The following is a 135,520-nucleotide window of genomic DNA, read 5'->3' as shown; positions in this document are numbered from 1 at the left end:
CATGACACACTAGCTCAGAGACAGGATACAAGGTTATATATTATTGGGATGAGGATTCGAACCCCGAACAATGCTATAAAATTCGGGGTGATACTTTACTGAGCTACCAGCTTTTCTCAATTTTTTTTCTAGTGATTGCCATCTTTATTGAATTTTTGTTATGATTTTCTTTCCTTTCTTAGCAGCCTTTGAAGTTTAGTGTACTACTTGCTATATGTAAAGACTAAGGTGGGTCTATCTTCATAATATAATTAAGTAAAATATTAGGTAGGTTCTCTTGGAGAAGATTCTACATTTGTACTTGAATAATTTAGACAAGTTGCACTCAAATTGTCCGTTTTAAACAACTTACCAAAAAAATTGGAGGAAGTAATTTTATTGACGTAAAATAAAAGTTCTATTTAGAGATTCCGAGTAGCATTTATTACTAACGAAAAAAGCCCTCTAAATAAATGACAATAAAAGCTTTCAGTAATATTAGGAATGTACCAAGCTTAGCTTGGCTCACTTGGTAGCAATTCCATCTCATGACCTCAAGACCAGATGTTTGAATTTTATAAATTAAGGAGCACTTGGAGAAGAATTTCCCTTACAACTCCCCCTCCTTCCAAATGCTTGGGCATCTGAATTGTGCCTTGTGCGAGAACAGCCTAGAGGTTATTCATCTTACCAAATAAAAAAAAAATATTAGAAATGTTTCCCTAAAAAAGAATGTAATATGATAATCTTGCAAAATCTTGTAAGTATAAGATTAATAAACTTTATTCGTTAATATAATTTATCTTTTTTTGAGACTAATTGACAAGATTCAGAGTAATTTTCTCTTTTATACACATGCTGATATGCACCAGAATTCAACATATTTTAGGAATAAAGCATAGAGGATCTTTACTCAATTGGAAAGAAGACTTGTGAGAGCCGATTTTTATCTTTTAATGGAAAGGTAAAAAAAAAGTTCCAATTTTGACTTGTTTGTTGTGCTTAATTGTCACGGCTGAAAATTTTCAATATGGCCAATGGACATGCATCTTTTGTCTTTGCTGAAAACAGAAGTGCTCATTTACACTAGCAAACAAAATGACCAACCAAGCTGGACCTTCTAGAGGATGAAGGTGGCTTTTTATTTTTCTTCTTTTCTAATGGGGAGAGCTAGGGTAGGCGCAAAACACTCTTCTTGGAGCACTTCAGCACTCATCATCTCCTTTAAACGGTCATAAATTGTAAAACCTAGTTGATAAAATTACCTCTAGGACAAATATATATACTTTTTTCATTCTGAAATAAATAAAACATTACATAAAATAGAGAAGCATTTTATTTATTTCAAAATGGATGATTGAGGAGGTAATAACTTTATGCCTATTGCATAAGGTGAGCGTTTGCTTAGTTTAGACTAGGAGGAATCTTCATATGTTGATTAGGGAGTAAACATAATTCTTATACATTTGTCTTTTCTGAGTCTGAAACCAGCTTGATTTTGGGGATAGAAGTTTTCTTTTCTCGATAGAAATTTACCGGTTCAATTGGGTTGAGTTAGGAGAGACTGGGTCAAATTGACTTGGTGCAAAATTATATGAACCAATCTTAGCGGAACTGTGATTGATGACTAGGTCTAACCCAAGTTACTTAGACCATTAATTACGCCAAGTGGACTTAGATGGACTCAGATTGACCACGATCAAGTTACATATGTGGTAGAAGCAGTTTAATTGGTATGAGACGAGGCAATAGCTTAAGTCAGTGATGAAGTTGTTCATGAAGAACCTTAGTTTTGGACCTTTGTGTGCAAAGAGGAATTCCCCAACTTTTAGCATACTTAGCTTCTCGAACTAGATCTTGGTGCACTTCTTAAAGTTTCTTATTTAGGAGGGCCTCATAGAGGGAGGAGGTGTTCGACCCTGACATAGTTTTCGTTTGGCACAACTCAGGAATGACTAAACACAATATTATGCATGTGTTGGGCCGTGAGTCGTACGTAGACAAATTTTTTTTGGTTTAGTTGTTTATGAGTACTCCTTTGAGGCATGTTTGACTTCGAGTCTTAGGCTCTCAGCATGGTGACATAACACGAAAGTTACATTAATTGTGACATGTTAGTGGGCTATTCTCTTGAACTTGGATAACACGAAACCATCGTGTGTCGTGGTTGGCTAGCCCATTGACATGAAGGCACGAAAGAGGTAGAACCTAACATGTCTAGTGCCAACATAGATTCTTGGCAGTTACATGTTTACCTCTTTTTCACTCGAAACACCTCCTTAATACAGTGGGTGTGATTCAAGTAGGTGCCTCATAACCTCAAAAGTACAAACCTATTTTTGCCTATACAGTTATCTTGATATTAATTGAAAATATATGAAATGAGTAAATAGGAGTTAAGACCCCCAATCGGTTCAATTGACTAAATTAAATTTCATCCTCGTACTAATCAACAATTGAAAAGTATTACAATGTTATTTTCTGTTAAGTTCAACAAAAAAGACAATTGATAACACGTGATAGTTTGTACTTCTTCCGTTTTATTTTACTTGCATCATTGGTTGAACTAGCACAAGAAATTAGGGAATGATATTAGAAATAATAGATGTGGTGCAAGTAATATGCAATTTCACAAAATGAAAAATGATGCAATTAAAAAAACAAATGAAATTTATATATCACTGAAATAGACCAATAAATGATGCATAAATTATTATCATATAAACTATCCATCAATAATCAAGAAAAGCATAAATCATACACTTATTAAAGAGGAGAATCAAGTGGGAGTCCAATGGTTGGAACTCTCACCTCCCAACCTCATGGTCAGGAGTTCGATTCTCATCAACCTATTTGGGGTGTTTGTGTGGATTTATGGTCTCTAATTTTCAGTCTCTGGAAGCTTCCCAATAGTTGGAACTCCCACCTCCCAACCTCATGGTCGAGAGTTCGATTCTCATCAACCTATTTGGGGTGTTTGTGTGGATTTATGCTCCTGGGTATAAATCTCCAGTTCTCAGTCTCGAAGTTTCCTTATGAATTGGGATCCCCTTCTTACCCCCTAACTCATGAGGATTGAGCCTGTTTAAGCCAGTAAATTACCGTATAAAGAAATACACTTATTAGAGAGTGAATCCTCCAATTTAATGGTACAAGCTAAGGAAGAAACTTTAAATCGCCTTTTGAATTTTGACAAAGCCAAGGGTGCAATCATGTACAAAGACAAAGATCTTACATTTCTTTCACAAGGTCAAAAAATTCAAACACACACAATTGAAAGAGTCCACATGCAACAGTATTTCTTTTAAGTGTCCCTCATAAAAAATAAATTTAGGTAGGTATTCACGGAGATAATTCAATGTTAAGAACTAATTTATTTTTTAGTCATTTCAAAAGAACTATTTTAGTCATGCAGCACAACCTACTTTAAATAACCTAGTCACACAGTATACATGTGAAAATGAAGACTTAAAAAAGGGTTGTAGCCTTAACTTAGCCTTATATTTATAAGTTATACTCCAAGATTTACGTCACAGCTCACACATGTTTGATCTTCAGCTCATGTATCTAGATCTTCATAACTAACTAATATTGTCTTTATTATTGTTAGAGATACAGATATTTTACGACTTATTTTGTGAATTAAATAGTGATATCATGAACTACGTCTCATTGTTTGATCTTCTAGATGACTCCAACGGCACAATTATTATGGACTACAATTTGCAATCATTGCAAGCACCCTTTAATTGTGGGGGGTGTGAATTTCATATTAGTCCCACTAATATCTTCTAGAAGGTATTGCGTCAAACGCGTCCGACCATAATATTTGGTTGGACGACTTTCAGTTGATTTCAATTTTTTTAGTTGGTTTCAAAAAAAAATCGGTTGGTTTCAAAAAAAATTCAGTTGGTTTCAATTTTTGTTCAGAAGACCAAATGAAAGAAAAAAAGAACTAACTGAAAGAATAAAAAAAAACTAACTGAAAGAATAAAAAAAAGCCAACTGAAAGAAAAAAAAAAAGAACTAACTGAAAGAATAAAAAAAACTAACTGAAAGAATAAAAAAACCAACTAAAAGAAAAAAAGAACTAACTGAAAGAATAAAAAAAACCAACCGAAAGAAAAAAAAAACTAACTGAAAGAATAAAAAAAACAACTGGAATAATGAAGTAAATTCCCCCCACTCTTCATTCTAGCAACAGTAATCTTCATCACATCTTAATCAAATCATCTAACCTACTCATCAAACACATTTCGCTTCTTCGATCCAGATTTCGTTGTACCACACTCACTTCTAGTGACAATCAAAATCATGATTCCTTTTCTTAGGTTATGAATCTTTCGAATCGATGATTTGATCGGCGAATTTTCGGAAGATTGAGGTGTTGGTTTTGTGGAGGGAAGTCGAAAATTGCGGCACAAAACCAAGGGGATCTATTTGATTCTTATTTTAAGAGAGCAGATTTTTGGGTTTTAAATTTGAATCAACAAATTCAGAGTAAAAACACCAGAAAAATCTCCAACAGAAGAGTGAATTCGCTGTGTAAAGAAAGCAAAAATAAACAAACTAAAATTGTACAGTACTGGGCTCAGCCCGTCTGACAATATGCATTGGGTCAGACGGTCTGACCCAATACTTTCACTTTTCTCAAATATGAATTTGAAGTGTTTTCCTAGAGATTATATATCTCTATTATATTCCCTAAAAAAATATAGTATATCTCTATTATATAAGAGAAAGGGGGAGGAAGATGGTATCTCCGTTTAAAAATACTAAATTATCCTTAATGATCTAATGGAATAAAAAATTATAAAAGAAAACAATTTAAGAATCCTTTTCCATTTCCACTTTGCATTTTAAGTGAATATGAGATGTACTATTTTAAAATTAATGCACGCGTCGTGTGCATATAAGGCTAGTATAGGGTCTTGTTTAGTTGTATATGGGAAGTCATACTTCCTAGGAAGTTATTTTCTCCATGTATTTGAAATTCCTAGGAAGTGTAAAATTGTGTTTGGTTGGTAATGGGAAGTCGAACTTCCTATGGGAAGCTCTACTTACCTAGGGGACCTAGGTAAGTAACTTCCTCCATTTTGGAGAGTAGAACTTCCTAGGAAGTGCAAATCCCATGATTTTGCCAACCAAACAACTCCATATACTTCTACTTCCTAGGAATTTGCACTTCCCATGATTTGTTTTGTCAACCAAACAAGGCCTAGATATAGAGAGAGAGAGGTGAGGTCATATGAGAAATGCATACTTACATGAGAAGCGATATAACTCTAAGGAACAAGTGATGTAACTCTAACGAAAAAGTGATGTAATTTCAAAAAAAAAAAATTGGAAAAAAGATTTCGAAAAAAATAATTTCTTTTTGGGGCTCGGAATTTTTTCTAGTGTATGACTATAATGAACAAGTGTTGTAATTCTAATATAATCGTATGGTTGGGATTCGTTCTCATTTTTTTCATTTAATGAGACGTTCTCATGTGATCTTATATATCTATGTTATTGAAGAGATCTACAGCTTGATGAAATTATAGAGAGATTTGAAGACCTAACCTTGTTTTATTTGTCAAAAAGTCCTAGCGCATTCTTGTGATTTTCGATTCACAAGTCTTCACATCTAGTCTCTTCATGTATTTCTTTTATTTTGTTTCTTGTCTGCCGATTTTGTGTTATTATCTTTGTTTGATTGCACAATTGTTTACAAGCCTTTGATTAGAGCTAGCATTCAACAAAAACAAGTTAAGGGTAAAATAATGAGATTTGTGATCATATCCATGAGTGGTTCCATCACCAAATGTCCCGCAATCGCTTTGTCATGCATTAATATATTTAATTTCTATACAAGCTTGTCTCGAGACGGTCAAACATCTCCAACCTATTAGTCTTTGTAACACGTTATATAAACTTGTTACAAAGATTCTTGTCAATCGGCTTAAACCATGAGTTTCCCAATGGGTCTCTAAAAATCAAAATAGCTTAATTAAAGGGAGGGGTCCGGAGATAAATATTGTAGTTGCCTCCAAAATCCTTCATTCAATGCGTAAGAAAAAGGGGAATGAGGGGTGGTTTGTGCTTAAGGTAGACTTAGAAAAAGCCTTAGAATGGAGTGGAGTTTTGTGCGGAAGTGTCTTTAAGTGATCCATTGCACTCATCATGGATTGCATATCCAAAGCCTCCTCAACAGTCCTAACTCCTAATTAATGGTAGGAATTCAGAACCTTTCCATTACTCTAGAATGCTTAGACAAGGTGATCCGATGTCTCTTTATATCTTCAACATTAGCCTTGAATATCTTACCTTCTTGATTAATTTATTTAAAAATGACTCATTTTGACTTTAAAAAGTGATTCATTTTGCGAAAAGTGAATGATATCACAAATTCACAATAGATTTATTATGAACATGATACTCAATACTAATTGAAAATTATGATATCACGTGTCATCTAAATATATACGCCAATGTAGGGACATATCATTCAATTAATTTCAAAAAATAATACTAAACGAATTACACGCAATAACTCGGTGCTTCACCGAGAACAACTAGTTCATACTTAAAAAGCAATTTGCTGCGCCTTTGTAGGATTAGAATTATCCACCTTCATTACATATTATATACCCTTCTAACTACTAGTCTTTAATTCTTTAATCCTGGCGGAACGAGCTAGGAAACTCAAACTACTAGGCCTATCACATGTTTGAGTGTTAAATCCAATGATAAACAAATAATACCCAGCATGTTAAACTCTTATTTTAAGATAATGTAAATTATTGTAGAAGTAAATGATTATGAGAAAACAAATCAAATAATAAAAAACACAATACCGAACATTGTGTCATGTTTTATTATTATTATTAGTTATTAGGCCCGGACTATGCCTCGGGTAAGGAAAATTTCCATCCGTTAATATTATACTTTAAGATGATAATACTAAATGTTATTTGGTCTATTGGTTAAGACTTTAGTATATGTTCTTGAGGTCCTAGGATCAAACCCTATACTATGCAATTTTTAACTTTTTTTATTGTTGTAAATTACATGGAGTAAGACCCCCTTAGAGAGAGCGCCACATGGCATCGTTCTTCTTTAGGCACGCTTTTTAATATATTAGTATAGATTCTTATCATTATGAGTCCACTCATGGTATTACACCCGGGTGTACCATGCTCATGGTACACCCAGGGGCATTTTCGTAGTTAATTGCAAGTTAAGGGGCACGCTGGTAATTTTGGGGTATTAATTGTTCTTTCTCCCTCTTCCTTCCAAAGCTTAGAAACAGAAAAAAAAAATGGAGGAACCAACACAACCTTGCAGATCATTCATGGCAAATTCAACTCAAACATCTAAATCAGAGTTGCAAATTTTTTTATTAAAAGCAATAACTTGTATTAACGATGATTCAGAAGCTAATTTCGCTCATTTATGCAAATCAACAATGGCGGATTCAACTCATTCGTGCGAATCATTAATGGCGGAATCAATTCAAACATGCGAATCAACAACAGAATTGCAAATTTCTTCATTCAGTAAAATACTTATTATTGGCATGCAATCATAAACTAATTCAGGTAAATTTTCGCCCTAAAGTTATCTAATTAGTGATGTAATTTTTTATTTTGCCCTAGACAGAAGATAAAGACATCAATAGTGAACTCAAAATATTGCCATATTTTCTTGTAGATAACATAAACATCTAATACTTTTTTGATTTTTTTTATTCTTTTTGGAATTTACTTGTTATGTTTAGGAATTTGATAAATTAATCTTATAGTGATTCAAAATACTGTAAATGAACATGAAGAATTTTGCTCAAGTTTTGAGTTGAATGACAATAGATGTCAGTTACTAGTTGCAAAATTCATTATCCAAAAAACTGTTCATTAGCACAAAATGAGCTAGTTTATATGTTCATTTATTAAAACATGCATTGTTTTTCTTATTCTGTTTTTGAAACTTGATAAATGAATATTACAATGATTCAAAATAATGTAAATGAGCAAGAAGAGTTTTGCTCAATTGTTGCTTTGAATAAATATGTGTCAGTTACTTGTTGCAAAATTGATTCTCCAAAATTACTGTTCGTTAGCACAAAATGAACAAGTTTATATGTTCATTTGTCAAAATGTGCATTGTTATTTGATGATTTGATCATTATCTTTTTAAAATGTTTGCTCATTATCTTAAAATGAGCATATTTTATTTTGCTCATATGTGCAGAAAAATATTATTCTTTGCTCAGATATAACAACTAAAGAAATTAAATTAAAATGAACAAAGAGATTGAAAATGAGCATCAAAAGGAGCTTGCAAGAAGCTGGAACCAAGCAAAAATGGCGGTTAAAAATTGTCAGAGAGGAAAAATGAAGAAGAAAGAGACATAGTGATAGAGGAGAGAGAAACGTAATGAAAAAGAGGAGAGAGAAATTAGACAAATTATATATCCATTTGAAATATTATGACATGGGCTCAAAAGTTTAGGTTGGGTGTACACTTTAAGTTGCAATAAATTACGAAAATGTCCCTGGGTGTACCATGAGCATGGTACACCCAGGTCTACTATAAAGATTCTCTTATCATTATATCTTAAACTTATGTTTAGGGGAATTATTCAATTATCACAGTACTATGATATAATACATATTTATAAATAGTTAACATACATAGTTTGACCCTGGAAATCTTAGAGAAAATGGAAGCATCCGTACAATAAAATTTGTTAAGAATATATGGAAAAAGAACACGAACCTTTCTAGCTAGTAATCACAAAGTAATTATTATAAACCAAATAATTGGATTGTGCGTTTATTCCTCTCTTAGTAAAATAAACTTTTTTTCTAGTCATAATTTGCTATGTTAATTAAGTTTCCTAACACTAAATAAATGAAATTTTACTAATTATAGAAACTCCATAACTTGCACGTAAGATCTAAAAGAACAATCATCTTGTAAGAGAAGCTGCCTTGTGTGTTTTAGACTCATATACAAATCTTAGTAAATCAACATATAGCCTATAGGAGTAAATTATAATATAAACTTTTTCTTTGTTAAGTAATATAAAGAGCTCTATTAGAGTCAGAACGTTTTGCAAGTCAACTCAACATAGGTTGACGTGTTATACACTTTGAAAGTAAAAGAAAACAGTTAAAAGGATACTCTCTGCTCTAAAGTTCCCCTAGTGGATAAACCCTACAAAATAATAACTATCAAAAAAACTTGAATGAATCGGGTACACAATAACTCACTGTGCACCAGACACCATAAAATATAGACAGTTTTCGTTTGATATAATTGATTTTTTTAATGATATTATCACCTGTTATATAATCAGTTTGTATAATATAGTCAACTATAGTCAATTTTCATATAATATAGTCGAATTTTATTTTTTTTAATATAATCAGTTTTTGTGCAATAAAATAAAGTTGGATACACAATAAATTACTGTAAACATGATTCACTCAATACGTTTTGAATAACAATTTTAAACTATCTCTCATAGAAACATCAAATCTAAAAGTCGTGATCTTCTCACCTTCCTTAGTCTCCAACCAGTCTCTTTATTAACACCAACAATTTAGCCATAGACTCATAATGAGTCGGTAAAATTTACTACTTTTTTTCCCAAAAAAGAAGTCGGTAATTTGGCTTTCATTCACTCGACAATTGACACCGGCCAAAGGTATGGTACCTTAGCTAGTTTAATTTACACCAGTAACACCTTACACGTTACAGGTTACACCCCTATCATTCTCCTCCATGCATCCCTTATCCATAGTGCATTTAATTAAGCTAGGATTAGAAACAAATGGAGCTGGTGAAACTACATGGCCGCTTAGTCTTAATTACTTATAAGAGTTAGATGTTTAATTTCAATTCTATGCGGTTGTCAATTTTCTGATACCTATCTACTACATCCGTTTTTTATTGTCACACTCGTATTTCTTATCACATATGTGAATTGCAAAAAAGTTTCTTATGTGTACACTCGTATTGTAGTGATGTGCATGACACGATCTTTTAATTCCCTAAGGTACATATATACAGACTACCTATTAAGTTGTTCATTGTACGTAACTAGCTGGTTATATAAATTTGAATTTTATAAATGTTTATTTTTCATTTTCAATCGTTCAAAATTAGTTACTTACATTAATATTGATAGATTTCAGTGATTTGGTTGGTCATTTTGACAAATATATATATATATATATATATATATATATATATATATTATATATTATATAATATATATATATATATTTATAGTCAGATAATTGTTGGATTGAAATTGAATTGATGCATGTATGATTTAAGATTACAATATTTTAATATATTTATGTATGTGCATGTATGATAAATTATATTTCTTGTCCAAAATTGAAAGTTATATAGACTATTTTAAATATGTTCAAAAAAATAGTTTTGAGGTATATGTGTTTAGATAATTTCGAATTATTATAGTTATCTTGCTATACATAAATTAAAGTCCAATAAGTTCTGATATGTTCTAATTAATTCAATACTTGCAAGTAGTATGATTAGTTTCAAAAGATATGTTATTTTTAGGTAAAAAGACAAGACGCTAAATGTGATGTCTATGATTGGAATTAATTTTTTATTTACTTGCAAGTATTGAAAACTGCAACATAAAATGAGGAAAAAGATAAAATGAGTAAAATTTTCTTAAAATGAGCAAAAATATAAAATAAGCAAAAAATATAAAATGAGCAAAAAATTGTAAAATGAGCAAAAGTTTCTTATAGTGAGCGAAAAAAGAAAATGAACAAAAGTTTGTAAAATGAGCAAAAACTTTATAAAATGAGTGAAAGTTTGTAAAATGAGCAAAAACTTCATAAAATAAGTGAAAGTTTGCTAAAATGAGCAAAAGTTTATTAAAATGAGCAAACATGCATAAAATGAGCAAAAATTTGCAAAATGAGCAAAAAAGTCGGTTTTTAGTTTTCATCTTAAAGTTAATTTTCAGTTATATATATATATATATATATATATATATATATATAGGCAAGATCACATGAGAATGCTCCTTACATGAGAAATGAGAATGAATCTCAACCACACGATTGGTTTAGAATTACAACACTTATTCATTAGAGTTATATCTCTCAAAAAATTTTGAATTCAAAAAGAAATTTGTATTTTTGAATTTTGAAAATTCAAATATTTTATTTTTGGAGTTACATCACTTTTTCATTAGAGTTACATCACTTTTTCATAAGAGTTATAACGTGTAAAATTTCATTCTCATTTCTCATATAAGTATGCATTCTCATATGAACTCACTTCTATATATATATATAATATATATATATATATATATATATAATATATATATAATTATATATATATATATATATATATATTATAAATAATAATTATTATATATATATATTATATAATATATATATATATATATATATATATATATATCACATTTTCTAACTCTCACTTCATCACTTAAATAAAAAATCTTCTAATAACAGAGAATGTATATGTTCATTTATCAAAGTTGGGTAATAATTATGCGAATTGTTTGAATATATGGGCTAAAATGGAAAAGGTATACTCTCTTCAACTTATATTTAGAAATGTTCAGATTCTTAAAAAAAAATTAAGAGAAGTACTAAACAAATCATAAACAATAAGTAAAAGTTAAGAAAACATAGGTAATAATTTTTATTAACTTCATAAAGTTAAGAGAAGTCCGAAAAATTTATAAAAGGTAAGATAATTTATGGAAATTAGAATTAAGAAAAATTCAAATTAAATAAGATAAATTTACGAATAATAAGTTAAACAGTAAAGACCTTTCAACTCATTTTTCCTAAACTTATTTTAACTCGCTCTTCTTATTTTAAACCCGAATGAACTTTTTTCTATTCAAATTAAATAAGATAAATTTAGGAATAATAAGTTAAACAGTAAAGACCTTTCAACTCATTTTTCCTAAACTTATTTTAACTCGCTCTTCTTATTTTAAACTCGAATGAACTTTTTTCTACTTTTTTGTCAATTTTTGCTTATTTTTCTTAATTTTTTCGAAATAAGTCAAAAAGAGGTCCGAAATGCACTATAATAAAGTACACGAGTTTGTGATTTCAGGATGAACATAATCTAATAGAGTAAGAAAAATAATTATTTAGGTTAAATTTCGACATGGTAGTAGAATTTAATTTTAGAGTCAAACCACAAATTTATTAATTGAGCCATGTCTCTTTCTTGTAGGTCTGACCTATCCATAATTAATTAATTTGTTGCGTTACTTTCGTGTGGTTGTACAACATCTTCCTTCTAGAAAGGAGACAGACTTATGAGAAAATATGTTGCATTACTTGGTCTCGCCTTATTATATGCTGGTCAACTTGGAGACATTCTGCTTAAAACATCTTCTATAATGGGCATGGCGGAATTGACATTTTCTATGACAATTTTTTTTTCATTTTTCAAATATTTCATGTCATTTGTATAATAAGTAACATTTTTTCATAAAATTCACTTCTTCTTTTTTCAATTTTTAGATAATTTTTTATAATATGATTTGTACATTTCCTCAAGCATTATGACTCTGTTGAGTGGGCGTAAAATATTTTCGTGAAGAACTGTTTTCCTTTATTTTAAATCTTACATTGTTTGGTTTAAAACTCTTCCAATGGTGGAAAATCATTTTCTCTTCAAAATAAAGAGAAAACTGTTTTCCTTCATTTTCCTTATCTCTTTTCTACACTCCTCACACTACCTCCTTATCTTTTTGCTTTTATTTTACTTTCATTTCATCATTTTTCTTACATAGAACCAAACAACGAAAAACTGACTTTGGAATCGTGTTTCGCATTGTAAATTGTTTTCGATGAAAATTATTCTACGTTGAAAATGTTTTACACCCAACCAAACAAAACTTATATATCAGTCAAATAGGGTGCCAATGGCCTTTTTCAAAACTTCAAAGTTATTTTTCAAGTCTTATACCATTTTTTATGAGGTGTCATTTCCAATATATCTTCTATATTTCAAGTATATTATGTCATTTTCAAAAAAAAGCTTCTATGTCATCAATGACTCAAGATATTTAAGTCATATACACCATCCAAAGCTCATAGTTTTCCTCAGTCCTCACCCAACATATAATTGAGGAAGATGTGAGTATTAATGAACATGCCTTAATGACACGTGATTAATTATAATCGTTAGATTTGAACGATCCAACAGTGATAAAATGGTTCACTATATAACAATTATTGTGTACCACATTTCATAAATTTGTCAATTACATTAAATAAACATAATAATTAACTTTTTTTCATTGCAATATTTTCTTTATATCACTATTAACTAAATCTAGTAGTGTAGGGAAGAGGTGATATTTCAATAGAGCACCATCCCAAATTTTAGGACCTCGCTTTGAGTACATATTATCATCTAAACAATATGCAAAGGTTTTGGACGAAGGTAGATTTAATCTTTGGGCCATGGACTGTGTCTCTATATATTCTTATGGACGGTATGTCCTCTTCTTGATTCTATAAATGTGAGACCCTTATTAAAAAAAAAGTTTCAGATAAAAGTAGCATTTTAAAAGGTTATAGGTTAAAGCTTAATTTGCAAATAAGATGAACAGAGATATTATGGTATATTTTCTCTATGTAATATGTAAAAAAAAAAAACAAAGGAAGTAATAAGGATATTGTAACGTAATCTAGCAGCGGACCAAAAATGAAATAAGCGACCACAGTGGGAGTCGAACCCACGACCTTTTGATCCGAAGTCAAACGCGCTAATCCACTGCGCTATGCGGTCTTGATGTTTTATAAAGTAAATTAAATCTTATTTGTTTCTTTGTAGATCTTGTTTCTTAATTAGTCCGGATTTTTCTTTCTTTGATTTTCTTTTTGGAGAATGACACCATATTCACTATTCATATTATATATAATGAATAAAGATATTTAAGTCATGGTCCAATCTTACATAAGATGATATCTCACTAGTTACTACCACTATAATGTTAGATATTAAAGTGAGGGAGAAAGAAAGTGTGAAATTGAATCCTTTTTATTGTAATTATATTTACAAACACGTGAACACACGTAATAGTTGTGATTTTTTGTTCATCAATATTGCAAAAAGAAAAAGAGAAATTCTTAATGATTAACTAAGTTTTGCCTTTTTCTCTTCAATAGCCAAATTTAAAATAATTGCTAAAAGAGTTATTTTCAAACTAATTAAAATACTTCAAACCATCTATGGCTGAAGTCAGTACTATTTTATTACAAAGTGAAACAAATAAAGACCCTAAAAACTAAATGAATAATAAATCAAAATCTCAATAAATAAACCAAAATCTCAAAAATCTTTCGAACAATGATAAAAGCAAATAAAGAAAGACAACAAAAGCAAGTAAACTCATCACTCCCCGACATATATCATAATCTCGAACCTGTAAACAGTTGTATGACAAACTGATGTCGTGACTGCTTGTTAAACGATACCAAAATGAAGATGGTTGTTAGAGGACCAATAAAAACATATGCCATTATCAAAGGTAAGCACATACAAGCTAATGACATTAACAAACATTCTGACATGATACCATAAAATAATAAAATAATAGATAGACAACTTGGATAAACAATAACAACTCGACAACTTATAACTATAAACTCATAAGTTGACTGATTTAATTTATTAGTTTAGTTTAGAGTAAGTAAGGAACATTCTATCTAACTCAAACATCACAAAACACATGACATTAGCGTGATAGCTCGCAGTAACTCAATAAGCCAAGATTCCAGTCAAGATGATCCTTCGACCCTTAAAAAAACTCACGGGATACTACCATGAGTTCCAACCCACCTTGTTCAAATACTCTAGATATACATTAGTCTATAGTTTTATCGCTTATAATTTTTTCACTTTAACTAATTTAGTAATTAGTTGACTAATTAATTCAAATAATACTCCAAACAAATAAATAACTTATTTTGTATGTGAATTAACAAGGTGATCACATCACCAATTTAATTTCATTCAATTTCTTTAACTTTTTTTGAATAAATCAACAATTAAACCAATGTGATAAAGACATAACCTTACCTTCATTTTACTCATTCAAGATCACCATCATGAAAGAGTAATAAAATAATACAACATCAAATTATTAAATAAATCCATTCCATAAAAGACTTTCATTCCAACAATAACATTATTAAATAAATCCATTCCATAAAAGACATTCGCCCTTTCTAAAAAAAATTGTGTTGGTGGTGGGGTGATGCGAAGGTGGTGGTGTTGGGAGGTAGGGGATGGCAGGGGTGGCCGGGGCTAGCCGGGGGTCGTAGGTGGTGGTGGGAATGGTGGGTGGTGTGAAAAATAAAGAAGGGTAAAATTGTCTAAAAAATGATTTTTGGGCGATTTTAAGTAGTTTTGGAGGCGACAAATAGAAGTTGAGATTACGAAAGTAGGATAACATTAACCTAAACTTAATACTACCTCCGTTTCATATTAATAGTTACACTTTCACTTTTGACACTATTTACAAATTTCCCTTTGACTATCATTTGTGAGTTATGATTAAGAAAAAATATAGTCATGTGGGTTCTTGTTTGATCCGTCTCGATATGTAGTTTTAGAATATTGATTTTTTATATTTTTTTATAAATACAAAGTTAGAGATATAAAGACTCAAAGTAGTGTATCGACATGCGTGAAAAGTGTAAGTGTAACTATTAATATGAAACGGAGGTAGTATTATCTAAGATTCTTGTAGGAAAATCTAGAATTTATAATAATTGGATAAATATTATTTAAAGATTCATATGCAACGAGGAAATTAGTTCACCAAATTACTTTTTTTCAAGTTTTAGAAGAATATTCCAAGGCATCGGAGAAAAGAAATGCAAGGTTCTTCGCGCCAAATATTGTCATTTTATATCTATTATATAAGGCAACACTTAAATATTTTGGTGTCCACTTAAAATACCTTAAATATTCTTTATTTTTTTTAGAAAAATTACAATTTAATATCAATATTCTATGACTATTATTATACATCTTTCATAACTTGAAGCACGCATGCATTCGAATTTAGTCTACTAAAACTCTGACTTAAAAACGTTCACTCATTTTCCTATTTATTTTTTTTTTTTTATTTTTTTTTTTATTCTTTTTGCTAAATAAGAATTTTTTTTTTCCTGAATGAGATTTTCCTTGAGCTCAATTAATTATGAAGATCATAGATATTCAATAAATTATTATCAAAAACAAACAAACAAACAAACACCATAATCTCAATGTATTTCCATGTCTGATTTCTCATAATAATCTTAGTAAAACTCAAGAATTCAACCTCCTAAGAACCCTTAAACACAGATTCAGGAGAAAGAGGAGGAGTATCAAGTTGATAAAGATTGAACGACGGACCAACAAACCTAAACAAAATCCAACCACCAATAATAATAAAAATCGACGCATATGCAAACTTATTAACCCAAAACAAAAACCCTTTTTCACCCATATACAATTCAATAGCTTTCTCATTAAAATCCATTTCCTCCCAATTTTTCTTCATTACAACCTTCTTCTTCGTTGATTCATTGGAAACACCTTGCTCTTCTTCTTTCCGACGCCTTCTAGAACCTCTACGAAACCTTATCTCCACCGTTTCTGGCGGCGTAATTGCCGGAGATTGTGGTGGTGGTGGTGGTGGTGGTGGGTTGTCGTTGTTATTGTTGGTGGTGCTGCGTATAGGAGAGAGAATAGAGGGTGATTTAGGGAAGTGTGTAATGGGTGTTAATGTTAATGGTGATGATCTTAAGAATTGGGAGTGATGGAGGAATTTAGTGGCATTCATGGTGTTTTGGTTGTTGTTGAGTGGATGAGTTTTTCTTATCTTGTATAGAAGTAGTAAGTTTTAGTGATGAGATTGAGATAATACTTTTTGGTGGGAATTTGGTTTTGGGAATGGGGTTTGGGTAATTGGGTTGGTTGGTTGTTTTTGGGCCATCAATGAGTGTTGGGATTCTTTTGTTTGTGTTTGCTTTTGAGGTTTTAGGCTTTGTTCACTATCAGCAAAGATAAGTTTAGTAAAAATAAGTTAAATTCAGTAAAAAATAAGTTAAGTAACATTTAGTAAAAACAAATTTAATTAGTAAAAATAAGTTCAGCAATTCAGTAAAGATAAGTTAAATTAATTAAAGATAAATAAAGTTAAGCAAAAATAAGTTGTGGAAAACAAAGATTTAGGACGTGTTCGGCAACAATAGCTGTGGTAGTATCTTTTAGTTATGAGATAAGTTGTTAGCTGTGATAGAAGTTGTTAGTGGTTGGTGCGTAACTGTTAGATGTCCAAGTAACAGTACAAGATATTTATATTCGGTATAAGAAACTGTCAAAGTAGCTGTTTATAAGTAATTTATTAAAAACTCATACAAAACTTTAATATATAATTTATACACCACTAAAAGCTATCCATAAGATACAAATTGTAGCTTTTCAAAAACACTACTAAAACACTACTTACACCAATAAGAGCTACTTACACCACTAACTTGTCAAATACTACTATTTTTTTTTTAATAAGTATTTTGACCTAGTTAAGACACTAAAAAAAGCTTGTGACAAAGACGTCCTTAGACTATAGTCTCTAGGTTTTTGAAAAATAAGTTTGGGTTTGATAGGATTGATTAAGTTCGATTAGGTGTAAAGATTAGATGGAATCGGGTTTGATTAGGTTTTACGAATTTAGTTCATATAAGTTTAGGTGAATAAAATTGATGAAAAAATGGTGGAAAAGGAAGTATAAGTATTAGTAAAACAATTTCAGAAAAATAACTTTATTTATGTAGTCACGGTCTCACAAAATCAAGACATGTTTCTTTATGCATTAGTGCATTACACCTTTGGCATTAAGAAAATTGGATATTTGATAAAGCTACTAGTCCCATCTTGGATACTGTCTCGCAAAACTCTACCAACTAAGTTAATAGACATTCTCATTAAATAGAGAAAAACATAGCTAAAACCTGCTTACAAAACTGCTTACAACTTTGCCTTTCTGTATGAATTTCATCATGTTTTTTTATTGTATACTCGAGTATATCTAAAATAGTCAAAGACAGAGTCTTTACTCAAAAAAATGCAAGTGAACACAAAACATAGTAGTATGTGTTGGGTTTAGATTGACCTCAGGTCTATGTAATAACATACAGCTTTAATGGTTTAGATTGGTACTTGAAGTATGAAAATCTGCAATATGATATACATTTATGAAGCAGCTGTATTTATTTAAAATGAGTGTAAGAAGTATTCAACACCTATATTAACAAGTTTTAACTAAAGTGTTTTAATTGCATGGTTAATTGGTTACAGCATAAGAGACATCAACAAAATGAGACTTGAAAAGCATGTGTTTGTATTAGAAACCTGTTATATATCAGTGTGTACCACATTAGGCAAGTAGTAGTACATCTTAAACACAGTTTACAGATAAGGAAGCTAAATATTATCTAATACATACATATCATTCTTCATTATCTTCAACATTCTTTTTATTGGTGCCAGAAACAAGCTCAGTTGATGACTGAGTAGGCAACCTCTCATACATTCTTGATCCGAAAGGAAGTATGTGCTTCCCAAGAGTAAGAGCATTGCTAAGCCGTTCGTAACTCCACCTTTGCTGTATATATATTATAGCTGCAAGGCATATCCCCAAGACTGGTATAGCTATATCCCCGAACTTGGAGTAGAAATCAAATTTCTGGTTCACAAATTCGTAGTCCTCCGAGAAAAATGGATTCGAGACTGGACCTCTAATATAATCATACACATGAGGAAGAACTCTGACAACTGTAATTCCCATGTAATACAGTTTCCTCAACGGCTTTGTGTTTATCTGCCATATTATGTTGCCTATTAACTGAGGAAGAAGGAAAAGATCTTGAAGTAAACCTGTATACTCCTGAAAAATAGTTTCCCATGTCTTCAATGTGTGAGTGCTCAAGGAGTGGGAAATCAGAGCAAATATATAGCCGATAATGTGTATGATTACAGTTATAACAAGAACTGCTTTTTCTGTGGGGATTCGGTGTGGCTCGTTCAGGTTCTGGGAAAGTAATTTGATACGAGAAGTCCACACTTTTTGGCATAGCCTAAGAATAAGTGTAAGACACACCAGCATCATAAGCTTCACAATATAGTCAATCACTTTAACCCACTGACTCCTCTCAAGATCATATGAGGACTGGATTTCAACCTCCACATTGTTGTTTCTCGAAAAAGATTGTACACCAATAACAAGAGGAAGAGCATATCCAATGACTTGACTTCCTAGCATGACAAGAGACATGTATGGAAGAGAATCTGAGGCACTTCTGGTATAAAATAATTGACTCAGGATGCAACCAATAGCCACAGAGAGGGCCAAGATCTTGAGAATCCCCTCAAGATCACTTCGAGAAAGAATATCTAACCTTTGCTGTCGATATAATATTGGAAGAGTGAGAAGCTTCTGTGGTTTAAAGTAGAGAGGGTCATCTTCTGTTCTTTTACTAGATATGGAAATGCCAGCTGTTGGAGTCACAAGCCATCGAGCTGTAGTGGGTGGATATGAAATAACTACTTCAATTAAACAATCGAAGCCACCTTCAAGGTCCATGCTATCGTATAACACCTTCCATGAGGCTCTGACATCTCTGCAACCAATTAAATACATCCTTCCAACATGTTGATCATAGATTCCTTCCAGAAACAGCATAGAAAAGTTACTATAAGGTCCACCCCTGAGCTTAAGCTGAGTGGAAACGTTCAAAAGCAGCTGCTTCTCGGTGTATGAAGCCTTCGTGAGGTAAGGAGTTTCAGGGCTAGCTATAGAATCGTTTGAGAACCAGTCACGTCCGAACATGGGACCCAGAGAAAGAACCTCCATCTGGATATTAGTTCTTGAAGTCTTAGAGAAAGGTATAGGATCAGGGACAGCTGATACATGAAGCGTGAGGTCTTCTGCAAGAAGTCTGAGACTGTCGGAATAATCCTCTGAGTCCTGAAGTTTAGGATATGTCAGCAATGATTTCTTGATGACAGTTCCAAAACTAAAGGGCTCATATTTCTCTAATATAGCTCCTGCAGTATCAATTTTTGAATAATGATAGTACGGTTGTGCATATTTGTAACTGTCATAAATGTAATCCATACTCTGAAACAGCATTTCAAGTGACAAAGGGAAGTAAGGAGGATTGCTCTTGTCAATACTCGATATGCTACCAAGAATGGTGCTTCTTTGTTTAATGGAGAATGACAAAGGTATGTACAAACAAATTCGAGAATCACAGTGATGACCTTCCTCACCCACAACTCCAAGACAACCAATCATGCAAAGTTGCCCACTGGAAGAATTCCATAAACCTTCAGCAACAAGCGTCATATTTCCCAATCCACTTCTTTGATTTTCAATGAATTGGTTGTTGGGAATATCAAAGGCTCTAAACACAGCAGAAACTTTTGCCACGACATCATCTTCCCGTGCTTTTTTAGTTACACAGAGAATATTTTGCACAACAATCCTGACATCCTTAAACCCTCCGTCGGTTGCGTTAATCTGTTTATCTGATGCAAAAGGACCAAACTTGCTACAAAATTCATCTGTGCCATTGCATTGCCAATGAGGTGCAACTATAAAAGCTGCATCAGTGGAAGCTTTTCGAAGAGATGTACAAAAATCAACCCCCTTGTAGACCTCAATGGCCCCACTAATGGAAGTCTCTGAATATGAAAGTGGCTTGCACGCCTTGGCTATGATCTCATCAGGGCTAAACTCATAGTCACGAGTCTTAGCTTGCAGCTGAGACGTAATCTGAACTTTATCAAAGTACTTTAGGCTTGTTTTCGAGTTCAAACTTCTCAGCTCCCCTTGAACAGCCCTGCGCTTTAGACTAGCTTTCTTCGGAAAGTTAAGAACAAGTAGGATTTGTTCATCTTGGAGTAGAGTTGGCTGATCATCACTTGAGCCAGAAGCCCTTTCTGATTCTGAAGGATCATCGGAATCAGGTTGACGGGAAGGCAACATTGTACTACCTAACAAACACAGCATTCTCTCTCCAGTCTTTCTTGATTCAGCATAAATTCCTTGGAGATTAATAAGAAGTTGAGAATGTCCCTCCCACATGGTGTATTCAGGTACTCCCTGACGTGATATAGTGGCTAGAGGAAGATTGGAGGTAATAACCAGAAAAAGATACCCATTGACAGCTACAGTCCGTTTAGACCGATGAGCTGTGCTTACATCGGTCAATTTGAAAGAAACAAGCTTATATGGCGGCTTCAAACGAGACGAGTTGTAAAGATCATATTCAAAACCAGACGACATTATTGGTGGTCTATCATCAAATGGCATCAAAGGTGCACTAGTTCCTTGTTGTTCCCAATCTCCATTATTAAAAAACAGCTCTTTCTTAATCAGATCAATCACATTGTAATCAAATTTCAATTCAGAACCAGAAGCTATGACTGAAGAACAGGCTGTTTTAATTTCATCCAATCTATCATAATTTGGGGTTCCAAAAACATCATTTCCTGATTCAGATTCTTCTTCCACAACTTCACAACATGTGAAATCAAGCAACAAAAACACTAACAATAATACATGTATACTCCAAATTGGTAAAACCCTCATGATTAATTACCATACAAATTAAGGGAAACCCACTTCAGAAAATGTAATTAACACTAATCTTGCAAAACACAATTGCCTCAAATAGACAAATTCACATAATTTCTAGGGTTTTGTCAAAGACCCACAAACTAAGATCTTGATTACTCCCCATCAAAAAAAAAAAAAAAAATCTTGATTACTGGGTGACCCAAGTTTCTAATTCGACTAATCAGAAATGACACTCTCAAAAAGATGAAATTATGTATGAAATTCGAGCATTAAACGAGGTGGGTGTGCAGCAAATGCTAGAAAAAAGGTATAAATTAAGAACAAAACTGAACTTACAATTCATAGAAAACCTCAAATTAGGGCTTGAATTGCAGATTTTGTTCTCTGTTGCATTGAATGAAGAAGTAAAGATGTGAATTTTAATCAAGTAGGTGGGAAGGAAGAATGTTAGAGAGAAAGAGAGTGAAGTTGAAGCAAACTTCAGACAACTACCTATTGTCTCTAGAGCCTTGAGTTGACTTTGGAGAAATCATTGACTAGACGTTTACAATGAAATCAACCCTTATCCACCTGTTCACTGTCTAGCAGTCTAGTGTCTACCATCACTGGCCAAACTTATAACGGGCAATGCTACATCTATCGGGTGGGTAGTTAACTCATTTAAAATAAAATACTAGGTTTTAGGCCCGTGCACAATGCACGTGAACTATTTAGTATAATAAAATGTTTATATATCAGCTACAATGAAAACGTGTAAACGATTCTTACGTTAACTTGATAAAAAAAAACTCTGTGTTTAAAAGATATACACCTTTATATTAATTATAAAGTTGTTTAACATATACATGATACTGATATGTTTTGGAAGACTTCTTTTTAGTGCAAAACGAAATTTATTAAGAAGTTACTTCCTCCGTTCTATTTCTGTAATATTGCAAAATGAGATTTTTACACTATCCATTCACCATCATAACCTTTCACTATATATTATGATTTTTATGTCAGGAAAAATATTGTCATGTGGGGTCTTGTTAGATTCGTCTCGATATATACTTCAGAATATCAATTTTGTATAATTTTACTAAAAAGTAATTAAAGATATTAATAGTTAAAATAGTGTATTAGCAAACGTGAAAACTCAATTGTTGCAGTAGAAAAAGAACGGAGGTTGTATAACATAGTCATAAGCAAAGCCAACAACACCTTATGTTGAGATGACAAAGGTAAATTAATGATCTCAACTGCTTCAAAAAGGGAGAAAATTTGCACGAACTTGGTCTTATCCTAGTAACCACTTAGTGGTCAATTATCTTAGAAACCCTCTCCACATTAAAGTCTTCATTTTTTACTCGAAATGGCCTTAAAGTGTTAGACTTCCCATGTTCTTTCTCATAAATTAGTACTATTGGGCAATTTTTACTCGTGACTGAGAAATGGCTACATAAAATTAGCCATGACTAAGAACTGGTCTCGGGAGATACAAAACTACCATGTGATAGGGATTGTCCTTGACTTTTAACACATGGTCGAAAAAACTGAATTTTTTGAAACATCATAAGAAATTTTGTTCCAACTGACGGAATAAGTACCATATGGGGTATAAATACCTTATTCCCCGTTGCTAACTGAAATACCACAATTTCGATGATATATTGTATCATACCTTATTCCAAATTGTGTGTATTTTTTGAAACATCATAAGAAAATTTTGTTCCAACTGACTGAATAAGTACCACATGGGGTATAAATACCTTATTCCCTATTGCTACCTGAAATTACCATCATTTCGATGATATATTGTATCATACCTTATTCCCCGTTCCATCTGACGTAATGAGTATCATACGGGGTTTCGCACTTTACTTTTTTGCCTAAATACCTTATTCCCCGTTGCTACTTGAAATAATCCTTACTCATTAGTTTCTTCCTAAAAACAATTTTAGAATATATTAAGCCACCACAATTTTAATATTAAGAATAATTTAGAAAATGATAATTTTGTACAGTAAACAAATATAAATACACAATACTTGTATAATGTCTGTGTGTTATATAAGTTCTCCATATTATTTCCATTTCAATATTATCTTTTACATCAAAGAAAAAAGAAGCTGTCAAAACAAAGTGCATAGGCAAATTAACAACTTTTCTAATTCGATAACTTCTAATCTTTCAACAACAATTTTACTGTCTTATAGACCAACTAAAATTGAATACTTATAAATCCCTCTTTTGATATATAAGCTTGATATATAATTAACTCATTTTGTTGATTCACCTTCTCAATTAGTGTCTCGAAGCTCATTAAAGAAAGCTATATTTATAATTTAAGCACATGGGCCATGTTGCACTCTCTCTGCTAATCCTTTATTTTAGAATTTTAATATAAAATGGGCCAAATTCAAAGTGTACATTTTCTTTAAAAATGATATTAATATCAAGCATAAGTTCATAAGTGGATGTATTTATATTTTTTGTTTCATTTGAATGTAAGAGCGTGGAAAAATTTTGAGTGATCCTAATGTTATCTCTCTTAGATACAATAAAATAATAATAGTAATATATATATATATATATATATATATATATATATATATATATATATATATATATATATATATATATAATAAATTGGAGAGAGAACAATCATAAAATTAATGTCTGAATGTACTCTTGGCCAAGGAAATTTCAATAATTAGAGGGTTGACAACCCGTTGGATCACCTAATCATCTAAATTTTTTCGAACTTATATCGTCATAGTTTTGTCAAAATAAGTTGAAGTGAACCGACCCTTATATGTTGGTTTTCACTTTTTTACCTAATTTAATTTCTTGTTTCATATATTGTCTCTTGTCTTACTTCTCTCACTTTAAGGGACTGTTCTCCCAACTTATTTTCAGTTCAGTTCAATTCCTAAATTGTTATCATTACTATTAGTTATAATTTAATTCAGTTCAGTTCAATTCACTTCAGTTGTTTTATGGTAACGAGAACATGCCCTATCTCATTTTTTTTTTTTAAAAATAAATTAGTATGTATTGGTCGTGGATATGATTTGTTATGATGATTCATATTAGCCCACCTTAGACCACTTTGGGACCAAAGATTGAGCTATTATTGTTTTTGTTATATGTAACCTCTGATCATAGTCATGGTGTGACTATTATTATTGCATTTGCATTTCCTCCTGCACGGGCTAGCATCTCATTATATTCATTACCAATAGTGAATAAGAAAAAAGAAAATTAATTAGCTGGCTAACATATTATCAGGATATCATATACTACTTGCTTCACATTTGCAATTTTTTCATTCAACCCATCATCCATGAGTTGTTTTATAATTCTTTCATAAAGTATGATATATAATAGGATGATTATGTCATATAGGAACACCGCGAAAAAGGTAAAAGAGTAAACAGAGGAAGGAATGAAGAAAGAAAAAAAAACACCACACTCAAACTCAAACCCCCTGCATAAACCATTTTTTCTTTTTTCTCTCGCTCTCCTCCAAATCCTTCGACTCCCCATTAAAGAGAATACTTGAATACTTCCATCTCTGCTTCCTGTCTCTATCTCATTTCTAGAGAAGTGAGAAAATTGTTAGTCACTTCAAATTATTCTCATTGGCGAAATTTTAATTGTTAGGGTTTTTCGTTTCTCTCTCATCTAATGGCGGTTTTGGGGTTGGAGTTTTTCTCTTTCCTCTCTGTTGGTTTCCCAGTTGCTACTGCCGTTTTGTTGTGCAGGTTGTATGAATTGTTGTTTTGTAGGAGTTTTTCTCTCTCTCTTTTTTTTCTTACTCCAATTGATTGAATTGATACTCATTTTTGGATGAATTACAGCAAAAATGAATTGACTCACTCGCTCTCAACTTACTGATTGCTCATGTCCATGGCCGACTCTTTTATTTTGCTTTTGGTTCGATTTTTCTCCGACCTTTGATTATTCACCTTTTTTTTATCATAATTTTCTCTATTTGAGGATTCTCAATTTGGTGAGATGTTTTGAAATTGTGGGTATGTAATATTTAATGGGTTTAACATAATGTTTGTGAATACTTATGGTTATAGAGTTGGTATTAGTCCTTTCTTTGCCTAAATTATAGCAATTATAAAACAATCAATTTCCTAATTAGTGGATATAAAACCGGTAACTATTGGATAAAAAAAACTTCTCATAAAATAATCTAGAAAAATTGTTGAACATCCTTCAGCACAGGCATGTATCTCAAAGAAAAAAAAAAGAGAGAAAAGGAGTAAAACATCTTTGCATGCATGTGTATATACTTGCACGGATTTATAATATAATCATTCAATTGTGTGTAACTAAATTTCCTTAAAGAATTTTAAAAAAAATCAATGAAATCATTTTAATAGGATTGACACGTGGCTTTGAATTGTGTATATATCTTGCACAGATTTATAATACGGTCATTCAATTGTGTGTAACTAAATTTTCTTAAACAATTTCAGTATCAAATCTAAAATCATCCTGCAAATATTTTTCAACTTCAAAAAGAGTAGCTGAATGGAATATTTGACAGGAAAGGAAAAACCTTGGAAGATTTGCTTAAGTGGAGATTTCCTTCCAGTGAGGAATCTTACTTTTACAGCCCAAAATCACGGATATATCTTCAACTTAAGGAAATTGGAGGTTTCCTAAAACATTCAATGACTGATTTTCAAAATTTGGGAAACTAATAATAAAGGAATCAAACATAATCATTTTAATGGAATGTGACACGTGGCATCTATTTCATTGCTCTATGAATGTGGGGTGAATTGTGAGAGCAGAATTTCTATGAGGCTGCCACGTAGGCTAATTTTTTCTTGCTTTAATATTATATATGATTAAAAAACTATTAAAACTGATGAGTTGGATCCCACTATTTATTTATTTCTATTAGTAGTGGGTTGTTGACCCACTGGATAGATAAAGTTTTTTTTCACATAAAAACACTCGTACGTCAATTCAAGACATATACTATTCATCACATTTATCGAGAAGCAAACAAAGCAGTAAACTGGATAGGTCACTTAATTAATTTTGATTTCTATATTAGTCAAGTCTCTTCTTCGATTTTTAAATCCTTGTAAACGATTGTTTGGGAGTTTCCTCGTGAGGAGGATCTCCTAAACCTTTTTTCATCTTACCTTTATAAAAAAAAAATCATTGGCAAGTGGCAAATGTGTGAATATGTGAGAGTGAGAACGATTCTTTGTCCACCTATTGCCATACATTGTTGTTAAAACAAAGTTACTGTCTACGTAGACCTTTGAAAAAAGTGGAAATATAACGTAAAAACTAAAAGATGCATAAAGGTATAACATAGAAAGATCCAAATAATTTTGATATTCACTTATTTCAATATTATTGAAGTGTGTATTCAAATACACAAGAATTGTACAGCTATGTTATCTTTTATTAGAAAAAAACTATGTTCACTTATTCACTAAACCCATTTGTTACAATATTTGGCTTCACCACTGGGCGTGGGCTTGCCCAAAGCATGACAAAGCCAGATATAGAAAAAGGACAGCACATATATGGGCTAGGCCGCCTAGACCTAATGCAATCTGCATTTTCTAGGTTCTGACTTCTGAGTCATGCAATGCTTTCAATATTTGATGGGAAAGCTCGATATAACGTGAGACTCAAGTTTCAATACAAAGAATTGAAGAAACATCAATAGCACATAATCGTGTCTCTATGATTTAGTGCCTAGTGATTACTATACGAATTGTTTAAATAATTTGGATTTAAGAATGAACTAAAGGAAGGCCCAAACCTCACAAAAATAGAGGTTTAAACACATTTTATCCCAAATTGAACGTTTTATTATCCTTGATAGGTCATATATCACGTGCACTGTTTTAGCGACACACAACCCTGTTCGGATGATATTTCTTTTTTTAGACCTAATTTTTTGCATTTCTGAATATATATAGACGCAAGTCGACATCCCTCACCAACTTACTTTACTAGACTTACACCAAATGTTTACTTTAGAAAGAAACCCTAAATCATCTTCCTAAACACACTCACAACTAGAGCTGGCCACGGGCCGTGCTGGGCCTGACCACGGGCCAGGCCCGCGGGCTCAAGTGGAATACGGGCCAGGCCGGGCCCGTGGCCCATCAAACTCGTGCCGTGCCGAGCTGAAATTGTGGGAAACTTGTCCATGGCCCGGCCCGGCCCACGGGCCTGACGGGCCGGGCTCGTGCTCACCGCGGGCCTGATCCAAAAATCACAGTTTTTGAAAAAAAAAAATTGCAAGGCCCAGGGCTCGTGCCGGGCCCGGGCCGAAATCTAAAATCTCCAAACGTGCAAGGCCCACGGCCCATGTTACGGCCAGCGGGCCGGGCCGGGCCGAAAATGGGCCGGGCTCGGGCAGCCCGCGGGCCAGCCCGGCCCATGGCCACCTTTACTCACAACTTTCTCCCTAAATCAAAAGATTCGTGATTGTATCTTAAAACGTAGACGACAAAAAGTATAATTTATGAGGGTCATTCTCCATTAGATAATTTTTCCTTTAAAAAGCTACTTATCAAACGCTATTTTTTACGCGTACAAACTAAAAAAAAAAAAGCTTATATAGCGACGGATTTTTAGATACGGATATATATCCGTTTCTAATTTAGAGACAGAATATTGATAATCCGTCTCGAAATAAATTTAGAGACGGATTTAAAAAAATCCGTCTCTAAATTTACATATGAATATTTTATTGCACGTATTTAATTTAGAGACGGATTTTCAAAATCCGTCTCTAATTTAGGGACGGATTTTTAGAATTTGTCTCTAATTTAGGGACGGATTTTTAGAATCCGTCTCTAAATTTAGAGACGGATTCTGAAAATCCGTCTCTAAATTCAAATATGAATATTTTATTGCGCTTCTTTAATTTAGGGACGGATTTTAGAAATCCGTCTCTAATTTAGATACGGATTTTAAAATCCGTCTCTAATTTAGGGACGGATTTGAAAATCCGTCTCTAAATTAGGGACGGATTTTGAATCCGTCTCTAATATTTCTTCTACATATTACCAATATTATGTAGAGAAGTATACAAGTTGTATTTGGTGTAGTTGGTTGGAGCTTCTTCTCGTTTCTTTGAGGTTACAAGTTCGATTCCTACGAACAGCGATTCTTACAACTGTGGAGTCTTCTTATCCTTTCCCTTGTAGAGCTGAACCGGGTTTACTTAAGGGATATTCCTAAATGGTAATGATATCAACTTGAACTAGGTAGGTAATAATAGGTGATTAAATATAATTATGATAATATTAGGAACTATCGTGTTGCTAATTTCGTTTATATATTTTTTATATTTTCAACGAATTTAGAGACGGAATTTTTAAAATCCGTCTCTAACTCGAATTAGCGACAAGGGTTTTAGAGAGGGACAATATCCGTCTCTAAGCCTATATAGCGACGGATTTGACCTATTTAGGAACGGATTTTGTCCGTCTCTAAATGAACTTTTTTTTGTAGTGAAGAATTTTAACTTGGTCAAACCTCTAAACCTATCTAAAAATCTGTTTCCAAAAACACCCACTAATAAAAACAAATTCTATGATGGAGTACAATGATTTCCTCTATTAAAAAAAAAGCACAATGATTTTTGAAAAAAAAAATATAAAATTCTTCGTAGTTACTCCCTCTTTTTTTTTTAATCTTTCTCACTTTCCTGTGTACATATCCCAATACACATCTTTAAATTTAAATATCTTTCATTATATATTAGTAAAAATTATAATGATTGAATATTAATAATGTATTAATTGAGATGAATCAAACAAGACCCTATCTTTGACATGTCTATTCTTTTTTTATATATTGAAAAAAATTGAAAAAATTCTCTCTAAATATAAATAATATGCAGATTTTAAGTGAGAATGATAAAAAAAAGTACCAATATCTAGCTGTCAGCTTCAGTGCTTCACCCACAGACCACAGTAAAAAAATTAAAAAGATGGAGTAAAAATGTAAAACTAAAAAGGGAAGATTAAAAATACAAAAATTAGTGCTAACAATTTAACAATACAACAATAATTAATAATAAATGCAATGGGGTCAGCAAATCTAGCCGTTACACAATCCCACCGCTAAGTTCACGTTCCACCCCACAAACACATAAACACAAGTCAAGTAAACCACTTTTTGAAAAACAGCAATTTGACCGTTACTCTCTCTCTCATCAAAACTTCCTCTGCTACTGCTACTACTACTACTACTTCCAAGTCTTATTGTCTTGAGTGTTGATCATCTCTTCCCAACTCTCTTCATTTCCTCTCTCTTCGACTCGATTCGACGAAGATGGCGGTGGCGTACGCCTTCTCCAAAGAAGACATGGCAGTGGATCAAACCCTTGGCTACCCAAGATCATATGCCAAACTTTGCAAAGATACAAGTCTTAGTCCTTACTGTCATGGACCTCCTTTTACTTTTACTCCTTATACTCTACATTCCCAAGAGGTTTAATCTATTTTATCATGCATTTCTTTTTCTTTTCTTTTCTTTTATTATACATATGCAAGAGATTTGCTCAATTATTTCAATCATGGCTTGAATTTTCTTGTTCTTTTTTTGTTCTATGATAGGATTTGCTATATTTCAGCTGATTATTGATAAATTTTACTTTTTTTAAGCATATCTTTACTTAATTGTAGATATTCTTTCTGGGTTTTGCTTTGAATTTAATATGTTTTAAGGATTTGATGATGATGATCTTGGTCTGTTGATCTGCTTAGCAAAATTGATTTGATAAATTTACCACCTATGTTGATAATATAAAATATATGGGTCAATATTGTGAAAACTTCAAATTGATGGAAATATTTCTGTTTCTGAATTGGGTTGTTTGATAGGAAAAAAAACCTAGATTTGATGAATTTATCTCATATAGAATCTGAAAGATGCATATTCCTACTAGAAAATCCTCAATTTGAACCTAATTTAACTGAAATGGGCAATGACACTTGTTACATGTTTATATGATCACATGATGTATAGTTTTATGTTTGATGGTTTGATATCACAACAAGAAAAAGCAAATAGAGTCCTGAACTAGCTGCTGCTTGTGAGGTATGGAAGGAAATCAAATTTGAATTCCCAGCAATGGATACGGTCTAGGCTAAGTAATTAATATTCGGTTGAATTGTAATTAAACTCGGCCCAATCTTTTCCTAAAAGGATCGAGCCGAATAAATGATGTGAAGTTATGTTTTTATTTTACCTTAAGCAATGGTGATTAAGATTTACTAATTCTACATTAGACTTTGAAATGTAAAAAAGCTAGTTTTCGAGTTCTTAATTTCGGTTGTTTGGGTATGTTTTTATTAGGCATCAAGGGCAGAAGACTTAGATGACATGTTCCCTATAATCAACACACAAGCAAAGCCAACAGCCAACACCCGAATGTTTGTTAGTATCATATGGAAGCAACTCAACCACCTTGGGTAAATGCCCTTCTTTTTTTTATCTTAAGCTCTTTCTTTAGGTACTTAATCATGATTGATATACTCAGCTAATACTTGAGTTATCTTTTTTGGGTTGATTGATATCAGAAATGCTGGTTTTGATCCGGCAATGTTTCGTGTTGATCCTTATGGGAATGTCCTCTACCTTCATGCTGATTCTGCCTCTCCTCTCGCTTGGGATATCGATCACTGGTTCCCTTGTTCAAGTACAAAATTTTCTCCTTTGTTCTTCTTTCTACTAGAAATTTGTATTGTACATGACTTATATTGTGCTGAAAAATATAGGGGGAGGATTGACTGTTCCAAGCAATCTAAGGATACTTCAGTGGCAAGTGTGCAAGAGGAAACACAACCAACTGGAATTTTTAGTCCCTTGGTGGGATTTACAATTGGGCATTTCTATAAACCAATTCATATCCATTTTTGCTGCTTCAAATTCTGATTTCAGGTGATTCAATAAATTCCCATCTAAGAAAACTTATTTCTTAGCCTAAAAAGTAAAGATCTAGCATGACATTATCTTAGACTCTTCCCTATTGATATGTACTCAATATAATTGTGATTTTTAGATTTTCAGGGCATAAATGCTCACCATCAATTTGTTTGACATGATATTGGGTTATCTTGTACTAGTACTTCGTACAATAAGTCTTGATTTTCATCTGAAAAACCGTTTTCCAAACTTAATGTAGTTGTGAATCAACTAGTTTGGCACTTTTTATCTTAAACTTCCTATATTAAGGTGAAAAGATGAAGCCTAAAAGTTCTACTCAAGATTGTTATGGAGACCAGTTAGATAAAGAATCGAGTTCTAAATGACTAAATGCAAGGATAATAGAATGTTTTCTTCGAATTTGGAGAAGAGGACATGATGATGTTGTTTATTCTCATATTTGATATATGTAAATTTCATGGCAGGCATAGGGCATTTAGGATGTTGTTTGCATCAGGTGAGAGTGAAGAACTGAATGATATGCAAACTGTGGACTCCCATAATTTTCCTCAGCCTTTTATGGAGGCACAAGAGCAACTAGGTCTAGCACTTGCTGCTGTTGTTCGTACTCGCAAAGATTATAGTGATTCAACATTGAGATCACTGGATATCAATAGACAAACAAGACCAACAACACCTATGATAGGTAAATTTAGCACAATATTAACTTAAACACCAAGTATTTATTTTTCTAAGCTTCTATGTGACTATGTCAAGTCTGATTTAATCATATTCCAACTTTTGTATGATAGCTTCTTCAAGGAAAATGAAGAATGGCGCATTGAAGGAAAATGAGATGCCTGACATGGTTACCAACCCATATCAGGCCTTAGTTATGGCAAGAGATTCATTGAAGCAGAGAGAACAAACTAATAAGAAGAAGGCAGAAATTCAAAGGTTGGATGATGAAGTGAATGAATTGAAGCTAAAGAATGATGAAGAAAAGCTAACCATTCAAGAACTTGAATTAGCATTGATGAAAAGGAGAAGACGGGCTGAAAAATGTCGTAGAGTAGCTGAGGCTCAGTCTTCATACAAATCAATGCTGGAGAAAATGATCAGAAATGCCATGCATCAGTAAGTAAAACCTCATATCAGACCCTTTTATTTTGTTTGAAACTTTGCATACTTTCTTGCTCATAGTTCTAACTTTGTGAATTATTTTTAGGAGTGTGGTTTATAAAGAACAAGTGAGACAAAATCAGGCTGCAACAAACACTCTCATGGCAAGACTTGAAGCACAAATAGCAATATGCAGTTCGGCTGAAAAACAACTTGCCGAAAAGTTCAAGCAAAGAGATGAACTCGAGAAACACTTAAGGCCGGAGTGGGAACAAGCAAGGAAGAGATCAAGGTTTGAAGATGATGATGTCTTTGCCGAAGAGAAAGAAGACCGGACATTAATTTACTTGCCAAGAATAAAGAGTAGAGCAACACCTTTACACAAAGAACTAAGGAAGTTTTTAGAAGAGGAACACAAGTTATCAGAAGATGCTCTTTCCTTCATTGAAGAAGAAAAAATGGGAGAAGAAGAAATAGAGGAGCTACCAAGACTTACACTAGGTCCGGAAATGGAAGAGGAAACAACACATAATGAGGAAAATCTCAGTCTCAAATTTTCATTTGCTGAAGAAACAGAAGTAGAGGAAGATGAGGAATTGAGAAAGGAGAGAGGGAAAGGTAATGTAGAGAAATGGTTGCATATGCTGCTTGAAGATACAGGAGCTCAAGAACCCGAAACTAGCAATAAATCTAACAATGCAGGAGCTCAAGAACCTGAAACTAGCAATAAAACTGATGAGATTATTAAAAAGCTCAATGAAAAGTACCCACAAAAGGAGATAAAAGTCCTGAAATTTCCAGTTTCTGATGAAAAGAATATGAATGAAGAAATTGTAGAGGTTGAACCCAAAAAGGCAAGGTCAATGAGTACACCTAGGAGATCGATTTCATCTGAGGCAAGAAACAAAGAGAAAAAGAATGCCGAGATTATCACAACTGAAGATAAAAAACCAAGGTCAATGAGCACTCCAAGGAGATCCATTTCATCTGAGACTGATGTTAATGGGAAAGGAAGCGAACCAAAGAGAAGTTTTGGAGGAGGGAAAGATAAAGGGATTGCAAGGACCGAAAGTGCAAGGTTCTTTAGGCCAACCCCGTCTTCTCCATCTAAGATTTTGAATATGAGAAAGGGGGTTGATTGCATAAGGAAGAAGCCTCTTGTAATTGATGATGATGAAGATGACTATTATGGAGACGGGAATCATCAAGCTGGTAACAACTTCCTTAAATCATCCATCAAATCCATCAAGAAGGCTGTGAAGATCTAAAAGGTTTAAATTCTGTAATGTATAGTAAAAATTCTCTTTATCATGTGTTCTTTAATCTTTACCATTCTTTTGTTTGTTGAGGTTGATATGTTTTCATTTGAAGCTGAATATGAGTGTGACTGTGTGAATGTATTCCTTCATCAGTTTGTCTTTCAGACTGATATATAAAATAACAGCTTGTTGTTATAAACATGTAAAGTAAGATTGATTTACTTTGCTTCTGATTTCGAGCAAGTACTAAATATTAACAATATGTCAAATGATTGCAAGTACTGTCAGATATTATTACTTTTTTTTGTTACAAATGCAAAAAGCAGAAAGGACTATCATTGTACATGTTCATACCGATTGACAAGATAAAAACCATGTTATACATCAGTTTGTTATAGATATGATAATCATATAGAAGAAGAAAAAAAAACATATATATTTTAGAGCAATGAAACAAGACTTAATCAAGATAAAGATTTCCTCCATCTATTCGAGGTCTTATCCTTTGTAAGTGGTGTATGCCTTCCAAACCCGATTTCCTCAAAATCTCTCTTCCCTACATCATTAACACTAGCTGCACCAGGGATTAATATGAACTTCTTCCATCTAAAGAATCCCTTCTTCTTTTCAAGTACTTTCTCTAGCTGATTCTGCAAGATGTTTATCTGGTTCTGAAGTCTGACAACATCTTCCTTTAACCTCTTGATCTCGGTTTGTTGGGCTGAAACCTCTCGTTTTGAGTGGCATCGGGCTGGCACATCAAGTCCATTAGAGTTCGGGCTTCTTGATGTAGACAATGGGCCACTCCAGTCCAGTTGACGGGTGATCTTGCTCTGCTCCGAAAACAGGACTTGAACTACTGCTCGTACAGGTAATCGTTCGTTCTGTGAAGCATGTAGGCATGCTTCTGGTGAGAGTTTTCGACAATCGATTAATCTGCATAGGAGCCTTCTTTCTTGCTTTGTCACCCCATGATGTGCCTGTCCACACCCAAATGAAAAAAGAAAGAAAAGATCTTAATAATTTTTTGTCATTCTGTAGGCCTGTAGGATAATTGTCATGCTGTTTATTTGGCAAGATTCTGTTTCAGTATTAAGGGCAGTACTTTTTGTATCTTCTACCATTTGCTCTCCACAAAATTATGTCCTGCCCTTTTCATCTGTAGGGTAGATCTTAAATATTTGTACTTGGTTTATTGAACTCCACATAATTAAATTACTGATTGATATAAATTTCTGTATTTTTGTACAACTAGCTGTCCATTAGAAGATCATCATTTATCAAATCATGTCTTTATTTGGCTAAGTATGAACTGATCATCAAAATGGATGACAATATGCAAGCAAAGATACTTATAACCTAAGACAGAACCAACTATCCTTTGCTTGGAATTAGTGTGCCAGTGTCTTAATCCTTCATTATTACTGATAATGACATGATTATACAAAAAGACATTTTATAATTGTTTTCATCTCGTATCCTCTCTTCATCACTTATGTATTAAGTGGTGACATATTCAGAGACAACCCGTCTTTCGTGTGATATGCTACACCATTAATTGATATTTTGGTGTGCCGTACTATTAATTGATAGTGTGACACATGCACACTACCCATATCTAAATTTAGGGGTAACTTATCATATTATCTAAAGGTTACTAATCATGAAGTATTATTTCATTTAAGGTTACCTATCAGTCTATCACATTATTTCACGGTTACCTACCTTATTAGAGGGTTACTCAATACATTATGTATGGGTGAATTTTACATTATGAAAGGGTTACCAATGAAATTATTTAGAGGTTACTCATCTTATTTTGTTTAGAGTGACTTATTACTATTTGAAGTTAGGTTTCCCTATGATACTATTAAGGGCTTATTATCTTTCATCATGTGATATATGGATTACTTTTTCTAATGCAAACGCGTCACAGCATCATAAACAAGATGTGTTTTATGAAAACTGACATTTTTTTTGGACATTCTAAGCTAGAATGTGTGACTATAATAATTCATGCAGAGGAAGTAAAGGGACAGGCCAACAAACAGAAAAAGAAGTGTTTCCAAATAATTGAACCACTAATGAAAGGACCAAGAAAAAAGGCTAATCCTCTTAATAGTTAAAGGTTCATAAAGATATAATGGGAAAAAAAAGGAGTTTGATTGAAAGGGTAACATCAAAAAAAAATGACATAAAAGATTACCTTTAGATATGTATCAACTGCACGGTAAAGTCCATCATCTATGGCTCTAGCATGTGCAGGAAGAGCACCAGCAAGTTGAATGAAGTCCTCTAGCTTCAAATTTGTGTCCATTGCAATTTCAGCCAAGTAACTATCCACTAGCTTAGCCACCTTGATCAAGGCGGCGCCGCCTCGAACGCCTTCATCTAATCCCATAAATCTCTTAACTAACCTCATTACAAGCTCAACATCAAGCAATGTGCCACAAGTATGGCTAAAAGAAGGTATCATTAGCTCTTTCAATGTTGCTTGATCTAATTGCCATGACACTCTTTTCTCTAACTCTTCTTTATAACTAATTTCAACTCCTACCATATTGGCTACTCTTAGTAGCCTTAGTAGGAAGTTGCATGGGACAGTGTCATTCTCCGGGGGAAGAATGCCTACAAGTGTTTCTACAAAGAATCTCTTCTTCCTCCACGCGGATGTCACAGTCTCGGGGGAGACTGGATCGTCTCCCTCGAGCCCTGTGACATCCCTGCTCTCGGATAGCTCGGGAACCCACTTAGACGCGTAGTGGGCTATGATTGAGCCAACCAGGTCAGGCCGAACCCCCTTGGACTTGATGCCTGAAAGGGTCTTGACAAAGTAGTCCATGTCAAGAATACAAGCATCATCAAGCCAATGCTCACTCGCCCATTGGGGTGCCTGACCTGCGGAGGTTTTAGACAAGGGGATCCTATTCATTACTTGAACTTTATCCATCTATTATAGTGTATGTTCACTCATATGTTATGTTACTATATAGAAGAATTGGGAAAGAGTTTACAACACAAATATTGTGGTTACAAGCATATAAGAAGTAAAATGACTATTATGCCCCTTGAATAGGATCCGTTATAGGGAAAATCCGCGAGGGTATTTTGGGAATGTTGGATTTTGAGAGGTTGGGTGATGGGAAAGAGCTTAACAAGGATAAGAAAGAGAGGACAAGAAAACAAGAGAGAGTGAACCATGCAAGATGCTTCTCCTGCCCTTAAGTCTTTTTCTAGACAAGGGTTTGCTTAGAAATTGTTATTGTTTCTAAAAATTTGCCATAAAGAATACTAAGTAAGAAATAGACATGAAGAATAATACATTTATTGTTATTGTCTTCTTTTAGGCTCTTACTAGTGTTTGTTTACCTCATCAAATTCTTATCTTTCTCCTTCCCATAACTTTGTGGGCAGTTTTGGGGAAAAATAATGTGAGAAATGATTTTCCCTGAAATTCCAAAACTTTGATAACGAAATTTTAGTGGGGACTAAGGATGATAGGAATAACGCCAAATAATTTATGCTGTCTAATTATGGATTCACGTGATTCTCCTTGTAAATCCAAAATTTTTATATAATGTCTTAGTTTAGAATTTAAGAGTTAGTCTTGCGTGGACGTGATCCACAATAATATTATTGTGGACCAAATCCACTTATATTAACATAGTGAATAGTGATCCTTTTTTTCATATAATAACCTTTTAAAAGCTTAAGTTACACTATACAGTTTTTTTTTTTTTTTTACAACAAGTACAAATAACATCAGAAAGCAGAAAGAACCCTAGGAAGGAATCAAGTCTCCCTTTCTTGCCTTAACAATACACTATACAGTTACTATCTATCATAGTGACCGTTTTTTTTTAATATAGTCACTATTTTTCACATTAGTTTATGATAATGAAAATTTCACTTTGTGACATAGTAACCTTTTCTTTCACAACTTATTCATCTTCCGTCCTTTGGTTTGAGAAGTCGGATTCTAACAATTGATTTGGTATTTTTTTAATAAAGGAAGGAAAAAGAAAGAAAGAGAAATGATTAAAGGAAAAGAAGAGAGAAGAAAATAGTTGTAGTTTCTAATGTTTAGAATAATTGATGGATTTGAGAGGAATTACATATTTGGTTGTGATTAGTAAAGAAAATAAATGAAATAAAGAAAACATAAGTAAAACTCACATGGCCGAACTATATATTACTGGAGATGAAACCCAAAGATATGTTGTTTTGCAATATTTGATATCAATACCTTGGTACAAGGGGCCCAAATTGATGGACAATATACAGAAAACTCACTCATTATGCGTCATATAGATGCGAGCTAAAATTATGAGTTCCTAAAATTATTTGTGTCTGAGGGACAAGCTATATATTAGTTGGCACCCGGTAATTTCATGATTCAAATGTGATCGACTCAATTGAACAAAACCTAACCAATCACGACTTGGGGAATTGACTGTCAGAATCCTGACTTGTTCGGATATGATCCGGTTCACCGCGGGTACATCCATAACCTATTTGAGAACCTGATTTGACACCACTATATATTACTGAAGATAAGCCAAAGATATAATGTTCAGTTGGTCTTGTAAGAGACCGCTTAATTTTAAATTAAAATTAGACATGGCCCAAGCACAATATTAAAAGGAGAACATGTCACCTTTTTTATTTAATATTGTGACTAGTTTAATCTATTTAGGGACCAGGTATATCTCTTTTGTCACCAGTTTAATCTATATGGTAACGACATTCTTTAATCCATTCAGTGACTAGTTTAATCTATTTAGTGACTAGTTTAATCCGTTCAGTAAAACTACCGAGTTGTTTTTTTGAAATTATCTGTTGTAGTTCGATAATCAAGAAAAAAAAAGGAAGGAGAAAAGAAGGGATGACTAGGATAGTGTTGGGTTAGAGTGAAATGAAATGAGCTTGTTAGAAAAATTCAGTCTTAAATTCGTCTAATTTTATGTTATAATTACACCGCCTATTCTCATAATTTGTGATAAATGTTTTGCAATATTCCATAAACAAAATATTGGTACAATGGGGCCAAATTGATGGACAATACATGGAAACTCAAATAATCTATACACCAATCACCATATGGATGTAAGCTAAAATTATGAGATTATCAATTATTTATGTTTGAGGGCCAAGCTGATAACACCCAAAGATATGCATGTTTTCTAATATTCGATATCAAAATCTCGGTACAATGGGGCCAAATAATATCAAAAATTATTAAAGAGACGATCTAATTTTAAAATATTTGTAGACATGGTCATAAAATGGATTAAATTAGTCACCGAAAGAAATTAATTTTAGTCACAATTAGGCTAATTCTTTTTTTAATATTGGACTTACCATTACCTAATTTTAATTTAAAAAGTAGACGGTCTCTTACAAGACAAACTCAAATAATATATGGAAAACTCACTAATCTACGTGTCATATAGATATGAGCTAACTTAGTTATATATAATTCCTTACCTTTATTGAAAAAAAAAAAATTTCTGCTATATAATTTACTTATCTTTACCATAATTTCTTTAAACAGGTCAGGTTAGGATAATTTCAGGTTAGGTCAAGTACATAAATTGCAATATAATGATAAAATCTTATAATTATGTTTTATTAAACTTTATGTTACTCAAATTTTCTAATATTATGAAGAAATAACACAAATTGTCGCGTTTAATCATCCGTACGTGCGCCGAGGCAAAAATTGTCTGATAGCCATAGATAGGGACCTAGAGGAAACAAAGTCTTCATGAGTCATGGCTGAGAACGAGAGCAAAATACAAATTAGGTACCATCTTGAAACTTATAATAAATATAATATTGTACTTCCTCCGTAACATAAAAAAAAATCAACAATTGAATATTTTATACCTCACAAATAATACTCAATTGTTGCATTCTTTCTTTTACGGAGGAAGTATACATTATACTATTACTATTATTGTTGAATATGATATGTGCGAAAGCAAATGGAAACTGTTTTCATATATGATAGAATTGTTTGTGTGATTCGGCCTTGTTTTTTTATAAAATAATTTTGGTAAATTTTGAGTATGGTTGTTTTTTATTTGAGGGTATATTTATAGTTTAGGGTAGACACCAAGTCTTCCCTCTCATACTATTTCAGTTTCTAAATAAACGCGACATTTGTTGCATATACGCTATCTAATGCACTAATTTGTTCCTTAATGGAGTATTTTCTAAGTAATTTTTTTTGAAATAGATTAGACAAATCCTTTGGACTGCTTTCGCACAAGGCTCCACCCAAAGGCCCGTTAAAACCATACACCCCCATGTACCAAGGGACCAACTCCTCCCCCCTAAATCCCAAACAAATGCTTGTGGTTGGTTTTCTCATCTTCTCTACAAAGTCTAGGGCTCAATTTCATGCCTCTAAGTAAAAGTAGTTAAGACGAATCAAATAATATCACACATTCACACTTGACTATATGTCTTATATATTTGTGAGAGGATATCGGACAAAATTGGTAGATGAACAATGGGTAATTGGTTACTATACAAATGTTGCATATATTATAACCAGAGGAAGTATAATACAAATGCACTTCATATATGAATTATGAGAAAGCTTTCTACAATTAATAGACGGTGCACACCAGAGCATCAAGAGAATTTTGCATAAGGATTAAAAAGCAAAAAAATAATAACAAAACGTGTGCTCGCTGATTTAAGACTGACACGCAAATCAACATTCAATAAAATAAACATTAGTAAGTAAAAAATGAACGTAGTTAGTTTTTGACAAGGGGACTTAATTCTAAAATGTTCTTTTTATGCAAAACATAATACAAAACTAAGATCAAATGTTCACTTATAACTTAATGTTGTAATAATCAGTCTTGCAACATATATCTTTTTAACTAAGACACAATGTTCAAAAACTAATACCAAATATACGTTTTCATAAATAATAAGAAAGAACATCAATCTCATCATTTTACACGAATTTCGAATACCCCTAAGATCTAACCCAATTCAAGTCAAAAGCTTATTTTAATCAAAATGTTGTCATTTATTATTGTGAACAAGTCTTAACCTTGGCGGATCTTGATAGTACTTAATAATATTTCTTCCTTTTACCCAAAAAAATATTGTAAGCAATATTCCGATGGCCTGCAAGCGTTTACGCATATCTATAGAAAGAGGTTTCATCCCCTAGGCCCTAAGCTTTGCGTAATTATTTGTTTCCAATATATTTATGCATGAACTTGTTTCTCTATAATTTTCCCGAATTTCGGTTTTCTTTCACTAATTAATATCATTATCGATGCCTCCTTGGTAAATCATTCAATTCTTAGGTATTTACACCTTCAATAGAATAATTCACTATAATGAATGATTCTATGGTTGATGTTGGATAGCATTTGATATAAGTATAAAGATGCTTCATGCATGTATGATTTGTTTCTTTGTCATTTTGTCTAATTTGTGTATTTGCAGTGGTGATGATCTCAAATTGATACTGCACTCATGAAATCATTGCAAGCATAATGTCAGACCAAAGTTTAATCATGAGATGATGATATGCACAAAAACTAACCAGACTTCTCCTTAAAAGCAAGAACAGAAAAACATACTCAAAAAGTGCAAAACAAAATATAATTATCAAATAGAAGTACAACAAAAAGAACTACACTGGGGCAAAATGCCAGCATAGAAGAACTTCAATCTTGTTTTAACCATCTAGTCATTAAGCTATCTAACTATTAAGTAATAACTACCTAATGCACAACAAACAAGGGCATTTCTTTGAGCAATCTCAGCATTTCCAGCTGGTAAGATTATTTCATATTCTCACATTCCAGAACAAATCCTACAAACCAAATAAATTCTTTCTTCTTTCCTGTATCATCGGCGTTTGATGAAATATTTTAAGCTAATAAGTTATTTTGAGGTTTACTGAGACTTGAGCCTCTCGGATGATGAACCGCTCGGGAAGTCACCCATTGTTGGGTTCAATTCGGACCCAGAGGTGAGGGAACCGTTTCCGCTGCTGTTGTCTGACACAATCGGGATCTTAACAGCAGCTCTCTCCATCTCTTTTTCAAGTTCTTCTTCACTGCGTAAGGCTGTGAACTGTTTGTCCAAAGACCTGGCTGCTCCTAGCCATGCTAGCACAATCACCAACAGAATTCCACCAAGGTAAGGGGTTGAATTGGCTAGTGATCCGAAGGTTAAGATCATGAACTGCTGGATTAGAGCACCTCCTGATTTCCCAAGTGGGTTGCAAACAACATCGATAGCGGCCTTCCCCTTAAGCTGCAAATGCATTGCATAGGATGTTAATAATGCCAAATCACCCATAGAAAGTGTAAAGGAAATGTATAAGAATGTCGAGGCTAGGAAATGTAAGAGATGATAGTAATAAGAGGAGGTATTCAAAGCTTAAAAAATTCAGCAGCACAAACCTTAGTGTCTTCATCCAACGGAATGTAAGCCATTTCTTTGCAAGGATCAAACAAACTGTATTTTGCACTCTTGCTGAAAATATTTTGCAAGGCACCAACATAAACCGCTGCTAGAAGAGGAGTCAAACCAAACGTTCCAAGTAAAGGTCCGAGTGGATCACCAAACAAAATCAATGAGAAGAAACCGACTCCTGAAAGGAGAAGAACTGTAGGTGTAATGGCAGCTGCGACTCCCCACCCAAACTTGTTGAATATGAACTGACTGGCAAGCATCATTCCGAATGTCATTACCCCGGTTGCCGTTGAGAAATCTCCCATGAAAGCAGAGTATTCATTTGGACTTGGAAACTGCATTATTCAGGTTCCAAAGCTCAGCTATTGAATATTTTCTTGAAAAGAAAAGGTAGATCAAAAATGTAAACTGTAAGTGAACCCTAACCTGAGCCTTGAGCTTTGACTTCCATGTAACCTCAACAAGGTTGATACTAATACCATAAGCAACGACAAGGGTAGCAAGATCCCTAATATACTTCTGGGACACCAAGAATTTTAAGCTCTCCATTGTTCCCATCTTGACCTTTGCCTGTCAAGTTATTGCATGATAAGACTTATTAAAATCAATAATCTCTTTCTATCCTAATGGATCAACAAAAAATCAGGTCAACGGAAGCATAGAACTTTTTATTTAAGTTGGTCGCGTTTATAATTGGCATATGTAATCTTGGGAACCCCGAGTTCAGAAAAAGGTCCCATGGGCCGCATTAGTCACAAAGGACCAATGAAAAATTTTACCTCAAAATGTAATTTGCAACAAAAATTTAGTGACCATTTGGTTGAACAAAAATTTTCCTAGGAACTTCCTACTTCCCATATTTTCTTATGTCAACCATTAAACAAGCATATACGCAGGAACATCAGAACACTATACAAGCAAGAACTGATACAGAACATTGAAAACAAAGTGTTGGGTAAACTATATCAGGGAGTCTAAGAGCAGAAAGTAGGTGCATCAGCCAAGAAAGACAGGCCAATTGAAAACCTCATACTCCGACTGTGTACTGATTTTAATACTGGCATCAAGTACATAAAAGAAACGCCACCAGGCCCACCACTGTCGAAATCATCAAGAACAAGTTTTAATTTAAATCAAAGAATTCTTACCTTTTTCTTGACACTGCGGGTAGGAAGTGGTACAAATGCATTCACCCACCAGTAGATACCGCATATAGCAAGACCCATTAGTACCACAATGCTCATCATTCCCTTAAGAGAGACTGCCCAACCATCTACACCAGGTCCCAAGTTTTGCCTGAGTTGAGAGAAATATTTCACTGTTCGTCCAGAGAAGATGAGGGCAACATTAGCTCCTAGCCCAAAAAGTGGATAAAATTTCTTAGCTTCCTCAACTGTAGTAATCTGCAAATGACAGTATATCATGTAAGAAATTTGCACATACAATATTTTAAACTTTTACACAAATCTGGCAGGCAAAAGAACATTAATATAATTTTACATAGAAGTAGATTGGCACAACACGAAGAGTGAAGGGAAACATGATTTCCTTCTTACAAATTTCAAAACATTATCGCTAGAATAAAATGTAAGCATACCTAATTTTTAATTTAAAGCAACAGCAATAAGCAAATATAGAGCACAGAAGTACGCCAATTAGCATCATACCCATGATATATAGTCAGTGACAAGCAACATCTTTCTAGCAAAAGGAAAGGAATGAAAGCAGAGGAAACTGTTTACCGCACAACTGATCACAGCCTTAAGCAAAAAACTTATCACTTCATGGAGGAAAATATGACATTCTCCTGAAGGACTGAAGGAGTCAGTTCTCCTCATTGAGAAAGGAGACCATTTCAGCCAGGTCCCAATCAATATCATTATATTACAATTTTAGCTGAAAGGGAGGGGATCTAAATCCCGTACAACTTGATAAGAAAAAGTTACTACATTTCAGCAAAAACGTTTGGTTTAAAGAACATACTGCTAGTATATTTCCTTAGTTTAAATATTTTATAATAGGTCTCTTGACCAGACATAACTTGAAAACAAAGCACAAGTACACAATTGTAGCTCCACACTCTATTTGCGCATAGGACTACTAACTGAAAAATCAAAGTTAAAAACAATTAAAAGTGATCACAGGATCCTACTTGTCCACAATAAATGAGTAGTAGAATAGTTATGGCCCATTTGGTTGGCACAAAGCTGGTGATAAAGGGTGGTAGTGGTAGAAAGCTTGTATATGATTTCACTGAAAGCCCTATGCTAATGTCCATGGTAATGATTCTATTCTATATATCCCTTGAGTACGTGCAAATTCTTGATTTTCATAACCACTAATTAGGTATTGCGTGATAATAGAAATTCATGAAGAAAGCCATGTTCTTTGAGGTGGAAAAAAGGCATTACTATAGACATTCCATGAGTCTCTCCTTGCAAAATTTCAAATTAACTCATTACCATCACCACCATTAACTTAAGCCTACTAAACAAACTGGTAACAACGTAAGAATCCATCAATAGACTTGACTTAAAACAAACAATATGAGTCACAATTACTAAAGCATTTGCTTCCAAATATAATACTAGAAACTGATACAGCACGTATGATAAGTACACCACTCTATTACATTAGTCAACCTAGAGCAATATATCAATAAATCACGTACATAGTGAAAAAGGTCAAGTAAATATCAAATACAGCAAGACAAGAATTTCTTTTTCAAAAGAATAGTCATTTCCCACAAAAAAATCATGTACATATCTCCCAAGAAAGTTCGAAAACACACAAAAAAAAAACTACACTTCAAATTGGTGAAAAATCATATCAAGCAAGCACAGACAAAAGAATGCAAGATAATAACCAAAAGAATCTCATACAATTCATCTAAAAAGCTACCAATACCATCCACAATTCCTTCATTATGCTCAATAATAAAATTACAAATACAACTAATCATTCACAAGTAAGTAACAATACTAATGCATCAATCTAGCAAAAACAATAACACCAGAATCAAAATCTAAATAAATGGCATAAAAAGTACTAACCATATTACAACTACACCCCAATAAACTTTTTAACTCAATGAAAGAATCACCTGATTAGCAAACCCCCAAAAGAGGACAGAAACCACAACACTCCCCCAAAGTTCAGCCATGACATAAAACAAACAGAAACTCCATATCCTCAGAATTGCAAGAGGACCAAGAAACCGCGGTCCGAGTGTGGCCAGAAGCTGATCTGCAAATGCAGTGGGGTGGACATAGTGACTCAAAGGGTACAACAGAAACCCAAAAGCCCCAAAGAATGCAATGAAGGGGAGCATCACAGAGTAAAACAGGGTTTTCCTAGGCAAGATATCAGACAATTTTGTGTACAACACCATAAAACCAATAGCCATAGGTAAATTCACCCAAGTTTTCAGAAATGGAATAATCTCAGCACTAGACCCTTTTGCTGTTACAACCAACACATCTTTTGTATCCCTTAAAATTGTGTAATTAAAAAGGATACAAAAGAACATTAACCCAAGTGGTATAATTTTCTTATAAGTGATTAATTCAATCCCAAAAAACTTTTTTGGTTCAATTTCACCAAAAGAAGGCTGCCCATCTGCTGCTGCACCAGCAGCTGCAGCTTCAGCCCTACAAATTGGGAAATTTCTCAAATTTTGCACAAACCCTTTTGAATTTGACACAACCCCATGAAATTTTTGGTACCCATTTGATGAAATTGAAAACCCTTGAAGTGGGTTAGGTTTTAGGGTTTTGGGTGTACTAATTCTTTGCCTAAGACTACTTTGTGCTGATTTTAACACCCTTAATTTGGGGTTTGTAGGTAGAGAAAGAAGGCCCCTTGTTTGTAAAACAGCCTCCATCTCTCTCCCTACCCCTTATCTCTAAATTTCACTTGAAAATTGAAAGAAATTTTAGGGTATGACTGATAAAAATTGAATCTTTGAGCAACACAATTTATAATAAAAAAACGAAAATTTAGAGTATGACTGATAAAAATTGTATCTTTCAGCCAGAGAATATATAAAAAAGAGGGAATCAAAGAATCCCAGTACAAAATTTCTAAAGTAATTGAAGAAAATTAATAAAAAAAACACAAAAAATGGAATTCAAGGAGAAAAAGAAGAACTTTTTTTTGTGTTTTTGAAGGGGAGAGAATTGAAAGAGATATGGTGATAAGGTGGCTGAGAAGATTTCTGCCTTCTCAGCGAGAATAAGGTGGGTTGAATTAAATTAGTTAACTTTTATAGAACTATGAATGAAATAGACTACCCAAAACAAAACCCTTTTTTTTCTCCAGCTGAAAAAGGGTTTGTTACAAAATATTAAGTAAATGTGAGCATAAATATTGAAATTGAAGAAACATAGGACAAAAAGACATAAAATGCCAGAACAGAGAGGGCACCAGAAGAAAAATCTTTTTGAGGAATTGTCAGGGGATTAATTAGAAAGATTGAATGATTTTGATTTTGTGATGGTGTATTAAAATGTGATTAAATGTGTTAGCAACCATAAATAAATTTATTTTAATGGCAACACTTGTTCATGCACATAGTTTTTGTAGATAGATTGTACTTTTGATTTATGTTTTTGGTTTTTCTTTCCACTTTCATTTTATGACTTTGTTATGGGTCTACTACCATAGTCAATTTGAAATTGTTTGTTGACTATTTAATTCAGCGGAATTTAATTTCTTAGAAAGTTAGAATCAAATTAATTATTCGATTAACATAAATATGGGAAGTGGAACTTCTTAGGAACATTTACTTCCCACAAAATGAGGTAAGTTATTTACCTAGCCCCTCATATTCCCTAATTCCTAAGAAGTAAGAATACATAGGAATTGCAAAAATAAGAGAAGTGCAATTTCCCAAATGCAATCAAACAACATCTAAGGGGAAGAATAAAAGAAATACAAAATTATATTAATTTATTGTAAAAGTTGATTTGAAAAAGAATAGTGAGGTTTTTTATTATAAGTAAATTATGTTGGTCATTTGTTTGAGTGCGTGTGGTTGGGTGGATGAATAAATGAATACTATTGTTTTATTATTGTTTTATCAGTTTTAATAAAAATGTACTTTCTTCATTTCATAAACTGCAGCACGAATAATTTTGGGTCTCAGTTACTTTACTTGCATCTTAACAATTAATATCTTCAACATATGTATTAGTAAAAATTATGAAAATTTAATATTTAAAAACCACACGATAAAACGAGTCTAATAAGATTTCTCAAGACAATTATTCTTCCTATATAATGGTGAGTTTGCTAGTCAAAGTTAATACAAAATCCTAATTTTTAATAAGAGAGTGTTTGTTTAATATGAAAAATTAATATTTCATATACTTCCTCCATTCCGAATTAAATGCAAGAATTCAACTTTTTCACTATTCGCACCTTTTACTTTGACTAAGAATTCTGATTTATACATAATGAAAAACACAGTCAAGTGAAATCTTGTTAGATTTTTCTCGTGACGTACTTTCATAATACGTAATTTTTTTGTTTTAATTATATCATTATATGTAATTATAGATATTTGTGGTCGAAATAATACCTCGATATACGAAAAAATGAATTTGTTGCATTTAATTTAAAATGAAAGAACTAAATATATTTTTCCGAAGTACTTCCATGTTCAAGGAATTTCTAGGACTAAGGCCTTGTTTAGTTGTAAAATTGTGTTTGGTTGATAATAGAAGTAGAGCTTCCCATATGGGAAGCTCTACTTACTTAGGGGGACCTAGGTAAGTAACTTTCTCCCATAAAAAAAAAAAGGTAAGTAACTTCCCCCATTTTGGAAGAAATAGAACTTCCTAGGAAGTGCAAATTCTCATGATTTTGTCAACCAAACAACTTCAAATACTTATATTTCCTAGGAATTTGCACTTCCCATAATTTATTTTATCAACCAAACAAGACCTAAATATCTACCTACGTTTCTTTCTTCTAGTAAGTACGAAAATCTTCTTAAACCATGATATTTTGAACATCTTCGTACTAAAATACCCTTGAGAGTTGAGATAATAGTACAAAGACTATTATGGCCTGAGATATTTGTTGTTCAACTTCTAGCTTCTTTTGTGGTTTTATGCAAAACCTTTTTTCCTTTTTACAACAAAATTTGTTACTTCTGGTTCATTTCTGCTGCGGAAAATACTTGTATTGATTGAGATAGCTAGTTGTCAAATGAAACCTTATCATTTATGATTTTATGTGATGTGTTCACAGTTGATGCACAAGTTTTTTTCTCAAATATAGAATCTAATCTTCATAATTTCCCATTTCTCAAGGTAAATTATATATGTACACTTCGTATCAACCATGTTATCTCTAAAAAAAAGATGAAAATAGAAGAAAAAATCCTAAGCAATTGCTTTCACATCTTGGTCCGCGTAAGAATATCAAATACAACCATTGTTTTGATTACTCCCTCAGTTTCAATTTAGTTACTACATTTTGATCGTAGGCACTATTCATGTCATAACTTTGACTATCTTTTACTCCATATACATAAGAAAACACATAGTCATGTTGGATCTTGTTTGATTCGTCCCGATTTGTATTTTTCAAATATATAATTTTTATAATTTTTTCATATATGTAACTCAAGATATTGGTGTTTGAAGTTGCATCTCGTAAACTGTTATAAAACAAATGTAGCAACTAAATTGGGACAGAGGGAGTACTTGATATTGCATGGAAATTACATAAAATTAAAAATTTTAAAACCTAATTCTTTATGACACCATAACTAAACCTACAGTTATTTATTCTTGCTTAGGGCCTGTTCTCCCAACTTATTTTCAATTCAGTCAATTTAGTTGAACTCTGGACAATACTTTTACTCTCACATATCACTATTCATTTCAATTCAGTTCAATTAAGTTCAATTCAGTCAAGTTCAGTTCAATTCAGCTATGGTCCTTAATCAATAATTTTATTTAAACGATTTAATATGCATATATTGTAGGGTATTGTCATTCAAGTTTATATATTATATCATGTGGATATATAGTGTGGTCTTTTTAATTACACGTCCAACCAAATAGGTCATTTTAGACAATAGACATGTACAACATACCAAGCTTGTTTGGTGGAGATGGTGGGGAACCCACTACCTACTTGTGCTTTGGAGTAAGGATCCTCCTATATTCTCTCTACTCTTAAGCATTGACCTGTATAGCTAGGCAGATTGACCTGAGGGCCTTTTGCCCTCTCTGGGAAGTATTCACTCCACAAATTTCCAATAACTTTCTTAAAACATTATTAGTTACTCTTACGTACTCTAATACATATTCTTCATAGACTCTTTACGATATTTTGGTGTGGTTCTTCGCCCATGTAATCACGGTGACGGAATAGGGGCCCTAAAATATAAGGGTCCCCAAAATATATTTATCTTTAATTATTTGAAAATTAGACAAAAGAAAACATTTGGATTAGTAGTAAAAGTGTAAGAAAAGGAATAACGAGAACATGAAATTCATCAAAGTAATGTTGTTTAAACTTTTGAAGATAGTCGTCATTGGCCAGCTGTAAATATGAATCTCATACTTCTATCTTTTTTGAACTACAAATGAAAGGCCCGATTAAGAAAATTGTACAGGACCCCCATTATTTCTGTCCATATTTACCCCGCCCCTGACCCTAGCATTTTATATATCTTATAAATTAAAAGTCTCATCTTTATTTAATGTACAATTAATCCTAAATAATTGAACCTAGAGCTTAGCCCGACCCGATTTTTGGATGGAATTTTTGACTCGCAGTCGGGCCCAACCCGACCCGTTTTTTTTTTCTCTGGGCAAGACATAAATGATTCTTTAGTCTATTTTTTTGACTCGGCTTGATGTTGGCTGAAAAACCCGCTCATTTTGGCCCGAAATAATGGGTTTTGGACACAAACTGTTGGTCCAACATGGCCCGACCAATGGGTACTTTTAGGCCCGACCCGTGATCACCTATAATTGAACCGCCTTACATCATCGTCATAATTCTTTGTCCCCTGTACTTCCAAAATCTAAACTCCTTGTCTTTCCTTTTCCTCTATAGTCTATACGTGTTGGCAACCCGTTATTTGAAACATTAGAGTGTGGTTGTTGAATTATTAGACACTTTTGCGTGAAATTATAGCCTAATTGCTCTCATATGTTCAACCCACGCAATGCACTGGTCAGCGTCCTACAGCAGCCATATCCAGAGATAACGATGCAATTGTGATCTTATAACTACAATTGTTTGGTAAGGTATGTATTTTATTCACATTTTTCTTTCCTAATCCAAATCAATTTTCAGGAGCTAGTTTTATGACATGGTAAACGTTGTCTAAAAATAATGACATTAGGATTTAGGAAGCGCCGACTATTCGAGTCAAAGTGCTCAAAAGTTGAAAATTAAATGTTAAGTAATTGGAATGAGTTTCTTATCACTAACACCTTTTTTTTGTTTTGTTTTTTTTTTGTTTTCCACTTGTTAGGTGTGACAGGTGAATAGTTGCATTCGTATACGGTATATAGAGGTCCATGGTTTTGAGCTACCTAAACCTAAATATGAGATGTATTTTGTTTCTTCTTTGGAGGTAAGAAGTGAGACACAAGCAAATCCTAAGTATTAATGATGTTTTGGATGATTGTAATAATATAACAGTTAGTACATAATCATTTTTGATTTGTCTAGTATGTAGATATAGTGGAATTTTATAAATTGCTACATACATTACATTTCATCGTCGAATTGTTGATACACATTCTAGTTGTATATTTACCAATGATGTATTGGCCTAGTGGTTAAGATTGAGGTGCTGTGAACGATAGGTCACAGGTTCGAATCTCCCCTCCCCTTCTTTGTACTTTGTACCGCCTTCGTGGCTCATATGGATAAAAAAGTAATTGAAGTGATTAATATTCCATTATAAGATTAAGAGTATATGATTCTATCGCCCTATCGGGAGGACGATACGGTGAATAAGTCTGGTCTTACCTACTTCCTCTAGCTCTATATCATCTAGCTAATGTGATATTCTAGTGGCAATGTCATATACCCTTTGTTTTATCCTGAAAGGTCAAACATGAAAGTTCGGACGAAGTGATGAGAGATCACAAAATTTATCATAAATCCGGTTATACCATGAGTATGGTACATCCAAGGCTATTTGTTTGCTCATGGTCATTTAAAATCATCCAAATGTGTAAAATATAATAAAAATGAAGAGTTTCAAATGAGCAAAAATTAGTCTTAGATGTACCATGTAAATGGCTGCATGATACACCTGGATATATGATTAATGAAGTTGGGATGAGTGAGACATGCATATATATACCTTTTCATGAATGTTATGAACTTGGGTGATAAAAAAAATGTACTCATTTACTAAAAAGATCATTAAGACTTCATTTTTGGTGAACTAGTAGCAATGTAGCACATACTTAATTTCATATTTGAGGAAGGAGGTGTATAAAAAATCAACATCCGTGTTCCCAATTGGATGTCAGTGTCAAAAAATGCTTGAAATTGTGGTCTTGTTGATCTTGATAGCAATATTATGCTCTTTTCTCATATTATACACTACCTTTTGCTTTTGTTTTCTATAGTTCAAAGTTTAATCAGTACTTATTGAAATGTTATTTTTAATTTATGCACGTATACCTCATATTATACACTACCTTTTTGTAAACTTTTGAATACTTTGTATAATCTTTCTAGTAAATATCATCGTCCAAATTCAAACAAAAGCTGGCAATTTGATCTTTTATATCTTTCTTATGTAATAAGTATGCTTGGTAGTTTTCAATTATTTTCTTGTCCTAAGATAATTTCTCAATTTTGAAAAGTATCTAATAATAATGGTGTGTTCTCTTTACATGAAAAAAAACTGAACTTTGAACTGAACTTATTAGACTTGATTAATCCTTAACTTATCTTTTAGTGTTGTGTTAGACTTAGACCTAGACCTGATCAACTCCAACGACCCGATTTTAGGACGTGTTTGGGCAGATTGTTTGGCCCTCAATCGAGCCCTGTTCGATTTATTTGCTTTGGGCCGAGTTTTGGACAAGTCAAAAATGACTTTTTAGTCTATTTTTTCTGTCCTATGTTGATCCGAGAAACCCGCTCATTTTAGCCCGGAATAGTGGGCTTTGGGTATAAAAAATTGGCCCAGATTTTGGCCGGTCCAACCAATGAGTAATTTTTTATACGCGGCTTGGCCGGCCCATAATCACTTTTACTTAGACCTGATTAGACTTGAACTGAACTTATTAAACCTGAATTTTTTTTTAAGGTGGAGAAAACATACTTTAAATGGGCTATTTCTTTAAATAGTTATGTATTTAGCACATAAAAGTTCATAATGTACTTAAATTCAAAGAGAGAAAGAAATAAAGAAGAAACTTTGAAGACCTAAAAGTGTGCCCCAAGTTACATACTCCTCGACAGCCGTCCACAAATACTAGTATGCTGCAAGTTGACAGGAAGGAAAATGGCATGCAATTGGCAAATTGCGAAAAAGAGTGGCATTATAAAAATGCGCATATTCTTGCGGTCTATTATTTCTGAAGTGGAGGACCCACAGATGGACGTCGTAGGATGCTCCACGTGGCAAATATAAGACTCATGATTAGTCACAAATCACAAGTCTCGAGGCCTTCAATTTTTTTGGGTAAAGAACCAACACGTGAACGTAATCTCCTACTACCACCAAATTCCACGGCAAAATACTCCCACAAAAAAGTTTGATCCCTCTTAGAGTATGTACAATGGGGCTCTCCAACTAGCTCTCCAACTAGCTCTCCAAGGAGAGAGAAAATGGAGAGCCACCTCTTACCCAACAATGGGGCTCTTGGGTGTGTCTTGGGTGTCTCTCCATGGAGACACTTTGCCAAAGGGCTCTTGGGGGAGATACCATTTGGGTTGATAGAGAGATGACTCTCCAATGTGTGGGACCCACTTTTTATTGTAATTACTTCAATTCTTTTTTCTTCATGCAACCATTTAATGATCTTTTCTATAAAAATTAAAAAAAGATGGTAATAATTATTATGTCAACAAGTATAATTTTCCTTTATCTATAAAATGAGCCTAATATTGGATATTTAAAAATTAGTTTTTCATGTTGTAGGTTAATTCTTCATTCCATGCCAAATTTATGAAAATTAAATATTAGCACTCATAATTATATTGTTTTTTAAAAATTCTACTTTGCTTAAATTATGAAAAAGATTAATTTGTAATTATATTTAATTTACATGAATAACTTAATTTATATAACTTTGATCATAATATGAAATGAGGTTCATTTATTGACATGGGGACCACAAAATAATGAAAAGTTTAATGGAGAGCTCTTTAAAGGGTTTTATTGTTGTTGGGTGTTTTTAAACATGGCTCTTGAGAGTAGCTTGAAGAGAGAGAATAGGAGAGAGAGTGTGGAGAACTAGTTGGAGAGACACCAACCATTGTACATGCTCTTACTATTTGATATTTTTATTACAAAATTAAAAATTGAATCCGCATATTATTAAAATACGTGGAGAAACATTAGGGCCATCAGTATAGGGTGTACACTGGTTCAGAATCGGAATTGGAATCGACTAGACCGGTGAATTATAATTCGAGATTTTTTGGACTGGGACCCGAACCGCAAAAATTCCTGTCCGGTCCTGGACCTCTTGGACCGGAATATACTTTTTCAATTTTTTTTATTTTATTTAAATAAATTTATAAATTATATACATTAAAAAATCATAATTTTAATAATAATAATTCTAAAAGAAGAAATAGTAAGTTTTAAAGTTTCTAACTTTCTACGGACATAAGCGGTGGACAGGAATCCTGATAATCGGCGGACCGGGGACCGGACCGGACCGGAATCTCCGATCCGGTCCAAATTCCGGACATGTTCTAATTCCGGTCCATGCTAGTTTGTGCAAACCCCTAGTTGTCACCCATCGATCATCACGTGTCGCAAATAGATTACTTACTTAGAATGTGAGTATCACCACCAATCTATGTATAATTTGTAATAAAGCTGCAAAGCTATACTAATAATTTGCTTCATATGAAGTATGTGTGTATATATAAAAGGTAAAAATTGATAAAACGGAAATAGGAGAGCACAAATTCAATAATGGTGTATGTCAATTCAACTTTCCAATACTCACGAGTAAAAATATTTGGAGTTTGTGAACAAACTTTGTAACTTTATGTCGAACGCATAAAGTTAGTACATAAATTTATTTAATTGGTCTTTTGCTAGTCAACAATCAATAGAAAGATATGGCACACTCGAAGTATAAACAAATGATCAACCAAAAACAAACAATAGTTGGCTTGGATACTGACATTTAACACTCAAATATAACTGGAAGTATTGCCTGAGTCCAACAACTAGTTAATGTTTAAAACCGCATAATGTTGAAAAGCCAAAAAGCCTAACCACTAATCTCTATAGTTCGGTTTTATCACTGATATACACGAAATTATAAATGACCGTAATTAGTACTAATAAAAAGTTTTATAGTATTCTTAACATACTTCATAATTTCGTTATAAGTTTCATAAAGAAAAATTCTAGATGGTGATCTTAGTTTTTAAAATTCTAGAGGATGACCACAAGTTTTCAATGATTCTATAGGGTGAAAAAGAAAACTTTTGATTTTACAATATGGCCCTTGGTTATCTAAAAGCCCATTACCATGACATTATAGCACAATTTGCAAGGGAAGATTCGCATGTTCACTAGGTGAATTCGGACATGGTGTACATACATATTTCAACTCCTTGTTTCCTCGACATTTGATCCAAACATCCGAAACCGAAAGTCTTGAATTCACTCTCACCATCTACTTTATTTACTTATACTTAAATGACTATCATAAACTGGTGGTAATGATAACGCATTATAGTGTAGATTTATAAAGAAAATTCTATGTCATTATCGATGTTAATGTTTCTACATCCGAAAATATATACTTTCTTCCTCAAATTTCATTACATTTGTTACCATTTGAGAATGTGATATTGGGTGGTAATGAAAATTTATGAAGGAAAACGCATACATTTTGATGAAGTGTTATTACCATGAACATTACATGAATTATTTTTTTTTTAATTTAATTTACAAAAAATTACATTATCATCACCATTATTTACGACCACTAACCAAATTAGGAAATAATTATTAAAATCACTTAACCTAATAATCTAGTTGGTTGGAGACCAATTAATATACAACAATAAAATTAGTCGTGAGTCATGACATTAGAGTTTAATACTCTTATACTCCGGATATATGATAAAATTTGTATTGACACTAGCTCGCTTATTTCGTATCCAAATTCATAGGTTTTGTTGGATCAATTTTTAAGTTCTACCCAATCTCTAAAAGCCAAAAAGAGGAGAGTCAAGAGACCATGGAAGAAGCAATTCCTCCGATGTTCATTGGGCTGGGAGGCTTTTAGGAGCCCTGATCCAACCCTTTAAAAAGAGGGCTGAGCGGCTGAGCCTTTAATATTCTGCAAATGAGCTTGGGCCCTTAATGGGCTTTTTATGCTGGGCCTTAAAATTTTCTCTCTCCTCCCTCCCTCAAACGCGAAGAAGACGGAGAACACTGCAACAAAAAATTTTCAAGTAATTTCTCTCTCTCCTCTTTAATTTTTCATGGTTTTAGTACAAAAAAAATAAATTAAGAGGTGTGTTTGACTTTTGTATTACTGTGATTAATTAGGGTTTTTGGATTGTATTACCAAGTATTTTTTTTTCTCATCATTTTCAGTCACACACACTTTCTTTCTTATCTGGGTGATAATATTTACTAAAAAAATCCCAGTTTTTGTATTAATTTCTTTTTATCATTGGATATTAATAGCAAAGAATTATCATATTCTCTGATAAATTCAACTAAAATTTAGTAAGCATTTCAATGGAAAGAGCTTCAAATCTTACACAAATTCCAAGTATTAATGGGTTTGTGGGTGTATTATACAATGAGTTAATGAGTAGGAAAAACGAGATTTTTAAGCCTAAAGTGGAGAGGAAAAGTTGGAATGTATGTTTTGTTTCTGGGTATTGATGAGTTTTGTTTGATGTTCTTGTATTTAATTTAGCTTCCACTGCGTTTGAATTTTATGGCACATTTACAGGTTTGATACTAAAATCACATCACAAAAACTGGGTATAAACGAGAACAACTGGGCAGGTCATTTCTAAGAAAGTTGGTGGTGGAATTTTCACTCTTGTTATAAATTTGCCGTGTTAGCTCTACTTAGCGCGCTTGTTCTTTTGGATCGAGAGAAACTGAGGTGAACTGAAATCTATAGAGTAACTGAACTGAACTGAAAATAAGTCCAAAAGAACATGGCCTTTAGTCATAGTTTTTGGGGACAGTTCAGTTGGGGGATACCGACTGGAGTTTCGACTGAGATTCAAAGTAATCAAATATACGACATTGCAATTCACGATAGCCAATGTACTAGATGATGCACCAGGTTCTTGAATCAAAGTCATTGATTCGGCAAAGCCGTCGATTTTTGGTCCATCTATCAAGCAAGTATACTTAGTTTAGTAGTACAAACATGTTAACTTTAGTTTAATTTTGACTAAATGTCATCAAGAGAAGTTTATGGGAAATCTTGAAAAAACAATTACTTTTTAGGGATCGCTAGGCTCACCATGTTTCTCCGATTCTACAGCCATTTAGTTCCGTTGTTGAGTGTTTCCCTGCTACTTCTATCCATATCGTAGATAAGCTCCAATGCCTTATCCATGCATGTGCATAACTACGATAAATTTTACCATGGAAATATGATTCTTGTGATTATGTACGCATATACATGCTCTGAACAATTGAAATCATTTTATTTAGAACTTCTTAAGGTTATTATACAATCTTGTCCTGGATAGGAAATCTCTTCTCAGTGAGTAAGGTGCAAACAACCTGGATGAGCAAGACCAAGAAGAGTGTCACAAGATTTAAAGTACTTAGATACAATCTCTGCTACTCGTTTCTCGTGTTCATTAGAACCTCTTAGCTTCATGGAATGCTTTTCTGATCTAGTCTCTTGGAGACGAACTGATCTGATATCATCTGGATAGAGTGATCTGATTCTTGAAAAGTTTTTCGACTTGCTAGAACACGAGTATGGTTCTAACCTTGGATCTAGTGGTGTTGCCCAAAATGGGCATGCTGAACTTGAGTTGGGTGACTTGCCTTTTGGAGGACCTCTATTTTGGTTAGGCTAGGAGACCTACAGACATATATGATCAGTTGGCTAAGGAGAATCACTTTAGAATCGTTTTTCATTTCTGTTTTTTGGTTGCTGATACAGTTTGGTTGACGAACTTTAGGACACCCTTGGGAAATGTAGTGAATCGAGTAGCTCTAGAGACTAGAAGCATGTGTACAAGCCCGTTATGAGAGAAGTGATCTGGCTACCAGGGGCAATGCAATTATTCACGAGGCTAGGGAAGCTCCAATAGAAAAAATATTGGAAGGGAAAGATATTTCGAAAATGAACCTGTTCCAATGCAATAGTCAGGATTTTTTGACTTTTTGGCAGCCTTGATCAATAAAGGAACATTCACCATGTCCTTTCTGAATAATTTAGTTGACAAAATCAGTGCCTAGACACATTTCTTATCTCCAATTTCATGAGCATTAGTTTGAATTATGTTAAGAGCTGTTCACAAAATCATACATAAGAGGTCAGTATCTACCATCTTACTTGATTATAATTCGGTCACCTTTCCTCGACATATTGGGATTTATCTGAAGAATCTATTTTGTGACCTGTGTAAGTACCTAGCTTCTTGCATGGCTTTTATGCTTGACATTAATTGACAGACAGACAGAGGCTAGGTATGTTTGAAGAAAATCCACCATATGCAAAGTGGGTTTGAGGCAAATTTATCGTCTGAAGACGAATAGATTGTATATTGTAAGTCTCACTCGCATTTGGAGAAAACTGTAAAGCAGAAACATAGGATTCAATTGCATCATCATCTGTTGTGAGCTTGTGACTACTGTTTTTACTGCATTCACAGGATATACTTTGAAGAGACATTGGTGAGAGAAAATTATGACGTTTTAGGGCCGATATAGTAGAGGTTCTAGAGTTCCATTCGGGATTCAGAATAGACGAAAACAGAACAAACATCATCTGGTAAATTGACATGATTCATGATTGTCAGTACTCAGTAGACTGGTGCTGGTTATTGTTACTTCCTCCGTTTCGTTTTAAACGCAACAAATGGGTATTATTTGTGAGATATAAAATATTCATTTGTTGCATTTAAAATGAAATGGAGGAAGTACAATTCATGAGGCTATAGTGCTACAAAACTATTGAGTATATGCTTAAGAATGATAAATTTTGCTGGCTGTCCAAAACATGCTATTCAGCCTTCTGCAAAAATTTGAATACAGGTCATACATGAGTAGGTTGGATTCAATGCTTTCAAAACATTAAGTCGTATGAATTTCTCATATGCTGTCAAAACATTAGTCATATGAATTTCTCATATATTTCAATGCTGAGATTCTTCTGTCATTTTAGATAACATAAAAAGTTTTTAATGGAAGAACGATATCGAGCTTGTTCTATTCAACTTATCTTTGTTTATCTGAACTTATTAGTTCTTATCTGAACTTGTCAAATCTTTATTTTTGCTTATATTTGATGTTCTTATTAGACCTTATTTTTTTTTCATTTTATTAGTCTGCAGGGCAAACCAGTTCAAACGTTGGGTACAAAGCTAAACAGTTCGGAAGTAAATGCTCAACATATTGTTGGGATGATGATTCGAACCCTGAACAATGTCCTAAAATTCGGAGTGGTACTCCACTGAGTTGTCACCTCTGCCTCCTTCTTTGACTTTATTTAACATATCTGAACTTATTTTATGTGATAAAAACTACTTAAAATAAGGTGAATAGAAATAGATCCATTCCCTATCATCTAAAAGGAATTGAGGGGGTGTTTGGTAAGGGGTTTACAAGAAAGGGAAAGGGAATAGATTGATTCTATTCCCTTAAAAGTTGTTTGGTTGAGTGGTTTTTACCTTTCCTTTTCTACCCTCCATTACCCCAAATCCCTCTAACCTGATTCCCCAAACCCCCCCCCCCCCACTTAGAAATGGGGGTTTTGAAAACCCTTGACCATTTAGTTTGACCACCCAATCCCCTCAACAACCCCTCCACTAGCCAACCACTACCACCCTCACCCCATCTCCACCACCACTAGTGCCCAACAGCCCCACCGCACCCACCACTGGAGTCCCACCGCGCCACTCCTCACACCAGATCCACCCCACCCACCGACCCCTTCACCTGCCCGCCCAACCGCCACCAGAACCGCCCACCTAAGACCACCCAACCACCGCCCAACCAAGAAACCTTCCACCACCCTCGAAAAACCACCCCCACCCAGGCACCCACCCATTACCCACGACCAACCTCGAAAAACCACCACCCTCACCCATAACCCACCACCCCCGAAATGAAGGGGCTGCGATCAGAAGGTGGACAAGGTGCGACGGCCGGAAGCAAGGAGGGGGGGACGTCAACTGGCCGAAAGACAACGACGGGGAGGGGAAGTTGCAGGCGAAAACGACAGATCTGAAAGGGGAGGGGGAGGTCGCAGGCGCAGTGCGGGGGAGCGGTGGGAGTTCCGGCGGGGGCGCGGTGAGAGTTCTGGCTGGGCGAGGGCGCGGTGGGAGTTCCGGCAGGGCGGGGGCGCGGTGGGAGTTCCGGCGGGGTTCCGGCAAACATGAGAGGGAGGATGGTGGTGGAAGGATGTAAAAAGAGGAAAGAGTGAAACAAAAAATTTCAACCAAACAACATTTTTAATCTAAGGGTTTTGCTTTCCTTTCCCCCTCTACCCCTTTCTTGATTCCGTTCCCTTACCCTCATGAAAACCAAACGGCCCCTGAAGTATGTCCCAAATGTATTACTTCCTCCGTTTTTTTAGATGTTACACTTTCTATTTTAGGAAGTTTTAAATTAGATGTTACATTTTTATTTTGGGTAATAACTTCTCTTTATCTATCTCCTATCACATGTTCACATGGGATTTTTTTGTTTTTCATTCTCTCTATCTCTCTCCAAAAATTACCTAGGAGTCCGTGATTTGAAAAGTGTAACATCTAATAAAAAACGGAGGAAGTATTCTCATTTTTTTTTTAAAAAAAAACTATTATTGGTGAGCCCAAATGCCCAATGCAGAGATTTTCAAAAATCTGACCGTTAGGGACATAATGCACGTCATGGGCCCGCTATTAGCTATCTTCAAGGGTAAACGGATAATCATTGATGTGACTTACAGAGTTACAGCTGATTATAAATGGATTTGATTTTCTTTTTGTCCTTTCAATCTCGTTTTATCGATGTTGGGTAAATTTTGGAGTGCTGAAAAGTTTTCCATTTTTTTTGTGTGACACTGAATTTTTGAAGTTTATAGTTTTTTTTTCTTTTTTGGGAGGGATTTGTTCTCCTAGTCATATTTTCACTTATTACTAAATACATTAATTAATTGATTATGCAAGATTGAAGCCTAACATAATTTTAGTTCAACTATTTTGCTCTCACAATTTTAACTAAGTTTAACTTAGGTCAGTTTAATTTAGTCTAGGTAAAAAAAACAAGGTAGAAAATTTAGACCAAAACTGCTCCTCTCTTTTCTGCTCAATTCATACCTTCTCGTAAATGTTCTCCCATGACAATTTTTTTCTTTGTGAGAGGAAAATAACAAAGCTAGAATTAAGTCAAGAACAAAGTATCCATAAATACGTACATTGATACATAGGACGCCACCTTTACAGGAACATGGTTTTCCCATAACAATAATTAACAACATCGTTAGATAAAGACAAAAAATTTAAGTTGGTTGAAGGTTTGCTCATGGTGCTGAATTAGATCAAAGACAAAAGATTAGTTGGAGGTTACATTTTTCAACGAAAGAAGACAATTGACATGGGCAGACAATGGAGAAATAAGGGTACCTAGGAATTGGATGACCTATGCTAAGGCATAACTTCTAATTCATAGTTTTATTTTGGTTGAGTTTCCAAATAAGAATAACAAAAAGAAACAGAATGAGTATATATAATGATAACGCACACTTAAATATATTAATACGCAAACACTTGAGATTTGGGCGTTACAGATTTATCATTCTTCTACTCGAAACCTTATAGTTCTGTAGAAACAAATAATTAACAATTTAGAATAAAGGGACAAACAACAAAGTAATTAAATTATAAAAAAACAACAACAAAGTAATTAATTTCATAGAAAGCTGGCAAGAACATACAATATTTGTATTATAAGTAAAAAGGTTGATCGAAAGGGCTGACAGATATACTAGGACACTGGCCTCTAATTGTAAGTATCTATACTAACCCAATGATATGATTATATCATCTCTTTATCCAAATGACAGTTAATGGGCACACCAGAGATACTTCATTATATACTTCTATAATTAATAAATGCATTAAAATATTATCAACTTTAATTTTGTTAGGTGCAGAATAATTAGGAAAATGTTTGAGTAACCTTTAGGGTTGCCAACTCTCTCAGACACATAAGAATAAAATATTAATATGTATGTAATAAATGAGGAGAGAAGAGATATAAAAATAATGTTTTAATGTATTCATAACCAATGAAAATTCAATAATAAGAGGGTTGGCAACCCTTAGGGTCACTCAATCAATGTCCGATTAATTATTGATATCCAATATATCAACACTTACTTTCAAATTTAAACTAGTTATTAGGTCCGGGCTATGTCTAGGGTAAGAAAAAATTTAATCTATTAATATAATACTTTATGATAATAACACTAAATACAACTTAACCTAGTGGTTAGAACTTTAGTATATGTACTTGAGGTCTCGGGATCAAACCCTATATTATGCAATTTCTTAAATTTTTTAGTGTACATGTATTACATGAACTAAAACTCCCTAAGGAGAGTGCCACGTGACACATTTTCTTATTTTCGCACGCCTTTTAATATATTTGTATAGATGGACGAGCATGGAAAGAAAACTTTGTTAGGTACTTGAGTTGTTTTTTGGAAATATATATTATAAACTTTTGTATGTATTATTTGATCCGCAATAATGCTTGTAGTTATTTAATTAATGTTTTCATATTTTATAGGATCTAGTGAATGCCAATTAGTTTAGTCGATCACTAAAGTCTTGACTCTTGAGAGGTGACGCTCAAGATCAGAGATCAAATCTCGTTTATATCAGTTGTACTTGTGTTGTTTTTTGGGAATATTATAAAATTTTGTATTATTTGATCCGCAATAACGCTTGTAGTTATTTAATTAATGTTTTCATATTTTATAAAAATCTAGTGAAATGCCAGTTAGTTTAGTCGATCACTAAAGTCTTGACTCTTGAGAGGTGACGCTCAAGATCAGAGATCAAATCTCGTTTACATCAATTGTTCTTAAATCGCTCTTTATACACACAAAAATAAGAGAGAAAGTCTGTAGGACCTAAACATAAAATTAATTATGACAAATTGTCAAGCCTTCAACCACCAACTTCAACTATGAAAACTACTACTTATCTACTTGAAAAATTGAGTATTTATCAGGAATTACCTACTAACTCTAGCTACTGATAAACCAAATTATACTAACTCTAACTAGTGATAATATGAGAATGAAAAGACAACTTGAATATCAATTTTCAACTCAACTTTGTGACATATAAGTCAACAAAAAGTCAAAAAGTGTTGTTCACACCACAACTTGCTGGTTGCTTTAAACACAAAAACTAGTTTTATTAGTAACACTCAACTACTACACATCACCCCGAATGATGCTGTTTGTACGATTTGTGGTGAAACTGAAACAATTATTCATTCTCTATTCTATTGTACACATGCCTTGGACGTTGGAACTGTGGTAGCATAGTGCTCTGGCCATTATTTCGGCTATTCACCGCAGAGATGTAGGCTATGCTCCTATGTTTTCCTTGACTTCTGATTTCTGATGTAATCTCTTTAAGCGATGGTTTTGAAGCTTTGAAATGTAATCATATTAGGAGAGCGGAAAATATCGTGACTTACCTAGTGGCAAGGTGGGAGGTTGATTTTAATGTCGAACATATTTGTATGGACTCTTCTCCCCCGAGTATCATATTTTTGGTGGAGGTTGATCTAGTTTAATAAAACGGTTTTTCGTGTTCCTCCTAAAAATAAAAACTACTGTTGGATCCTATTTTTCCAATCAATTTTTTTTTACTTTGCTTATTATCCTTATATCCTACCTTGACTGTATTTTTTTCTTAATATATTACCTCTGTTTTTATTTAGTTGCAACGTTTTGACTTTCACGCTTGCCAATGTACAATTTCAAATCGTTTTATCTCTAATTGTATGTAAGTAAAAATTATAAAAATTTGATATTATGAAAGCTTACATCGAAACGAATCAAACAATACCCCACATGACTATATTTTGTTTAACATATAAATCAATAAATGTGGTCAAATAAGAGAACATGAATAGTAAAATTTGTCAAACGTTGCAACTAAAAAAGAACGGAGGTAGTATAAAGCAATATGTAATAGATTTATCTTATGCTATGTTATCTTTACCTAAAATAATGTGATTTGGTATGAAATGATGTAATCAATTGTTTAATTAAAATTTTATCGTATTTTGATGCTAATTATTAATAAGAAAACACATATTAATATAGGTTCTCGTTAGTTACGTCTCGTTGTGTAATTTTAATGTTTCAAAGTAAAACATAATAAAGTCTTGTAATCATATGTAGCTATAAAGACATAGATAATTTTTTTAATTTCTAACACTTTTATTAAGTCATAACATTCTCTTTCCCCAATTCCATTGAAATAATTATTATATTTATCCCGAATTTCTTAGATTTTATTTTTTAAAAAAAACAACTTATCATGCCATAACATTCATTTTTCAATTTTGCATTAAATAAAAAATTACGAAAAGCTAATGAAATTAATTATTAAATTTAAGAATAATAATATATTTGATAATTATAACTGATTCAGGCTATCGTTTGAGACAAAATACTAGTTAAAGATATTAATAGCTGAAGTTCTGTATTAGTAAGCGTGAAAATTCAATTGTTACAATAAAAAAAGAACAAAGAAAGTATATATAAATCGTCAAAATTACACATCGACATACTTAACCCATAAATAAGATAGCTTTGAAAATGTGAACAAAATTGGACCTACAAACCACAAATTTCTAGCATTGTAACCTAAATAATTTGATAGATTATACTCCCTCCATTTCTTTTTAATCTACACACTTTTCTTTTTAGTCCGTTTCTTTTAAATCTTCACACTGTTGTTTTTTCTATCTTTGTTAACATATCACATCTACTTTCTCCTCTTTTTCCACCCATGTGATTCACTTTTTAATATTTTAATCCACTATTTTGTTTGTCTCTTATATTTTTAATACTTTCTCCTTGATTCCCCAAATGTAAAGTGAGTAAATTAAAAAGAAACGAAAAGAGTACTCATTAAAAATAATCCAATTTGATACCCGTACTCCAAACATGCTCTATTAAAGTAAACACGAACCCGACACGACAACCCAAACAGTAGGTGGCCGGGCCATACATGATACCATACAAAAACTGAAAAAACAAACAGAAAAGAAAGTCTTTTTTTTTTTTTATCTTTCAAAAATTTAAAAAAATCGCCGAAATCAAAACACTTTTAATTCGCCGTTTATTTTAACAAATTCGCCAGTTTTTCTCTCTCCTTCTTCCTTCTCTGTAATTTTTGAAGTCGAAGAGAGAGAAACCAACAAACAAACAAACCTTCGAAACCCTAGCTATGGCGGAACAACTTTTTGCTTCTTCGCTCGCACATTGTTAACCATTCTCTCGCAGAATTCGATTCATTTTGCGTCGATTTCTTCAATTAAACTTGGCAATGGCGGATGCTGCATTTTCGACGGTTTTCTTCTCAGCTAGGGTTTCGACCTCATTACGATCGCAGATTTCTCGCGATCCTACATAAGATTAATTAGGCGATCTTTTTAATTTCGTAATTCATTATTGTTTTTTTTCTCGTTGATTTTTTTTGTTTTCGTTTTTTTGGGTGGAGGAGAGAGAAAAGGCGATAATGGCGGGGTGTGAGAGATTAAGGAGGTGTTTGAGAACGTTGTTCTTCATGTTAGCAATGATGGCGTCGTTGTTGGTGCAATGTCTGCCATTGTTGGTCGCCATTGGAGATGTTTTGGTGCCTTGTGCTTTGGTTTCTAGCTTCACTTGTGTTAGATGTTACGGGTTTAAACAACACCTCAAAAGATACGCTTTCAAGAGTTCTTTGATTGATATTCCTCTTGTTTCTGTCCTCAGATCTCTCCTTATTACCTGTATGTCATTACTTTCTCCCTTTTCTTCACTTTATTTTGTGATTTTTTTTGTTTATTGTTGATTACAATGGAGATAACTTTGTTTTTTATGTGTAATTGTTTGATAAATTGAAATTGTTTAGCAGTAGTGAGCTAAGCTTAAGGTGTATTTGAAGATTTTATCATTGACTTTTTTATTGAAATTTGGGCATCTTTGCTGCTAAATGCCTGATATGTGGTTTTGTCATCCTGCTCTGGGAATCCGAATAGGATATAATCGACGAAAGGAGAGACGATATAATGATATGATATGGTATTGTGAATTGGGAATAATTTAGTCAAGAAGGTAAGTTTTGAAAGCAGGGGTTTTGCTGAATTGTATTAGCTTTTCCTTTGAATTCCTCAGTTTTTCCATGTATTAGAAATGCAGTTAATGACAACGGTCAGCTGGACTATTCCTTCATAATTCCTTTTTCTTTCTGTGGTTGTAAATGATAGAGGTTTTGGTTTTATTGGTTCATGTTGATGTGAGGTGATGGGGAAGTATCTTATCGCGTTGATGTGCTAGAAGGATTAAATTATTCTGATTGCCCATATTTATGTAATTTTGGTTATTTGGTAAACATACATAGGTAGTGACAGATCGAAATTAGTTGGAAGATGGTGGAGATGTGTATGTTATGTGAATTTTCCAATACTTACAGACTGATGCATTATGACAGGTGTATATTCTCTCTCTGATACTCCTGCTCTTTCTCATGGACCATATCTTGGAAGTGTGACATTATGTTCTTTTACTTCGACTCTTCTTCTGTCAATTAAGGCTTGTGTTTTCTCTGCGAATTCTCAAATGGAAGCTGAAGCATCACATTCTATTTCAAGGCGTATTCTCCATTTGAAGAAGTCTTGGGGAATGCCTGTCTTGTTTTTGTCGTCCATAGTTTTTGCTCTAGGTCATATGGTGATTGCCTATCGAATTAGTTGCAAGGCGAGGAGGAAACTCCTATTTCATCGCGTTGATCCAGAGACGGTAGGTTTCCTAGTGGTTTGATCTGTTTTCTGTTATCTGTTTCTGACATTGTGTCTATGGACTTAAATTTCGTGTTGTATGACCTCCATAACAGCATATCTTCTCATCATTTATCTATCCTCGTTGATCCTTAAAATAATATCCTGTTTAGTTGAAAATTATCGGGTATTTTGTTATTTTTTCTGATGTGTGATTATCTCCCTGGCAGGTTCTGTCTTGCAAGAGTTTGCTATCTGCCTATCAGAAGATGCCACGGTCTCCTGTTCCCTCCACAGCAAAGACCACCCCTAAAAGTGACAGTGAGATAAGGAAGAAACCTTATGGTCTGGCTCGTTATGAGGGTGCCTTGCCTGTCAGATTACTTGCTGACATTGACAGTTTATTCACAACTTGCCAAGGGTTTACACTCCATTACAAGATTAGCATGCCTAGTTCTCCTCCACGTTCCCTATCGTCCACAACCTTTGTTGAACCCAATAGAAGCTGTACACCTCAGCTGGGTATGAATCGAGTTAATGTAGACCGACCATTAAATGCTCTATCTAAAACCCAACATAACCTTTCCAGAAGCTTTAGTAATCATTTCCATTCATCTTCTTTGTATGACCCATTGCTAGAAAGTTTAGCATGCTCTGCTGTTTCAGCTGATGAGATCCCTCCTCTGAGCCTTGATTCCATGGATGACAAGGATGAAATCGGTGATTTAAGCCCTTTAAAACTGGATTCAGATTTACGGGCATCTGGAGAGTGCGGTATTGTCCTAGTCCATGGATTTGGTGGTGGAGTTTTCTCATGGAGGCATGTGATGGGGACGTTAGCACGTCAAGTTGGTCGCACTGTTGCAGCATTTGACCGGCCTGGATGGGGTTTAACCCCTAGGTTACAAAGGAAGGATTGGGAAGAAAAACAATTGCCAAACCCTTACAGACTTGATACTCAGGTATCGGCTTTCTTGACGATGTCTCTCCCATAATGAATTAGAATATTTATAATAATAGGACTTGCAAATAAGAGTATTATATTTGTTAACACTGACTTCTTTCTTCCCATGTCTCATGCTAATGTAAATGTTCAGTGGGCAATTCTACGGTTGGTGATCACTGTTTACAATAATTTTGAAAGCTTGTAACATGTTGCAACTTTTTGATTGTTAAATGAACAATCTTTCTGCCTGTTAAACTACCATGCTGGTATATTTCCTATTGCATCTGAGTTGTTTAATTTATTCACTATATCTTCACCTCTGTATAATTCAATTTTCCCTAGGGTAGATCGTTAGTCTTAGAAGTTGTACCTAGTTACAACTGTTGGGTTGCTAGTCCTATAGTGCAGTGCGACTTGCCTTTGTGATCTTTGTGCACTTTAGAATCTACCAGATTGGTTCCACATAATCGTGGCAGGAAGTTCTTAAGATTAACATTTAGAAGCCTTAGGGATGGGAATCTTAACTAAAATTATTTGCTAAATTTCCTTACTCCCAAGATCAATGAACAGTGTATGACCAGGAAAAATCAAGTAGTGCTATTTTTTAAATTAACTAGCAAACTGTTGAACTCAGCTCCCCTTGAAATTTGCTACCTAACTGAAAATATGTGAATAAAGCACAATAGGAGCGCACTTGATTGCTGCTCCATGCTTACTTATTCCTAGTTTGTTTTTGTTAGATTACTGAAATTATGTCTGCTTTATATGTGCTTGCTGTGATTTTTTCTGCATCCATATCTTATAAAGCTGTTATATCTATCTGGGTGTCCAATTTCATTTATTTGAATCATTTGTCACTCTCTTTAAGCCCGGGACTTCAAATTTCTTCGTTATAATGCTTCATTGGTTCCTATTACAGGTGGACCTACTTCTGTCCTTCTGTTCAGAAATGGGGTTTTCTTCAGTGATACTTGTTGGCCATGATGATGGTGGATTGCTCGCATTGAGGGCAGCAGAAAAAATGAAAATGTCTGGGAATTCCGCATATGTGAGTAATGCTATTAGGTTTTCTTTCATTTGGAGACTTTTAGTTGGATATATGTTAGGGATTACTGGCCATTGGGGATAATTAAATGGTTTTTGTATATGATAATTGTTGTCTTATTACTCTAATACTTGCTAATATATCTGATTCTTTTTCACAATTCTGTATACGCTTACATTATTTTTGATTGCTTAATATTTCTTTAAAGTTGCGGAGAGTTGGAAGAGTAGCAAACTCTTTCTATCTGTTTGTGACTTTTGTGTGGTGCTTATTCGTGTGTTATCTGGTATTTGGTGATGAATAATATGCGTACAAATTGTTTGTGTATCCAAGATTTGCTATGTATATAATTGGTCCAAATGTGTAATTTTTAATTGGGTTTTGCAAGGGAAAGATGCAGAATTTCAGGCTCTTGATGCAATATGGGTGACTTAAGATGGGATAAAGAAAGGAACTGGGCATAATTTATGTTATTTTTTTTTTACGAATTATGTAGATAGCCAGATAGTGAATGAGAATGAATTTCTGTTGATAGGATCAATTTATCTGGTTACCTTTGGGATCTCATCTATATTCTGACTAAGTTGGGGCTGTACGAGTGTTTGAAAATCAAGGTGCATTGTAGAGTAACTTATGTTATGGTTCTTGAATCTAAGTAGGAATCGACTTATATGAATATTTTGTACTAATTACTAAATATGATTGTATTTACAAGTTTTAATGGCCTCACCCACTTAGTCTATGAAAAATGTGGAATGTTCTTATGTATGGTTGAAGGATTGTCAGGAGATTTTGAAGCAATCAGTATGCATGCTGGAGAGTCCTTTTCATAGCAAAATAGCAAATGAAGCCAGAAAGTTCCTCCATGTAGTGGGCTTTCCTTTGTTTCTGTTGAAGTCATTATTTAAATGAAGCTATGAGGTTTCCTCAATCTGAGAAATGTATTAGAATGTTTTCTGATTAGGAAATTGAAGGCTTCACTAGCTTCGTCTCTAAAAAAAGCTGAAAGTATACGGATATGCACTTTGAGCTGATGTTATAAAGCAGGATCTGCTTTTTTTTATCGTCTTTCTTTTTGTTTGTTTGTGGGAGGAGGTGGGAAGGGAACGATGTCACTTATGTTTTAACTAGAAACTCTTACTTTGATTGAGCCTTTCACTGCACATGGTGAATTTCTTTCAATAAACTAGACTAGAAGACCACTATGCTTCTGTAGTTCAGTATGCATGTTAAGATTGATGGAAACTACGATGAAAGGTAGCCATATATAGTATTTCAGGGTATTACAGATTTTGTCAATCCATTCGTAGATGTTCAGCATATTAATATTGACATAAAGTAGACATTGTATCTCTATATTTTGATCTTGATCAGTGCTATGCTTCTAGTTGTTTTGTTCTATTATTTATTATTATTTTTTAAAATTTTATAGTAGAATACTAGGACGTCCCTGAAAATGAATATTTCTACTTGTATGCAGGTTGCAATCACAGCAGTGGTGCTGCTGAATGTAGATCTCTCCAGAGATGCCGTTCCTTCCTTTGCAAGGATACTTCTGCGTACTTCATTGGGGAAGAAACATTTGGTCCAGCCTCTGCTCCGTACAGAAATTACACAAGTGGTTAATCGTCGTGCATGGTATGATGCTACCAAGTTGACAACAGAAGTCTTAAATCTATACAAGGTATATTTTAGGGTGTAAAGCTTTGTGACTCATAATTTCATGTAAGAGTAGCATTGTGTTGAAAACCTCCAATTACACCAAGTCAATTACTAACTTTGTGCTACAAATGCATGCAAACAGGCGCCTCTCTGTGTAGAAGGCTGGGATGAGGCTCTCCATGAGATTGGTAAGCTTTCTGGTGAAACAATTCTATCGTCTGAAAAAGCAGCGACACTAGTGAAAGCTGTTCAAGATTTGCCTATATTGACCGTCACTGGAGCTGAAGATGCACTTGTTTCTATAAGATCTGCCCAAACTATGGCTTCCAAATTTGTAGATTCTGTAAGTTTTGTGTCTACTTATAAAACTGATTGTATGCTCTTATCTTTTCGTTGTCTTATATTAAAAATCATCATCATGTGGGTCATTTTACATCCCTCTTTCAAATTCCCTGTGTTTGAGTTTGGGATTCTGTGAGAGAGCATGGATTAGGCAGCTGCAACTAACCAGCCAAAATGCAGTTGAAGTATGTTATGACTTATAATTTCGAATACCCAGGTTGTGTGATTGCCAGCGAATAGTGTGCAAAGGCTTTTAGACATTCGGTTCTGAACATATCTCACTGCATAGTCCAGCTGGTTGGTTCAGCATGTTCAGCCAGGCAGACTAGTCTTGGATTGCTTGATTTATTAGACAAAGCAGCTAGAAGATTGGGTGCTAGTAAATTACTTCTAATTATGTTCCACAAAAAGTTGTTCATGCTGTCCCTCCCCCCAAAGCTGGAAAGAAGCACCATATAAGAACTTAAAACTCTCGTTCCTTTTGCTTGCCCAACCTGTTTAGTATCTGGGGAAATTTCTTTCAACAATTGGGGATGTTCGAAAGTCATGTATTTTGCCTTCCCTTTTAACTTGATTGGTGCAATTGTGCAGAGACTAGTTGCTATATCAGGATGCGGCCATCTTCCACATGAGGAATGCCCTAAGGCTTTGCTTGCAGCTGTGTGCCCGTTTATTTGTCGAGTTCTATGCGATTTTGAAGTGTAGTTGTGTAGGTCAAGTAGAGTGATTTTTTATCACCTAGTGAGCTGGCTTTCGAGGGTCATTCTGTTTCCTCGTTGAAACACGGAGAAGAAATCATAGTGTTCCTCTTCCCTCAATGGTAGTTTCGGTTAGCTGGAACTTCACTTCAAACTCCAAGAAGTTGCAGGTGAGTTCCATGTAAATTCCCTTCTTAAGTTTAGTTACTCTAATTTAGAAGGTTTCTTGTCAATACGTAGATCTTGTTGTTGGCTGCCAAAGGGTTAGACAATGACATAATTTGTATACATCATTTTACAATCTACGTGTTGGTCACTGTTTTGTACCTTCAACAATCGATGAGTTGAAAGAAAAATTTTATTCATCCCTGTATTTGAATATAATGCATTAGTGGTAGAATCCGAAAGAGAAACTCCCATAGCATATGTTACTTGGACTGAATTGTGTTTACTGTTTTGTACCTTCAACAATCGATGAGTTGAAAGAAATTTTTTATTCATCCCTGTATTTGAATATAATGCAGTAGTAGTAGAATTCGAAAGAGAAACTCCCATAGCATATGTTACTTGGACTGAATTGTGTTTTTGCAATTGTTCTTTTATGAATCTTTTTTCAATTGTCTTATATTAGTTCTTGATCTGAGTAAAGCGCGATAGCTACATTACGCCCTAGTGACAGAGGAAGGGCGACGTTCCCCCATTTTCGGACTATGGCGTAATTAAGTCTTTGTAGTGATTGATCATTTCTTTGTATGTCGAAAGAACAACTGATGACAGATGAAGGGATGTTGAGATGTTGTGGTAATATAGTGTCTTTACTCTAGGGCATAATGTTCCCTCCCACATTCGGGATGGCTGGATTACACGCTCAACCATCCAGCCATCCAGGGTTATGTAATTTCTAACAATGAAAGTGATCAAGTTAACAAACTAAATGAGAAGAATTCCCCAGTATTATGTCAGATCTGTTTATTATACATTTATAAGTAATGTAATTGCATCAATGTTTAAAAGTTGAACTTACAATATCATTTTTTATAAGGTAGATCATTTACCACCATTTCAATGGCAGAATTATTGTTAAACAATGTGAGCAAAAAGGGAAAAGGTGATGCTTGTCAATTTTAAAATTTCTTTGCTGGCTTATTTTAATTCAATCTCTATAACACACTTATATCTCAACTATTTTACTCAAAAATACATATGACAAAAAAAATAGAATCGTTATGTTATTTTTCAATTAACCAACTAACTTTTTTTTCATTAAAATTAATAAAGAAAAATATCTTATGATTTCACATAGAATTATAATTTAAAGAATAAATATTCAGTTTTAGACTAATCACTAATGAAGTAAATTCATATTAAAATTAGTTTTCTTAATTGTTCATTCACTAATATTTGTTGTCAAAATTTCTTAGAAAATTAGCAAATTCCGGTCTGATCTTCAGTGCAGTGAAAATCCCGATTCCGGGTCTTCAGTCCGGTCTGGTTCAAACTTGAAAATTTTTGGTCCGGGCCTGTGGATCTGAATTTCTGATTTTTTTAGTAAAAATAGTTTATTTATTAAAAAAGTTTTAAAGGTAGAAAATTACAAACTTAAAAACCTACTATTTATTACCTTTAGGAATATTGTTATTAAAATTATTAAATTTTGATTATATCTAATTTATAAATATGTTTAAATCAAATAAAAAAAGTTTTTTTTTTCTTACAAAAAAATAGATTCCGGTCCAACAGATCCAGAATCGGATTGTAAATTTTCCGATCTAGTTCAAGCTCACATTTTTTTTCAAATTTTGATCCATTGATCCAGCCGATTCCGATTCGAACCGGTCTATTTTGGAGCAAAAGTTCGTATTCATGTTCTCTTGCCATAATATCATAGGTGAAACCGTGAAAGATCAAAAGCAGTAAAAAATTAATGACACTAACCATAATATCATAGGTGAAATCCTGAAAGATCAAAAGCAGTAAAAAATTAATGACACTAACCATGATATCATAGGTGAAACCGTGAAAAATCAAAAACAGTACAAAATTAATGACACTAACTATAATATCATAGGTGAAATCGTGAAAGATCAAAAGCAGTAAAAAAATTAATGACACTATACGTCTCCTTTGCCACAACAACCATTACTAACTTTCCTGTCTTGCGTAAAGGAATTCTACATATTAGATGTCAACTGTCGTGCTAGGCTACGACTACTTTATGGAGAGACTATGTAATAGTATTTGGCCTGTAGTAGCAATCAAGATTCAAGTCTCAAGACAATCAAGAGTAGTCAATCCAATATGAATGGAACTTTGTTTCTAATTTTGTGTTTGGTTCTTGCTCATCCTCAATTTCTTAACCGATCCGTTATTATTGCATGGGAGGCATATATTTTTTTTATTTTTTTTTGATAAGGAGAACAAGCTTAGACTAACACCTTAGTCCGGGGCCAACCTAAAACATCCTTTCGGATGATAAGGGAGAAATCCATACAATAAGGAGGAAACCAATATAACAGGGAAGGGAAGTCATGCGCCTTCTTAGCCATGAAATCAGCAGCCTTGTTAGCTTAACGAAAGCAGTGACGAAACTCGCACATTTAAAACCGTAGAGCATCCATACCTGCATCTTTAACAATGTTAGAAATCTCCCACGGAATATGCCAAGAATTTATGTGGCTTGTGTATCCTGTATCGGGTTTTTACTTAGAATATATTTAACTCTTACATTAATAAAAGATTCTAAGAAATTATCACTAACTATCACTTTCTCTTAGTACGGTATAAAAAAAAACATTTCATTTATTTTGTAATCAAGGAAGTATTAAATGATCTTAGGGAACTATCACTTTACTTTCACATTCATACATCTTGTTCCATCATTTATATTTAATAAAAAAATTCAAAAATAACAAAAACTCAATGGGGCAAACAAATAGAGACAAAATGAGTATTTCATACTCCATCGGTTTCTTTTTAATTGTTACACTTACATTTTTCACGCATACCAATGAAAAGTAATATCTCTAGTTCTGTATTTGTAAAAACTATAGAAACTACATATTAATAAAATACATAGTAAGACGAATCTAACAAGATCCTAGTGACTATATTTTTATTTACGTACAAATCACAAACGATGATCAAAGTGAAATTTGTGAATAGTGTACAATGTCAAAGTATAACAATTAAAAAAGAAACGGATGTAGTAGGTGGTAGAATTTGCAAATTCGCCTAAAAGAGGTATTGGCTATTATTAGCTTAAACCTAAAATAAGCTCAACTACCATTTTGTTTATATTTCGTGAGGTACAAGAGCTAAAAGTTGAGCTAAAAATACCCTCATTTTAGTAAAAAAATTCCAATAGATCCATATAACTTTTGTTCAGTGATGACATGAATTATTGTAATAATCATGCTTTTAATAATTAACCACTTAATCATATACTCACTCTAATCCATCACTAAATTTAATAAATCAAGTTCAAATACGTTCATTAGAAGAAACTCTACTTCTAATATTAATTAAAGATCTTATCAAACAATAAAAAGAGTTGTGTTAAACCATTAAATTCTGGTGATTACTTGATTAGTAAGGGTGCGTTCTGTTCAACTTAGAAAATTAAGTTTCAGGTCCAATAAGTTCAGATAAATTGCAATAAGGTTTAATAAGTGCAATAAGTTCCAATAAGTTTCAATCAGGTGCAATAAGTTCCAATCAGGTGCAATAAGTTCCAATCAAGTCTAATAAGGTCCAATAAGGTCCAATAAGTTCCAATCAGGTCTAATAAGATCCAATAAGGTCCAAATAGTCAATCTTTAATAAACATTTAATAAGAGATAATAATAATCATTATTTTTAAAGGACGAATTATAATAATTATTACTCCATAAAAAATTTTGAAGGGTAGTATCTACGTTAGTGGTAATATTTATATTATTCATGGTCAATGTTTTTGTCTAATAAGGTCAAATAAGTTTCAATCAGGTCCAATAAGGTCTAATAAGTTTCATTCAGGTCTAATAAGGGCTAATAAGTTTCAATCAGGGCCAATAAGGTCTAATAAGTTTCAATAAGGTCAATAAGTTCCAATAAGGTCTAATAAATTCCAATCAGGTTCAATCAGGTCCAATAAGTTGAATCAGGTCCAATCAGGTTTAATAAGTTCCAATAAGTTCAGTTCAGGTTTAATAAGTTCAGTTCAGATAAGGTCCAATAAGTCCAGGGCCAATAAGTTGAATAGGACGCACCCTAATTTTTCTTTGTATAAAAGGGAAAATATAATTATTACCTCTGTTTCTATTATCTGCAACGATTAGATATTTTTCTTCTCTACTTTATGTCAAATCGATGCACATAGTTATAAGCGGAGGTAGTACATACATTCTCCGTTATGAAATAAGTTTTTTACTTCATCCGTTTCTTAATAAGTGCAACATAGAAAAAGTGGGGGAATACCAAGGAATGTAGAGAGAGAAAGTTGGGACCACAATAAAATAGAGTAATTCAAGTGATGAAACAAAAAAGTTGTGGTCTCCTCTTGTTTTTTGGTGGCATATTTGTAATAATATTGAACTTTTTTTTATCATTTTGAGTTTGGTTGCACTTATTGTGACTATTCCAAATAAGGAAAATGTTGCACTTATTAAGAAACGGAGGTAGTATTTTATATGCGAGCTTTTTGAGATAATTTTTTTTTTGAGGGGATTTTGAGATAATTATTTTTAAAAAAAGGAATTATAAAAGTTTTATAAAAGAAAAAGGAAAATAAAAGTGAGAGAAATAAAAAGAAGTTTTTTTTAGATAGAGACAAAGAAAACATTTCTCCTTTTGGAAAAAAAAAGAAGTTTTTGAAAAGCATGTGAAGAGACTAATCGCTGAAGTTCGTGGGTGATGAACATGGTACTATGGTAGTGTAATAGAGTATATTAACCTGCGCACATAAATTTTGGTGCAAAAAAATACCTCTTACAATCATTTGTTACTTGTTTGACACAAACAAAAAATCTCCCAACTCCCAAAAATCTCCATTGCACAAATTCTTCATTTTTTCTCTCTCTCTCTTCAACACTCTGTTCATCTTTTTCCCTCATTTCATCTGGGTAAGAGAATTTCTTCCACTTTATTATAATTCTAATACTTTCACTTTTTTTGCTTGTTCTTGTTTATGTTAGTTGATGAATGTGTGTTGAGTGTTGTATGATGTGTGCTTTTTTTTTTTATTAACTTTAAAAGTGGGTACTTCGATTATTGATGTTTTTTGGGTTTTCTTTGTTTGTCTTTTGAGTTTGATTTTTCGTCAGTTATTTGTAAGAAAATTTCTTCCATTTTATAATTTGCATGAATACTTTCACTTTTGTTCCTTGTTGTTGTTTAATGTTAGTTGATGAATATGTGTGTATGATGTTGATGAATGTGGGTGCATGATTTTTGTTTTTCTTTATAAACTTTAAAAGTGGGTACTTTGATTATTGATATTTTTTGGGTTTTTCTTTTTTTTTTTTGTCTTTTGAGTTTGATTTTTCGTCAGTTATTTGTAAGAAATTTTCTTCCATTTTATAATTTGCATGAATATTTTCACTTTTGTTCCTTCTTGTTGTTTAATGTTAGTTGATGAATATGTGTGTATGATGTTGATGAATGTGTGTGCATGATTTTTGTTGTTCTTTATTAACTTTAAAAGTGGGTACTTTGATTTTTGATATTTTTTTGGTTCTTATTTTTGTCTTTTGAGTTTGATTTTTCGTCAGTTATTTATAGATAAACAAAATCAACAGTACCCTTTTGAGTTGTCTTAACTGCTATGATTTGCTCAATCTAAGTGTGGCGTTTACTTTGTTAATGTAGAGTAAGTAATTGAATAGGGGATTTTCTTTGTATGAGATTTGTGTAGATACAAGCTATGTCAAATATTGTGGAGGAAAATTTTCAATGGGGTAGGAAGATTGAGATTACTAGTACAGATGGTGAGCTTTACAGCTCCTTCACTTATGAAGGGGTGGAGTACTCTCGTTTCGAGTCCATATTTATGTATCGCGAGGGTGCGAGAGAGACTGACATTGGTATACTCACAAAAATATGGAGGACAAAGAAGGGAGGGAAAAGAGGGAAGGTAAACTGGTTTTTTCGCCCTGTCGATATCTGCAATTACTTGGGAGATCACAGGCCGTCGTGGAATCATCTCTTTCTGGCCTCTGGCCAGGGTAAAGGAGTTTCTAACATAATTCCTCTGGTAATTTTCCATGTTATTGTAATTTTGCTTTTAACTGAATGTGTGAATGTTTGTAAGTTTTCTTCCTAATTTTATCTCAGGAAGCTATCATTGGAAAATGCAATGTTGTTTGTATTTCAAAGGATAGCAGGATCATTACACCTTCTAAATCAGATTTGGAAAAGGCCGATTATGTATTTTCGCATGTCTTTGATGTTGAAGATCGAAAAGTTTCTGCTATTCTTCCTGATAGAATTGACAACATAAGAGGTTAGTTGACAATTTGCTTATATTTCTTCCGTCCCATATTACTTTGTGAACTTGCCTTTGGTTTGGGAAATGAAATAGTGGATAAAGAGTAGAAAAGGTAAGAAAAACTGTGAAATTGGAGGGAGAAAATGTAAGAGACTGTGGCGTTGGGGATAGGGGGAGGGGAAGGAGGAAGGAGAATGAGTAAAGGTGCAATTGATGTGGGACAATCAATAGAGGCAAGTATACAAATAATACTGGACAACTAATACAGGCATTGTAGGACAAATGGACTAATGGAGTAGTATTGTACAATTTGATTTCTGATTTAGGTGAATATAGACGGTTGGCTTATATATTTTTTAATTGACTGCAGTGGAACGTGTGCTCAATTGGAATCGAGACAAGCCCAAAGCAAGTGCAGAATGCAGCCCAAGATATATGAAAGAAGAAATTCCGACTATACCTGAAGGTCAACCTCTAAAGAAGAGAAAGATTGTATCAGTGTCAGGTACTCAGGCTACTTCATCCTTATCATTGATGATTAGTGCACAACAGAATGTCTGAATACTTTTGTCTGATTTAATTTCAGAGGCAGATTCTCTCCCCTTGTCTCAGGATGGCCGAAAATGGTTCTGCGAATTGGTATGTCTTTGCGTAACTATATGTTGATCATTCACAGTCATATGTACCGCCTTAGGCGACATGACTTGTCTAATCTTTCATTTGACTTTCTCATTCAAGTACTATGCGCTCACTGATTTGTTCAATGTCTTTGTTGAAACTGGTTGTATAGTTAGTGTGTCTATTAATTATACCCATGCATTTAAAAGCATTTATTTTGCAGCCGTGGGAGGAAAAAGTAAAGGAAGCTCATGAGCATGGAACGCTCGTTCACATGGTTAACTTGGATCCATCCTATACCTCATCAGACGTACAGGTAACTTAATTTTTACGTTTATTTGTTGCTTGGGAGATTCTTGTGCTTTTCATAAGCAAATTGCAATGAGTACCTATCTGAACATGTATTCCTATCAATTTCAGTACTTAATCAAGTAGTTATTAATGCTAGAACACCTTTTTTCAGTTGCGTAGGGTACCATACTTTGTTAATTGAGTCTTTTCTTTGGTGTTTAGGTGCGATTAGAATGGTGCATTTACTTAATAATTCTAGGCAAAATGTCGTATGAGATGTTTTCATAGTGATTTATTGCGAGAGTGGGTGACCTTCTCTTCTCAAGAGGCAAACACTTGTATTATAATCTATATAGGTAACTTTTGACGTTGTGTAATAAGTTTGTACATGACCATCTCACCTAAGACTTGGTCTTATAGCTTTTTACCACCTAAGGAATTCCATATCCTCCAGTTCTCTTGTTTTTCCTCTTAATAATTTTTTAATAGTTTAAGTTTCGTATTACTATATAGAGATTTTGTAGTACCATTAGAAGCTTTTAGCAACGCACTAGTATGCCAAGTGACCCAAGCCTTGCTTGGTACCGTACCTATTTTACAGTATGTGTAGCCACTTTCCTATTTCTGGAAACAATTTGTATATCAATTTATTTAATACAAAGATGCCCTTGAGTTTGCATTTTAAAAGTAGTAAGAAAGGTAGCTTTGGGGTAAACTTTATTACTTCTATTTTTTTCCGAATGTTACTAAAAGAAAATCATGATTTTCAAATTTTCATAAAGTTAATTGATCTTTTGTGGATCCCTTGTGATACATGAATCTTGAAGGCTCAGGGATTCGTTTCTTCTGTTGAATGGTGAAACTGAGATTATGGCTCCTTGTCTTCATGCCCTCACCCTCTTTCTCCTTTCCAAGTGTGCCACCTTTTTTCTTACTATTCACGTAGTACCTTAAAGAGAACTTAGGTTATCTTGCTCGGTAACTAATAAGCTTTTCGCTTTCTTGCATCATGTTAGGCTTATGATTTATATCACCTCTTCCGTACTGATTGTTGCTCAATGGGCAGGATATAATTTGGAGTGCTTTTAAGCTAAAGGTTGATGCAAAGATCATGCCACCTAGACATTCTTTCAAACCATCATATGGTACGTGCTTTTTCATTTTCGATACCAAAATGCTATAATTTGTACTATGAACAATATCTTAAAGCTATAACTTGTACTTGCAGGAGAGGCACTGGTTATATTCAAATCAGAGGATGATGCAGATTTTGTCATATTTGAGTTGGACCGAAAATGCCTTATAGTTGGAGGAGGAAGGTAATTTTTACAATTACTTGTAAATCTTTTCAAAAACTTAAACAAAAACACTTCTAGTGCATTACATCTGTCGTACATCCCAAGTGTAGTTTTGGTTTTGATAATTGATACAGCCATTGCTCATTTGATTAAATTGAAAACAAAATGATGTGTTTATTTGGATTACAAGTGAGCAATAAGAATGCGTGTATAAAATAATGTGTTTATTTGGAGACACATGGCATATAATATTTTATTTGCACAAATAAAAGAAAAGAAATTAGGTACTTTTTGTTATAAATTATGATCCTAATGATCAGTTTGATTAACAACAATTAAGTCCGCATGTTTTTTTTCCTTCCCTATTTTCATTACTACTTAATATCACCTCTAAAGTAGTAATGGAATGGTAAAGAAAGTTTATGAAGAATAGGAAATCTTTTGGGGTGAATCACCATTATCATGTAGTTGACTAATTGTACATCGACGTAGAATGGGTGTAGAACTTTCATATATATATATATATATATATAATATATATATATATTATATATATTATATATATATATATATATAATATATATACATATAAGGTCATAACCAATTAACCATTAACACAATATATTATCACCAATATAATGTGGAGTTATCCCTTGTGAAAAATTAGAATACAATTATTTGAATCAAGTGGTGATTAGCATAAAGTTCATTAATGTCAATTAAGAGGCAGATAGTGTTAATATGAAAACAATCCCAAGTAGAATTAGATTATTTTGCTCTAAAAACACCCATACCACTACATTCCAGCATCCTTTAAGAAAAAGGGATTATAAGCAATTCCTTTATTTTTAAGTAGTAGATAATGTCGAGATGACGTAACTAAAAGGTACCTAAATTCAGTTAACCTATTCATGAAGGAATCTATAGGTAGTCCACAACATTAAATAAGTAATGAAATTACTTGTAAGCAGAGACGTTAAGATCAGACCTGCTTTCCAGGGCACATGAATAAATTCCTGTTAGGATTACGATCCCAATATAGTGGTCTTTTTAATGGTTTTCACTTTTCAGACATGTATGTAGTAGAGGAACCAAGTTCGAAAGCTGCTCTGTCCCTCTACAGATTGTCGTCTGGAATTTCACCACCTGATCCCCATAGTGGTTTGGGTGGTCCTTGCATCTGATAGTAATCTAACCTGGGATTGGCTAGAGTTTCGGGATGTTTTTATTAGTTAATTCCTCTTTATTATTAGTTTTCTAATTTCTTTTTTGTTTTCTTCGTATTAGAAAGATATTGTACTTGATACTAGGCAGGTGTGGTTTTATTTTTGTCAAGTGAATTTATGATGCTGCTGTTTCTTGATTCCAGGCCACTGATTGCTTGCAATATCGCTCTTTACGAACCTGATAAAACCTGCAATTTTCCTGGCCATCTGATCATGGATAGGATGTTGAAGTTGAAATATGACAAGGTGATTTGCTCTACGCCTCTACCAATTTTTTAATTCAACCTGCTTCATACCTATGTTTTGCTCCCAATCTGTAAATGATCATTGTTTGTTTTTTGTTCATGAAGAGAAAGGCTGTGTTTGCTTCCCACTGCGCTCAGGCAAACACAATTGAGCATGATATGGCGATGCAATGGCGCGTATTTCAAAAAAGATCTGATCTGTGGTGGGAAGCTTTACTCAAGGTGCCACTTTTACTCTATTTTCTCTTGTAGAGATGGCTATGCGGCAGAGCAGATGTAGTGGGTGCTTTGCTGTATCTATGACCATACCCATCTATGTTTTCCGTACTCGTCACCTCATTGCCCATATTGCATACCGTAAGAATATGCTGCTTTAACATAGAAGAAGTTGACAATAATAATATTTGCAACTACAACTAAATGTTTGTATAGAACTAAATGTTTTTGTAAAATATGCCAACTAATGGGAGTGCCTTCCCACAATGATTCTAATCTGACCCTGAAGAAACAAGTTTAGCAAGGGTTATGGGGGAACTTTGTGATTAATTTTCTACGCTCCCATTGCCAAACGAACTACCCTCTTTTTAGACGTGTTGGTAGTATCAAGCTCTTCGAATTATATCAGGAACCATGGAGCAAAGAAACTCCAATTGAGACAACATAGATTGCTGGGATGCATACTTAGGAAGGGTATGCTTTTTTAGAAGTTAATATATACTTCCTCTTTTTCTTTGTAGTTGTAATGCTCCAACCTCCAACTCTCACGTTTCTCCGATACACAACTTTGTCCATGAATATCTTTAATTATCTAATACTTCCTTCGATCTCTTTAAATTGAAACTCTTCTTGCTTTCAGGTGTTTCAGTTTAGTTATACCTATTTCGGTTATTTCTTATCCTTATCTCTTTCCACCTTAATTATTGTGCCTCCCTCCATATTGCATCTAAATCAGAACACTAGAAGTATAGTAGTAAAATTATAAAAGATTGATGGTTAGAAAATATACATTATCGAGAATAGTCGAATTATGTTCCACCTAAGATAGTTTGGGAAGGGGTCAACATCATGCACGTTGAGTGGAGCGAAAATTTTCATTTATAGATACAATGCTTATACATGAAGTTTATCTGTAGGAACAGAGAGTGTTACTTGCCTATCAATCTATCATCCTTCCACTGAGTGTAACTTGCCTGTCCTCATCCTTTTACAGTTTCACTCACCATCAAAGTCTCACTCATACCTGTATTAAGTGGGTTTTAGTACAATGCTATTGCTTTCGCCCCACTTATCACTAGACTTGGCGAAGTTGATTCGAATCTAAAGACCCAAACTGGAACTCGATTCAGATCCAAAACTATACTCAAAAATCAAAACTCAACATGAAACTTGAAATAAACTAAATGGAACCGAAACCAACCCAAAAATCATGTTTCCTATTATTCTGGCTGTCTAATTTTATTTCGCCTAAACATCGAGGGGTGAGTTTTGAGATTTGGTAGGCGTACTCAAATATTCTTTCTATTTTCTCTTATTCTGCCCTGTCAAATTTATAGCGAAGTTGTAATTTTTGTCATTGACGTAGAATCAAGAGAACGAGATTTCACCTTGTCTAAGCCTGATGCTGAAGAGCTGTCAATCAGTTGAACATAGAGCAGCAGAGGAAACACAGTGAACCATATCCAGCTTGGTAAGAATGCATTGCTAATCAAAGAATATTGTTGTTATATGTTCCAACAGTTACTATTGTTTCGCATTGAAGCTTGTTTTGGTTTGTATTTTCGCAGGATTCCTTCTGTTGTGAGCTTATGAGCACTATTAGGAGTGCGGGCCTTACCATTTGCGAACTTTTTGAGGTTGGCACGAGGGAGTCGAGAGTTTTTTTTTGTATAGTAGGAAGCAAATCAAATTAAGCGCAACTCTGTGCTTCATAATTTTTGGATGTTAGGCATTAATCATTTTGGATGTTGCTATATAGGAACTTTTGTTTGCACCAAGTTTCTTAGGTAAAACACAAAAATTATCTGTAATTATTATCTCCTCGGCAATGTAAATGACTTCATTAGATGATAATATTACGTTTTCTGTTGGTCGAATTTACAGATTTGCTCACCGAAACTTTTTAGATATGTTTCCAATGCAGTTGTTATTGTTGTTTGAAATGGACACTATTATTTACCGTTCGTATTTTACTAAAAATTGCCTGTATTAAGTTTGATATGCTTGGAGATTGTTTTGGGTTTGAGACAATTATCGTTGTTTAAATTGTAACATTTGTTTTACACACTTCGTTGCTTCTGATGAAGCATACAATAATGTTAGATCATTCTCATAGATCAACAAACAGAAGATACTCAGCAAAAAGTTAATATCATTATTTCAACTATGTAGGATTACCATTTAAACAATAGAAAAGCCAAATAATATTGTGCATGAACTATTACACGACTAAACGCAGTAAAGTTTACAAAAGAAGCCAAGATCCAAATTCTACCAGACTACCACCCAAGCCTTAGAGTCCTGAGTGTAAGCACCAAGCTTAGGATGGAATGATGGATCGGAATACTTCCGCCTATGAAGCACGACAACCTCTATTGGAATATGAAAATTTTCTATATACATAATAAATTTGTGTCCGTTTTGTGCTAATGAAACTCGAAATGAACAAGGGATCCACTAGCATACACTGCTGACCTACATAAGAATGTTTACTCTCTAAACACGCTCCTTGTTCATCTCCTTTACTTATAATTTGCTCCCTTCTTTAGAAAGAAGTTATAATCGCTAAGATCTTTTCAAGACTAGACCCCCTTCAAAATTCTACTGTATTATTACCTATAAAAGAAATAAAAATTAATAAAAGTAATAACACAATGTCTAATTACAAAAGTAAGGGCTCAAGACTATTTCGAAACTTTTTGGCCACACATATTTAAAAATTAAAGAAGATACATAGCTTGATCAGCCAATTATCCACCACATTTGCTGATTACACTAAACATAAATCTTTACTTAATGATGTTTGATCATCTTTTTTCACTTTAGTTTTATTGAAGAAAAAATAGAGAAAAATCCAATTATATAACCCAAGTCCCAAAGCCCTCAAATTCCAATTATATCGAAGAATATTCATCAATATTTTGATCTTCCTCAGCCAATTCAAGTACCCTTTAGAGCTCAACAAAACCCTTTTCAGCACTTCCCTTGCGTCTCTTTTACCATAATCCAACTTACCAAACTCAATATTATCATCATAAAATCCATTATGAACTTCCTTTAAAACATCTAAAACCCTATCAAGCTCATCATCCATGTCCTCTTCTTCTTGAATGTAAAAATATGGACGAATTTTTATAAGATTTTCTCGACCCGATTCTTCCCAAACCCTTTCTTTATCATCTACTATCAACACCACCCGTTCATGCGATAGCACGACATCCAATCCTTTTCGCTTATGTTTCAAACAATCTTCCCTAGTGATCACCCATGAAAACTTGGACAATCCGTCCCCAGAATTGAGAACTTCGACCACCTTGTGTGCATACTCACGGACGCTTCTAGTGTAGATTGACAAATCGAACATAGAACTAACTTGTTCGAGAAATTCATGCACACCCGGCCTTATCTTTATCATATATCTACTATCTAGAATCTCGTGAAAGTCATTCATGGATTCGGTACTTTCTCGTCCCAACATGGGTTGCATGATTTTTGTTGCATGGACCAACGTGTGATCCAAGTCAAGAACGAGGTGTAGCTTCTTGCGCTCTAATAGACATTGTAAATTTTCGTCTCGAAGGCGGTCAATCTCTTCCAATGTATGGGATAAATGAGGGTGGATGTAGCCAAAGGGTATAGTCACGGGATTGCCGCAATCGGCGATGGATTGCGTGCACCTTGCACACTTGTTGTCCATGAACGAAGAATGCCGGCATTGCAAGCTGCTAGTAGTAATACTACTACAGGTTTCGTTATCATACCACATAAAATTTTGTTCCATAATATTGGATTTTGTAAGATTTGGTAAAATCAGTTGTTGGAGTGATATCATTGATAACAAATATATAGGGTAGAATCTATAGATATCCTAAACATATTAGGAAATCTAACTAGAATATAATTCTATTTACACAAACTATATCCTAACATAGCAATATTTAACATAATAAAAATATTTAACATAATATTTAACGTTAAGACTGGACTTAAACTTCAAAATTAACTAGACATAATATTTCTATATTCTTTAAATAATGCAAATTGATATAGTTTTATAAGGAGTAAAGGAATAAGGGCTTGATGCCTATCTAAGATACAACTTTTTAAATACTAGCGTGATTTATAAGTTATGTAAATCCTAATAAAATTAGGAAATCTATAACCTATAGAAAAAGATAGAATAAAAATTATCAGCAAGGTTAATAGTAATAAAATTTTCTTTTAAAGAAAAGATAGAGCACAAAGACCATATATTGTCGAGCCATTAATGGTTTCTACATTTTGTGCACATTCTGTTATTTTGTCTTATGTCCTTTGACTTTTACATTTATCAATACCATTATTACCAGTATTAATTTTAATTATTGATTAATAAATATCTTTCAAATTTAATAATTTAAAAAATTAGCATGACATTGAATCGAAATATTGAACATATATACAAAATATTAACTATGTATAGTGTATACATAAAAAAAACTATGTATAAACTACCCGTCAAAAAAAAAAAAACTATGTATAAACTAGGAAAACTAGTATTTAGGCATGGGTTTGGTATTGTGTTACCTAACTTGATATGCATTTTTTTTTTCATTCCCACTAAAATATATTAAGGAAAACTCAACATTTAAAAGATACAAATATATTAATGTAGACACTTAAAGCATGATTAAAAGTTGGTTGAGATGGTAATTATGTCATGCATGTTATAATAGCAAGAGGGCACTGGTTCAAATCTTGTTGCCAGCTAATTTTACTTTTGTTAATCAACATAGCTTAAACTATTCATTATATTCAAAAATTCGTATCTTCTCTTCTTAATATTGAACTTGAATAATCGCCTAATTGAGGTTGAGGTGGTGGAATAGTGGTATTGTTTCAGTCCTCATAGAACCATCCTTAATTACTCACTTGCCTTATGAAATTGCTTTTATTTTCTAGGGATGATTTCTTTCCTACTTTAGTTAATTAAAGAGTTACTTTTATGGTAAACTACTCATTTGTTCCAAATTCTTAAAAATTGTATCCAAACACATTGTTGTAATAGAAAAAGAATGGAGGTAGTATTAGTTCGGCAAAATTTTAATCGGATTTGGCCACCTTTAGTTTTTTACTACTTATAATCTTCAATTTTGGCTGTTTTTAGGGACATTTTTGGACTTCTCCGGGCCTGGTCATATTTTCTCCCGAAACATTCCTAGGAAACTCAACGTGACTTATGACGTTGTGCGGGTGTTTGGCACCATTTGTGTTTGCTCGAAAAGCCTCTGAACACCCATTTGTTCGTTTCTCATGAAACCCAAAATTATATTCGTTCGAAGCTACATGTCTCATTTACAATGACCACCCATGTCCCTAGGAGGCATCACGTGGCGTTCGGAGCTCGGGCTCGAAAAAATCCGAAAACATGTTTTATAACCTTCAATTTTGGCTGTTTTTGGGTCACTTTTGGACTTTTCTATGTCTGGTCATATTTTGTCCCGAAACGTTCCTAGAAAGACCGACGTGACTTATAACGTTTCGTGGGTGCTTGGCAGCATTTGTGTTGCCTCGAAAAGCCTCTAAAGACCCATTTATTCATTTCTCGTGAAACCTAAAATTGTCTCGAAATGAACGTAACGGCATCCATACATTAGTTCCAAGCCATATGACTCTTTTCTAATGACCTTTCATGTCCCTAGGAGAAATCCCGTGGCATTCGGAGCTCGGGGCTCGAGAAAGTCCGAAAACGTGTATTACAACCTTCAAGTTTGGCTGTTTTTGCAACATTTTCAAACTCCTCCGGGTCTGGTCATATTTATTCCCGAAACGTTCCTAGGAGTGCCTACGTGACTTGTAACGTTGTGCAGGTGCTTGGCACCATTTGTGTTGCCTCGAGAAGCCTCTAAACACCCAATTTTTTCTTTTCTCGTAAAACCTAAATTGCCTCGAAATGAACGTAAGGGCATCCATATATTCGTTCCAAGCCACATGACTCATTTCCAATGACGTACCATGTCCGTAGGAGGAATCCCCGGACATTCGAAGATCGGACCCCGGAAAAGTCCGAAAACGTGTATTAAAACCTTCAATTTTAGCTGTTTTTGGGACAATTTTGGACTTTTCTAGGCCTGGTCATATTTTTCCCCCAAAATGTTTCTGGGAAGTCCGATGTGACTTATCACGTTACGCGGGTGCTTAGTACCATTTGTGTTGCCTCAAAAAGCCTCTAAATACCCTATTTGTTCATTTCTTGTGAAACCTACATTGCCTCAAAATTAACGTAAAGGAATCCATATATTAGTTCCAAGTTCTATGACTCATTTCCAATGACCTTCCATGTCCCTAGGAGGCATCCCGTGGCATTCGGAGCTCGAGCCTCGAGAAAGTCCGAAAGCGTGTATTATAATCTACAATTTTGGCTGTTTTTGGGACAATTTTGGACTTTTCAGGCCTGGTCATATTTTCTCCCGAAACGTTCCTTGAAGTGTCGACCTGACTTGTAACGTTGTGCGAGTGCTTGGCACCATTTGTGTTGCCTCGAGAAGCCTCCGAACACCCAATTTTTTCTTTTCTCGTGAAACCTAAATTGCCTCGAAATAAACGTAAGGGCATCCATATATTAGTTCCAATCCATATGACTCATTTCCAATGACGTACCATGTCCGTAGGAGGAATCCCCGGACATTCGAAGATCGGACTCCGGAAAAGTCCGAAAGTGTGTATTATAACCCTCAATTTTGGCTATTTTTGGGACAATTTTGGACTTTTCCGGACCTGATCATATTTTCTCTCGAAATGTTCTTAGGAAGGCCTACGTGGCTAATAACATTGCGCGGGTGCATCGCACCATTTGTGTTGCCTCGAAAAGACTCTGAACACCCCATTTGTTCATTTCTCGTGAAACCTAAAATTGACTTGAAATGAACGTAAAAGCATCCATATATTAGTTCCAAGCCATATGACTCCTTTTCAATGACCTTTCATGACCCTAGGAGGCATCCCGTGGCATTTGGAGCTCGGGCCCCGAGAAAGTCCGAAAGCGTGTATTATAACCTTCAATTTCGGCTGTTTTTGGGTCACTTTTGCCCTTTTCTAGGCCTGGTCATATTTTCTCCCGAAACGCTCCTAGAAAGACCGACGTGACTTATAATGTTTCACGGGTGCTTGGCGCCATTTGTGTTGCCTCGAAAAGCCTCTAAACACCCATTTATTCATTTCTCGTGAAACCTAAAATTGTCTCGAAATGAACGTAACGACATCCATATATTAGTTCCAAGCCATATGACTCTTTTCTAATGAACTTTCATGTCCCTAGGAGAAATCTCGTGGCATTCGGAGCTTGGGCCTCGAAAAGTCTGAAAACGCGTATTACAACCTTCAATTTTGGTTGTTTTTGGGACATTTTTGTACTTTTCCAGGCCTGGTCATATTTTCTCCAGAAATGTTCCTAGGAAGGCCGACGTGGCTTGTGACGTTGTGCGGGTGGTTGGCACCATTTGTGTTGCCTCGAAAAGCCTCTTAACACCCTATTTTTTCTTTTATCGTGAAACCTAAATTGCCTCGAAATGAATGTAAGGGCATCCATATATTCGTTCCAAGCCACATGACTCATTTCTAATGACCTACCATGTCCTTAGGAGGAATCACGTGACGTTCGAAGCTCGGACCCCGAGAAAGTCCGAAAGCGTGTATTATACTTTCAATTTTGGCTGTTTTTGGGGAAATTTTGGACTTTTCCATGGCTGGTCATATTTTCTCTCAAAACGTTCCTAAGAATGCCGACGTGACTTATAACTTTACGCGGGTGCTTGGCACCATTTGTGTTGCCTCGAAAAGCCTCTAAACACCCCCTATTTGTTCATTTCACGTGAAACCTAAAATTGCCTCGTAATGAACGTAAAGACATCCATATATTAGTTCCTAGCCATATGACTCTTTTCCAACGACCTTCCATGTCCCTAGGAGGCATCCCGTAGCATTCAGATCTCGGACCTCGAGAAAGTCCGAAATCGTGTATTATAACCTTAAATTCTACCTGTTTTTGCGAAATTTTCAGACTTCTCTGGGTCTGGTCATATTTTCTCCCGAATTCATTGGAGTGCCAACGTGACTTGTAACGTTGCGCGAGTTTTTGGCACCATTTGTGTTGCTTCGAAAAGCCTCTAGACACCCCATTTTTTCTATTCTCGTGAAACCTAAATTGCCTCGAAATGAACGTAAAGGCATCCATATATTCGTTCCAAGCCATATGACTCATTTCCCATGACGTACCATGTCCCACGGAGGAATCCCGTGGCATTCAGAGCTCGGGCCTCGAGAAAGTACAAAAGTGTGTATTATAACCTTCAATTTTCGCTGTTTTTGGGACAATTTTGGACTTTTTCGGGTCTGGTCATATTTTCTCCCGAAACGTTCCTTGAAGTGTCGACCTGACTTGTAACGTTGTGCGAGTGCTTGGCACCATTTGTGTTGCCTTGAGAAGCCTCCGAACACCCAATTTTTTCTTTTCTCGTGAAACCTAAATTGCCTCGAAATAAACGTAAGGGCATCCATATATTAGTTCCAATCCATATGACTCATTTCCAATGACGTACCATGTCCGTAGGAGGAATCCCCGGACATTCGAAGATCGGACCCCGGAAAAGTCCGAAAGCGTGTATTATAACCCTCAATTTTGGCTATTTTTGGGACAATTTTGGACTTTTTCGGACCTGATCATATTTTCTCTCGAAATGTTCTTAGGAAGGCCTACGTGGCTAATAACATTGCGCGGGTGCATCGCACCTTTTGTGTTGCCTCGAAAAGCCTCTGAACACCTCATTTGTTCATTTCTCGTGAAACCTAAAATTGACTGGAAATGAACGTAAAAGCATCCATATATTAGTTCCAAGCCATATGACTCCTTTTCAATGACCTTTCATGGCCCTAGGAGGCATCCCGTGGCATTTGGAGCTCGGGCCCCGAGAAAGTCCGAAAGCGTGTATTATAACCTTCAATTTCGGCTGTTTTTGGGTCACTTTTGCCCTTTTCTAGGCCTGGTCATATTTTCTCCCGAAACGCTCCTAGAAAGACCGACGTGACTTATAACGTTTCACGGGTGCTTGGCGCCATTTGTGTTGCCTCGAAAAGCCTCTAAACACCCATTTATTCATTTCTCGTGAAACCTAAAATTGTCTCGAAATGAACGTAACGGCATCCATATATTAGTTTCAAGCCATATGACTCTTTTCTAATGAACTTTCATGTCCCTAGGAGAAATCCCGTGGCATTCGGAGCTTGGGCCTCGAAAAGTCTGAAAACGCGTATTACAACCTTCAATTTTGGTTGTTTTTGGGACATTTTTGTACTTTCCCAGTCCTGGTCATATTTTCTCCAGAAATGTTCCTAGGAAGGCCGACGTGGCTTGTGACGTTGAGCAGGTGGTTGGCACCATTTGTGTTGCCTCGAAAAGCCTCTTAACACCCTATTTTTTCTTTTATCGTGAAACCTAAATTGCCTCGAAATGAATGTAAGGGCATCCATATATTCGTTCCAAGCCACATGACTCATTTCCAATGACCTACCATGTCCTTAGGAGGAATCACGTGACGTTCGAAGCTCGGACCCCGAGAAAGTCCGAAAGCGTGTATTATACTTTCAATTTTGGCTGTTTTTGGGGAAATTTTGGACTTTTCCATGGCTGGTCATATTTTCTCTCAAAACGTTCCTAAGAATGCCGACGTGACTTATAACTTTACGCGGGTGCTTGGCACCATTTGTGTTGCCTCGAAAAGCCTCTAAACACCCCCTATTTGTTCATTTCACGTGAAACCTAATATTGCCTCGTAATGAACGTAAAGACATCCATATATTAGTTCCTAGCCATATGACTCTTTTCCAACGACCTTCCATGTCCCTAGGAGGCATCCCGTAGCATTCAGATCTCGGACCTCGAGAAAGTCCGAAATCGTGTATTATAACCTTAAATTCTACCTGTTTTTGCGAAATTTTCAGACTTCTCTGGGTCTGGTCATATTTTCTCCCGAATTCATTGGAGTGCCAACGTGACTTGTAACGTTGCGCGGGTTTTTGGCACCATTTGTGTTGCTTCGAAAAGCCTCTAAACTCCCCATTTTTTCTATTCTCGTGAAACCTAAATTGCCTCGAAATGAACGTAAAGGCATCCATATATTCGTTCCAAGCCATATGACTCATTTCCCATGACGTACCATGTCCCACGGAGGAATCCCGTGGCATTCAGAGCTCGGGCCTCGAGAAAGTACAAAAGTGTGTATTATAACCTTCAATTTTCGCTGTTTTTGGGACAATTTTGGACTTTTCCGGGTCTGGTCATATTTTCTTCGAAAACGTTGTTAGGAAGGCCGACGTGACTTATAACGTTGGGCGGGTGCTTGACACCATTTGTGTCCCTCGGAGGAATCACGTGGCGTTCGGAGCTCGGGCCCGAAAAAATCCGAAAACAATGTTTTATAACCTTCAATTTTGGCTGTTTTTGGGTCACTTTTGGACTTTTCTAGGCCTGGTCATATTTTCTCCCGAAACGTTCCTAGAAAGACCGACGTGACTTATAACGTTTCGCGGGTGCTTGGCAGCATTTGTGTTGCCTCGAAAAGCCTCTAAAGACCCATTTGTTCATTTCTCGTGAAACCTGAAATTGTCTCGAAATGAACGTAAAGGCATCCATATATTAGTTCCAAGCAATATGACTCCTTTCCAATGACCTTCCATGGCCATAGGAGGCATCCCGTGGCATTCGGAGCTCGGGCATTTAGAAAGTCCGAAAGCGTGTATTACAACCTTCAATTCTGGCTGTTTTGCGACATTTTAGGACTTCTCCGGGTCTGGTCAAATTTTCTCCAGATAGTTCCTAGGAGTGCCGACGTAACTTGTAACGTTGCGCGGGTGCTTGGCAACATTTATGTTGCCTAGAAAAGCATATAAACACCCCATTTTTTTTTATTTTGTCGTGAAACCTAAATTACCTAGCAATGAACGTAAAGACATTCATATATTCGTTCCAAGCCACATGACTCATTTCCATTGACCTATCATGTCTATAGGAGGAATCCCATGGCGTTAGGAGCTCGGACTTCGAAAAAGTCCGAAAGTGTATATTATAACCTTCAATTTGGGTTGTTTTTGGGACATTTTTGGACTTTTCCGGGCCTGGTCATATTTTCTCCAGAAACGTTCCCGGGAAGGCCGACGTGACTTGTGACGTTGCGCGGGTGGTTGGCACCATTTGTGTTGCCTCGAAAAGCCTCAGAACACGCCATTTTTTCTTTTCTCGTGAAACCTAAATTGTCTCGAAATGAACGTGAAGTTTGTAGGATGTACCAACGTTTCTTACATCTCTCGTGCAATAGTCATCAATAGTATTGTCAAACTCAAAGCTAGCATCAAATTATGTAGGATGTACCAACGTTAACATGTTGAAAACCCTATTAAGCTCCATATCCATATCCTTTTGTACCTCTTGAAAGTGAAGTTTGGGATGGTTCATTTATGAAGGAGTTCCTGGTCAATTAAAATTATGTTGGTCCCTTTTATATTAAAAGTACAAATATTTTTTTAATTTAAATTTTGTATTATAAAAAAAATGCTCACACAACTAACTTCATCGGGTAAGAGCATACTATTTGAGTAAGATGTCTCTTTTGTTTTGGCCTATATTGACTTTCATTTATTGACATCAAGACAAGAGTGTATACGATGAATAGCCATGTGTTACAATCTGGTTTTATACTATCTATTTTAATTTTTTAATACTTAATAAGCTCATGGTTTTATTATATCCTCCCTATAGCTTATTCTGTTATTAGTTTTATGATTGAAAGTGTCAAATTTCATCAAGGGCTGAAATTTGTGAAACATATTCTTTTGAATAATTAGACAGTTAAGAGTGATATAAACCCTTAGTTTTTAATACAAGAGTATATTAAAAACTAAGATTGTTTGATTAATTAATTTTGGAGTAATTGAAGGAAACCAAAACCGTAATCAGATAATTAAGAGTGGTATTTTGATCCATGTACTACCCGATTTTGGATCAATCATACTACTACAATAAAAATTATGTATATATGATATATGAGTCATATAGCAACAATAAAGAATGTTTATACAATGAGTCAATGTTTACTAATTTATAAATAGTATATGGGGCCAAAAATTTGTGGGTCCTGTGCGGTCAGCTATGTCACACGTGCTATGCCCCGCCTCTAAAAAAAGTGATAATGACTTATCTTTAACAATTTTTCCTTGCATGATTCCTCCCAAACTTCTTCAGTGACATCCATGATCAAACAAGTTTGTTGATGAGTTAACACCACATCTAAATTCTTTTAACCTTCATTCAAGTAATTATCTTCTCTAGTGACCACCCATGAAAACCTCGATAGTGGTGCTCTAATATCTAAATCGTCGACCATGCATGGGTTTATTGTCGAGTACCCATTGTGTATATTGACAATTCGAACATGGAACTAATTAGGTTGTTTGAAGAATTCACGAGCACCTGACCTTATCTTCACCATAAATTGATCGTCGGAAGTCTCGAGCGCATCTTTCATGAATCTGATACTTTCTCTCTTTTTAATTGTGGGGTTTTTTTGATCTGTCTTGTCTGGATAAATGTATGGTCTAGATCAAGAACAAGTTGGAGTTTCTTGCCGCTTAAGAGCCTTCGCATGTGAGCGTTTTGACGGGAGTGTATCATAGTTGCTAAAGTGAGGCAAAGTTAGCGTCGATGTAGCCAAGGGGTATGGTGGCCGGATCACGACACTCCGTCTTTGATTTGTTGCACTCGATGCACTTGTTGTGCATGAATAAGGGATGAAGGCATTGTGAGTTATTGTACGTCACTTTCTCTCTTGTATTTATGTGTTTAAATGAATATCTTTAGATTATACGCAACAAACTGTATATATATAATTAGTCTTATACTGAAATAGAAAAGAAGTTCTATCATGATACAATTACTTGGGAATTAGCATGATGCCCATATATAAATGTATAATAATCACAATACAGAATTATTCACCAGGTTAATTAGTTGTAATTAAGTTTCTTAAACCTATTCGATTTATTTTTCGCATGCTTGAGTACATTACCGGCCATTATCTATGTCCCTTACTCTACGTATGTAGCAAATCGATCCCGCTAACGGACGTCCCAGCGTTACATAAGAAATATATTGTTCGACTTAATTACTCATATTTATACAAAATAATACTTCCTCCGTCCCATAATATAGTGCTTGCATTCCTCTTTGGGTGTCCCAAAATGTTGTGCCTATTTCTTTTTTATCAATTTATTTGGACTAAATTATCGTTCATCTCTACATAAAACTTTCCAAAATACCCCTACTTTTTTTTAAAATATGTGCCCCTATTTATTATTTTACATCATTCCAAGGTATATTTATTGCTCTTTCATTTTATTTTAAAGGAAAAAGAACAAAAAAAACTAGTTCCAAGACAAAAATACCCAATAAACATTTACTTAAATATATATTTTTGTGAAATCCTAAAACTCTTTCCATTTTCCTTAATTCTTGTGAAAAATGAGAAGTGAGCACTATATTATGGGACGGAGGGAGTAGAATAATATATAATTCCAATGCAAAGCATTTAATGTTTTTCAAAAGAAAAGGGGAAAACATTTAATTCCAATGCAAAACATTTGAATGCGTTGCATTGGAATTATACATTATTCTATTATTTTATATAAATATGAGTAATTAAGTTGAACAATATATTTCTTATCTAGCGCCCCGGGAAGTCCGTTAGCTTTTGCCATTTTACAATAGTTATCTTCACCTCTTGTGGACCTGCATTTTTCATATACTATCACAAAGTAAATATTTGAAGGTGGATTGGTCTTATTTTATTATGATTTGGCTTGCATAGTCTGGTTTCGAACTTGTCTAATTGTTTACTTTTATCTAGTATAATTGTATTATAATTGTATTTTTAGGCCAATATATTCATAAACTCAACCACCAAAAAGACCAACTTTCTCGTACAACTTGTTTTTTTTAATTAGTAAAGATAATTGGTCCGAAAACCTACCCCTGTTAATCTATACTAGCCTCCTAAGCCACACTAGCTCAGACGGGGTACAAGACTAAACAGCTCGGATAAGAATTCCTACTCTGGACAATGCCCTGAAATTGAACTATTGAGGGTTATACTCCACTGAGTTACCACCTCTCCTCTTTTACTACGGCTTGTGAAAGTCGAGGCTTATATCATTACCCATACTATTTAATGTGGCTTGATTCCAAGTTATTAGACACATTTAAAATTATTTAAGCAGATTCTATGCTAAATATATATATTGAGAATATGTTGCTAAAATGCAATATCATGGTAAAACAACTAACAATCTGACAATGGCATTGTTGAATGTCAAGCATCATTTCACGACCATATGAACAACGTAACTAGGAATAGATATCTCTGACAACCAAATAGATAATGCACAAAATGTAATCTCAGAGACTAAAAGTACACCTAAAACAACGCAATAATCAGTAACATAATCACCATCCTGAGGCTAAATCAAGCAGAAGCGGGACAACTGTTCAAGGGTCTTTGTCAGCATTTCATTTTTCGCCCTCCGCAATCCGCATCACATTCGTTCCAAGGGTCTGCATGAAAATGCAGTAATCTAGCACCAGATGATCACTTAAGTTAATCCTTAGATGACTTGTTAATCAGAGATTTGTGAATGTGAGGAATAACTCCACCACCAGCAATGGTTCCTTTGATCAGTGTATCAAGTTCCTCATCTCCGCGGATAGCCAACTGCAGATGCCTAGGAGTAATACGCTTCACCTTCAGATCCTTACTTGCATTTCCTGCAAGCTCCAGTACTTCTGCAGTAAGGTACTCGAGTATGGCTGCCGTGTAAACAGCAGCTGTTGCACCGACCCTCCCGTTTGCAGAAACCCTAGTCTTCAGCAGACGGTGAACACGACCCACAGGAAACTGCGCATTATATTGATCAGTAAGAATCTTATCTCAGGAAAGAGGGCTGCGGTATGACTGTCAGCATTACTGTCAGCAATACTATGCCAATGCCAAAAATAGCGAAGTATATGAATTGCTGCTATTTTTTTGTTAGGTTAAGAAAATACTAAAGCATAAAAAAATAGGGTTCAGTTAAAGGACTTATTTGTTCAACAAAAATCTACTTCTATAAAATTATGATGATAAATTCATCTAAATTTCTTGGTCTCATCAATGAATATGATCATCAATAGTTGTTTCAGCGGCGAGCTTGTTAAAAATATAAAGCATGAATTTTGATACTAGTGGTGGAGCTGTAAAAATCAACACACAATTACACAATTACACAATGACAGAATCAAGCAATGCAGGAACATTTAGGATACACCACAAAAGAGCAATCAACCATATACTGCAACTTCACCTGAATCCACTTAAACTTGCGTCCTATTATTGCCAATCTTTTATTGTCAACGCCAATATTATAAAGGTGCCACAAGCAAGCCGCACATTCTTTTCGTTATAAACTAGGACAGAGAATGCAATGTACAGAATTGCCAATTGACAAGGCAGCAGCATCCACCCTTAAGAGATGTTGAGGCTAAACAACTGCTAAATGACACATGAAGTCGGGACTTTGCGAGTGACCAAGATTTTTATACCAACTTCATAGTAATTTGAAGTGCCTAGGTCCATAATAATATAACTGCCATCTTTCAATATCTTGACTTTTTAGTTTTTGTAATGAATCAAGTTATACTAACAATTAACCCTTACAGCATCCAGTGTCAAAGACAAAATAAGCGGAAGCTCTAATGGAGAATGTGATCGCCAGTACACTCTAAGAGAACTTTAACCTCATAAGTTTACCCAGCTCATATTTTGCCAAAAGGTATCAAACTTATAACTGCTGCAAGCATTCAAAAACACATGTATTCAGAATAATAAGGAAAGCAAAGTCTTCCATCAAACCTTAGTCTTTTAAGCTTTTATTTGCTTACAAAAGAATATTGGAATGTGTGTTCAAGCTTCCCAACTAACAATGTCATAATCAATAACTGAAACTCAGTTTTGCAACTATGGTAAAAGTAGTACATACGAACCCTATTTTTAACCTCGAGTATCTCTAACTCTCTAAGCACCTCCTCAGGTTAAAAAAAAACCACCTCAAAATGCCTCAAGCCTCATGCCTCTAACAATGTCTTAATTAGTCAGCAACTCAGCCTAACCCTTCCCCAGCTATCCTGTCACATCTGTGGATCAATAGGTTGGAGAAGGAAAAGAGATCTATCATCGACACAACAACACAAGCAAGGCAGTCTACTTTAACGTCTCACAGCATTGCCGTCAATTTCAAATGCATTTTATGCGGAGCTATATAAGCAGGAAGGCATGAGGAGAGGGCTTAATCCTCCAACCCATTGTTCAATTTAAATATGATTCACCAGTAAATCTCACTTAAACATGAGCTCACATGAAATTCCGTCATATTCAGAAACCTTGAATCTGATATTTGATCTTTCGCGACCGAAGAAGTCAAGATTGACAAAGACAGATGCCATACAAAAACCAGAAATAATTCCCCAACAAAAAACTTCCATTATGTCTTAGAATTACTTTACAATATCCACAAAAGGCACAAAAGAGCAAATCAAGGACACGAACTGAAAACCTTTGGGAACTACTGCATTCCTTTCTCATGTCTTCAGCACAATCAACAGGAATCTAAAATAGTTAGGACTTAGGAGTATTAATCATATCAACAAAACAACCTACTTAAATTAGATAGATGGCTTCCATCCTTTTATTTCTCTATTTGTTTTGCACACAAATAATTGATATGATGCATAATTCATATTGAAACCTTCCGGTATAATCTTCATTTACAATATGTGAGCTGTAAAATAAACTATACAAGAGCCTTCTGCTCTCCTGCGCCCTTAGCAAGCTCCCCAACAAACCCGTTCTTCCTTTCCTGACACTCTACCATAAACAAAAAACTGCCTTGCAAAGATTATGCAATACTATCCCTCCTACCTACACTTTGCAAGGCTAATATTTTAAGGAACAGAACAAACTAGACATGTCGAACCCAAGATCATGATACCAATTACAACCTGATATATCTTATACCCAGATCATCGGAACCTCAGTGACATCTCGTATTTCCCCAAAACAAACTACTCCTACAAACAGTCCATGCACCATTACACTAAAACGTCAAAGGGAAGCATCCCAAACAACAGAGTTTATACCAACATAATCTGACACCAAACCATGTTCATACTTCCTTGTTTCTCTTTCTGACTACATACTACACGAAAGTCGACAAGACGAGGACATTAAATCTTTCAAAGACTGTAATCTCATGCTCTTCCTATCTTATTTATACTTCCAAAGTTCAACAATAGATCGATACCATTAAACTCAAGAAGAACTGCCACATATCTTCACCAAACAACCCACCTAAAAAACCAAAAGGATTTACAGAATATCACTCTAATCTCACTCTCCATATGAGCAAAATAAACTCAAAAAAAAAAAAAAAATACTACCATCATAATTCAGTCAATTCTAACAAAATCACATCATTCAAAAAAAAAAAAAAACAATCTTATCCCAAATTATCTCATACCACAAACCAAAACCCAAGTCAAATCCTATCTGAAAAATCATCAGCAAGCATCCATTTCAGCAATTACACAGTTCTTAGCTTAACTTCATGAAGAATTACACACATAAGCATAAAACAAATGACAATTAATACAACACCCACCTCAAAAAACAATATAACTCAAATGAAAACACATCACATCTATCATACCATATCACATCACATCACATCATACTATCATATCATTTCAACCCAAAAAAACACAAGAAGCTACTGTTGACTAAACAAGTGTAGATCTACAAAAATGCCATAAAAAATTAACCCTTTTTCTACAAGAACAGATAAACAAAAAAATGGAATTGGAAAAAACCTGAAGACCAGCACGAGAAGAGCGAGAAACAGGGGCTTTTTTGTCTTTGTCTTTATTCATTCCCGAAGATTTTCCTGTAATCAAACCCTTTGCTCCCTTACCTGACATTGTTACCTTCTTCTTTGTTTACCCTTTTTTTTCTTTTCTTTTTTTACGTTTAGAAAAATTGGGGTTTTAGTTTCCCTCCCAAAAAGAAGTAGAACCCTTTTCTTTGAATTGGATTTATGGATGCGCGAAAGTGGAAACGAGCGGGTAGAAGAGAACGAGAGATGGGAAGATGGAGAGAAAGTTTTGATCTTTATTTTTGATTTTATATTAAAAAGGGGTAGGGTGAGGAAAAACATAATGCTTCCTAGAGCCTAGAGCCTAGAGCCTAGAGCCTAGAGGTACTCATTTTGGACCTAGATATCACATTGAGATGACAAAAGTAGCCCTTTTGTGTTTGGAATATAATAACTCATATTTTTATATAGTTTTTAGGTGTATTTAAGTTGCATTTAGAGTATTTAGGTTGTATACTTGTATTTAGAGTATTTAGTTTTATATTTAGGTTTAATATTACATCATATTTTTAAGTTATGTTATTCTACTCCTATTCGACACGTTTTATTGTTTTTCGATGAATTTTTGGTAATGATAACATATTTGGAGTATAATTAGCTAAGTTTGAGGATCAAGAGCACTTGAAAAGAAGCTACAATGCATAAGGATCGTGTGGATATGCCATAATACGATCTTGAGTGAAAACAAAGCGGGGAAAATTAAAAGAAATATGAAAAAAGAGTCACGTCTATTATTCTGATCATAACTTTTGATGGAAACTAGACTTGAAGAGCTTTCCAACTGTAGGTGGCGCGTCCCGATGAGACTTCTATTCAAGGAGTTATACCGTCCGGAAGATTACGCTGTTTATGCTGGAATCTGCAACGCGTACATGCGGATCACTAATCTGCTCATTAATGATTTATTCAAGACTTTCCTTATCTTGTAAATTACTTTCCTAGTCATATGAGGTTACATAATATTATTTAGATTAGGTTTTCATTTTTGAAGTCTCCTCCTCACTTCACACATTATTTCTTAGTTTTAGTTTTTTAAGTTTAGTTTTCTCTCCTTTTTCTCTCTAGTATTTTTAGTTGCAAACCCTAGTTTTTCATGTTCTTCATTAATTTATAATTTCTATTTATTTCTTTTATTGATTTCTTTAATTCTGTTTTCCTTGGTACATGTAGTTTTTATTCTTTGTTTCATGATTGAATAGTTTTATTTTATATGGTTTGGGAATCCATATCTATATGGTATGATTATTGATTGATATTATTGATGGTTTGATTAGTTACTTATTTCTCTAATTGATTAGTGTTTTTATTGTTAATCTTGCAATCTGATCAATTGTCTGTTTATATATTGCTAATATCGAGTCATAGATCGAGAGATAGTACCCTTTAGAGGCTTACCTACAATTAGCAAATTTGATTATGTTGAGCGACCGTACTAGCATATGTTGATTTGAGAGCGTTAAGACCCGACCGTATGATTAACTTGTGCTCTAGATATCTAATTAATTGAACTATTAATGATATTTTAATATACTATAGTTATAAACATGGTGAACCATTACCCTAAATCCTTTTTAATTTGATTTTCGTAGTTTGATTAGTTTATAACTTGAATTCAAATATTTGTGATCTTGTTTAGTTTCTCTATACCTTAGAAACTAAATTAAAACGACCATCTTTCCGTGAATTCGACACTACTTATCCTACTATATTGTTAGAAGGTTGTGCATAGATTCTTTTTGATAAGTGTACATCAGCCTATCAAAATTATATTGTAAGATTTTATGATAGAATAGGATCACATAATCATGTTATGATCCAACCATCTGAATTTTGATAGTTGGGTAGGATCGAAAGCTCTATTAAATAAAATTTTATGTAGGATCGAGATCCAAAAGGTTCTTACGGATCGAAAAGCTTCCCAAGACATAATCGGAAGAAATGACGCGAAAAGCAGCAAATACTAAGTAACGAGAGCCAGCAGCTTAGATAGTAGGTCAGCAACTTGAGCTACTGACTTTCATTCTACAGGAAGAAACCATATCTGGCAGTACCACAGGAAAATATGATATGAACGCCATGCATCATTCAAGTCTCGATAACTAAACTATATGAACATGATGAACTCATAAGAAGACAGATGACGCACAAAAGTTTGCTGAAAGTATTACCTAAAAGAACACCTTAGCAAAGGCATCACCATCCTGTGGCTACTATTAATGGAGAAAACACAGCTAAACAAATCATCTAATTTCATAGGTCATGCATAAAAATGCGGACATGTAGCTTGGGCTTCTAAGTTCTAACCACCAAAAGTCTAATCCTTGGATGATTTGTTAATCAGAGATTTGTGGATGTGAGGGATAACTCCACCACCAGCGATGGTTCCTTTGATTAGTGTATCAAGTTCCTCGTCTCCACGGATAGCCAGCTGCAGATGCCTAGGAGTGATACGCTTCACCTTCAGATCCTTACTCGCATTTCCTGCAAGCTCCAATACTTCTGCAGTAAGGTACTCGAGAATCGCTGCAGTGTACACAGCAGCTGTTGCACCAACCCTCCCATTTGCAGTAACCCTGGTCTTCAGCAGACGATGAACACGACCCACGGGAAACTGCAGGCATTGACACACATAAGAAAGGGTTCATAAAAAAGTAGGACAGAGATGTACTTTTGAAAATTGAACTTTAGTTGAGGTCATTGCATAAGGGTGGGACAAAGATGCACACATAATAATACATCAATGCTTATATAATACATTCCAAATCTTGAACTTCACAAAAATTGGCAGAGGTAGAAGTCAGTTAACCATCTCAAACCACTTTTAAAATGGCAACTGCTGCTCAAAGATGATCCCATTTTAATAAAAACGTTCACTGAATTCAACAAAGTTAAGTCTTTCTAAATTTAACTCTAACAGAGCATGAGGGAGGGAAGGGAGTTGGAAGGATTCACTCTTCCCACCCCTTCAATTTCCTTCCCCTTTCCTCCCTATCTTCCTCTCCGTGAATTTTATCCAAACAAAGTGTAATGATCCTTGTCTTCCAAAAATCAAGCTAAATCTCCCAGGAGCCAGAATCTTAAAACAACCTCAAATCTACAATCTAATGAGTATGAGACTCGGATATATAATGAAAAGTTGCTTCTTTGTGCCATCAATAGTGTATGGCTCAAAACACAAGTCGGTAACAGAACCTGTAAACATGAAAGATTGTGGCTTCAAAACATGACCAGCTGATTTATCTACTTGACTACAGAAAATTATGACAGTGAGACTTCAAGTTTCAGGATATACTATCCCCTGTGTGCACAATACCAAACAAAAATGAAGGCTTTCCACTGTGTTCTATTTGAAAATGATTGATATCTCATCTTCTGTGTACCATATCATGCGCTTGGTGCAGTCATTTTCGATAGCTTGCCATATCAAATTAGAGAAGGGGCATATCTATGATAGTGATGAGACAGAAAGGCACATCACAAACCAGTAATAGTGACTGAAGATTTATTATGGCCACATTGTTAGAGTGGCAAAAGGAGACTGAAGATACTTTAGAATCAAAACAATTTCAAGTACTATAAATCCAGTAATACTAGTAAAATCCCGTCTTATCCCCAAGAAACAAAACATTTTAGCATCAATCAAGGAGATGATGCTCAGGGCAACAATAGTCAAATGAATCATAATCTTATCATTATACCACAACAAAAGGGTAACAACAGCATATATGTAAATATGTTCTTCCAACTTAGCAGGACTATGGTTATGCTATGTTAGAGTTCAGCTCTGATCCAAAATCAAACTTTCAAACTTCTAACCTATGTTGGATATTCAGCAATCTGACATGGGCCTGGGACACTCAAACCATGACACTTCATTTCGGGTCAGAATCATGAAATTTCTTCAAAAAGTAGCAGAGCCATGACACTTAAAGCCATACCTGAGTCCAGGTAATGTAGCCCAAGAGCATCAGTCATCAAAATTTCTGATAAAAATACACATTAAAAAAAAACTTCCTCCAATTGATTTTAGTTGCACCACATTAACATTTTGAACTATTCCTAACTTTAACCATTATCTTTAATGGATATGGAAAAGCATTTGTTATCTTATAGAATCTTATGAAGTTATCTCAATATATACTTTCAAAATGTCAACTTTTTATAATTTTTACTAATGAATAGTTAAAGATATTAATGGTTAAAGTGGTGCATAAGCATTCTTGAAAAGTCATTATGATACAACTAAAAAGAAAGAAGAAGTAGGATTGTGAAGAAAATGTTGGAGAGACTAGGCCAATCTCATCAAATTTGTGGCATCTCATCCAAGTAATACCAAATAACTGAAGAGAGCCAAAACAAGACATTCTATCGTAACTCCCGTGTCGTAAAGGTTTTCAAATCTACCACAACAATATTACCCGCATTGCAAAGGTGTAAAAAAAAACCGCGTGTTTGACAGGTTCTAGAGATATCTCATGGTCTAAGCCGATATTTAGCAATACGACAATCGAATCATTCCCGTTCCCGCATCACCATGACTGTTACGTCGATCGTGACCGAAACCGCATTTTCGAACTATGTTCACCGCCTATAATTTCCCCCTTCCATTAACTTATAAACTATCAGGTGTGTCAATCATGCAGGTCATAACTATCTACTGTATCCAACAAGATAAGCAGCGTATAAATGAATCTCCTTTTTATCAACCTTCCTACCCTTGGCATATTTCTCACCAGTTTTCTGGTTTGAAGATTAAAATGTCATATAACATCAAATTAACCAACCTCGAAAAGGACAAGTTATATTCAATCCTTTAGCAGCAAGAACCACCAATAAATCTTGACAGAAAACAAGACCCCATGGAAGATGCTATTTCCTAATGTCTTGGAAAACCTCAAACCAGGCCCTATAATTGATATTTCACAAAGTTTATACCTCAAACAAGCTGGAGATCTAACTGCATAAGGCTATTTCACATCACATCTCCTTAACAAGAATAGCTTCTATTTCAAGAAGGCAACGACAAGAAAAGCAAATTAACAGTCTGTCTACCACCAAAAAAAAAAAAAAAAAGATTCTACTACAACAACAACAAAGCCTTAGTCCGAAACATATCATAATAACCTACATAATTAGTTTTATGCTAAAAACACAAAGAAAAATTATGTACTTGTAAAGAGACAAGCAGCAACAAAAAAAGGATAAAAGGAAATCTAGCAATCTCTAACATCCTTGTCTAGTTGGCTTGACAGTTTGACTAATTAAACCCACCCTTGAAAAGTCGGGTCTACTCAGACTATGACCTAAATGAACAAATAATGGAGAAATTGAAAGAAATACTAAGAATACATCACTTGTGCATATACAGCGACTCTGAGCAATCCATTACTTTCATACAACAGAATCTTCTACCTCATATCCTAGGCCAGGAACACATATAGACTTCTATTGTCAAAATCACTTATCAAGATATAACGAGATACTAATTACCAGTAACTGTTTCACTCAATAAATGCTTCAATGCATTGTTACCTTGAATCATAAGTGCATAACTCTGAATTATCAAGTGCTCAAAATACTCAAATGAACACAGATGAGTCCAAACAGATCTGATAATTCTCACACAACAGTCACAAAACTCTCCACAAATCCACGAATGTCAGCCAATAAGGATTACAATTCCTTCCCATATACACAATAGGGTGTTGTTTAGTTGTATGTAGGAAGTAGTATTTCTAGGAAATTGTTTTTCCCTTAAATTCTAAATTAGGAAGTGGCAAAAGTTTTTGGTTGCTTATGGGAAGTACAACTTTACATGGGAAGTTCTACTTAACTAGGTCCCCCTAGGTAAGCAACTTCTTCCATTTTATGGGATGTCGAACTTCCTAGGAAGTGCAACTTTCTACACTTTTATCAACAAAACAGCCTCGCCTTATTTTACTTCCAAAGAAGTTCTACCTCCATGTATCTTATGTGAACCAAACAACACCTAGATGTCTTGTATCTAAGCGTCTCAGTATAAAGATATGAACTCCAACTTACATGACATTCTAAAAAACCCAGCAGGTTCACTTCCAAAAATTTTGGCAACAAAACAACCTCACCTTATTTTACTTCTTAGGATTTCACCTCCATGTATCTTATGTTAACCAAACAACACCTAAATGTCTTGTACCTAAGCATCTCAGTATAAAGATATGAGCTCCAACTCACATGACGTTCTAAAAAAACCCCACAAGGGTTACTAAGTGATCAAACTAATCAAATGAACACTGATGAATGTATCCAGAATATAAGCAAAAACCGTCATAAACTCTCCAACAATTTAACACATGTGGCCGAAAAGGATTACATTCCCTTCCCCCACATACACTCTAGATATGTTGCATCTCAACTTCTAGGTAAATCAAAAGTTAAACATACATCAGGAACATCAACTCGTCCTCGTAGTAGCCCATTACTTCTTCCCAACATCGTTTCCAAAAGCACGCTTTACAAGACATAGATTTACACAACCACAAAAAGTCTCTTCTAGATTAAACCCATGCTAACACATACCAAATACAAACTCCGACACGAACACAACGTTCTAAAAAACTGAAAAGGTTTTCACGAGCACCACACACACATCTCACTAAAGAACCTACCACGAAAACAAAATGCCTGTAAAATTCTCAACCCAACTCTAAATAAACCATCACTCAATGTCTTATCACAAGGTAATTTAAGTCTTTAAACAATATCCCACACTGTTGAGCATCACAAAATGTCCTTCAATTCAATCAAACAAATTTCACACACCCAGAACATATAATTCAACAAAATTACACAAAACAAAATCCTCACACACAAAACCCAAAACATATAATTCAACAAAATTACACAAAACCCAACACCCACATTTCCCTTAAAACAAGAAACAAACTTTAAAACACACAGAATTAAGTCAACTATAGCAACACCAACACATAAAACATGTTAAACAAAATCATAATACATAAAAATTACCCCTCAAATTCAACAAGTTTACACAAAACTAACCAAAACAACAACATCCAGAAAAAATTACAACAATTAAACAAAGAAAAAAGTGTAGATCTAAAGAAATAAACAAGAAATAGACGAGAGAGAAAGAGATAGACCTGAAGACCAGCACGAGAAGAGCGAGAAACAGGCACTTTTTTGTCTTTATCCTTGTTCAATCCAGATGATTTCCCAGTAATCAAACCTTTTGCTCCTTTTCCCGACATTTTTGTTTTCCTTACTAAATCTTCTAAATTATTCTGGGTTTTTGAAGTGATGGGTTTTGTTTTTCCCTCCTAAAAACAAACGAAAACACAGTTGTTTTTGTTGGGATTTCGATTGATTGTGGGAGAAAAACCCACCCACGAAAGCTATAAAGAGTGAAAAACCTGGCAAAGAGAGAAGTGAGATGGAGAGAGAATAAAGAAGAACGAGTGAAAATAAAAGAGGGCTTGATATTTCTTGGATTAATTTTGGTTAGGTGAAACTTAAAAGGCGTCTTAACTCTCTTTATCTTTGGTTTTGGACTTTTGGTCTTATTCTTCTAATCTTCCGACTTCAATAGAGTTGTGCATGAGGCGGATCCGACTAGTGCTTCTCGTATTGGGTTGGATCGGGTCTGGAATCTATCTATACCGATATATTAGAAGGCGTTGTTTACGTAAAGATTCGAACCTACAACCTCAAGTATGAAAGTAAGAAATCCAACTATTACTCCATCATACCATTATTGATTTTTCAATCAACATGAATGACGACATATGAATGGAAAACGTTTGAAATACATATATTGAATAAGATGACTTTTTTAAATGAGTATGAGAATATTTATTTAACTACTATTAAATTGTAGCAAAGAGAAAAACTCGAGGCATCGCCCAAGCCTAAATACTAATTATTTAAGGAAAAGTCGTGTTGAGCTTTGATCGAATTTTTGAAAGTCGTGTTCAGACATAGTATTGTGTTGTGTTGATTTTTATGGTATCTTTTTTTTTTTTGTAAAGGAGTGTGGCTAAATTTAATTTTGATTTTAGTTAGAGGATGATTAGACTTTCTTAACTTGCTTGCTTGCTTGAAAAATGCTTGAATAGAGGCCAACAATGTAGTTAAGGCCTAAGCGTACGAAGACATTAATTTAAAAAGGATGGTTTTCCTAATGAGTTAGGCTATGTTCAGTTCACCTTATTTTTGCTTATTTCAGATCTAATCAGATCAGATCAGATCAGAAAAAATAAGTTCAGTTCAGATTATGCTTATATTTAAAAATCATTATATCTTTCATTACATATTAGTAAAAATTATAATAATTGAATATTAATAAAGTACTCTTTGAGACGAATCAAACAAGACCCCACATGACTATATTATTTCTTCTATATTGATAAAAATCTAAAAGATAAGATCTTGTAATCAGATCAGATCAGATAAGTTCAGATCAGATCAGAAAAAATAAGTTCAGATCAGAAAATTTTAGGTGAACTAAACATAGCCTTAACCATCTCTTTAAACCGACTTGAAATGTGTATATTAAATGGCTTAAGTCATTGTTCCCCAAAGAAAGACATGATTAATGAGTGAAACTTCTAAGGTTGGGAGTGAAGTTCCTCTAGTATTCAAATTTGAATCACATCCATTACAACATTATATGCTCCAAGATTAGGGTAATCCACTCGGAATAGGTCACATTTTTCTCATTATTCCGTAAAAAATAAGTTTGTACATCGGTTTGGTGTAACTGGTGACCAAGGCTTCTAGATGGCTAGATGTGGAAGCTCGTCATTAGGGGTGGCAACCCAAACCGGATCCGACCCTAGTCCGCTCCGATCCGAAGGAAAAATCCGAACAGACTCCGACAAAAATGTAATCCGACTCCGTTTAAAAAGTCCGACTTCGAGTCGGAGGAGGGTCAGAGTCGGATCTCATGAAATAATCCGACTCCGACTTTGATTCAATCAATACTTTTTTCTTACTTATGTTAATATATTATATATGTAAAATTTGACTTCGACTTTCAGCCAATTGTATTATGTAGGATTTTTCCATGGAAGAAATGATTGTTAAAAATAATAGTAATATTTATATTATTTGTACTAAATAAGATTTCCATATGATTACTAGAATAAATTGTAATGATTAGATTATTGTATTATAGAAGCTATTCTATCATAAAAAATGGGCAGAAAAATAAGTCGGATCGGGTTCAGAGTCGAATATTCGGATTTTAAGTCGGTTCGGATTTTCGGAGTTGGTAGACGGAGTCGGATTATGCATAATTCGGTCCAAGTTTGACTCGTTGTCATCCCTACTTGTCATAGAAATTTACTTGTTGGCATAGGTCTGATGCAAGATTTATTGGTTATGATTAATAAATAAATATCTTTTGATCCTTTTAAAAATATGTTCATTAGTAAAAGAAACAAAAAAAGGAATTGGCCAATTGCACAATTGTACATTCATGAAGTATATAATAACTACATTTACATCTCAACAATCTCAAATTTGTAGTTTTCTGATTGTATATTTACACTTCATGATGTTAATCAATTTACCCCTTCAAAGAATAATGTAAATCAATTGAAAACTTTTTATCAAAAGAGTTAAAGCCATAGTGCAACTAAATCTCATGTAAATCCTTCCATCATGATGTAAACATAACCTGATTCATTACATGTTCTCCTGCAAAAACAATCAGACAATAATTAAACTTTGATATTCAGAGAATAATTAAACTCATGCTTTATAATTTATGTACATAAACAACAAAACATATTAAAAAAATTGTTGCTGAATTAAAGGCAAGTTTGTACCTTCTGTGAAAAACTAAACCTGCAATTCCAAGAACAACAACAGCAACAATTCCAAGGAAGATGAGAACTGTGATAATTGACATAGATGTTTTACTATGTCTTCCCTTTTGTTTGACATTATTGCTTATTACATCTGCAACACAACTTTGTAGATTGCATGGCTCTTGTACAACGAGCTGTTAATTTAAAGCAACAAAAATTGTTATAACTTAACAATTAATCAAGAACTAGTTTACAGCATAATAAATTTTTCTGTCACCTTTGAATATTAATCAGTAATCTGATTCCAAGTAGAGTAATTGTTAGGTATAAAACTCGTTCTGTATATTTTGAGTACTCACCAATCCGATCCAGTTTGATTTGGGATTTACTAGTTTGGATCCAATCCGAAAATTTAAAGATAGTAAATTACTTTTTTTTTACTTTTAGTGGCTAGTAAACCTTAATTCTAACATGGGGCCAATAGACATATAAATTAAAATTTATTCTTACAAGTCAATACATTGGCTCATAAGCAAACATTATCAAATAAGAGTATCCAAAAATATTTGAAAACAGCGTCAATGTCAATTAGTAAGTTTGGTTTGTTTGCGTTTATTTTATTTGAACACTTTTACTTTGATCAAATTCGAAAATATTTTCTTTTAAGAATCAATCTAATCAATAAAAAGAAAAAATCCAATCGAAATAACTTATTTGTTGTGGATCAGATTGAACTTTGAATATACTCGGAATAACTTTCACCCCTATGCCAGCCAAGAGCAATAATATGATAACTTGACAATGTTTATAGAATTTATCCAAAGTAATGTTGCCTAATTTCCCTACACCCAAAGAAACCCTTCATACTTACAACTTACAACCTAATTCTCCAACCAAATCCCATCTAACTGAGGCATTAAAGGAGATTTCCTTGAACTTACCCGTAACATTAGCTTTGCAACTACGAACTCTTCTAGTCAACATCCAAATTAGTCTTTGCTTAACTCATTCTATCACTTAACCCTTGTGATTTTTTCCATCAACTTTGAGTTTATATGACAAACTTCCTTGAGAAAAGATTACTAAATCTATGTAAAGGAATATAACATACTTCCTCCGTTCTGATATAAGTAGAGCACATCTTCTTTTATGTGAAAACTATTTAATAGAAATACTTCACTTATTTTAAAACAGATTACGTATAAATAATTACTCTACTAGTAGCAAAGTATCAAATAAGTCAGGATGGCCGAGTGGTCTAAGGCGCCAGACTCAAGTTCTGGTCTTCGAAAGAGGGCGTGGGTTCAAATCCCACTTCTGACAATTTTGGGCTTTTTTTTTCTCTTCTTAAACATTTAGATCTATTCTACATAACAAGTAATACATTAAACTTTCATTAATGTCAGGATGGCCGAGTGGTCTAAGGCGCCAGACTCAAGTTCTGGTCTTCGAAAGAGGGCGTGGGTTCAAATCCCACTTCTGACATTTTTTGTGATTTTTTTAATCTACTTTTTTCGGTCTTTATTAGTTTACCCGTATTTTTTTTCAGAATATTTTTTATTAATTTTTTTTTTCACTAACTTTCCATCACATATACATTCAACTTTAATGTAAAATAATAATTTTTCCTATAATTCTGTACAAAAGAAACCGATAAACTAATAAAATCGGAGAAAGTATATAATAACATTAATTTATGTCTAATTAGTCATTTGCATCATAATTTTATCAAAGTCAGGATGGCCGAGTGGTCTAAGGCGCCAGACTCAAGTTCTGGTCTTCGTGAGAGGGCGTGGGTTCAAATCCCACTTCTGACATTTTTCTTCTTTTTATTTTTACTAAAAAGCAACTAATGATCCTACTAAAAAAATTAGTGAAATTAGTATAGCATATCCAAACAAGACAATCACATGAATTAGGATACTCATACTTCACTAATTTTTGGTGATTGGTGAATTCTAACAACTTATATCATCAAACAAGTACCAAAATTTATAGTTTGTTAGCATAAATTATATGAACTTTATAATGACCTACCTTTTCTTGGTTTAAGCAATGATCATCATATACTGGATAATCAAGGGAAGCTGTGTCTTCGATGACTGCAAAACAATCAACTCTTCGTCTGCGAATCCCATCACCACAAGGTATTGAACACGTTGACCATGGTCCGGCAACCCATTTAAACACCTCTACAAGCGTAATATATTTCGGGTGAGCTTCACGCATTAGTGAAGAAAATTCTACTCCCTCCGTCCTATAATATAGTACCTATTTCATTTTTGGTGGTCAAACTTTAAAATCTTTGACCGAATATTCTCATTTGTATATATAAAAAAATATATTCATGTAGGATCTTGTTAGATTCATCTCAATGTGTAGTTTCATAATATCAACTTTTTATATTTTTTATTAATAAGAAATTGAAGATATTAAAGGTCAAAGTTACGTTTTGGAGACCGTGAAAAAAGAAACAAGCACTATATTATGGGACGGAGGGAGTAATTAGCTAAATTTTAGTTAACTAAATACTTCCTCTGTTTCTTTTTACTTGCAACAGTTTGACTTTTACACTGTTCACCAACTCTACTTAATTTATGTTTGGTGATTTATAGTTAAGGAAAAATATATTCATGTGGGATCTTGTTGGATTCGTATGAATGTATATTTTCCGAATATATAATTTTTATAATTTTTATTTATCGGTAATTAAATTTATTGATGCTTGAAATTATGCGTTGGCAAATGTGAAAATCAAACTGTTGCAAGTAAAAAGAAACCGAGGAAATAATAGATAAATGAGTGGTGAGCTCAATACCAACTTAAGTTACAGTATGCACCACACATACAGACATACTCACTTGACTAGTATTTAGCTAGCTAAAATTCGGCCATTTAGCATTGCAATAAGTGAAATTACTATACTAGTATTACTTGTACTGTGGTAGTATATAAGATATACCTTTAGGTTTTGGCTGTAAAATCAATTGTGCGCCACTTTTGCAGTACCCTGATGAGGTATCATATATCATTTCTGGGTAAGTACAGTCTCCACAACAGACATATTTATCGGCATCTTCCACCTTATTCTCACACTTTGTGCACCCATCTTTCACCTTGATTGGACTTCCTGTCGAATGTGTATATAATAAGCTATTATGAGACAATTATTCATATGAAATCAGCAATTTGAAATGTGCTATAAACTTTTCTTGTTGGTGCATAAAAGGCCACAAAGAGCAAAATTGTAGATAGGTATTACCATATTGCCCTACAAGACTATCAAACAAGCTAGTTGGTATTTACAAGTTCGAAATACATTGTATGATAAGACTGTAACGATCAAGCTAGTTGACATCTACATGTTTGAAGTACATTGTCTTTAATGAAGAATCAATTGCAGACTTATATTGTCACGACTCAGAATGTGCCAAAAGAAGTACTAATATGTAATTTATGTTGTATCTATTATATAACGTAATTAATTTTTAAGAAACTAATCATATGATACCATCATAGAGACAATCCATAACCTTGGAATGTTTTCTTGACAGTCCCCAAGCATATACTTATCTCTTTTTCATCCTATGCGATCTTTATATGGCTGTCTCATGACAAATTGACAATACCATAATGGCTTTTTCTTTAAGAATAATTGACTAAACAATAAGAATTGACAATTCTTCATTTTTTTTGGTAGAGAATAAGTTCTCCATTACGCTTTTTTCATGTAATAACCAAATTTCACGAGACATTATATTTATCTTTAGTGGTGAGACCTTTCAACCTTTATTACTTTTACTAGTGATGTCTTCCTACAAAAACATTTAAAGAAATGATCTAACATAGGAAAATTGTACTATCTTCGTTTAAAATCAACATACTCTCATGTAACTTCAATCTGTTAAATAACAACATGGAGATTATAAAACTAATAACAGTAAGATATATATACATAGATAATATAATAAAACTGAAACCAAAATTAGGAGTAATTTAGGAGGGATTTACCTTGGGAGTGAAAGTCCTCTGATAAAGCAACATAAAGAAGCGAGAGAAAGAGGATGAACTTCAAATTCAACCCCCATTTCTCTGTCTTCATCCACATTCTTTAGACCAACAACATATTTCATTGTTAATGATGTGGGATTATAAGGAAATTTTGATTATTGGACGGTTTTATTTAATATTTGTAATTAAACCATCCAACAACGTCAAATTACGTGTTGGGGGAACTTGCATCACCACTCTCTCTCTCCATTGACATTCTTTAATGAAGTACTATCAGTTTTTCATAGTTGGTTAGTTATAAAAGGGAATTTTGGAAGATGGACTTTTTTTTTCTTTGGGTTTGCGTAGTGCTTTAAGGGTGGGCTAGTTGAGGTATGCCTGATTCCTAATGTTTGGGAATATTTTTTTATCCTAACATAAGATTTTGGAATCGAGATTGGTCTAGTTATGAACTTATTAAATTATATAATATTTGATTACGGAAACTCAAAACAGACTTCTGATATTCGTTAAATTTTTACAATACATATTTGATTTTGTATTTGTAGAATTTTAAAAAATCAATTTTCGTAAAAATGTGCATTTGAGAAGATTTTAATAAGATGCCTTATGAATATAGTTTTTCTTATCAATTAGTATGATTACATGATCAAAGTTCAAAGCTTAACACCAAACACAAAATATTCAAACTATAAAACCATAACTTAATACATTATGACATGTCACCTTATTTGAGATGGGAAAAAAATATATATAGCTTCAATGGTATGTGTTAACTGCTAAATGGTGGTTAAGTTGGTGCATGGAGTGATTATGACGTGTCATGTCTCATATACTAATATGCTATGAAAATTGAAAACTACAAATTTGTTGTATACCCAATGGATTTTGTTAAACACCGATACAAAATTACTCAAAATCACCCCAAAGCACATTTGAATACATAATTTTACCCTTATCTTTCTCTTTCATCCTCGCCATCGCTCACTACTCAACAACCATCACCACCACCAAAACCACACACACCACCAACTAAAGCACCACGCACACCCAACGAAATCAAAACGAAATTTTATTCGCCTCTTTCATGGCCGGAAAGTCCTGGCCTAACGTGTCGATGGTGGAGGAAGCAAAAGAATTCGAATTTTTATACATTGGAGTTTAGGGTTTGTTGGAGGGGTTAGGGGAGGGTTGGGGTTGCTCGTGGGGGTTGCAGAAGGTGCGTGAGGGGATGCTCGTGGGTTTGCAGGGGAGAGTGCATGGGGGTTGCTCGTTGGGGTTGCATGGTAGGGTGCATGGGGGCTACTTGTGGGGTTGCAAGGTGTGGGGGCTGCTCGTGGGGGTGGAAGGGGGTGGGGTTGATCGTGGGGGTTGCAGGGGAGGGTGGGGGCCGCTCGTGGGGGTTGTAGAGGAGGGTAGGGGTTGGTGGTGGGGGTGGAGGGGGATGGGGGTTGATCGTGGGTGGATGAGGAGATGGTAGTGGGGATGGAGGTGGTGGCAATCGGGGTGGTGGCAGGAGGTGGTGGTTTGGGAAATGAAAAGAAAAAAAAAGAGAGAAGGATATAATGGTACTTTCAGATGGTCATTGGGATGATTTTAAGTAATTTTGGGACGACAAATAGCATTCCAAATACCGAATCTCAAATTATTTTTTTCCTTTTTTATGGTAACTTTCTCTCTTTAGGTATTTTCTAAGATCGGGTGGCATACTTATTTATTAATGTTTTATCCACTCTTATTAGAAAGTTGTTTAACTTTTTAAATATTATATAATACATAGAGTCTCGTTGGTGTGCATTTATGGTAGGGAAGCGGAGTGTGGGCAGCTTGTATGGTTGGTGTGCTCCTCCAACCGAAGTGCTCAAGCCGAACACAAACGCAAGTATTGATGAGTAAGGGTGGATAGGCCTTGGAGTGGTGGCTCGTGATGACTCGGCAGGGAATGTGGCTTTCTCGGCTATGATAAGAGTCCGTGCATTTTGGCCCTCGGAGGTGGCTGAATGCAAAGCCATTCATATGGCGGTTCAGCGGGCTAAGTCTCATGGACTAACAAATGTGATTATTGAGTGGAATTCGCAGGTGGTCATAACAAGGTCAACCAAATCCCCTCTATTTTTTCCAGACGTGGATGTCACACTTGGTGATGTTTTTTCGATATGTAATACTTTTAATTCCATTAGCTTTATTCATATTATTAAAAGAGATGAGAATTTTGTTGCCTGTAATCTTGCTAGAGTAATGTTGTTTGGAGTTCAATAATATTGTCCTAGAGATGTAACTCCTTATATATATGTACTCATGGACCTTTTTGTCCCTTGATTAATGCACTTCTCTTTTCCCCTCAAAAAACAAACATAATAGAGTCCATTCTCTTCCGGCCTCCTAAAAAAAATCCTAATCATTTTCTTATAATTTGATGTTGCCAACCATCCTTTTGATGGGGGGTAAGCCCCCAATTCTTCTTTTTTCTCTAGTGTTGTTTTCTGTTATTAATAATCTTGCACTCTCTCTCTTTATTCTTAAGAGTTTTCTACCCAATTTTTGGGTTCTTTCTCTCCTTTCATGGGAGTTTGGAGTTTAGTTTTATTCTCTTCCCACATGGAAGTTTAAAAATGGTATGGAAAATTATTCCAATTGGTTGAAGTTCAAGACCATCAACAACGAGATATCGGAAATTCAGATGCAATCAACATGTTTAAATCAAGAATTTTCTTCTCAAACTATGTCAAAATGATAGACTTCCCCATCAATAGTTGTGTGATTCAGCACATACAAGGAGGTTGCGTTGTATTGCTCGATATGGTTCATTGTAGTTTCTTCAAAGACGAATTTGATTTGATCTTTGTCTGATTATATCTTGTTTTTCTTTGATAGTTATTGTAGATGACGTTTGGCCTTCAATTAAAAAAAATATAATACATAAAGGGTACAATTATATTTACCACATTTTTATATTTTTCATTTGACATGTTTTAATGATGTCAATATATTATATTAATTACTTCCCTACTAGCTGCTAACATGTTCAAATTTGATGCATCTCTAACACTGTGATATACGAAGAAAATGCATGAGATTGTCTTAGCCTCTTAGGTACTCTAAAAATTTATATTTACAAATTTCATCAATCTTCAAATATCAGTCCTTTGTTTATGTGTTTTCACATTGAAAATCCTTTGCGGTTGAAAAATTATCAAGGGAGTTTCTTACTCCCCAAAGAAATATTCCTATAACAACTCTATTTCAATTTTCAACGTTGGCTTATCAAGAACACACAAGAAAAGCACGTAGAATTGTTGATTAATTGCCAAAAATGACTAATAGTGTGGTGGTGTTCTTTACTATGAAATCTCGTAAATATGTGAGCTTTCTAGCAATTTAAAATCGAACTTTGCCTAAATTTTAATAAGAAAAGGCTTAAATTGTTGTCATTTACGAAAATTTTTTGATGACAAATTCACCCAAAATTATATTAAAATATATAAAGGAAGAGAACCTAAATTTTGCATACACATGTATCCTTGTATAATCATTTACAGCAAAATTGTACACATTTTTTAATCTAGGTTACTGTAATGTTAATTATGACTTGAAATCTTGTGAATGGCATAAGGCTAACTTTGAATGCATATATCTTTCAATCTATAAATGATTTTGATGTGATTCAAATTGGAGGTGATAGCTTGTTCAAAGAGCTTTCCAACGATAGGTCATATGCCTAATTCCAATGAGAAATGAGAAAGTTACGCCCGTTTTACGAATGACTGCCGAGAGCATACCGCGACTCGCGGTTTTGAAGATAAGTTCCGAATCAGTTTTTCTTTTTAGGGTTTTGTGCGGAGTATATTCTAGGGTTTTTGTGCGGGGTTCCTTATGCTATAAAAGGACCTCTTAGTATTCATTATTTACACAAAACTTATGAAACACTTTAAGCCTCTAGATTTAGGACTCCTTGTATTATTCTCTCTGATTTTCTCCATTATAGTGAAGAAGCTCTAATCCCCCACCTGTGGACGTAGGTCAAATTTGACTGAACCACGTAAATCCTTGTGTTCTTTGTTTGTTCATCTTTATTATTTTCTCACCTTTATTATTTCATTGATTTTTTGTTCCGCGTTAATCAAACTACAACATCGATTTCCTAACAAATTGGTATCAGAGCTTGGTTGTTTAAGATCTTAGGTGTTTATAGAACAAGTTTGATTTTTTGATTATGTCAATGAAATTCGATATTGAGAAATTTGATAGGCAAGTAAATTTTGGCCTATGGCAATTAAAGATGAAAGCCATCCTGGTTCAAAGTGGTTGTCACAAGGCTCTGGAAGGTGCATCCAAAAAGCCTTCGGGTATGGCGGATGAGAAGTGGGAGGAGATAGATTTGAAGGCACTCTCAGCGATTAATTTAAGTCTTTCTAATGAAGTTTTGAGAGAGGTTGCCAAAGAGACATGCTGCGGGTTTGTGGTTGAAGTTGGAGTCACTTTATATGACAAAGTCTGTGACCAACCGTCTACTACTAAAATCTAGACTTCATGATATTCGTCTAGTAGAAGGTAAATCGCTTGATTCTCATTAGATGAATTCTTCTCTATAATTATGGATTTGCAAAACATCGATGTTGAAGTCGATGATGAGGATATGGCTATTAGGTTGTTGTGTTCTTTACCACCTTCGTATGAGCACTTTCGAGATACCTTATTATATGGTAAAGATGATTTGAGTTTGCAGGATGTTAAGGAGGCCTTAACTCAGAGAGATTTAATTGACAATAAATTGGTTAATAAATCTAATAATTCTGCTCACACAAATGCTTTGGTTGCTCATGGTGGAAAGAATTCTGGAAAATCTGTAACTATTGTCATGTGAAGGGTCATATTAAACTGAGTGTTGGAAATTAAAGAAGAAAAATGGAGAAAGGTCCAATGAGGGTCAATCTGCAAATATTGTCGACGCTGATTTTGATGATGATCTTGCACTTTAGGGCTACAAGATTTGGGGTTGCGGTTTCTACGATCTCTTCATGATTGGTGCCCTTTTGAGATCTCTTGGTAAAACGAGAAACCGTGTGGATTTTGTTTTGGAGTCTATGATAGATTGTTTTTGAGTTTATAATAAAGTAGCAATCTTGGTTATGCATTAGATTTTGTTCTAGTTATGCTATTTCTTATCTCAAATTTGGTACTTTTGTGTTTATTAAGTACAATTGCAATTTAGAAATTATTGTGTCATTCGATTTCTAGAATTGCTTTGAGTTTGTTGTTGAGATGAAGAAGTGTTTGAAGAGAGTTTGGTCAATTTGATGAAGCATGCTGCGTTGGTGACTTTATACTCTCGATCTAGGCCATGTGATGGTTTTGTATACGGATTTTGTGTTCGAAGACGCACGGTACACAATTATAGAAGATGACCGTTTTATGGATTGCTTACATGGGTAGGTTTATGGAATTTTGTTTAAGGTGGAGGTTTTATGGTGTTTGGTTGAGCATCATTTTTGGTTCAAAGTGGAGTTACCTTGTTTGTTCGGTTTCAAGTCAAGGTGGAGATTGTTAATTATGACTTGAAATATTGTGAATGGCATAAGGCTAACTTTGAATGTACATATCTTTCAATCTATAAATGATTTTGATGTGATTCAAATTGGAGGTGATAGCTTGTTCAAAGAGCTTTCCAACGATAGGTCATAGATGAGAAACGAGAAAGTTACGCCCGTTTTACGAATGACTGCCGAGAGCATACCGCGACTCGCGGTATGCCACCGCGACTCGCGGTTTTGAAGATAAGTTCCGAATCAGTTTTTCTTTTTAGGGTTTTGTGCGGAGTATATTCTAGGGTTTTTGTGCGGGGTTCCTTATGCTATAAAAGGAACTCTTAGTATTCATTATTTACACAAAACTTATGAAACACTTTAAGCCTCTAGATTTAGGACTCCTTGTATTATTCTCTCTGATTTTCTCCATTATAGTGAAGAAGCTCTAATCCCCACCTGTGGATGTAGGTCAAATTTGACTGAACCACGTAAATCCTTGTGTTCTTTGTTTGTTCATCTTTATTATTTTCTCACCTTTATTATTTCATTGATTTTTTGTTCCGCGTTAATCAAACTACAACACCGATTTCCTAACATGTAACAATCCGAATAAGAATCACCATTACTATAGTAGCCTTAGCAAACACGGGCAAATCACCTACGAACATCATTGTTGTGATTTGCAATATATACAAACTTGAGGGGTGATAATTTCAATACGGACTTGAGGTGATCTCACAAAGACATCTTGAAAGCTATCATAGTCCAACAAATAAAAAATAGAAGTCTAACACAACAATACTTGAAAAAATAATTGTTTTGAGCCATAAGAGAGGTCTTCTTAGTCTAGTTTATTAACTCAACTTGTTTCATGCCTATATATATCATTTAGATACCAAACAAGACTTGACCTAGTGGTAAAGATTTGATCTAATGACTTCAAGGTCATGCGATCAAATCTTACTAGGGGCTCATTTGGGGTGAAATTTCTCTTACCATCCCCCTTCCCTCCAAGGAGTCTCACCTGCAAACCTGACTGGTTGTACCTGTGCGAGGTGCCAATTCAATAGGATCAGTTCATCTTACCAACTTTTTAAAAAATAAATAGATTATTCAGATAGTATTAGAAAAATTATGTATGACTCGAATATTATCTAATTTCATTATGAAACAATAAGTATCCCCTCTATTTCACAAAAATAGGTACACTTTATATAATAACACTATTTACATCTATAATTTTGACTATCATATATGATTTATATTTATAAAAAAAATATAATCATATAGAATTTTATTTAATCCGTCTCAATATGTATTTTCAATATTATCAACTATTTCTAATCATTATAAAAATAAAATTAAAGATACAAATATCGCCAAATATGAAAAGTCAAACTATAACAATTTTTGTAAACTAGAGGGAGTAATGCATATCAAAGCTAAAGTAAAACCATATCATTAAGTCAAAAACCAAAAGAATATAATTAGTACAATTATTAATTGAGTCAATTATATAAAAGGAAGTATCTTAAAAAGTGTGAAAAAAGTAGTAAAGTATTAGTGATTTCCTTTTGTGGAGAGAAAAGTATCCTCCCAAAAAAATTCCTTCAATAAAATAAAAAATAATTCCTTCAATAAATAAAAATAAAAATCCACACATACAAACACAAAAATTAAATTAAAAAAGGCCTCTCTGCATCCTTCCAGAGTTCCAGAGTGTAAGCATAACAGCAAGAACGAAAGACCTTTTCTTTCACTATATATCACTTTCATAAGTTTCTTAAATCTAACAAATTCCATGTGATTTTTCTGGGTTTTTGTCTATTTAATTTTTTGGATTGAATTTCTGGAACATTTCTTCAATCTCATTTCACTTCGGTAAGTTAGTTTATCTCTTCTTAATTTTAATTCAATTTTTGAATATTTCTACTTAGTTTAAATTTGTTCATTTTTTTTTGAGATTGTTGTAGTTTCTGATGAATTTGTGCAATAATAGAGATAACCCTGTTCAGAAATTTCACTTTTTTTTGTTGGTATTTTTTTGTTGATGGTATATTGTTGAATCTGAAGTTTGGGAGATTTTAATTAATGTTGTCGGTTAAATTAGCTGCTTATTTTGTTAATAATGCAATTTGAATAGATGATAGTTCTTTCCGTTGATATGGAATTTGTAAAAGCTGTTACTTTAATCCCTTTAGTAATGAAAGGGATGTTGAGGGAGTATATTAAAGCTTGTAATTTTGCACATATGGTAGTTATTGAGCCAAATAGTCAAGTTGATGCACTGGTATTGTATGTAGTGATGTCAAACATACCTGGATTTATTTATTTATGGTTACTATGGTTTTTAGTTTTGGAGTTTTCTGTGGTGACCCATACTCAAAAGGAATTAGAAATTTTTGTCATTTACTTTATGTGCTTGCTAGAATAATTTGATAGCAATGATACCTTGCATTTGGAAGCTGGGAATTTCCTCGTTCGGCATGTGTTTGATTTTGTTTGTTTAGTGTTATTGGTGTACACCTGAACCTGTGTACACTCTGAATGTGGAATGAAGAGTAAGAGTACATTAGATTGGTGGAGCTTATGCAAATGATGTTAAATCGGAATGCCCTTTTGTTGTAGAGTGTGAGAGAAATGCCATAGTCCTCTTGATGAGGAGAAATGTTAAGGTGCGTGCATTTGTTGTCTGTTTATCGCAAGCTACATAATCTGGAGGTGTATTATTTCCCTGATTGTACTAGCATCTTTTAGTCTCCCTACCTGAATTATCAACTATTTGAGCTCCAAGACCAAAATTACGAGTCATGTGGTTAAGTCAGTGCCAACACCACATTAGTCTGTTTTCTTTTGTCTTTTCTGTTTGTCTTGTCATGTCTTAGTCTTCTGAGGATCTTTGATTTATGGTGCGTGTTAAGAGATGTCAGGCAAAATTTCAGTTGCCATATGCACCCAATATGAACAAGTTACTTGCTCCTAATTTCAGGTAGTTATCTCGATCCTTGTGTATGTGTGATCTTGGTGGTGGTGAGAAGAGATCAATTTTGGAGCTATGACTAAGGATTCTGGCGGTGGTTCTGGAACTCCTAAGCTCAGGCGTCGTAAGCAGTCTAATGAGGTTGTTTTTTGGTTAAAATTTGTTCTCCTGTACTTCTTCTAGGGGAACCTGACTTCCTTTCTCATTTGTTTTTGTTCTTTTCTTCCCTTTTTGATAATTAAACTTGTATTAATGAAAATCTCTGCTGATTTGCCTCTAAAATCCGTGTTTGTTAGTTTGTACGGGCATCTAAAAGGCACTCTAAGTCTCTAACTTGTCTTTTATTCCCAAATTGAAAATGTCTCCAATTAGATTCCTGCTGAAGTTACTAAACAAAATGGGGGCAGTTTACTTGTTAATGATCGTAACAAGTACAAATCGATGTGGATCCGCACACACTCTACGTTTTGGATGATTGGGGGCTTTGTCTTCATTATCTACATGGGTCATCTTTATATTTGTGCCATGGTGGTTGTGATTCAAATTCTGATGGCGAAGGAACTGTTTAATCTATTAAGAAAGGTTCGAGAGGATCGAGATCTTCCTGGTTTTCGGCTATTAAATTGGTGAGAGTTTAAAGTGCAGAAAATTTAGAGCAAATTGCTTAAAACTGCATTCCTAGCAGCTGAAAGCACATTATTCTCATTCAATATGCATTATTTTCTTTTTCAGGCACTTTTTCTTTACTGCAATGCTGTTTGTGTATGGTCGATTTCTCAGTCATCGGCTTGTCAATACTGTCACTTCAGACAAAGTATCATATAAGCTTGTTAGCATTCTTATCAAGTACCATATGGTGATTTGTTATTTCTTTTATATTGCAGGTTCGTCAATGTTTCCTTCTTATTTTTCTTGCAAATGGACACATAGTTGATCGTCAATTGGACTATTTAGTAAAGCATATTTAGAAGGGTTCTATAGCCCCATGCGTGCTAGTTATTTGGAACATATTAGCTTTTGCTGATTTATGTTCGCCAACAGAGGGATTATTATCTTTAAGGCTGAAAATTTGTGAGAGCTATTATATTCCCATCATGCAGATGTTTTTACTCTCATAAGTACTATTTCCCCTATCTTATAGTAGTTATCAAATGCTAGCTAATTCTGCTTTATGAGCTTAATTGCCTTTGGCATAATTGTTGATGCTGCATGTTCTGTATTTAGATATAGTTCTTTCTCCGAATTAAGCAAAATTGGAAAATCAACCTGAAAACTGGATGTTCAAACTGATTTTTCTATCAATCATACCCATTTACACTTTTTTGAGAGCGTGAGGTATGCAGGACCTTCTGGTTGAGTAATATGTTTGTTGCATTTTGCCGCATGATTGAATATCGTTGTTGTTAGATTTAGAATGAGAATATCAGATAGATATGAGTCGAATAGGGACAGCCTTTTGTAATTATGTCAGCAAAGAAGTCTCCCTTAGTTATCTATTTTTCATCTCTCTATTTGATATGCACCCCCTTGTTTTGTGGAAAGGTTGCTGAACTTATGCTGTACTTATTCAGGTTTTGTGTGGTTTATCCTCTCTCTAAAGAAGAAGATGTACAAGTATCAGTTTGGCCAGTATGCATGGACACACATGATCCTTATTGTTGTGTTCACACAATCATCATTTACTGTGGCCAACATCTTTGAAGGAATGTTTTGGTAACGAAACTTATGGTACACTGCAACAGTTGCACACTAGCTATTATTGTTTCCATTTACGGATATATTATGTCTGCAGTCGTGAGTCCTTGCTTAATATATATATATATATATATATATATATATATATATATTGTTTTTGACAGACGGTAGCTTTCCTAGGTGAGATACATTATGCTATCCTAGGATAAGTTGGACGTGTTGTGTTTTCCCTTCTTCATGAGGCTAAGATGTGAATATAAGATGATTTGCCAAAGGCTTTCTTATATACTGCTCACTTCGTATAAATGTGATTGCAATTTTGAAAGAAGATTCCAGGTTGTAATAATGGAGTCTGATATGCTTGCAGGTTTCTTCTTCCAGCATCACTTATTGTCATAAATGATATTGCTGCTTATCTCTGTGGGTTTTTCTTTGGAAAAACTCCTTTGATTAAGCTTTCTCCAAAAAAAACGTGGGAAGGTTTTATTGGGGCTTCCTTTGCAACAATCATTTCAGCGTTTCTGGTACGCACCGTTCTACATCAAGTTTCCGCAAGTACTTCACCTTTTTGATGTTTTGGGTTCAGTCAACATTTAAGCTTGTATGTCTGTAATGTAAAATAATTGATTTCTAAGGAAACTTCCTACAAGGTGATTTTGTTCAATCGAAATGGAACTCTTTTTTCCGTTGATTTCCTTCATTTTGTTGACTTTACGCCGCAAGCATATCTATTTAAAGTATAGGTGAACCCTGTTTACCCTTGCATAATTGGATCTTCCTTTGAGGACCCTGCTGTCTTGACCTCATTTGCATGTATAGATTGTTAAACTTTGCATTTTATTGCAGCTCGCAAATGTCATGGGTCGATTTGAGTGGCTAACATGTCCCAGAACGGTATATATTTTTCTTGTTTTAAGCTAAATGGTTTTGTTTTTCCGAAAAAATACCTTTTCTGTCCTGAGTCCTGACTATATGTTCTTATTTCCTTTGCTAATATGTAAGGATTTATCTACTGGTTGGCTCCATTGTGATCCTGGACCGCTGTTTAAGCCGGAGTATTACCACTTGCCAAGAGGGATTGCAAGCTTGGTGAGTTATGTACTTGCTTTTTCTATAAGCACGCCATTTCCATGTACTTTAGTCAATAGTTTTACGTGCTTGTTTTCTTCCTCTTTGGCTGTCTAAATTGTGAAAGATGGTTCTGTTCTCAGCTTTTCATACTTAGTTGTTATGCTTATCTGATGCATTATGCCAGAAAGTTCTGAGATGCCTTTGTCCCAGCACCCTGTCAACCCCTATTTCTCTTGTTATGGTCTCATCCATTTTCAATTATCCCTAACATCTATGGGAAGCAGCAGTTTGATGTTAGTTGCCTGCTTAGGAGTTTTGTTATTTTGTATCCATCAGAGATTGGTCAATTTGCTCCTCCTGTAACTACCATTATTAATAGAACATTGTACACGCTTGAGTATATTTATAAGTGCCAACCTAATAGTGACTTTTTAAGCATACATGCTGATGCTCTTATCAAGCGATGCAGAGAGTTAACATATGAGACACCTGCCTTGACCCTGTGTTCTGGTAGTGTACTGTGGAGAACTCTTCTTCAAGGATTGGTGATAGCCCCCATCTCCTAGAGATGGTTAGTTTTGTGCACTGACAGAGTCGAAAACGTATTGATGGTAGGAAGAGAGGGAGAAAGAGGGCAGGTGAGATAGCAATTATGGGTTTAGTCATAAGTCATAACAGCTGTTCAGCATTTCAGTTACTGTAGACATCCATATAATCGATAATTCGTCCCAGTCTGTGATGAACTGGCCTAAGGTAGAGGGGTAAATTGGCTAGCGCACTATAATTCAGTTAGTTTAGCTTGGAAAAAAAGTTAGAAGGTTAGTGAGGAAATGATGCTATAAATACAACAGATTAGGCTGAAACAAATCATGATGAGTATTGATGAGTGTTTTGGGGAACTTTTGAGTGTTCTTTTTGGAGAGAACAAGCCTCTCGAAAGCTTGTAGTTACACTTTAATTTGCTGTGAGTTTCCAGATTGTCAATCAAATATCAGTTTTACTCTTAATCTTCTTCTTTTTATCCACCTTAGTGATGCCAGTTCATTACACCGCCGTGGAAAATATTTTATTGCTGTTGCTTGAAAGTTGGACTCTTGATCCAACTGTCAAAATTCAAGCATAGAGTTACCGTAGATGTTAGGATGTCTGATCACTTCTTGTTGCTGACTGTGTAACAAGCTATTGATGATCTCAACTTTATCATAGACATCCAAACAGTCATAATTTCATGCTAGTCATGCTAAATTTTTCTACAAGAACATAAATTTTTTGACTTGTCATTAGTGCGTCAAGAACATCGATTTATCTTGATTTTAGGTTGTCATTTATTTCCTGTTGCTGCTTATTCCATGCACTATTCATTACAATTTCATGGCTATGTCTTCTCCAAAAACTACGGTGTATTACATCTCCTGGGAAAGGAGTAGCTGTCTGGGGTCCTGGGCATTGGTGTTTGTCCCCCCTTGTTTTAAGTTAGACAAGGGATCTATGACTCGTCTGCCTCATCGGCAAATTGTATGTTGAAAGAATTAACGAAGAACATAGGAGATGTTTTGTTATGGTTCTTAGTAAGGATCAGCTTACCATGCTATCTTTTTTAATTCTAAGTTGGTTTCCTGAGTATGTCTTTAAAATGGTACTAGTCATTTGCTCGAGCTGTGCTCTAAATATTGTGAAAACTATATATTTGCTTATAAACGAGTATTAAGTACTTAACTGCTGGCTGCTGCCTCTGTTTCTTTTAAATATAAACTAGTTGACTTTTTCTTATGCCAATTCAGATTTTGACCATAAATATCTTTATTACTTTTTTCAATAAGTAAATATTACAAAAAGTTAGTTTTCGAAAACTTTACATTGAGACAATTCTAACAAATTCCACATGAATATGTTTTTTTTCTTATGTATAAATCACAAACGACGTGTGAATAGTGCAAAAGTACAAAGCGTGTAGATTAAAGAAAAACAGAGACAATAAAAAATTATATTGTATTGAAAGTTGTTCATGCATAGATTATCTTTATAAACCTTTTTTTTTTTCAACAATGAAACAAAATGCTTTATAGTTATGACAAAGGTGATAGTATTTCAAAATACTTAGCTTTCCTTGTTTTCCCTTTTGACATATGTTTTTTTGAATCCGTCATATCTGTTAAAGATCTAACAAACTTTTAGAGTCAATAACAATTTTTGCAAATATAACATATCTTTTCTAAAAACTATGCTACGAGAAAATCATAATATTATAAAACTTTAGAAAAAGGTCTTAATGCAAGATTGACATCTGTCCCTTTGGTTATTACTTTAGTAGTAATAAATATATGGATGTTGCCATGTCCTGTTTTATGTAGCGCGACCAAGCTCATTATACCTGCTTGTGTTAAGTATGAGTTTTTTCTCTCGATTGAGGGACCAAGATGTATGTACTTGGCGGCACATTTAGCTTTCATTTGTTTGGCAATCTTCCTGTTCACTTGTAATCAAAATATTGCCCTTTATGTTTTCCTTAGCTATGGAAGGTGCGAAGCAAAAGTTCATGGGTTTTATATGTGGACACTGGACACTGAGGACATGCTTTGCTGCTCAACTTTTAATTGAGTATGCACTGAATCATGAGACTCACAATTGGTCTTTGAAGAAGAGTCATTGCGTTTCCTTTTCTATTAGAAAATGATATCACATCTAAAGATCCTGCATGACATGCTTACCTATCACAGTAAGCTCTTTTAAGAAATTTCCAATCTTCTTCTGACACGGCTCTATTTTCTAGACCGTTGAAATGGTAGTTGATGGATACTAATATGGGTACTTTTTCCATCTATTGTGAAGCTCCCTATAAACAAATGGAATTGTCCCTGATTCTGAGATAATACGTGGCATTTTTTTATTAAAAAAAGTGTCATGGAGCTAAATACGTACTCGGTTGACTCTAGTTTCTTTGCTTGGTGGGGGGGAGGGGGGGGGGTTGGAGTATTGGATTGATGAAGCCTTAATCCTGGCTACTTAGGTTGATATTGCAATAAAATGTTACAGGATATTTTGTTTTGATACTTGTGGTTAATCAAACATTCATGGTTATTGTATCTTTTGCAGTTGCCTTGGAAGGATATTCCAGTCATGCCAGTTCAATGGCATGCTTTAGGACTCGGCCTATTTTCTTCAATCATAGCACCTTTTGGAGGATTTTTTGCCAGTGGATTTAAAAGAGCCTTCAAAATTAAGGTTCACTTACAATGCTTTAACAACTATGTACAGACACAGAGTAAAGCCTCTACAGTGTTTGCTTACATCTTTTTCATTTCTGCTTTCCCTAGGATTTTGGTGATAGCATTCCTGGGCATGGTGGAATTACCGACAGAATGGATTGTCAGGTATGCTCCAAAACATATTGGCGGTGTTTTGAGTCTGTTTTTACTTAAACATTATGATGTCCACATAAGGATCATGAAAAGTTAATCGTAAGTTTCCCCTGTTCTTGACTAGTCTCTCAATATATGGGTAAAATGAATTGTTTCGTGAAGTCATTTCGCAGGTGAAGCAAATTTATCTACTAAATAAAACTTTGAAGTAAAAGGATGCATCTTTCAGCAGGCTTTGAACTTTGACTTCTGTCTCATCCACTTGTCTATTTTGTCATTTGTGCCAAACTCTGGTCACGGTATAATTTGCTCTTCAAACGAACATGGTGTTTTACTAGGTTAAGCTAAAATATAATGGACTATACTGCCAAACTTTGTTTTTGAAGTCATGAAGTGTATTGGTCTAGGGCATGTATGCTCAGATGAAGCTTATTTTTTGAAGTCTATCCTCAAGAAATTTTGTAAGGGTACATAAATTATGGTAGTCAGTTGTTGCATCCATGTAGGCTCTGTTTGGTTGGACGGAAAACATTTTCAATGGATCACACATTTGTAGCTTATTTTTCCTTTCATTTGGTTCTTTTGTATGAAATGATAGAGAGAAAAGGAATGATGTAATTATGTAAATGGAAGGGGCGGGATGGATTTGGAGGAAGGTGAAGAATTGGGAGACTAATGTGGTTTCGCTTTCTTTGGGAACAAAATTGTTTTCCACCCCTGGAAAACTATTTTCCATCCTTTACAAATCAAACAAATAAAAATCAAATTTTCTGGAAATTGTTTTTCGCCCAATCCAACAGTCTTGTAATGTAAATTAGTGTTTAGATCGATCAAATCAAGTTGCTAAACTTTTTCATTGTTACATAAACACTATTGTTTATTTCAGATGGTAATGGCCGTCTTTGCATATATCTACCATCAGTCCTTTGTTAAGTCACAAAACTTCTCAGTTGAGACAATCTTGGACCAGGTAATTTTCTCTTTGTACATTTATCTAATTTTAAAATTTCCTTTTCTATGTTAATTCTCAAATGCGAGTATATCAATCAAAAGCTATTTTACTGACATCATTATTCATTAACCTCGTAGATATTGATGAACCTTACATTTGAGGAGCAGCTCGATTTGTACCGGAAACTTGGAGAAATCTTGCAGCAGAAAAGATTTGGACAATATTAAATCTATGAGGGATATATGCTTTTGAGGTTTGCTTTCTAAATAGAATGTCTTCTGTTTTTACTAATATGAGAGGTACTAGGCTGCTGAATCTCTAATACAGTTATGGGTTCTTTCTAGTTTAATCTTTTTGGGGTTCTTCTGACAAACTTCTGATTAAACTTCATTGAAGATTAGCGGGAGAAGCTCTAGGTGGTTATTGACTAGGACCCGCGATTATATCAGACGGCTGGTATTGGTCGAGTTGAGGCGTCTAGATATGAGATATGCTTGGCCTGCCTCATGTTAGGGAAAACTTTGACGATGGTGGTAACTGGTAATTGTCTTGTACATGTGAGAAGAACATAGGAGGTTTCTTAGCATTGTATTTTTCTTAGTTGAGTGTATCATAATCTTCTACTTCTTTGAAATTCTTCTTGGTATTTTGTTCAAGTTAATTTTCAACAATAACATTTGTTTTTGTCTTTAGAAATATTCTTGAACTTTGCAAATTCGATTGGATTGGCCATTTTACTAGTCTATGATTATTTTGGGGAACTTTTTTTTGGGGTCAAGGCAATATACTCAAATTAATATGGTACTTAAGCTCTGTTTTTTTGGACTGAATTAGTATGAGCTGAACTGAAATGAATTTGACTGAACTGAAATGAATGAAAATTGTGAGAGGAGATTAACTGATCTGAAATGAATTTATTTGAAGTAAACTGAATTTTTAATAATTTATTCCAAAAAAACAGAGCCTTACTATTTTACCGAAAAATCGAGGAAACCATTGGAGTGCTAACCTCCTTTCCAGAGTGACCTTACTTCCAACATATAGGGTAACTTTGTTTAGTCCATTAGTGTCTTAATTTTAGAAATGACAACTTTTTCGTGCCAAATACATCATCTAATGTGGGTTATGTTACCGTGGTCTCAAGTCTGTATTGACTTGTGAGTTGTGACCTAGGGAGATTGTTATTGTTCATTGTTGAACTTGGATACTTGCATTAGTTGAATTGATTTAAATCACTTAGATTTAAAGATTGGGTCTTTGTTCAAAGTTTAGTTTGTCAAATCGATAACTTAGCACTAATGACAAATTAACAATAATTATAAATCAGAAAATGAATTAGTTGGATTAATGGATTTGTATAATAAATTGATTGTTGGTTATTAATTTTATATGGAATTTAGTATATACTCTCTCTGCTTTTTTTTTTTTTTTTTTTATCTTTCTCATTTTCTTGTGCGCATCTTCCAATGTACATATTGAAACTTAAATATCTTTTATTATATATTAGTTAAGATTATAACGATTGAATATTAATAATGTACTGATTGAGATGAATCAAAAAAGATTTCACATGCAATGACTATATTTTTTCTTATAAATTGAAAAAAATTGAGAAGATTCTCTCTAAGTATGAATAGTGTCAAGATTCTAAGTGAGAACGATAAAAAAAACAGAGGGAGTAATAATTAGTTTATAGTACTTTGAAAATCTTTGATCTATCATCGGTTATGAAGAAGGTTAATTTGAAGGGGGAGATAAACCACAGCCAATGATAGAACATGTTTAGTGAACAAGATAATCTATATCTGCTTGAGAGCAAGACCTGCTCCAACAAGCTAGTTTTTTGACTTGAAAAAGGTTATATGATTTGAAATTGAAAAAAGGGGAATGTGATGTTCATCCTCTATATGATTGGTGGGTGCAACTCCTCAACAACTAAGGCACAATTTGTTTTCCTTCCTAATTTTTTTGGATAAAAAAAATTAAAAGTTAAAAATATTAACGTTATGTGAGACCATACAAGCAACAATGTGTTGTAGCGTCCTATATTTTTGGAAGACTTTATAGCTAGAAAACAATATTACTTAAAATAACTAATAGGTAAATTAAGCTATAAAGTATTGTAGCTCACTATTTAAATCTTTATTACATAAGGGAAGGGGGGGAGCAACGGTGTCTTCTTTTGAACCGATTATTTTGCCCCCCTTCCCTTTCTAAATTACAAAAGGAATCTTAATAACAAAATGGGGGTCAAACAAAGCCACCGGAAATTAATTTTCAACAATCACTCAGAAATCACTTATATGAGGAAACTTTACAAATCATTCATAGAATTGAGAAAATCACGTTGTAAAAATCACGCAAATCACTCAAATGATCAGGAAACTTTACAAAAACTAAAAATTAACTTACAAACTAAAACTAATACACTAGGACGTCAATACATACAAAAACATTCACAAAATTCACTTACAAATCGTTGTTCTTAATAACCATTCACATAATTGAAACCTAATTAATCTAATTGTGTGGAAACCTTAAAATTCCTTTCAAATATAATTGAAACTCAAAGTGTGAACATTTAGAAAAGGAGAAAAAATTAAAATGATGAAAATTCTTAAATATATCAATTTGGGAAATCAGAATTTAGAAGTTAGACAAGGAAAAAAAACTGAAATTATATTATACTTTTCGGTTACAATTTTGGGATCATAGAGAAATTACTGAAATCCATATCAAAAACTATTATAAATTACAAAAATGAATAAAACCAAAAAAAGAACATGACATATTTAGTAAAGAACATCATATTGATTATAAAAGAACATGCGCATATAAGACTTGAGAAACAAAAAACTATTCAAAATCACAAAAATGAATAACAACATAAAAATAACATGGAAGAATCTTATTCACAAAATGGAGGTGAACCTAAATGCTAACTTGCATTTTCTATTTGTTTACTACTTAGTATTAGGCCTAAAAATATCATCGCACACATCGCGTGCACAAAAGGCTAGTTGCTATAAAAAGAAGTCGTTAGCCAATCTTTCTTTTTAGTCATCATATCTTCTCATTCATAAGGCGTCATGAAATTTACATATTTCGATTGTTTCCTAATTCCTACGCAATTTTTTACAACGGGATTGATGATGTTATTGACTGGCTTCCGTTTCGAGACCTATTGTTAATAGAAACGTACTAGATTCGTTAACCTCCGTTTCCTTATTCTTCGCTTTTGCGACATAATAATTTAAAGCAACATGAATGCTGGCAATCTAATGTGGATTTGTAGAACTAAACATGTGTAGTAGTAGTATAATGTAATTAGAATTGCTAGGGTGCAAGTCATCTAAGGGGATCTAATGTCTCTAAACTTTTTGAGACGGTTGAAAGTTATATTCAGTTACTCCTGACATCTGGCATAATTTTCAAATTACCCTTCACATTTGAAAAATTCCTCAGATACTTTTGAGGTTTGTGTTTATGCTCAATGTATCCCTTATTCTTGACGAAACCCTAACGTCGTTAACTTTTTTTTTTCTCTTTCTTCAGTTTTCTCTCTTTCCTCCCACCATCCTCCATTATCGTTAACTTGTCTTGATCGTTTTTGGAAAAAAGCCCGACCTTTCTTATGGAAAGGAAAAATGATTGTGGACATCGTGTTAGCAAGTTAAATGTATCACAGTCTTTATTTGTATATATTTTTCTACCACATATTATATGTTTCTCTTCTAAACATATATCAACACAAAAACCTTGATATGTTGGCACAATTTTAAAGGTACAATAATATTTTATAAGCATAGATCCACAAAACAAAAACTCGTAAAACAAACTTCTAATAAAAAGAAAAGACTATGTAAATTATATACAAATTTTATCATACATTCAAGTGTACCGTGAGCATTGGACATTCAAGACTGGTTAATTGGTCTCCGTTTCGGAACTTGTCACTCTTTTCGAAACGTACCAGATGTTTTATTATTATTATTATTCATACAAAACATGATATAAAAAAGTGTCAGGCAAACACAAAATACTCTATTAAAAAAAACATCAGTCTAATTACGAATCAAGTCAAATTATAAGGTTGACTTATGAATTCAAAGCAAAGTTTGATTTGTCCACATGAAGTAGAGTATAATACAATCTCATATTATCTTGGATTGTAAGGCAAATTGCAGGAGAGGTGGGCCAAATAGAAGGGGAATCTTAGTTGCAACTGCAAGTACATGCAACCTATGACAAAATTTGGACCTACACTTGCATATCTTGAGAAAATAAATGGTGTGAGAATTGAGAACCATAAGTTATTTAACTTCTTTTTTTGTTTCTTTGACGGGACCATATATATATAAGTTCTTTAACTTAAGCATCAAGTTGAGTACTAAATTTTCATCAGATATTTGTATTTATGATAACATATACTTAATAATGACATCATTTATTGAAAGGTGCTAAAGAAACTATATTAAGAATTTGTTGTCCATTCTGATGTAATGATGTGAGAGGAATAAGAACAAGAAAATATATGAAAAGTGTGAACAAAATTAGGACAACGGGAGTATTAATGTATATTATTGTCTCGTTCTTTTCTTTTATTAAGCATGCATGACATTTTAAGACGATTTCTAACTATTAATCTTTCTTTAAGTAAGGTTTAATATTTCGTAAGTATTTGAAAATTGTGCATGTATTATATATGTGAATTGTGCATGTTAAGGTAGTTTTTTCTGTTATACAAATTTTCTAGAAATCACTTTGGACTAGTGATTGAAATTTTTAAGGTAAAAATAAAGTTAGCTAATTTTCTGAAAAAGTAAGTACTCTTTATATCTCAAAATCTTTTTAGTAGCTAGTGTTGTATTTAATTTATTTTGTATTATTTTTAAAAAAGAAATTAAAATTCAGGTAAAATCTAAAATATTTCGATAAGTTTGTATTCATTTCGTTAATAAATATATAATCATATACATTAATATAAAAGTTTCAAATTAAATAAGGTTTAATAATGAGTGTTAATTAGTATTACTGTTATTATTGTTATTATCATTGATTAATCTTTTGAATGATGACAGTAAAAGAATGCTAATATATAATGCGTTATATAAAAAAAGAAATATAGGTAAAATAAATACTCACTCCTTTTTTTTTAATCCATTATACTCCCTCCTTTTCTAAATAAACTTCCCAATTTTTGTTTTGTCACTATTCATAATTAAGAAAAGTTCTCCATTTTTTTCCAACATATAAGAAAAAAAATATAGTCATGTTGGATCGTGTTTGATTTGTTTTATTATATACATTACGAAAGTCAAAATTTTATAATTTTTACTATTACATAATTAAAGATATTATTGATACATTGACGTAAAGAAGAAATGAGAAGGCTATTCAGGGATGGAGCGAGAATATATACAATTAATATATAATCACGAGAAAATTATAATACTTCTAATCTTTTAAATTAATACACTGATCTTTATTACTAAAATTGACATAATAGTTTTAAGTTCTAAATTCTAATAAAGTTCAAACAAGTTTTAATACATTCCAATAACTTATATTAAGTTTAGATAAATTACAATAAGGTGTAATAAGTTATATAAGATTTTCCCCTTCTCACATTCTCTCATAATTATAATATTATTATGTATAATTTTGATTCATGGGGTTTTCAAGATTAGACACCATGTATGTTATTTTTTTAATTGGATAACTACTTTCTCAATTCTTTGGTTCTGGAAATGAGTGAACGAAGGGTATTATAAACTAATGTGTCAAGCTCATGTTGATGTCCTTAGAATTTTCGATTTTGAACTTTATAACTCTTTGATGTAATTGAGTGAGAGAAGGGTATCAAACTAGTGAGTGCTGGAATCAAATATAATTTGTCCGAAACCAAACTCCTCCTAGATTAATAATATGTAGGACATATCAGCATATAGCATGGGTACAATGCTAAACAGTTCAGAAGTAACTGTCCAACATATTATTGTTGGGATGAGCATTCGAATCCTGAGCAATGCTCTTAAATTTAAGGTGGTATCCTATTGAACTATCACCTCTCTCTAAATTGATTTTTCAAAATGAGTAAGATAAACTGTGGATTAAGTTGTTAGAATTTTCTTTGATTAATTTGTGGCTCTTGAAGAATGGGTTAATATTTTTTTGTTGGGGTTGTTTGAATTGAC

The 135,520-nt window shown here is 34.0% G+C and overlaps 12 protein-coding genes and 4 non-coding genes across 19 annotated transcripts; 7 read left to right on the top strand and 9 right to left on the bottom strand.

Annotated features, from left to right (window-relative positions):
• Nucleotides 1-13,732: 13,732 nt before the first annotated feature.
• Nucleotides 13,733-13,806, bottom strand: TRNAR-UCG (transfer RNA arginine (anticodon UCG)). Its single transcript has one exon. It is a non-coding gene; the product is annotated as a tRNA-Arg (tRNA).
• Nucleotides 13,807-16,280: 2,474 nt separating this feature from the next.
• LOC104904627 (hypothetical protein) lies at nucleotides 16,281-16,995 on the bottom strand. The gene has a single exon (XM_010692930.4). The coding sequence runs from the start codon at nucleotides 16,853-16,855 to the stop codon at nucleotides 16,355-16,357; it is 501 nt and encodes a 166-aa protein (XP_010691232.1). The 5' UTR covers nucleotides 16,856-16,995; the 3' UTR covers nucleotides 16,281-16,354.
• Nucleotides 16,996-18,392: 1,397 nt separating this feature from the next.
• On the bottom strand, nucleotides 18,393-22,189 carry LOC104904626 (hypothetical protein). The gene has a single exon (XM_010692929.4). The coding sequence runs from the start codon at nucleotides 21,668-21,670 to the stop codon at nucleotides 18,524-18,526; it is 3,147 nt and encodes a 1,048-aa protein (XP_010691231.1). The 5' UTR covers nucleotides 21,671-22,189; the 3' UTR covers nucleotides 18,393-18,523.
• Nucleotides 22,190-29,829: 7,640 nt separating this feature from the next.
• On the top strand, nucleotides 29,830-34,168 carry LOC104904625 (hypothetical protein). The gene is made up of 7 exons (XM_010692928.4): nucleotides 29,830-30,139; nucleotides 31,007-31,122; nucleotides 31,231-31,349; nucleotides 31,429-31,591; nucleotides 32,062-32,282; nucleotides 32,389-32,713; nucleotides 32,805-34,168. Exons 1-7 carry the CDS (start codon nucleotides 29,981-29,983, stop codon nucleotides 33,964-33,966), a joined length of 2,265 nt encoding a protein of 754 aa, XP_010691230.1. The 5' UTR covers nucleotides 29,830-29,980; the 3' UTR covers nucleotides 33,967-34,168.
• A 58-nt stretch (nucleotides 34,169-34,226) lies between these two features.
• On the bottom strand, nucleotides 34,227-37,221 carry LOC104904624 (root phototropism protein 3). The gene is made up of 2 exons (XM_010692927.4): nucleotides 36,164-37,221; nucleotides 34,227-34,937 (listed from the first exon to the last, which is right to left on the bottom strand). The coding sequence occupies exons 1-2, from the start codon at nucleotides 36,905-36,907 to the stop codon at nucleotides 34,422-34,424; spliced, it is 1,260 nt and encodes a 419-aa protein (XP_010691229.1). The 5' UTR covers nucleotides 36,908-37,221; the 3' UTR covers nucleotides 34,227-34,421.
• Nucleotides 37,222-41,581: 4,360 nt separating this feature from the next.
• Nucleotides 41,582-46,756, bottom strand: LOC104904623 (plastidic ATP/ADP-transporter). The gene is made up of 5 exons (XM_010692926.4): nucleotides 45,521-46,756; nucleotides 43,566-43,820; nucleotides 42,844-42,987; nucleotides 42,405-42,752; nucleotides 41,582-42,255 (listed from the first exon to the last, which is right to left on the bottom strand). Exons 1-5 carry the CDS (start codon nucleotides 46,298-46,300, stop codon nucleotides 41,893-41,895), a joined length of 1,890 nt encoding a protein of 629 aa, XP_010691228.1. The 5' UTR covers nucleotides 46,301-46,756; the 3' UTR covers nucleotides 41,582-41,892.
• Nucleotides 46,757-65,126: 18,370 nt separating this feature from the next.
• On the top strand, nucleotides 65,127-71,932 carry LOC104904622 (uncharacterized). The gene is made up of 7 exons (XM_010692924.4): nucleotides 65,127-65,839; nucleotides 66,541-66,848; nucleotides 67,057-67,788; nucleotides 68,692-68,820; nucleotides 70,298-70,501; nucleotides 70,622-70,822; nucleotides 71,413-71,932. Exons 1-7 carry the CDS (start codon nucleotides 65,587-65,589, stop codon nucleotides 71,524-71,526), a joined length of 1,941 nt encoding a protein of 646 aa, XP_010691226.2. The 5' UTR covers nucleotides 65,127-65,586; the 3' UTR covers nucleotides 71,527-71,932.
• Nucleotides 71,933-76,327: 4,395 nt separating this feature from the next.
• LOC104904621 (hypothetical protein) lies at nucleotides 76,328-83,753 on the top strand. 2 transcript variants are annotated; one of them, XM_010692923.4, is made up of 12 exons: nucleotides 76,328-76,618; nucleotides 77,410-77,748; nucleotides 77,829-77,997; nucleotides 78,353-78,487; nucleotides 78,569-78,621; nucleotides 78,824-78,916; nucleotides 79,958-80,036; nucleotides 80,120-80,210; nucleotides 81,559-81,661; nucleotides 81,766-81,882; nucleotides 83,243-83,347; nucleotides 83,445-83,753. In XM_010692923.4, the coding sequence occupies exons 2-11, from the start codon at nucleotides 77,419-77,421 to the stop codon at nucleotides 83,330-83,332; spliced, it is 1,260 nt and encodes a 419-aa protein (XP_010691225.2). In that variant the 5' UTR covers nucleotides 76,328-76,618; nucleotides 77,410-77,418; the 3' UTR covers nucleotides 83,333-83,347; nucleotides 83,445-83,753. The 2 variants fall into 2 exon arrangements, with proteins under 2 accessions (XP_010691225.2, XP_048492829.1); XM_048636872.2 differs by having other exon boundaries at nucleotides 76,328-77,748.
• An 893-nt stretch (nucleotides 83,754-84,646) lies between these two features.
• Nucleotides 84,647-85,657, bottom strand: LOC130590243 (RNA polymerase II C-terminal domain phosphatase-like 4). The gene has a single exon (XM_057392300.1). The coding sequence runs from the start codon at nucleotides 85,655-85,657 to the stop codon at nucleotides 84,647-84,649; it is 1,011 nt and encodes a 336-aa protein (XP_057248283.1).
• Nucleotides 85,658-96,292: 10,635 nt separating this feature from the next.
• Nucleotides 96,293-100,211, bottom strand: LOC104904620 (probable histone H2A variant 3). Its single transcript, XM_010692922.4, has 2 exons — nucleotides 99,857-100,211; nucleotides 96,293-96,851 (listed from the first exon to the last, which is right to left on the bottom strand). The coding sequence occupies exons 1-2, from the start codon at nucleotides 99,962-99,964 to the stop codon at nucleotides 96,555-96,557; spliced, it is 405 nt and encodes a 134-aa protein (XP_010691224.1). The 5' UTR covers nucleotides 99,965-100,211; the 3' UTR covers nucleotides 96,293-96,554.
• A 1,768-nt stretch (nucleotides 100,212-101,979) lies between these two features.
• LOC104904618 (probable histone H2A variant 3) lies at nucleotides 101,980-107,434 on the bottom strand. The gene is made up of 2 exons (XM_010692921.4): nucleotides 107,061-107,434; nucleotides 101,980-102,529 (listed from the first exon to the last, which is right to left on the bottom strand). The coding sequence occupies exons 1-2, from the start codon at nucleotides 107,166-107,168 to the stop codon at nucleotides 102,233-102,235; spliced, it is 405 nt and encodes a 134-aa protein (XP_010691223.1). The 5' UTR covers nucleotides 107,169-107,434; the 3' UTR covers nucleotides 101,980-102,232.
• A 1,970-nt stretch (nucleotides 107,435-109,404) lies between these two features.
• LOC104904617 (hypothetical protein) lies at nucleotides 109,405-114,063 on the bottom strand. Its single transcript, XM_010692920.3, has 5 exons — nucleotides 113,742-114,063; nucleotides 112,693-112,860; nucleotides 111,768-111,922; nucleotides 109,749-109,924; nucleotides 109,405-109,617 (listed from the first exon to the last, which is right to left on the bottom strand). The coding sequence occupies exons 1-5, from the start codon at nucleotides 113,836-113,838 to the stop codon at nucleotides 109,563-109,565; spliced, it is 651 nt and encodes a 216-aa protein (XP_010691222.2). The 5' UTR covers nucleotides 113,839-114,063; the 3' UTR covers nucleotides 109,405-109,562.
• Nucleotides 110,970-111,053, top strand: TRNAL-CAA (transfer RNA leucine (anticodon CAA)). The gene has a single exon. It is a non-coding gene; the product is annotated as a tRNA-Leu (tRNA).
• On the top strand, nucleotides 111,132-111,215 carry TRNAL-CAA (transfer RNA leucine (anticodon CAA)). Its single transcript has one exon. It is a non-coding gene; the product is annotated as a tRNA-Leu (tRNA).
• On the top strand, nucleotides 111,464-111,547 carry TRNAL-CAA (transfer RNA leucine (anticodon CAA)). The gene has a single exon. It is a non-coding gene; the product is annotated as a tRNA-Leu (tRNA).
• A 6,763-nt stretch (nucleotides 114,064-120,826) lies between the features above and the next one.
• On the top strand, nucleotides 120,827-130,066 carry LOC104904616 (phosphatidate cytidylyltransferase 1). Of its 3 annotated transcripts, none has more exons than XM_048636143.2 (13): nucleotides 120,827-121,147; nucleotides 122,256-122,387; nucleotides 122,619-122,872; nucleotides 122,979-123,130; nucleotides 123,818-123,959; nucleotides 124,309-124,465; nucleotides 124,788-124,835; nucleotides 124,944-125,030; nucleotides 128,106-128,234; nucleotides 128,327-128,383; nucleotides 129,258-129,341; nucleotides 129,461-129,576; nucleotides 129,725-130,066. In XM_048636143.2, exons 2-12 carry the CDS (start codon nucleotides 122,322-122,324, stop codon nucleotides 129,548-129,550), a joined length of 1,266 nt encoding a protein of 421 aa, XP_048492100.1. In that variant the 5' UTR covers nucleotides 120,827-121,147; nucleotides 122,256-122,321; the 3' UTR covers nucleotides 129,551-129,576; nucleotides 129,725-130,066. The 3 variants fall into 3 exon arrangements, with proteins under 3 accessions (XP_048492100.1, XP_010691220.2, XP_010691219.2); XM_010692918.4 differs by having other exon boundaries at nucleotides 129,668-130,066; XM_010692917.4 differs by having other exon boundaries at nucleotides 120,830-121,147; nucleotides 129,720-130,066.
• The last annotated feature ends 5,454 nt before the right edge of the window (nucleotides 130,067-135,520 follow it).

The sequence above is a fragment of the Beta vulgaris genome, chromosome 9 (genome assembly GCF_026745355.1).
Source record: "Beta vulgaris subsp. vulgaris cultivar EL10 chromosome 9, EL10.2, whole genome shotgun sequence".
In the NCBI taxonomy this organism is placed as follows: domain Eukaryota; kingdom Viridiplantae; phylum Streptophyta; class Magnoliopsida; order Caryophyllales; family Amaranthaceae; genus Beta; species Beta vulgaris.
Note: the sequence above shows the minus strand (reverse complement) of the source record. Positions and strands in the feature narration are given on the sequence as shown.

What these genes read in the sequence shown, in the direction of transcription:
- LOC104904623 (XM_010692926.4), bottom strand. Translation starts at nt 46,300, where the DNA reads ATGGAGGCTGTTTTACAAACAAGGGGCCTTCTTTCTCTACCTACAAAC. An exon ending in TTTGGGGGTTTGCTAATCAG is followed by an intron (nt 43,821 to 45,520) that starts GTGATTCTTTCA and finishes TGTCATTTGCAG; the next exon opens with ATTACTACAGTTGAGGAAGC. An exon ending in AGTCAAAGCTCAAGGCTCAG is followed by an intron (nt 42,753 to 42,843) that starts GTTAGGGTTCAC and finishes TGAATAATGCAG; the next exon opens with TTTCCAAGTCCAAATGAATA.
- LOC104904624 (XM_010692927.4), bottom strand. Translation starts at nt 36,907, where the DNA reads ATGGATAAAGTTCAAGTAATGAATAGGATCCCCTTGTCTAAAACCTCC. An exon ending in CAGTTGATACATATCTAAAG is followed by an intron (nt 34,938 to 36,163) that starts GTAATCTTTTAT and finishes GGGTGTGGACAG; the next exon opens with GCACATCATGGGGTGACAAA.
- LOC104904627 (XM_010692930.4), bottom strand. Translation starts at nt 16,855, where the DNA reads ATGAATGCCACTAAATTCCTCCATCACTCCCAATTCTTAAGATCATCA.
- LOC104904621 (XM_010692923.4), top strand. Translation starts at nt 77,419, where the DNA reads ATGTCAAATATTGTGGAGGAAAATTTTCAATGGGGTAGGAAGATTGAG. An exon ending in GAAAATGGTTCTGCGAATTG is followed by an intron (nt 78,622 to 78,823) that starts GTATGTCTTTGC and finishes TTTATTTTGCAG; the next exon opens with CCGTGGGAGGAAAAAGTAAA. An exon ending in GGTGGGAAGCTTTACTCAAG is followed by an intron (nt 81,883 to 83,242) that starts GTGCCACTTTTA and finishes TCATTGACGTAG; the next exon opens with AATCAAGAGAACGAGATTTC.
- LOC104904626 (XM_010692929.4), bottom strand. Translation starts at nt 21,670, where the DNA reads ATGAGGGTTTTACCAATTTGGAGTATACATGTATTATTGTTAGTGTTT.
- LOC104904622 (XM_010692924.4), top strand. Translation starts at nt 65,587, where the DNA reads ATGGCGGGGTGTGAGAGATTAAGGAGGTGTTTGAGAACGTTGTTCTTC. An exon ending in CAGATCTCTCCTTATTACCT is followed by an intron (nt 65,840 to 66,540) that starts GTATGTCATTAC and finishes GCATTATGACAG; the next exon opens with GTGTATATTCTCTCTCTGAT. An exon ending in CTTCCAAATTTGTAGATTCT is followed by an intron (nt 70,823 to 71,412) that starts GTAAGTTTTGTG and finishes GCAATTGTGCAG; the next exon opens with AGACTAGTTGCTATATCAGG.
- LOC104904620 (XM_010692922.4), bottom strand. Translation starts at nt 99,964, where the DNA reads ATGTCAGGTAAGGGAGCAAAGGGTTTGATTACAGGAAAATCTTCGGGA. An exon ending in CTTCTCGTGCTGGTCTTCAG is followed by an intron (nt 96,852 to 99,856) that starts GTTTTTTCCAAT and finishes TATAATGCGCAG; the next exon opens with TTTCCTGTGGGTCGTGTTCA.
- LOC104904625 (XM_010692928.4), top strand. Translation starts at nt 29,981, where the DNA reads ATGGCGGTGGCGTACGCCTTCTCCAAAGAAGACATGGCAGTGGATCAA. An exon ending in AAGCAACTCAACCACCTTGG is followed by an intron (nt 31,123 to 31,230) that starts GTAAATGCCCTT and finishes GATTGATATCAG; the next exon opens with AAATGCTGGTTTTGATCCGG. An exon ending in GCTTCAAATTCTGATTTCAG is followed by an intron (nt 31,592 to 32,061) that starts GTGATTCAATAA and finishes ATTTCATGGCAG; the next exon opens with GCATAGGGCATTTAGGATGT.
- LOC130590243 (XM_057392300.1), bottom strand. Translation starts at nt 85,657, where the DNA reads ATGGAACAAAATTTTATGTGGTATGATAACGAAACCTGTAGTAGTATT.
- LOC104904617 (XM_010692920.3), bottom strand. Translation starts at nt 113,838, where the DNA reads ATGTGGATGAAGACAGAGAAATGGGGGTTGAATTTGAAGTTCATCCTC. An exon ending in AGAGGACTTTCACTCCCAAG is followed by an intron (nt 112,861 to 113,741) that starts GTAAATCCCTCC and finishes CACATTCGACAG; the next exon opens with GAAGTCCAATCAAGGTGAAA. An exon ending in TTTACAGCCAAAACCTAAAG is followed by an intron (nt 111,923 to 112,692) that starts GTATATCTTATA and finishes TTACGCTTGTAG; the next exon opens with AGGTGTTTAAATGGGTTGCC.
- LOC104904616 (XM_048636143.2), top strand. Translation starts at nt 122,322, where the DNA reads ATGACTAAGGATTCTGGCGGTGGTTCTGGAACTCCTAAGCTCAGGCGT. An exon ending in GGTTTTCGGCTATTAAATTG is followed by an intron (nt 122,873 to 122,978) that starts GTGAGAGTTTAA and finishes TTTCTTTTTCAG; the next exon opens with GCACTTTTTCTTTACTGCAA. An exon ending in TTGAGACAATCTTGGACCAG is followed by an intron (nt 129,342 to 129,460) that starts GTAATTTTCTCT and finishes TTAACCTCGTAG; the next exon opens with ATATTGATGAACCTTACATT.
- LOC104904618 (XM_010692921.4), bottom strand. Translation starts at nt 107,168, where the DNA reads ATGTCGGGAAAAGGAGCAAAAGGTTTGATTACTGGGAAATCATCTGGA. An exon ending in CTTCTCGTGCTGGTCTTCAG is followed by an intron (nt 102,530 to 107,060) that starts GTCTATCTCTTT and finishes CAATGCCTGCAG; the next exon opens with TTTCCCGTGGGTCGTGTTCA.